Source organism: Crotalus tigris, unplaced genomic scaffold (assembly GCF_016545835.1).
Source record: "Crotalus tigris isolate CLP2741 ecotype Arizona unplaced genomic scaffold, ASM1654583v1 scf7180000018125.1543573, whole genome shotgun sequence".
Classification (NCBI taxonomy): Eukaryota; Metazoa; Chordata; class Lepidosauria; order Squamata; family Viperidae; genus Crotalus; species Crotalus tigris.
Genome location: NW_024096837.1, coordinates 1,145,849 through 1,290,027, shown reverse-complemented (window position 1 = coordinate 1,290,027; position 144,179 = coordinate 1,145,849). Strand labels below are relative to the sequence as shown.

The 144,179-nt window shown below is 37.1% G+C and overlaps 1 protein-coding gene across 10 annotated transcripts; it reads right to left on the bottom strand.

Moving 5' to 3' along the window:
* Positions 1-30,859: 30,859 nt before the first annotated feature.
* On the bottom strand, positions 30,860-142,907 carry LOC120310149 (sodium- and chloride-dependent GABA transporter 3). 10 transcript variants are annotated; one of them, XR_005557283.1, is made up of 18 exons: positions 142,130-142,470; positions 141,521-141,755; positions 134,480-134,614; positions 133,481-133,621; positions 131,237-131,327; positions 111,921-112,053; positions 91,695-91,829; positions 53,290-53,393; positions 49,464-49,588; positions 49,131-49,243; positions 48,143-48,280; positions 45,858-45,960; positions 38,324-38,424; positions 35,766-35,936; positions 33,219-34,168; positions 31,924-32,019; positions 31,764-31,816; positions 30,860-31,489 (listed from the first exon to the last, which is right to left on the bottom strand). XR_005557283.1 is itself a non-coding variant. In XM_039348246.1 (16 exons), the coding sequence occupies exons 3-16, from the start codon at positions 141,738-141,740 to the stop codon at positions 34,016-34,018; spliced, it is 1,863 nt and encodes a 620-aa protein (XP_039204180.1). In that variant the 5' UTR covers positions 141,741-141,755; positions 142,130-142,239; positions 142,610-142,628; the 3' UTR covers positions 30,860-34,015. The 10 variants fall into 10 exon arrangements, 3 of the variants coding, with proteins under 3 accessions (XP_039204180.1, XP_039204182.1, XP_039204179.1); XR_005557282.1 differs by having other exon boundaries at positions 30,860-31,503; positions 31,924-34,168; XR_005557279.1 differs by having other exon boundaries at positions 31,924-34,168.
* Between the last annotated feature and the right edge of the window lie 1,272 nt (positions 142,908-144,179).

Genomic DNA, 144,179 nt, shown 5'->3' with positions numbered 1-144,179 from the left:
AGAGAAATTTAAAACTATATGTAATGGATTAAAAGGCACTGTAGAAATATGGATTGATTTAAGGTTTAAGACTTAGAGTTAAAAGCAAGATAAAAATTGGTGATTACTAGAATATATATCCCCTTTATGGATTACTGCCTCCCCTTTATGGATTACTGCCTTGTTGTGGCAAAGGGGCTTGCATAACTCAATGAAGCTATAAGCTATGCCGTGCAGGGCCACCCAAGATGGACAGGTTATAGCAGAGAGTTCTGACAAAATGTGATCCACTGGAGAAGGAAATGGCAAACCACTCCAGTATCTTTGCCATGAAAACCCCATGGACAGTACTAAAAGGCAAAAAGATATGACGCTGGAAGATGAGCCCCTCAGGTCGGAAGGTGTCCAATATGCTACTGGGGAAGAGCAGAGGGCTAGTACTAGTAGCGCCAGAAAGAATGAAGCGACTGGGCCAAAGCCGAAAGGACGCTCAGCTGTGGATATATCTGGTGGTGAAAGGAAAGTCCGATGCTGTAAAGATTTTTTCTCCATAGGAACCTGGAATGTAAGATCCATGAATCAAGGCAAGCTAGACGTAGTCAAAAAAGAGATGACAAGACTGAACATCGACATCTTAGGAATCAGCGAACTAAAATGGACAGGAATGGGTGAATTTAACTCAGATGACCATCAGGTATACTACTGTGGGCAAGAATCCCTCAGAAGAAATGGAGTAGCCTTCATAGTCAATAAAAGAATAGGAAAAGCAATACTGGGATACAATCCCCAAAATGACAGAATGATCTCAATTCGAATCCAAGGCAAACCATTCAATATCACAGTAGTCCAAATCTATGCCCCAACCACTGGTGCTGAAGAGGATGAAATTGACCGGTTCTATGAAGCCCTACAGCACCTTATAGAATTAACACCAAAAAATGATGTCCTTATCATCATGGGGGATTGGAATGCTAAGGTAGGAAGCCAAAAGATAACCGGAATAACAGGCAAGTTTGGCCTTGGAGTACAAAATGAAGCAGGGCACAGGCTAATAGAATTTTGTCAAGAGAATACGATGGTCATAACAAACACTCTTTTCCAACAACCCAAGAGACGGCTCTACACATGGACATCACCAGACGGTCAACATAGAAATCAGATTGACTATGTGCTCTGCAGCCAAAGATGGAGAAGCTCTATACAGTCAGTAAAAACAAGACCAGGAGCTGACTGTGGCTCAGATCATGAGCTTCTTGTTGCAAAATTTAGGCTTAAATTGAAAAAAGTAGGGAAAAGCACTAGGCCACTCAGGTATGAACTAAATCATATTCCTGATGAATATACAGTAGAGGTGACAAATAGATTTAAGGAATTAGATCTGATAGAAAGAGTGCCTGAAGAACTATGGATGGAAGTTCGCAACATTGTACAAGAGATAGCAATGCTGGCTGTGGAATTCTGGGAGTTGAAGTCCACATGCCTTAAAATTGTCAAGGTTGAGAAACACTGGTTTACACTGTTCCTCCAGCTAGAAAATTCCATTCTGGATTCTTGTTCCCTCCAGGAACAGAAGAAGCCCTTCCATTCAAAGAGGTCCATTTTTGATCCAAACATAACTACTGAGGAAACCCTTCAACAGATTTCCACTTTCTGCATAACTTAAATTGAAATTGGAAGACCAGAGTAAGGAACAGAATGCTGTCTTAGCACCTCATTCTGAATTCATCAGATATGATCTCATTTGCAAGACATAGGAAGGGATGGGCTAGTGATTTGACCTGGTATGGCTGTTTTTACTTTCTAAGATCTCAGTTCTGAATTAAATAGAAACTGACTGGATGTCGGAACCTATAAGGAGCAAAATATATGATGTTTGTATGCATTTGCAGGATAATAAGCTTTTATATAAGTCTATCAATGGCAGCCAAATCTTTTATTTTGGGATTTTTGCAAGGCTTGGTTGTTAAACATTATGAACAGTACATCCAGTCACAGATAAACAGCACCTCTTGCAGTCAAGCTCATTTAAACAAATTTTGCACCTTTGGCATTTTCAATTCCTTTTGAAATGCTCATCAGTTATAATCTTCATTTTGCAATCAATTAAGCATCTTATAATAAATTTGAACTGAGTGTTGTAATTAATATTACATTTCCCCTAGATGTAGCAGTTTGGATTGTTCTTCCTATTGTAAACAAATTTACATCTGATGTGTATTTAGTTCTTTAAAGCATTGTGAAGCTATTTGCTTATGATCATGGAATTGCAAAAACACTATGGTGTAACCAACATTAATCAGTTATCTTTCTGTCTTAATACCTAGGACGCCATAGATGTAAACATATATGGCATTCATATATTGAACATAGGAGTAAAAATAGAGTTATGTGCCTGTTTAATATACAAACAGTTACTGCTGTATGTTTGTTCTCACCATCCTTAACCTATGTATTTGTAAATGAACAGATAACTGCTGTATGTTTGTTCTCACCATCCTTAACCTATGTATTTGTAAATGAACAGATAACAGAGAGAGAGAGAGAGAGAGAGAGAGAGAGAGAGAGAGAGAGAGAGAGAGAGAGAGAGAGAGAGAGAGAGAGAGAGAGAGAGAGAGAGATTCAGTTCTCTGTCCTTATTAGATGCTTAAATTTCTAGTCTTTCCCTTTGGGGAAAAAAGAAAGAAAGTAAACAAAGTATTCAATTATATCCTCAACTGTATGGTTCTGACATAATTTTCTCCTTTATAGTAAAGTTCACATCCTGAAGAATTGCAGAATATTGCATCATAAGAATCACAAGCAGCTTAGTATAGGGTGCAGCTTTTGCAGTTAGACTTCTTTTTTCAAACTATATATACAATGTACTGTAGTACAGTGTTTCTCAACCTTGACAATTTTAAGGCATGTGGACTTCAACTCCCAGAATTCCACAGCCAGCAACGAATTGTCAAGGTTGAGAAACACTGCTGTAGTAGATCTGGAGATAGGGGACGACTGTAAGAAGAGTGATCATAGAGTTGTGGGACTTGAAGGGTCTTTGAAAGTATTCTAATCTAGCCCAACATCCTGCCCAAAGCAGGAATCCTTATACTATCCCATACAAATGATTGTCCAATCTTTTCTTTAAAATCTCCAGCAATTCACCCAAAGTCTACAAAATACTCAGGTTCTACTAATTTGACGTGTTGGTTATATGGAATCTTCTATCAATAATTTCTTTACAGGAAATCTGCACCCGAATCAGTTCATTAAAGGAATGTGTTATTTTTTGTTAATTCCATACATTGTTATTTAATGTATGATTTTGATTTGCTCTCTCTCAGTTTTCTTCTTCTAATATTTCTGGAGATACTTTGCTGTCAAATTGCTTTCTTTTGTTTGCTGTTCTATCATCTCTAGCCCTTTGTCTCAAGAGTACAGTGGGATTTTTTACATATAGAAATGCAATGCAATATGTTTCTTATAGCTTCCCAACACATTGATGAAATTTGTTCAGAGATTGTTAAAAACAGAATAAAATTGAAAGATGAACCATCAGAAAATAAGCTAAATCTGTGTAAAAATAATTCATGGACAATCTTTAGTTCTTCATCTTTGTATATGACTACCTTCTACTAGCCAAAATAACTATAGCATGATGACTTTTTCTGATTATTTACATTCTAAGGAAATGATGAGAAATAATCTATACTTTCTTCAACAAGAAATAAATATTATTTCCTTATAAATATATATAAAAACCCATGTGAAAACAAAACAAGGCCCAAAACCATTAAAACCAAAGAAACCTTAAGTTCACTATCACAGTATAATATTTGCCTATCAATGCTCCTATGAAGATATCAGGATGGTAAGTACAGGAATTTATGAAATGTATGAATTTATGAAAATTATTTTATGAATAAGTATAGCAGCTTTCAAAAATTATATATTTACTTTTGGTTACCATCCAGCTAAACAATAGCAGGGAAATTTATAATATTATTCCAGATTCTCAACTTTATATCTTTCAAGAGGGAAAAACCTTAGGGTGTATGCTTTTTGGATGAAAAGAATGAAATGTCAGTAAGAGGGCAAGATTCAATAAGGTCCAAAAGTCATCTTCAAGATTAGAAGGCACAAATTAATGTAGTGTAGGTGTAATTATTGTTATAAGCTGCCCAGGGTAGCCCCATGTGAGATGGATGGCAAATAAATTGAACAAATAAATACGTTACTGTGTGATCTTTTCTGGTTCATGTACTCTTGTCACTTGATTCAAGAGAATAAATGGAAGTGAACTGAATTTAACTCTTGTTATGCTGAATATTATTGATTCACAAAATACTATTGATGATATCTTGATAAAGATGTGCTCGTAAGTCCATATTCACCGGAAGAACCAGCAGGTTATTTCTGGAGAAAATGAAGGAGTTTAACCCTTCCTACACTCCACAGAATATTCTCTAGGTTTTCATATGTCCCAATTTCAAGTTACATCATTAAAATTTAGTGGAAAAATGTACATCACAGGAGATGTAAGAGGAACTCAGAAAAGAACTTTTGAAAAGGCTTAGAAAACAATAGTTTGCATAAAGAAAATTGAAATATTTTTCTAGCTTAAGCAGTAAAATAGATATGTCAACAGGACATGTTAATAAATTGTTGAGACATCTATCTGCATTAGTTAAGATTAATTAGGGTTGTATAAAGTGACATCCCAGAAATGAGATCAGTCAAGGGATTATATCTGGAGAACAATTTAGCAGAAAGGAGGACTGAGTTTGGCTCATATTTCTAATTCTATACTTTGTGCCTGGTTGGACTTTTAGATGGGAAAAAAGGCTTTCCAATGCATTTCTAAGTTGACTGAGATGATGATGATGATTGATGATGATGATTTCCACATTACTGTGTCAAAAGGTAACCCAGTAATATTAGTGCAATATATTATTTAAGCCAAGCTATTCATAGCAAAGCAACTCACCCCAACATACAGACAAGTTCTATATTTTTTTTTCCATAAATTTCATGGTGGCAACAAAGGTCAGAGTATTCATTACACTATTCATTACAAAAATCCAACATTAAACATTCTATACTTGTGATGTGTAATTAGAATTAGCAAGATAGGAAAAGATATGTGTTGACTTCCACATGTTGTTGTTGTTATTGTTATTCCTGTTATTACTAAAACTGAATTAGAATGGCAATATTTATACTAAATGCTGGAGAGAGACAGCTTTCTAAATTTATAATCCAACATCTTATCTAGAGGAACAGACCAGATGGAAAAGGTTATCCATTTAATATGAATGTGGCTTGTTTTTATTTTGTAAAGGAGAGGGAGAAAGAGAAGAAATACAGCCCTTGGTCAAGAACATATAATGAGTTATCCAAGCTTACCAGTGCTTGGATGATAAGAATACAATGAATGCTGTAAGCAAGAGTGCAAACAATTGGAAATGTGCAAGGGCACAAGCTGATCTTGGATCTGATGGATAACTGACATCCCAGCCCTGGATTCACAGTGCCTGCATGTAGAATTTCATGCTCCATTAACTAATTCTGAGCATGCTGTGTCCCATTTTATGAGGAACAATTAGTGGATGGGGAAAAGCAGCTGAGAGAAAATAAGGTAAAAAGCAGGTCACACAACTGTTTTCAAAACTGGTCCTAGCAAATTTGGCAAATTATTTGAGGACTGATTAGCACACTTTTAACCTGATTTAATCCTGATTTCTAATGCATACACTATTCACACTAAGAAAAGTACATTTCTTGCATATGATATGGAAGCCTTAGGAGGAAAAAAAATAAGATTTGAAATTAAGTTTGACAACATGTCTGTGTTTTATTTGTGTCCATGAAAATCATGAGCAATTAGGGTGATAATTGCCGGTCAGGATTTGTGAATTCCAAGAGGATGATGTCATGTTCAACTAAACAACCAGGAAAGTTAAGATGTTAAAAACAATAATTCTGATCTGATAAAATTATTAAGAATACCTGTTGGTTTTCCCTTTAGAGGAATAATTGCACATGTGTCAGACTTAGGATGAAAGGAGTAACTTATCATCATCATGCTGGGTAGCTTAGGAACCATGAGTCTTTTGTTGCTTTGTGGGAGTTTCATTAGGGATTATCATCATCTTCTTCTTTTATTGTGATGGCTATTGTTTTAACCTGCATGCCACCTAGTTATTTATGAACTGAATGGCCTATTAATTTAATTTATAAATAAATTATATAAATAAATCACCACCATTTTAGTTATGATTACATATTGTACAAATAGCTGATAGCTAAGAATGGTGGCTAAGAGCTATTACATTATCTGCATTTAAAGCAGTATTTTTAAACTTGGCAACTTTAAGATGTGTAGACTTCAACTGCAGAATTGCCCAGCCGGCTTTATACTTCTTTCAAGAAGTATTGTAGAAAGATGTTACCCAGAAGGTCAATCTCAGAGGGAGAGTAATAGTCTTGAATTACAGAGGAGGCAAATTTCATTAAATGGTAATATGAAGTCAAGATGAATAGGTGAGAGGTGTTCCTCTAGTCTTATTTTTTTTAGCCTAGAAGTCTACCAATACCTGTTGCTCAAGGCCAAAGCCTGACCCCCTTTTTATGAGCTCCCAGAACCAAATAATACATTCTAGCTCCTAATCAACGAAGCAATCAAAAGCCTTAATATAGAACAGTTGCATAAAATAAATAATCAAGACAGCATTTTCTAATAACAATCTAAAACTCAGTGAATGGAAAATTGTGGAATAGGAACTGAGAAAAATGATTAATGTGGCAGACTATCCAGGAAGTAACATATTCTCCAATGGCAGCAACTACAAATTTAGCAAGTTATGTAAACTGTTAAATCCTTCGTTCGCATGCGAATGATGAAGACACATGGTAACTGTTAACTACTCTTTATTCTCCTTCTCCAACAACCAAGCAAAAAAACACAAAAGGCACGCAGGCCTTTTTATATGGCCAGAAACCCGGACAGTGTCAACCAATAGGAACAGAGCATTTTCGCGCCTTGCGCATACGCACAAGACTGGCACCGCTCTGTCTGGTCCCGGGCAGCTTTTGGAATGCCTGGGACCAATGCAACGTCCAGAGCCTGCTTCTGCAGGCTCAGGGCACAACACCCCTCCCCCCTAGATGGAACATACTTCATGTACGCACATGTATGTTATGCATTGGGAAGAGTGACATACAGCTGCATTATTCAAATGCAAAAAGTATGGAATACTCGAGTCTGCACTCAGGCAACCCCCTTCAATATTTATTAACACAAATAAATGTATCTGAAATCAAAATAATGCAAAGTAATCTACCCACAAGTTACTCCCTTCATTCAGGGGCCTCATAAGAAGGTCCCTCATGATTTGACAGCAACCTCACAAAGTCTCTCAGATGTTTGGGTGGGCACTTGGCCCACTGCAACCTTCTAAGGGACGGTGATGTTGCCTGGCCGACCTGCTCGCCTACCAAGCTAGGCAGGACAGAGCGTTGCTGCCCCAAATATCTAGGTGACTCTGGTGAGGGTGCCTGTCCTACCTGCTCACCTACCAGGCTAGGCAGGCCAGGGCTTTGGTGCACCGGATACCCAGTTGACCTTCCTAGCTGCTGACTGGCTGGACCCTCTGAGTCCAGACCAGAATACCTTGAAGGGGTGGAAGTCCCCAAGTCCACAATGGACTCCTCTTGGGAACACTGTCCCTCAAGCCCAAGGCCAGCAGATGGAGAGGCCTGGGTAGCGGAAGTGCCCCAGTACTCTATGGCCCCCAAACACGTGCCACAGGTGCCAGAGTCAGGAGCCACCTCCATGGCAACCCCCTTTGCTGGTGACTTCCTCTTGGGAGCAATTGCTGAATTATGCAAGTGCCCCTGATGGAATTCCCTTTCTATGTCTGTGTGTGATTTCTGTGGATACCCCCAGTCAGTCTCCCTGTCTGGACCATCATCTGACATATGTGAATACTGTGGATACTCCCGGTGTGACTCCCTGTCTGGAGTAATTATGGATGTGTGGGATGACCCCCTATCCAGTGAATTCCTGTTTGGAGCACTTGCGGAACCTTGGGATGAATCCCAAACAGCCTCAGCAGCAGCTAATGAGGGCCTGTTAGGCCTGGGAACCTATGACCCAAAATTGCATATTATGGTCCTCCCCCCCCCGAGCAGAGGCAGGAGCAGAAGGGTGGCAGTCCAGTCTCCAACACAGTTGTCTGCGAAGAACACGGCCATCAACCAAGGCAACTTCGTATGACAACGGCCCAGAGACCTTGCAGACCACAGCTGTGACCCAGAGATGACCAAGCCCATAGTTTCTTGCCCAAACCGGATTGCCCACCTGAAGTCTCCTAGGTGGGTTGTGGCACCTGTGAAGCCACCCAGTCAGGGTGCAGCCTGTCCAGTTTAGTAATAAGGCGGCAACCCCAGCGGAGTTCAGCGGGGCTCTTCCCTATGGCTGTGCATGGTGTGGTGCGGTGTGCAAGAAGGAAATATGCTAACCTGTGATGCCAGTTACCGTAAGTCAGTTTCTTGAAAGCATCTTTGGTGGTGCGCACCATTCTCTCAGCCATTCCGTTAGAGGAAGGATGGAAGGGAGCAGACATTACATGCCGGATCAGGTTGGCCTGAAGAAAAGCCTGGAACTCAAAAGATGTAAATTGAGGGCCATTATCAGAAACCAAGACATCTGGAAGTCCGTGTGATGCAAAAATTCCTCTCAACACCTGGATGGTCCTGGCAGTAGTAGTGAAGGAAACAGGAACAACCTCTAGCCACTTGGAATGGCTATCAACAACAACCAGGAAGAATTGCCCCTGAAAGGGCCCAGCATAATCTATATGCACCCTAGACCATGGGGTTTGAGTTTCTTCCCACCTATGTACTGGGGCCTGAGGCATTTCAGGCCGTGACTGTTGGCACAGCTGGAACCCATGCACCTGAGCCTTGATAGCTTTATCGAGCCCAGCCCACCAAAGATGGCTGCATGCAAGCACTTTCATCCTTACAATTCCAGGATGTCCCTCATGCAGAGAGATCAAGATTCTAGACCAGTGGTTCTCAACCTGTGGGTCGGGACCCCATTTGGGGTCGAATGACCATTTCACGGGGGTCGCCAAACAAGGCTGTCTGCCATTTTTCCCCCTTTTCTTTGGCCACGCCCCTGGCACCTGGTGATGTATAAGTGGTTGGGGGTCACCACAACATGGGGAACTGTGTTATGGGGTCGCGGCATTAGAAAGGTTGAGAACCACTGTTCTAGACCTCAATGAGGCTGGGATTACTACCCTGCTACGCCATAACAGGCAACCCTTGAAAATGGAAAACTCATGCTTCTTGTGCCAGAAGCTTTGGAACTCGGTATCTGGGCACTTGTCAGGCCATCCTGACAACACCCATATCAGCACGTGTGTAAGCGTGTGGTCAGTGGCAGTTTCTGCAGCCACGTCCCTAGCATTGAGGGGAGATTCAGACAACTCCCGAATGGAGAGAATATTGATGGCAGGAGCAGGGTCTGCTTCTACCTGTTTTAGAGGTAAGCTGCTTAGGCCATCTGCATGGCTCATTTCTTTTCCAGGTTTGTGAACTAAAGTGTAGTCATATGCTGACAGGAAGATGGACCATCTCAGCATACGAGGAGAAATGATATGCGGTGTCTGTTTGTTGGTGGTAAACAAATCCAGCAGAGGCTTATGGTCTGTATAGACCGTGAAGTGACGGCCATATAAGAAATCATGAAATATAAAAAGACATGCAGGCCTTTTTATATGGCCAGAAACCCGGAGAGTGTCAACCAATAGGAACAGAGCATTTTTTGCACTTTGTGCATGCGTACAAGGCTGGCGCCGCTCTGTCTGGTCCCGGTCAGCTTTTGGAATGCCTGGGACCAATGCAACGTCCCGAGCCTGCTTTTGCAGGCTCAGGACACAACATAAACTATTTGTAATTTTATCTGATTCTCATATTGGTTCAGGAAGTACAAATGTGGTTCACATTAAATTATAAATGAAAAATATCAGTGGAGATTCTCAGTCATCCAGATTATAGTTGTCTCAAAGGTACTTTTTTTCAAAAGGCAACTGGATTGTTTTTTTGTCTTGAGGAAGAAGAAGAAAATGTTTCACTTCTCATCCAGGAAGCTTCATCAGTTTTGAGTACCTGTCCTTCCATTCCCCCACCATCAGAACTGATGAAGTTTCTTGGATGAGAAGCAAAAAATTTTCTTCTTCTTCAAGGAAAAAACAGTCCAGTTGTCCTTTAAAAAAAAAAAGAAAGACATTTGAGACATGAATGAAACATATTTTGGCTGTACCCCTTAGGAAGGGTTAGAGAGCGGTTTATAGGATTTTGTACCAGAGGAAATCTACATTTCAGCCTCCTATAATTCCAATAATGATCAGTTATGAACTGTCTTCCAACAATTAATATTTACATTTTTTTAAAAAAAAAGAAGAGTAGCAGTATAAGTTGAAATCATGAGATTAGGAAAATTGAAGTTCCAGAAAGCAAAGAAATTAAAAATTGTCCTCTATAACCAACAAAATAATATATTTTTTAATGATATGGTAATTAGCTATTGTCAGATTTTTGAAGTCTCTGTAAAAATAAGCATGTGCCATTGTCAAGGAAAAGCTTTTTGTCTGAACGAATTAAACATGGAAATGCATCATTTATTCTTGCTGTAAGCCAGTTCTTTACTCTGATCGCATCAGCCCTTGTTAATTTTAATTTTTTACTGCTTCTAATACTGCAGAATCCTTTTATAGTTTGTTTCAGGAAAGTCAAGCATTTTCCTAAAAAATATAGTTAGAAAAATGAGCAAAATTTGTGGGAAGTCAAAGTTATACAGTTTCAATCCCACTGTTTTTTGTTTGGGGTTTTGTGTGTGTGTGTGTATTTGTTTGTGAAAGAGGTTAATTCTCAACTAACACAGTGTGTTGATGCAGTTCAGGTGGTCAATGCAGTTAATATATGACTGCAAATTAGTGTCACAATGTCATAATGCAACTTCTGACCTATTTTACTTGTGGCACAATGTTGCATATATGTGTGTAGGGTAGAATTTATACATCCTTGCAATCTATCTGTCATTTCATCATTTGTGGACATTCCAGTTGCTGGGTTGGGTTTAGGACAGAAAAAAACAAGTGTAACCCAAATATTAACTCATACTGTCAGATATTGATTGATTGATTGATCAACTGACCTACCATTCCCATAATATTATCTCTTGGAGATGAATTATGAACTCACAGAATGGATGCACTGCACATCACATCAAGAAAGCTTTGGCCAAAACTTTCCCTCAAAGCAAAATTATGAAGCACATTTTCCCATTTCAAAGGGGTGAAGCTGAGTGACTGCAAGTGAGCCACATATTCAGAAGTCTGAATTTTAAAAAAAATTGTATGAAAGAAAGGAATAGTGTCAAAGAATACAACTGCAATGCTCCTTCAAAGCTGCAATTCTAGATTCCAGTAGTCTTTGAGGGATTTTTTTTCCAATGGACTTTTCTACATTTCCAATATCTGTAGCAATAAATGCTGCAGGAAATGAACTTCTTGCCTTAGAAGTAGTTTTCAACTTACCAACAGTTCATTTACTGATCATTTGAAGTTACAATGAAAAAAATGACTTCGACCATTTTTCAAATTTACAACCTTTGCAGCATCTCCATGATCACGTGATCACAAATCAGATGCTGACAGTTTATTTACAATATATTTATGATGGTTACAGTGTTTCAGGGTCATGTGATCGCCTTTTGTGATCTTCTGACAAGCAAAGTTAATGGGAAATCCAAATTCATTTAACAACTTGGTTATTAAGTTAACAATTGCAGTGATTCACTGCAAGGAAAGTTGTAAAATGGGGCAAAATTCATTTAACAATTGTTTTGCTTAGCAAAATAAATTTTGGGCTTAATTTGTGGTCATAGGTTGAGGACTCCCTTTCCTTAAAATTGTCACCAGTTATATTTTAATGTATGTGTTTTGGGAAATAGCACTAATAATTCTTTATTATTCCCCATTCTCCAGCATGATTGGATGGAGAACCCACGGATGGGTTGTCTTAATCTATCTGCTCCAATTAGACTAAGTCTGAAATTTAGTACCGCCCCCTCTGTGCCAACTGCCCCCCAGTTTTAGACTTAGTCTCTTTGCTCTAAGACGCGTTTTTTCTTCGCTCCTGGAGCAGAAGACTGTGTATTCCTATTTTATTTTATTCCCTTTAGCTTAGTGCTAATCATTTTTATTAATAGATTTGATAATTTAAAAAAAAAAGAAAAAGAAAATTTTTTTCCAGTGATCATCCCAACCTATAGCCTAGCAGGCTGACAGGCTGACAAACCTCCCTTTGGGGGGGGGAACTTTCCCTTTCTCCCTTTGAGAGCTTTTCAGCTTCACAATCAGCTTGAAAATTGGATTCCCAGAAGCAAGAGAAATCTCCTACCAGGGGCCGTTCCTCTGCATCAGAGGCTCCGTTCTTCTAACCAGAGCCTGGAGGCCTTAGAGGCAGGCGTAAGCTTGCCAATTGACTGGGGGGCTCCGCAAGCGACGACGAGGCTCGTCAGGCTTGGAGGGAGCCTTTTCTAGGTCCCTCGGCCTCAGCAGACTGCCCCAGCAGCAGGAGAAAGTTTTTGGCACCGATCCAATTTTCGGAGCCTGGGGGCCTTACTAGGCCTCGGCCTGCCTCAGCCTCTCTCAGCTCACCTAAGTCCGAGGCCTGGAGGCATTATCGGCCTCAGCCAGCCTCAGCGCCTCCCAGCTGACCATCCTAACACCCTCCGCTGCGCTAGGAGCCCAGGCGATTCTTCGGAACGAGGGCTCACCGCAGTTCAGGCCTCCACTGCGCTAGGAGCGCAGGCGATTCTCAGGAACGAGAGCTCATCGCAGTTTAGGCCTCAGGCCTCAAGGCCTCCTTTCTAACGGCCATTTTTGGCGCGCAGAGCATGTGGCCGCCATTTTGAATTACCTCCCGGCCGCCATTTTGGAACTTACAGAGGCCCAGATTGCCTGCAGGATCATTCCAGAAGGCAGTTTTCTGACAAGTTGAGACAGAGGTCTCTAGATTGATCAACCTTATCACCAGACAAGAGTGATTGGATTGGGGAGGGCCAGCTCGTTCCGGAAGGACGCAGTGCCTACCAACCCCCCATGGCCCATCCCCTTCACTGGGCCGGATCATCTCTGCTGGGCTCCCTTAGTAAGCTATAACGCCGAGGGGGGGTCGTTTTGCTGAGGTTGAGCCCAAAGCAGATTCATCATGGCAAAAAAATCTACCATCGCCGGCCAAGAGGAATCATCCTACTGAGGCAAGTGGAAAGAATAACTCCAAACGAGCCAAGTCATGCAGGGAAACCACTACTCCACAGAGGTTCCCCAGGTCAGAAAGGCACAATAGGAAGGCCCATTTTTGAACCCCTTTCCTCACATTGTGCCTCAGCCCCAAGGGTCTGGTCTCCCCCCCAGGGGAATTTCCCAACTAGAATCAGCCACAAGGGCGGCCCCAGGGACAGGCTTGACTAGCCAGGATACCCTTAATTTGGGCCCTCAGGCCACATTCACCCCCACTGCAGCAGGGCTTCGCCCTCCTGAGAACCAGACTCTAAACCCGGACTACCTTCAGTCCATGATAGCCCAGACTGTGGCTCAATTCATGGCTTCCAACGCCCAACAGCCACCCCCACAATCCATGTATCATTCCCAATCTCCAGATATCATGGATGAACCTTCATCAGATCTAGAATCAACAGGGGCTGAACCACCGGGCCTGATTATGTCAGAGGACAAAGATATCACTTCATCTGACCCCACCCCTCCTGTTGGTCTCTTTGACCATTCACTTTAATTCCCTGCTAATCAGGGCCTGCACAACTGCAAACCTCTCTCAAGAGCAGGAGGCCCCACCTGCAACATCCAAGGGTCCCCATGCCATATATACCGAGCCCTCAGCCTCTCAGAATCATATCCCCTTTTTTTCTCAATATGGTTCAAAAACATGGGAGAATTTAGGACCCCTCTCAAGTCCTGGTACCGTAGAGAAGACATTATTCAATATTGCCCCTTCCCTGACCTCCCTATTGGAGATTCCTGAGACTGATGAACCATTGAACTCATTGTTTTCCAATGCTAACATCCTGGAGATATAGATGAGGCACTTAGGGCGGAGAATAAAATGATTGACTCCCCATTGCGTAGGTCCCATCTGGCATCAGCCTGGGCAACAAAGGCGGCAACATCCATGGCCTTCTTCGCCAGGGCTTCAGTCCTTGGGTTATGTGAGCTCCAGGACATGATCCCTCCGGACCAACTCAGAGCTCACCAAAATCTGGGTAAGTTAGTGGCTACATCCCAGTTCCTAGCTGACGCTTCTTGGCACATGGCTAGATACACTGTCCGGACCATCGCTGCAGACATCTCAGCGCGAAGGCTCCCTTGGCCCAGGAATTGGTGAGCAGACACCAAGGCCAAGTGACGTCTGGCCTCTAAACCTTACACAGGTGGACATCTCTTTGATAAGGCACTAGAACCATACTTAACTGAAGGTAAGGACAAACGTAAAACTCTGGTTAACTCATGTCACAGAACAATTACAGGAGACAGTCCTTTCAACCACCTCCATCCTGGGACTGGGCCCGGGCATCTCTCTATTCCTTTCAAGGATCGTTCAGCATACAGAAGCAGACCACAGATCCAGGCCAAGCGGCCCTTCGTTCCCCTAAACGAGGCAAGTGATCTCACAGTCTCACCTCCCTTAGGAGGCCGGCTGGCCCTTTATTCCAGCACTTGGGCAGCCACTACTGCAGATGCGTGGTGTCACCCAAGGTCTGAGACTAGAATTTGTTCTCAACCACCTGACAAATTCCACTCTTGCCATATTCCAACGAGCAGGTCCAGGGCTGATCTTATGTCAGAGGCCATAGCTCATTATTACAAATACAAGCAATTGAACCAGTACCACAAGACCATGAAGGACAGAGGTTTTACTCAAACCTCTTCGTCATCCCTAAGACTTTGGGGGGCTGGAGGGCAATCTTAGACTTGAAAGGTCTAAACCTTACTTGAGGTATAAGAAGTTTAAGATGCAATCACTTCAATCAATCCTGGCCAGCATCAGGCAAGGTGACTCTCGTACCTCAATAGACCTAAATGCGGCATATTTGCACATTCCCATTTATCTGACCACAGCAAATTCCTCAGATTCAGCTATGCCCAACGCCACTACCAGTACAGAGCCCTACCATTTGGCCTCTCATCGGCACTGAGGGTATTCACAAAGGTACTGGCGGTGTTCGCAGCTCACCTTAGACAAGTTCCAATCAGAATTCAATGCTATTTAGATGACATACTAATTCAGTCATCATCATTCCGAAATGCTCAGTCAGATCTCGCCCTAGCCATCAAGGTTTTTCAGGAGCACGGTTTTCTGTTAATTTCTAGAAAAGTCATACCGTACCAACAACCCGGCTCCTCCATTTGGGCGCTGTTATAGACATGGACAATTGTACAGTCTACCTATCTCAGGACCGACGGAATTCTATTCAGACCCTTGTATGTCGGATCCGAAGGGACAGAGTAGGCACATTGGCCTCCCTATCACAGCTACTGGGGAAGACGGTCCTGCGTGCAAATTGTGCCATGGGCACACCTCCAGGCCAGAGAATTACAGTGGCCTTTCCTTCCATTTCAGAGACTTCACACCAGCACATCCCACCAGAAGGTCCGAGTTCCACGACCGGTGTTGAACTCCCTTCAATGGTGGGACTCCCCGGCGCTGTCACGGGGAGCAGAATTCAAAGAACCAGACAGGATTACCATTACCACAGATGCAAGCCTGCTTGGGTGGGGGGCACACCTCCACCCGCACTGGGCTCAAGGTCGGTGGTCCAACAGGACCTAAAAAACAAGACAAACTGGCTGGAACTCAGAGCCATACATATGGCCCTAAAGAGATTCAGCAATATAGTACAGGGCCAACATGTCCTGATTTTAACTGACAGCATTACAGCCAAGGCCCATGTCAACAGACAAGGGAGGACAAGGTCCAGGCCTCTCATGCAGGAGGCCAAATTGCTGGGCGGAACTGAATCTTGCCTCCATCAGGGCGGAGCACATATCCGGAGTGACCAACCAGCAGGCGGACTTACTGAGCAGAGCAATCATGGACCATTCCGAATGGCAGCTGGATCCGAAGGTGTTCAGAGAGATTGTGGACAGGTTTGGTTCCCCAACCTTAGACCTTTTGCCTCCCCCACCAACTCACAACTTCCCAGATTTTTTTCCGGGTTCCCATCTCCATCAGCGGAGGGAACAGATGCGCTCCGCAGTCCCTGGCCCAGGGAACTGCTCTATGCCTTCCCTCCTCTGCCGCTTCTTCCTGCCACGATCAGGAAGATCCTTCGCAAACGAGCAGAGGTCCTCCTGGTTGCGTCGCATTGGCCGAGACGCTCTTGGTTCGCCGACCTAATGGAGGTCTCCGCATCCCCTCCAGGGAAGGTCCCAGAAAATCGCATTTCCCTCATTCAGGGGGAACTACGCCAACCAGTCCCTCAAAGGCTCCAGTTAACCGTCTAGCACTTGAGAGGCAGAACTTAGGCCGAGACTCATATTCGTTGAAAGTCATAGCTATGATTCAGCAACCCAGGCGACCCTCAACGAATACAATATACGATGCCACGTGGAGAGGCTCCCGTAATTGGTGTTCGGTTCAAAATTGACCTTTTGGCGGTTTCAATGCCAGTTATCTTGGAGTTCCTGAGGGATGGTCTAGACAAGGGGCTTTCTACAAGCACCATCCGCAGGCAGGTAGGAACACTTGCCACAGTTATTTCCTGCGGTAATGAATCCTTAACACATCACCCTATGATACGGTCCTTCCTAAAAGGAGCTAACAATGCCAGCCCATCAACTGTACATGGATACCCCTCATGGGATCTTCATCCAGTTTTATGGGTTCTTGTTTCACACCCTTTGAACCTATTGACACTTGTTTATTCAAACAGTTATCGATGAAGGTGGCACTTCCTGTTGCTCTAACTTCAACCAGAAGGATCTCTGGACTGGCTGCTCTTCAGTGAGGAAGGACCTGTGTACTTTCCATAAGGACAGAGTAACCCTTAGGCTAGACCTCTCCTCCGTGACTAAGGTTAAGTTCTTGTATCATAGATCTCAGGAAATAGTTTTGCCAGACTTCTGTCCTAACCCATCTAATGACATAGAGGTTCAGTGGAAAAAATCGGATGTGCCCAGGGCTTTATGTTGTTATATACAGAGAACCTCATCCTTCCACAGAACAGAGGCTCTGTTTGGGTCCTATCACCCTTCATCACTAGGTCAGAGGGTTTCTTCACCCACAATACACAGGTGGATTAGAGCTTGTATTTCTCTGGCATACCAGACTCAGTCACTGCGAGATCCCAGGCATATCACGGCCCATTCCACCGGGGCACAGCTACTACAGCTGCCTGGTCTACTCAGGCCTCCGTAGAGGAAATTTGTAGAGCAGCAACATGGGCATCACCCTCTTCCTTTGTTTGTCACTACAAGATGGATATATATGAATCTTCTACGGCTTCATTTGGCAGCAAGGTTCTAGAACACGCATTAACATTGGATGGGACCCAGGCCCAATCTAATTCCCCACCCTAGGGACACAGGGCTTTGGTATGTCCCATCCGTGGGTTCTCCATCCAATCATGCTGGAGAAAGGGGCGTTGTCTTACCTGAACGCCTTTTCTCAGCATGATGATGGAGAATCCACTCCCTCCCATTAGGTCAGTTGGCCTGGTTCCCATATTGTTCAGACGCGTCGGACTAAAGTCTGAGTATCGCCTTAGCCTAAAACTGGGGTGCAGTTGGCACAGAGGGGGCGGTACTAAATTTCAGACTTAGTCTAATTGGAGCAGATAGATTAAGACAACCCATCCGTGGATTCTCCATCATCATGCTGAGAAAAGGCGTTCAGATAAGACAACGCCCCTTTCACACATTTATTTTCACATAGACTTTGTTCATATCTCAATTTAAGACACATTTGTAGGAGAACCTAAAAGTGATTGACGTTTGGCAGAGTATTTTATTATATAACTTCTGCTTAACCCCAAAGCTGTTTGATGTTCTGCTTCTAATTTTATGTTCTTAGAAGGAAATAAATATTTGTTGATTCAGCAGCAAGCTATTTGATAGCCAGATGGTTAAATTTTTAAAAATGAAGCAATCAGGTGCCTGTTAAGCAGCCTTTGGACATTTATCAAGACAGCAGATCAATGCATATTATATTGAAATGATTTGTTGATTTTCCTGAGATGACTTTAGTAATGAAATCCACTGCCTTTTCATATTTAAGTCACTGGCTGAATGGGAAATTTGTAATGATCAAATATTATCCTCTTATATGAATTATAAGTTCTGTTCCCTAAGTTCCCAAGTATTTTCTCTCACTGTAAGGAAACACGAAATATGGCTCTTCCATAAAACCTCAATATCGTCAAGACAAGAAGAAAGTATGTTGGCCTGAATATTACTGCCACCCCAGTGTTCTTGTTAGTGCATCTCTAGAATGAGGCTGGCAGCCTTTCCCTCTGGAAAATTGGTCCTGCTGCTACTGTCAGAGTGTAATGACTCCCTCCTTTACTTATTCCCAAAAAGCAGCTTCAAACTGCTTTCAAAGGAGTTGTATTTGTCACCCAGAAGACAGAGAAAGATTGTCTTGAGTTGCAAGGAAGCAGATCCTGTTGAATGGAATAGAATAGAATAGAATAGAATAGAATAGAATAGAATAGAATAGAATAGAATAGAATAGAATAGAGCTGGTAGAGACCTTGGAGGTCTTCTAGTCCAGCCCCCTGCTCAAGCAGGAGAACCTATACCATCTCAGACAGATGATTATCCAGTCTCCTCTTGAAAATCTCCAGGAATGGAGTACCCATGATTTCTGGAGGCAAACTGTTCCACTGGTTGATTGTCCTCACTGTCAGAAGTTTCTCCTTAATTCCAGGTTGTTTCTCTTTTTGATCAGTTTCCAACCATTGTTTCTCATCCTTCCCTCTGGTGCTCTTGTGAACAACCTTCTTCTAAACTTCTAAAGAAGCAGTTTGATGATGGAATTGGTTCCTTCACTAAAGGTGTTCAAGTAGAGGCTAAGAAATCATTCATTGTCCTTTTGGGGATTTCAGAGGTGTTTTAATGAGTGAAATTTTGTTTGAACCTTACAAATGTCCCCTGTCCTACCCAAATTGGTTTCTGGCATTCAGCATGCTATGTACCAATCGAACGTGTACACCCTATATGAGACAGAATTGTAGAGGAGGGAATTGGTGTTAACAAGTTTGACTGTTCCCCACTCTGTTGCTTTGGACCTCTCTGTGTGCAAAAGAAGGAATACAGCTTAAGAAAGGAAGAAAAATAATGATAAAACAAGAACGAAAATTTTGTGGCAAAAAAAGTACATTCATCTGTCTAGAGATTTACATGTATAAAAGGTTTTTCACTATGTATGCGGATTTAAAAATAAAGCAAGCATTACAAAATTTAACATAATTATATTTTTTTCCAAAAGGAAACCAATCCCTAAATTTCTCACTATTCACAGAAATGCGAAGGTTGTAACTAAAGGTTAATTATTTATTCTAAATGTATGTGCTTTTATATTCCCCTTGAAAGCCTTTCTCAAAATAATTTTGATGCATTCTCTAAAATGCCACACACCAGATACAAAATATATATCTACATAAAGCAAGCCTGGTGAACCAGTCGAGTTACAGGATACAGAAAACTACCAGACTTTGCTTCCTTGCTTTGTTATGAGTCAGTATCTGTTGCTGAAAGAATAGCATTTGTAAATACGAGCACATCATTAACGTGGCTGGAACATTCAAAATGCCATAACATTGTCAATCTGCATGTCAGAATCAAAATACCACCTTGTCAAGAAAAATGCTAAGTTGATGTGCAACTTTAAATAGCTCCTCTCTTAGGCAGTTGTTTATGGAGAGTAATTATACATGGGTCCGTTATAATTGCAGATCAAACTCTTTATTTAAAAACTGTACTGCAATTGCCTTTTCAAGTGAAACTTGTATAAAACAAGATTCATTCACGTCTCCAACGGAAAATATCCTTGAAAAGAATAATAAAGTATAACGCATACAATATTTGAAAAATTGATCCCCAAATTTAAAATCTTATTTGGTTTTGAATTTTTATTTTTTGAAAATTTCAGGAAAATATTTATAGTGCTTAACTTTGCTAATGAAACTACTTGTTTCTGGACATGTGGACTCAGAGGCATGTTGCTTGGTTATGTTAAATTTTAGTCCATAATGTCGTTTCTCACAGTGAAGATCCAGATGCCTATAGGATGCTCATAAAGGTGGCTGTCCTGAAAAGAAGAATATATGAATTTTGGTGATATGTAACATCTTTTTATTCTGATTCATGTCTATTTTATTGATTTATTGCAATATAGAAGAAAAATAAAACCAACCCAATTGCCTTCAAAGGCAACCCCTGAAAAGTGCATTGTGGTATCTAATTACAAGGTGATGATTGCATGAGTCACCATCGCAAAGATGTCCCAACTTTAGTTTGGAGTTGCATGCTGAAGTATCTTACTTATTTCTGTGTCTTAAAAGGTATATTGGCATACAAATTATGTTTGACAATTACTTGATTGAAGAGCACATTTCTTATTTGGTTGGACCATGACTCTTAGTTTCTCTATGGACTTAGCAAACTTATGTTGGTTTGCAGATCCCACAGAGTTGAAGGATTTGTAACCGCCAGAGCAATTTTCCCAAACTGACCTATAAAAAGACTAGGCTGACAATTTAGAATGAAAAAAATTGCTTATATGATCGTCTTAAAAACTAAAATTATTTTGCAATTATTTTAACATTTGGTTGTATTTTTCACAATCTTTACTGGGATAGGTATATTTCAGATATCAGAATATTTAAAGAATTATTGCTTATGTAGGGATATTTCCTGGACTTTTCTATGTATCTGAAGATATTCAGCTATGGACAAGGTTGTTTATTTGAGTAAATTATTTATGCAGTATTAATGAGTTTTTGGCTGATTGCAAAGAAGTCACTGCATTATGGCATTTGACAACCATCATTTAAAGGGACTGGTTTTTCTTTTCAGTTAGAAAAAGTGTTATGACTAACCTAAGTCAGATAAGCATTTCACATTTTGGCCTGACTGACCAATTGATTAAACTATATAAGTTCGAAGTCTAAAGTGAAATAAAAGAATTGAATTACAATTGCATTTGTTCAGTTTTCAAAAGGAAACAAGTCATTACTAATTTAAAGAAATGGGCAGCCATCTCTGGTTTAGAGTCTTCTAGATGTACGTCAGTTATAATTCCAAAATTATAACAAGTTTGGTCCAAAAATATATACAGGATACTAAGTTTATAAGGAGAAACACATAGAAAAAAGGATAACTTTTACATAAATTACCAAAAGAAAAAAAATAAAACAAAAGACATCACCATATCACAATATCATGATCAAACATTTTAGCAGAACTACTGCTATTTATATCCAGGATTAACTAATGAGAACATCCTTTCTTGGTTCTCCAGCACTTCAGGCAGCAAATCACAAGTTATTAAGTATTTTACCAATTTTTTGAGCCACTGACACTATTGAATTCAAACACATATTTTTGGTTAAAAAAGTTTGCAATTCTATTTGAAAAAGAAAATGTGCTTTGTTTCTTTTGCAGGTCATTGTAGTTTTTTTTTTAAAAAAAAATCTGAAGTGTTGACAGATTCCTAAGTACAGCTTGCTGGGACTGAAAAAAAAAAGTGAGTTGCAGCCCCATCAGATAACTCAAGAAAGAGTTCAATGAACTGCTAGTTTTGCTGTAGAAAATTGCACTAACTGGTAAATTCTGAGTATAAATTTTACTTTCAAACGACTTTGACTTTATGATTTTAGAAATTAGATATAAAGGAGACTAAAGAGTCCAATCAGGAAATGAAAAAGAAAAAATTCTGCCTCTCAATTTTGAATTGAAGAGTAAGCAATGGATTATACAGAATGACAGACAAGTGCTATGAAATATGAAGACATTTTGAAGAATGAGGACAGAAACTTACAATGATACAATGGCAAAAATATTTACTAAATAAAAAAAGAAAGTTGTCAAAGAAAATCCTTTGTAAGACCTACAAGATGAAGAGGTGAAAGCTTATGCAGATTTATATAAAAAATAAAATAAAGGAATTGGGGATTACAAGATAGAGATGACAGTTAAAGTGGAAATACAAATGACAAGCCATGATAATGACCCGGATAATAATTTCCTGATAAAGTTACAAAACAGGGTTGCTAGAACCTTGAAGCAATTTTAAATGGGAGGAAGAAAGGAAGATTAAAAACCCATAACAGCATTTGAATGGATCAAAGACTAAGATGTTAGAAGCAAAAAATATTTAGGATCTCAAAGACCTTTGCTTAATGTAGGCATTATGCATCAATAGTTATGATATTAGAAATTAAAACTTTTGCATTTGATCTGTTGTGATATATATTGTTTTATATATGAATAAAATCTGGCCCCACACAGATAATGTATCTGGAAAAGAAAGGAGTATTTGAACAATCTGTTTAGATACAGATTAGATAATCGTGGATATTTTTTTTAAACTACACCAACATAAAAAAGTGGTTTCCTAAAGATGTATCACAGAATCTGAAATCATATTATTTCAGATTCTGAAATATTGATATTTGATATTTTTTGGACTTTGAATGGATATTCCATGATTTTGTAACACTATTCATTGTCATTTGAAAAATACTGCTTCACTGAATTAATGCAGATTTATCAAATGTTGACCTATTTTATTACACAATATTAAAAAATGACATTTATTAATATCCCGACCAATTGCACCAGAAAAATCTAAGTATTGGGAAGCTGCCAAGTTCAGAGAGCTGGAAACATATATTTCCAAATAATAATTTTCACTTGAAAGCACAAATAATATCGTAGAATTATTATAAAAATAATGTTCACCTCATGGACCAACATAAAAGGATCTGAGGAACCTCCAGGGATCCACAAACAACACATTGAAAATTGCTGGTGTGTACATTACATTTTTCCTGAAACTCAGAGCAAACAGATACAGATGTTACATTATGCTAATCTCCCATGTATGGGGTTTTATATGACTTCCACCTCCACATTTGAAGACACTCTGATTTCTGTCTCTCTTTTTTTCCAAAAAGCAAAATAAACAACTGCATTTAAACTACCCACCATATGGGAACTTCAATCATCTTGGCCACAAAGCATGAGGAAAACACCAAGTTTTTACTGCCTTTCTGAAGGTCAACAGTCATGGCCAGTTTGTTTGTGTGTGTGTATGTGTGTATGTAAAGGTTATTGTTCAGAGGTCACAATTATTATTTGCCTACATACTGTTTCTTAATAAGGACAAGCTGTAAAAACATTTCTAAACTAAAGGTTGAACCTTTTTTTTTCTTATTTGATGCCTCAGAAAAGAAGGAAATAATTATTTAGACTCAATCTACTCCTGGAAGGATTGGAAGCAGGCTTATCTAAAATAAATCCCACAGGTGCTAAAAGTTGTCCTGCTTGAAGATTTTCAGGGGAATGGATTTCCCAAACTCAGAACCATCTTCTGTGTGGTGGCATAGAAGGGCCTTCAGAAAGAGTCCTAGCAATCCTTCCAACACATCATCAACTTAGCCACAGCCATGAAACTATGGAAAACAAATCCTGCACATTGGACAGGCCTGTACAATTGGAGTTGCCTTATATGTATATATAGTAGCTATAGCGCAGCAGGCTCTATTAAATTAGCTCTAATTAAAAATCAAGTTTTAAATGCAACAATGACAATCATGCTTATCCTGTCCTGTCGCTGCCATCTATTCTCAGTATTAGGTGGCGACAGTTGTGGTCACCTCTTTGTTAGCAGCAGGCAACAGCAGTCATGCTGAACTAAGTGTCACATTAGGGAAATATCACTTTTTTATTTTATACAGTGCTTTTTCTATAATACTTAAAGGCTGTTGTGGGAAATTGAAAGAGCATCCCATTGTCTAATACTCATTGTGTAAAGGAAAATCAGTCATGGGAGATGGAGGACAGGAGAGGGCTGAGGGCTCCACTGGGCCCGTGGAATCTCACTAATCCCTGAGGATGCTCTTTCTGACAGCAGCAAGTCCCCTAGAAATGATGCAACCTGTTCCATTTAGATTTGGTCCTTTTAAAAGTAAAATATGCAAATAAGTGCATCAGAGCATTTGCTCTGTCTTTCAACTCTTGAGGGGATAATCAAACAAAATACTAGTAACTGAAGCTGAAGCAGTGCTTGGCACAGTGTGAGATTTTTCCTCTAAGGCTAAATTAATAACTATATGTAAATAAAAGGAACTAATGAAAACTGACATAGTATTATTCATTGTGAGAATGGACTTCCTGTATTCAAATCTAAAAATATGTCTCAGTAAGGAATGAAGACTACTTGTCATAGGAAGGCATCCTTTCTTAAGCCCAACGGTCCATTTCTCCAGGGCATTTTGCAGGCATATGGTTAAGGCTGAATGGCTCTCTGGAAGAAAGGAAGAATCAAGTGAAACGGACCTCTGGAAACATCTTTAATTTTTCTCCTCTCTCCAATAGCAGTGGATGCTGATGGCAGTTGGCTTTGAGGGAAAAATCCAGCTGGACTAAATAAGCCTGCTTATTTATTTCTATACTGCTATTTTCTCCACTCTAGCTTTGGTTTTCCTCCCACGGGCAAATGACACGGACATGACATGTCCTGGACAAAATCAAACCTATGGGTTTATAAGAAATTGGAAGGGTCTAACTTTAGACATATCAGCTATAGTCTTTATGAACAATTGGTTGCTGCTGTCATACAGTAACTGCATTGTAGTGAAAAGTACAGCAGTAGTTAGCCCGTCTGAGACTGATTTTGGCAGAGGAACTTTCTGTGGCTTGTCAAGTTTGCTCCAGCATATTTTTTTTCCAAACATTGTTACAACCCATATAGCTATGCATGTTAGGGAATAGAGAGCTTTGTCTTATGAAATATAATAACTAAGGTGACCAACCGTCCTCTTTTAGGGAGGACAGTCCTCGTTTTGTGAGTTCTGTCCTCCCTCGAAAAGTGTCCTCCTACATGTCCTCCTTTTCGATATTTGAAGACTAATCTGCAGGGCTTTTTTTTCCTCATAGAACGCTCAGAACAGTGTTCCGGCACCTTTTTTGATGTTTTTTTTTCAACTTTTGCATGAGCTGTGCTACTCCCCCTATTGCAGTAGTTCTCAACCTTTCTAATGCCCTGACCCCATAATACAGTTCCCCGTGTTGTGGTGACCCCCAGGGGTGTGGCCAAGTGGGTGTGACCACCAATAAGAGGGAGTAGGACAACTAGAGAAAAGGGAAAAAATGGTGGACAGCGTGGTTTGGCGACCCCCGTGAAATGGTCATTCGACCCCAAATGGGGTCCTGACCCACAGGTTGAGAACCACTGCCCTATTGGCTTTCGAAAGCCAATAGGAATTGCTGCTGAGTGCACCAAAACACCCGGCCGGCAAACTTTGCATATATAAGTTGTCTACAGCAAAGGCGAATTGGCAGGAACTTTGCACCCCTCCCTGCTACCCAACTACACCATCTCCTAGTTAGTCCTGAAGATACCTGGAGGAGACTGGAGCGGCGATGCCACGGTAACTTTCTCTTGATCTTCCGCCCTGCTATGGCAATAATGGCTGTGGGTGCAAGAAGCAGGGGCGGCAGGGCTGCTGCGGGCAGGGGTGTGAGGGGCGGTGGTGGCCAGCTGGCCCTCATGCTGTGGGAGCCGTGGGACCTGCTCTACACGGGGCTGCGCAGGGTGGGCGGTGGTGCTAGCGGGGCGGCTACAGGCGGGGTGTGTTGATGGCGGGCTGCCCCCTGGGGCCGGAGCCAGCGCAGCTGGTGCTTTGGGAGCTGCGGGGCCCGCTGTACACAGCGAGGCAGCAGTGCTGGCGGGGCGGCTGCAGGCGGCGGCACGGCATGTAAGCATAATTACGATATAAAATTGTTACAAATGTTATTGTTACAAATGTTTTTTTTATTATGCATTTATCATAGTGTATTCTGTATTATTGTTGCAATGAATAAAATGTTTCTTTTATTTATGATTTTTTTTCTTCAATTTATTTGTGTCCTCCTTTTCATTGTAAAAAAGTTGGTCACCTTATAATAACATTCTTGTTTTTAAACTTGGTTATATTCTAGCTTATAGCATGAAAGATTCTTCCAAACAGGTAGAATCTATACAACTATACATTAAATCCAGAAAGAGCACTTGTTTGACTTAGCTGTCTTTCTCATCTGTTCCACATTCTTGGCCTAGTCCAGGGGTCTGCAACCTTGACAATTTTAAGACTTGTGGACTTCAGCTCCCAGAATTCCTTAGCAAGCTATGGGAATTCTGGCAGCTGAAGTCCACAAGTCTTAAAGTTGTCAAGGTTGCAGACCCCTGGACTAGGCCATGCTTACCTGTGGTGGTGGCAAGTGAGCTGTGACTAGAGGAGAACCAAGACAACATCCACACCAAGATACTAAGTTAAAACTGTTCCTTGGACTTTCTGTATCTGTAGTCTGTTTGTCTATCAGCATATAATACAATGCACCCAGGTGCTTTTGAAATCATTGCAATGATTTAGTCTTCATTTTTTAAAAAAATCTGTTTCCCTTTATAGCCTTTATAGCCAGGTTTTATGGTGCCTTACTTTTGTATGGTGGATTGGAAGGAGTTAGTCCTCACTGACTATTTGCATTTCAAGTGAAGTGCCTTTTGCTGGCAATGGAAACATAAATAGCAACTAGAAAGAGGATTTATTCCATTCCTTGGCACTATTTATATAGCAAAATCCATTATGATTCTCATAATCTTCTACAAGCTAAAGAGTAGATCTACTCACATTCCCCATAATAATAATAAAGATATTGCTTAACTCATCCAAAGTACACAGATAGATGGCTGTTCAGTCATTTTGTATTAAGTGTTCCATATTTTCCATCTAGTGACTTATTTGTTGTAATGCCAAGTAAACAAATGGAAAATAAATGATTCATTTTGTCTTTGAATTAAACCCTGTTATCCCACACATAGATTATACATACAAATCGAATATTGTAGGAAATGAAATTCCAGAATATAGCATTGTGATTTTATTCTTGCTGTGATATAAAAGTGGGCTAAGTATTCCCAAAGAATTAGAAAATGGATGTTTACAATTTAGAACCCCAAAAGAACTAAAATAAATTCTCTTTCATTCCTAGTTGCATGGAGGAATCAAGGACAGGATATTGAAGTACTGAATAAAACATATGCAGTGGCCACACCCTGGTAAACAGTCTTGGCAGACAGACCAAAGTTCGTCATATACATAGCAATTATTTATTTATTTCAATTACTTGAACTTTCAAGAGAAGCAATGGTGTAAAATTATCTCATAAAGCATAAAGGTCTATTAGAAGGGGAAAGCAACCGTTTATTTCTACCCTCAAGGTCAATATACTTTATTTAGCTATGTATTTATTAAACTTGCATATTGCTAATCTTAACAAAATGATTCATCTTGTTTTACAGCAAAAACCTAAAACATCCATGGTCACAGGAATAACAAATACAGCATCATTTCTCAACCTCAACAAGCAGGCTGAGGAATTTTGGGAGTTGAAAACTATATATCTCATGTTGTTGAAGCTGACAGTGAAATGGAGCCTTAAAACCTCCATGGTAGGTTTAAAAATATTCAAAACATTTAACAGATGAAATGAGAACAAGACTTCAGATGGAATCCATACACTAAGGAAAAGCTTTATGGAAAATTAGCAGTTCTTGAATATTGACAGGAAGATGAATCTGATGTCTATGGGAAGGCTATTCCAGGAGACCGAAGCTGAAACCAAAAAGCAGTGCTTCCTGATAGTAGCCCTATAATTTCTCACAAGAAGCAATAGTTTTTGTCCACATGATATTGTTGGTCAGGACAATTCTAGCTGGGAAACACAGTCCAGGAGATGACTACATGCCAACCCACAAGGGCTTTGGAAGTTTAAAACCAGAACATTAAAGTGTACCTGAAGATAAAAGTAGAACTCAAAATACATGTGCTGCCATCTGAACCATTTGTAGCTTTCTGAAGATCTGGTGAACTCTAGCCCCATCTTAAGCACAAAACCTGCTTGGTGACCTTGGGATAGTCACTCTCTCTTAGCCCCAGGAAGGAGGCAAGAGCAAACCACTTCTGAAATCTTGCCAGGAAAACTTGTCCAGACTGTTGTTAAGGGCCAAGATGACTTGAAGGCACAAATTGCATAGGCAGCCCCATGTACAGTAGCACCTTGGTATTCACTCTTAATTGGTTCCGGGAGGCACAACAAGTAGTAAAAAAGATGAGTACCAAACAAACCATGTGACTTATCATGACCCCTTTTTTCAGCTGGGAAGAAACCTTCCCAGAATGGCCTGCTTGCTCTGCAGCTGTCCCCTACTTCCTTTTGCAGTGACCTTCCCAGCCTGACCAATTTCCTCTCTGCCCTCTGTGGCTGTTTCCCACTTTCTTTTGCAGCACATTAAGTACCAAACAAATACTGAGTACCATGACAACATTTTCACATAAAAATGCATCAAGTACTACCAAACTTAAAGTATTTTGAAACAGCTGAGTACCAAGTTACTCCTGTATGGTATATTGCAGTAATCCAGTCTTGTAGTAACAAAAACATGAGGCACTGAAACCAGGTCCTCTGGTCCAGGTAAGTTGAAGTTTGGCAAAAGTACCCAAAGCCACAATTTCCATTTGTTAGTTTAACAGGAGCTATGAATCCAGGAAGATCCCAAAGTCAAAGGTCTGCAGGCCTGCTCTTTCAGATATCTTCCCCTCAAAAAACAAACAAACACCCACTAAAGGCATAGAACCCTGATGTATAAACAGTTACTTCAGTTTATTAGTTTTTAATACAAATCTGTTTTGTCCCACCCAGATTCTTACTGCCTCTAGACACTAGGAAAGGGTCTCTAGTCAGCCTAGGGTGATCATTTACAGGTGTCATTGGTGTATAATAAAACTACATTGGTTTATCCCATGGCTTCATGTCAATGTTAAAAACTTGGGGAGAGAGGATTGACCTCTATGGCACTTAATCACTGAGCAACTACAAGTGACCTCTCCTTTGCCTTGACTACCAATTGGAACCACCCCAGAGGAAGGGACAGAATCATGAGAAGGTGGTACCTAGAATCCCCAAACCGTAGGAAATCCAGAAAAATACCATGATTGACAGCATCAAATGTCTGTTGGTATAAGACAATGACCTTGGGAGATGGGGTGAAGAGATACTAATGGTCAATCAGATTAGAGAGAACATATGGAGCAACAGGTTAGGAAGGGACTTCCTTAAGTTCTTGGACTGTAAAGGTGAAAGCAGGAAATTGTATCTTCAGGCTTTTGTTAATGTAGTTTTACAATAAAGTAGAATTGTGTTGTCTGATTGTGTTTCCTATTCAGTCTGCCTGGTAAGGTTGACACCAATCTTGCAAATCTGAAAGTCAGTAATTTGTGAATGAATGTCATCTTCCTGCAGACAGACCTGGCATTTACTATTAACACTTTGAAGTCTTATACATTATGTTAGAAAACCATTTACATTAACTGCATATGTAGGAAAACATAATCTGCAAATAAGAATTAACAGGTCATTTTAAAAAGTATCATTCTATTTTCGGGTGATCAGTAAGAATACAAGACTTACCTTAAGTAAAGTACTTCAACTGTCTAAATAATTTACCCATACTGTTTTCCATCCAATTAGTTTGTTAATTATCATAAGATCCTACAAATGTATTTCTCTGTGAAGTGGTGTAAGAAAGAGGAACAAACCCCTCCTTTTGGCAGTTTTTGATTTTTTAAAAAATAAATGTATAATCATTTATCTTCAAAAACAACTTTCATTTATGACTTTTTCTTCTTTTTATAATCCTGTAATCCCTTGCTTCAGGGTGGGGTCCAGGTGACTGAATGGAACTAAGCATTTACTGGCTGGATGCCCTTCCTGATGCCTAGGCGGAATTTGCAGCAGATATTTTCTACTTGCACCCTGATAGAGAAACATCTGTCACTGTCTAGGATTGAACTCTCAACCTTCTGAGTGGAAGGTGAGCATCTTTACCTCAAGGCCACCATGCTGCTCAACATTCCCATAGACAATAATCATGTAATCATTTGTCTGTAAGTATCCTAATATGTGTAAAGGCCATATTTTTGTCTCACTGCCTTTTAATGTCTCACATCCACACTTTAACTGCTGGCATTTATTTGCAAACAATCCATGTTCATTTTTTACACTTAAAGCTACTTGAGAGAGTATTCCTTCATTAATAACTTTGTACATTATGTGAATATTTGATGTCAGAGGGATGATATATGGAGACAGATTTAAAAAAGGCCTTGCTAGTCTTTTGATATATTATGTTAATACATTAATAGGTGTATGTTCATCTCCTTGTCAGAATGACTTGTATGTTGCCATACTGACAAGAGATATGAATCTATGAACCATACAGGTGACAAATTAATACTAAGAGCTCAATCAGTGCTGGCTGAAATGGAATAAACTGAATTCTAAAGCAGCATTTTTGCTTTTGTTGTTGTAATGAATACTGTTTATTTTTCTGCTAAATAGAATGGTTTAAAGACATTCAGAGAACACTGCAATTCCATAGGTATATAGTAAACCACTTTTGCATTGTTGCCACGAAAATTACAGGTATTTATCCATTTAATGCAAGCCAATTAGGCAGTCGATTAAGTAAAGCAAGAACCACATGTTTACCCATTTTCTTTATTTTTTTAAAAAGTAAGCAAACAAAATGTTGTGCTTCCTTGAATACCAAATAAAAATTTTGTGTAAAAGAGTACATAAATCTCATCTCTTCCTCACTTTTGAATAATACTGCATATACTTCAAAAATGAGCATTATTGTTTCCTACTGCACATTAAAAGAAGTTATCACAATGCCATTGCTGTTTATCATCTTCACAGTTTGTCCCAGAAGAAACAAAACTCCTTAATCAGAAAATTGAACCCACTTCTCCCAGCAATACATCAAAAAAGAAGTCTAAGAATTAAATGAATCAAATAGTAAATGTGTAAATTAACAAGGACACCAAATAAGAAACATTGCTTTAGACCATATTAAACCACATGAATGTGTGTAAAGCTATTGGTGTATAGCAGCAGATAGGAATTGTATTCACAGAATAGTTCTTGAGTTGAAGCATCTGGATGAAAACAACATTCTACATGTGACAATCCATATCAGTGAATCATCTCAAGACAATGAAAAACAGATCTTCATATTTACCAGGTAGGAAGTCCCTTTGAACACAATGTAATTAATGTCTGCATAGGATTGGGCTAAAAGTTTCTTTAATTTTAAAGACAGGTTACATTATCTGAAAAAAAAACACTATATTATGATTAGTTTATGTAGCAGCAATAATGCTGAGACAATTACTTCACATTTTTTGAAAATATGAGTTAAATTATTTAAAACTACTTTCTATAGATACTGAAGAATATTAAATTAGATTTGTATCTTTTTGTAATTCATGTAATAATAGGAATTCATAAGGAGATTCATGGACACAGAATACAGACTACCTTCTAAATTAACAACTTGATTCATTTTGTTTTTATTTATTTATTTAGAAAAAACCTGGTACTTACCACATATATAACTTGAAAAAGGCAATGCATAGATTCTAGCAATGGATAATTGTCTATGAAGAAAATATAAATAAATAAAAAGTCAATAACACAGATTTATCACTTATTGCTGTCAAGATCATTCAAAAGATCAAAGCATGCATATGATGTAAAGACTGACTTTTTCAGTTCTTTTTGAATCTGTAGAATCTATACAGCTCGGGATTAAACTGCAAAGGTTCATGAAAAGATTCTTTATATTGCATCTTTCCTCTACCTTGAATAATGAGATATAATTAGTTCAATAGATTTGATCGGAGAGATAAAGATTAATATAGAGCATGTACATAGTTTTTGGTATGTGTGAACCTTCCCATTTTGAATCACCACCCACTTCTTCAGAATTTTCTTCTAATAAAACATCTGAAGCATATAATTCATTGGGGTATTTTTAGTGCTATGCTACTTAAAGATTCTTAACTAAAACTGTCTGAATGTTTGCTGCTTTGGTTTTGTTTTTTTTTTTTAAAAAAAATCAGCAATATAAGCATCCCATGCAAAAAAAAAAAATGCTGATCAAATTCAACAATACTTAAATAAAATCCATTCTTTCTGTAGTTCTTCTGTAATAAATTATATCAGATTCCAGAGTTCAAAGTGTCTTAATATGGTTTAGTTATTTTCAAAATTATTTTTAGATTAAACTTTAAAATAATATCTGCTGTGTTACACCATGTCATGCTGATTAATTGGTGGCTTTTTCCCTGGTGTTACAGCAAAAGAAACAATATAGGGATTTATTAAAATTAGGGCATTTATTAAATGCCTTATATATATTTGCATATATCAGTTTTTCAAACACAATAACTTTTGTTAGTTACTTATGGAAGAAGCCATATCTAACCAGTTTCCTCCAAATAAGCCAGAAGTAGTAGAATGCCCCAAATCTCTGGTCAGCAGATAAGCATGCTGATTGCCATTGTGGGAGTTACAGACCCAAGAGATCTTGTATTACCAATTTGGAGAAAACTGAAGACATAATTTCCTACCATTCCTACTATGACTTCTTTTAATGTCACATGCATAAACTATGCCTGTCTCTCTGTAAAAACAAATCAAAAGTCAAATGCAAAACACTTGAGATAGTTTATGTAATCATTAGGCTCAAACAAAGAAGAATAAAATTCATACACCAATACCTGGGAAATCAAACTCTATTAATATAACTAGCATCTTAATAGCTTTTTTATGTATAAAAATAATTTCTATGAGAATTCAGGAAAAATATAATTCAAGTTGTCTCCCCCACACTTCTGTAAGTATGTTAAGTAGGTCAGGCAAAATAAACAAGTTTAAAGAAGGAATTTCCTCATTTACTTTTTATAAATAATCTATATACTGTAATACTAAGAGAAACCTGAACATGTATATCCACCATAGGATTCAGAGCTACATCTCTTGTATTTGAATACATACATTGAAGAGGCTGCTGTTGAAACTCCCAAAAGCTTCCAAGGTGACTCCATGAGATGTGGAGTGTATTATTCAAGACAACACAAGTCCAAAGCAGAAATTGGATTCAAAGGCTGAGCAGAAAAGCATTGCCTCAGAACCTGTGAAGACAGGCTTGCCAAATGTCAATGTTTGGCCTGGCCAAGGTAGGCTTGTATCATTTCTTTACTTAACAATACACAAGCATGATTGAAGGCTATCAGTGCTCCAGTAAACAGCTCTGATGGTCCACAGAAAGATTTAGATCAACATCCATGGTATTGGATCAGGCCCCAGTTCAGGAAGTTAGGTGTTAAATAAAGCTACATATCTGAAGAAAGTACCCTTTTAGATATTAACATAATGACATTGTGATTCCCTTTATGTACATATAGTAGAAGCTGAAATGGTTGGACATGCTTACAAATTAGAATGTGTAGTAACTATACAACACATGCCTTTAAAAAGTGTAAACATTTTACAACAGATTATACAGATCCTTCTAGGAGCTATAAAAACACTGGAATCACAATATTACAAATCATCACTAACAAAGAATTCTATCTGATTTATATATATATATATATATATTTATATATATAATTGTTACTTATATAATAATTAAAAACCACTTTTAAACAATTATACAAGTTCACTTTAAAATTAACTTGTTAATAAAGTTGTGCAAAACAAGCTGGTTTCTATAATTAAGTGAAGTATTCATTCATTTATTTATTTATGTCTTCATTTTTACAAAAAAAAAATAATAATAGAAAGTTCATTTAGAAATGTGTTTCTTTTTCTGTAATGGCTGAAATGTTGCCATCACCTTTCAATTTGGCATCGTAGTCATTTGCTGTAGCAACATATGAGCCAGCTCTGATCTTTCCTCTCATTTTCAGATCTGGGCTAGCTACAATCAGTTTTCTGAATCTCTGGAAAATAGGAAGAAAATTAAAAAAAACAACCATTACGTCTTTTGGTCATCCTTATAGTCATACCAACTCACTAAAACCTGGTTCACACATATTGCCTTTCTTAAACACTGGTTCTTAAATATATCAGGATTTTAACATAGTAATATACTGTATATTGGTGTTGTATGGTGCAAATTTAAAACTATGTATGTATGTATGTATGTAATATGGCTATGAGGGCTTTGGATTTGATTTTAAAGAGATGTGTCAGAAAGCATGGGAGGATGAATGCAGCACCACTCTATATCTCATTAAAGTAGTCACATCTCCTTCTAGGATTAGACAGCTGTAGTGACAGGTACACTCAGGTGATGTGTTCAAAGAACAGCATATTTGAAAGAACATCTTTGGAAGTGATTCTGAGGCATACCATAGGCCTAATAATGTGTTATCCATTCATTCCATAATAGATTATTTAAGATAAAAATAATGGTGCTATGTTGTGCATAAAATAACACCCTCTCAGGTTCCGAATACTCCCCACCTAACAGTTCTCAGTTCTTACTAGAGGCTTACTCTAGGGCATTTGTTACCTCAATTTTGTTCCCTTTCTCTTTCACATTTTGGTTTTAAAATGTTTCATGAAATATTTTTCTTATGCTTGTGAATTGATATCATATAAACCATCTCTCAGGCTTGCCCCAGTCTACTCTCTCAGGAAAATAAAACTCGTAACCCCATTTGGTTGAAGCAGAAGACCTTTTATGAAAAAAATTGGTTGCAGTAAAGTCAGACAGAATCTGGTGCTCCTGCACAAAATACAAAGCTATTTGTTTCCTTTCTCATTCCATTCCCCCATGACTGGTCCCCTGGCCAGCAAATGTGATGTCAGTAAAATGTTTTGAGAAACTCTGAGGTGTCATACTGGTAACATTACATTCTCAGGGAAAACGACCTTGAAGATCCTGGTATAAGCTGGTTAGTGGAGATCTGGTCTTCTTCCACTGTCACTCCCCCTCCCTATTTCCCACTTTTGAAGATATAGCAATAGTATCCAATAAACCTCCTCCCCTTTTTTAATGGCAGGATGCCAGCAAGACACAGGACAGTGATGGTGGACCTGACACCATATCTAACAAGTGTTTATATGCTACTTAATCAACATAATATAGGTTATGTTATGTTATGTTATGTTATGACCCTCAAGTGAATATTGTGGAATACATCTTTAAGTAAACTTGTGATTATTTTTTTTTAAAAAAAACCTCCAAAGCAACCCTCCTAAAATATAAACATGTTTGGGCAACAAAAATGTCCACTTTTGCACCCTCCCAAGCTGTCTCTTGGTTCTTCCTCAGGTATCACCATAACCCATTCTCAAATCCAGGGTAAATTAATAAATTGATTGCTAACATTTGACATTTGCATCTGTTGAGTCACAATAGTGGGCACAAATTTATGCAGTCAGAAGTCCATAAGTTCTGAAGTACTACCAACAGAAGGTAAAGACTCAGGATTCACTGAAATATGCATATCCTATTTTTTCTTTCTGGGCTTATACCTGGAACTTCTTGTCTACGATATCAAACTGCTTCGTAATAAAAACAAGCATCACCTCCAAAATGGTTCCTTCTGATTTCCACAGTTTTACACAGATCCACAAAGGAATGCAGACCATGGAGGACAGAGCCATCATCCAGCCAATACCATAACCCCAGTCTGGGTATATATATACGTTGTTATACTTCAAAGGTTTATATTTCACCAGGAAAAATATGAAGATGCCCTGAAATAAGGAGGAATGTGTTACGTATCCTTGAGAAAAAAAGAGAGAAATCTTGCTTAGGAAACTCCTTCATCCCAGTAAATTAATATATAAGGTCACACTTTGGAAAACAGACAGACAGCATGCTATCACTGCCGTTTCCTTCAATTTCAACACGCACATAACTTGCATCTGTCTCCTTTTTTACCCAAAGGAACCAGATTTCACACTGAAATCCAAATGAGCTTTAATTTAAATAACAAAGACATAAAGACTTCTTTTCAATTTGGCCACAAGCTGCATTTGTGCAGATCAACTTAGGGCTTATGATTAGAACATGTTTCCATTTGCATACTACTGAGTTGATTTTTCCTATCTCTTCCCACACACCTCTCACAAACATGTATGCAATTTCAGGTGGCCTCAACCTGGACAAAAATACCAGAACATTCAATATACTTCAAACCACTTCTAGTTTGGAATATTTACTTCTGGAAATAGCTAAACCAGAGCAGTTTGATGTGTTCAGGGTAGAATGGAGTTGAGAATTCTGCACATCTTTTGCTGCAGTGCATTTCTCCAATAAAGCATGGATACAAAAAAGCATATATTCTATATAAAACTTAATATATAACAGACAAAATATACATGACTATACTTAGGTGCGTACAGGAAAAGCATTATATCATTAAAAATCACTTGCATAATTTGTGATCACACAACATAAATATGTATATGCAGATACAAATATATTTGAATGAATATATAAAATGCATATAAATTTCATAGGAACTTTAAAAATTATTAAACTGTTGTGAAAATAACATAGTCCTATATCACAGTTGATATCAAGTTTTCATTATTATATTAGCACTTCAAAAACACATCTGAATCACCCATTTATATTATCTGTAATCTTGCATTTATATGTATGTATGAATGTATGTATGTAGGGAGTGAGTTTGTGTATGTATGTGGATATGTTTATGTCAGGGATGTAAAACTCAATTTCATTGAGGGCCTCATCAGCATTGCGGTTGCCCTCAGGGGGTGGGTGGGTGTGGCCTATTGGGTGGATGTGGATGGAGTAGATGTGGCCTATTGGATGGGCATAGGCAGCTCTACATCGTTCGATTTAAGAGTGCCTGTGGAAGCCTGGGCAGGAATGGGACAGATCTGAGGGTCTCTGGCAGAACGGGGTGGGACCGGGGCAAGTGCCAAGGCATGGTCCACTGCTGAAACCTCTCCGCCGGACCCCATCAAGCTGGATATGTGAAGAGCCATTTGCTGGCCACTTCCAGGCAATGGTACATTTCTTCATTCCTCACAACAGGTGACACCTCCCCAGCATGCACCCAGGGGGCAGAGCTGACGCGGCAGGGGCTGGTTCCTTGCTGTTTCCAGATGGCCTTATGGAGCTAAAACTGAATGCATTTCAGTATATATGGCCACCACAAAATTGTACCTTGGTTCCCGGCCAACCTGGGCCAAGGCAGTGGGGGCCGTTCCCTCACTGTTTCTCGGATTGCTTTGTGGGCCACATGAAACCACTTTGCGGGCCGCATCCAGCCCCCAGGCCTTGTGTTTGACATGTCTGGTTTATGTGCATACCTGTGTGCATACCAACCCACCTGCACATATTTGTATGTATGTACATATAAGTCCACCAATATTATCTGGTATATCAGTGATACTGAGTGAAATGGTTAGTGCCAGCAAACCAAGTTAGTTTTTCCCAGGAATTGAAGGGAGGGGTACAGCAAGAGTTATATGAATCAGTTAGGATTCAGTCCACCACATCTTTGTTCAAGTGCCCATTATAGGCAGATTAGTAAATCCTATGCCATGTAGGAAATGCATGTATTTAGATGTGTTATACGTTCTATCATTACAATATGAATTAATGTACAAAGAAACAGTGTGGTTAAGGCATCAGCCTAGAAAGTGGGAGTCCCTGAGTTCTTGTCCTTAGGCAAGTCACTGTCATTTAGCCAGGCGCTGACTCTGAGCCCTAGGAAGGAGGCAATGACAAGCTACTTTTGAAATGTTGCCAAAAAACTCATTGACATGTCTAGGCAGTTGTCAGGAGTAAACACTGACTCAAAGGTATGTGTGTGTGCATGCACACACACAAAGACACAAAGTGAAGATAGCATGTAACAATGGCTTGCCTGAATCTGGGCGTATTAGGAAAAAAATCTTAATATAACGCAATCAGTAAAAAAAAAATAGCTAAGTAAATGGAAGGATATTTCATAAGATTTTTTTCACTTAATCACTAGAGATTTGTTTCATTTTCCTTGTATAATCTACTTCTACGAAATAATTTGAACAAGACATCTGGATGAAAACCTTGCCAGAGCCTTACAAATTGTGTTCTCATACTAATCACATGTTTTATTACTTACTGCACAAATGCCAGGAGTAATCAACATCCAACACCATTTAAACATTATCAGTGGTCTGTACCCAATCATATCTTCAATGTTGTCATAAAACCGATTGCTTCCTATCCAAAATAAAAGAGCAAAGAGTGAATGTGCATCTGGAATTCTGTAGTAACACAAACCTTTATACACTATTTCTGAGATTGACCCTTTCTCTGTGATTGTCAATTAATGCCCAAAAAGGAAGGCAAAGGCAGCTGCTAAAACTGAGGCTGTTGCTGGAAAGAGACATTGCCCATTATTTACTGGGTCTGGTGTAGCTGTAACTACACAGTCCTTTCCACTGCTGGCTTAGGCCCTCGAAAGTGTTCTTGATATGATGTCCATTGTCTCACTACACATCTGAGGAAGGATGTACAAGGCTGTCACTTTTATTTTCTTTTGGAGCCACCTGAGAATGATGCTGTCTCATGAGGTTATGCCATTGCAAGAGTAGGGAAGAGCCTCAAGCTTCCTGATGCCACCACCTTCCAAGTATAACACAAAAAAGCAGATGGAACCTATTGCCAAAGATAAGGAGGCGCTCCAAGGAAAAGCACATTAGGTCAGCATCCATTATTTCATTATCAGCAGGAAAAGTCAGAGGGAAAGAGAATAGCAAAAACATCATTTTATTAAATGTTTAACATCTACAAGAAGCCATTGGAGGAGGTCATCTGTAGCCATGGGATGAAATATCATCAGTATGCTGATGATGCCAGATGTATATTTCTGCCTCTGATGAAGTAAGCAATAATACTGATGTCCTGTCTTGGTCCTTGGAAGTTGTAGGAGTTTGAATGGGGAAAACAGGCTTTAGTTAAATCCTGGCAAGACTGAGTGGCTTAGGGTTTGGGGAATAAAATTAGGACCAAGAATATGGTGAAGCAATCACTAAGTGGAAGTTCAACTATGCTTAATTTTATGTATTCGGTTCTTAGGCAATTGACGAAGACACATGATGAACAAGTAATCTCTTTATTGATCTTCTCCTTACAACCAAGCAAGAACCAAAAGGCACGCAGGCCTTTTATAGAGTCCTGAATCCGGACAGTGTCAGCCAATAAGAAGCTGACTGTTTTCGCACCTTGCGCATGCACACAAGGTTGGCGACAGCCAGTCTGGTCCCAGGCAGCTTTTGGTCTGCCCAGGACCATTTCAACTTTTCTGAGCCTGCTGAATGCTTCAGCAGGCTCAGGACACAACACCCCTCCCCCCTAGATAAAACAATATACCTTATGATGTAACAGCACAGGTACATGAATTCAAGGGACTGGGGGTTGGTGAAAATCACAATAGTCTGCACACAGGCAGAACACTCTTACATTACTACTTCTTATAAAAGAAATACAACAAATAATAAATTGAAAGTAACACTCCTCCACTGAGTGCTTACTTCACATCTTGTTTAAGGACCAGTAAGGTTCCCTTAGAATTGACAGAAACCTCACATAGTCCTCAAGATGTTTAGGTGGGCCCTTAGCCCGCTGTGACCTTCTGAGGGCCGGTGAGTATACCTGGCCTGCCAGCTCGCCTGCCAGGCTAGGCAGACCAGGACTTTGATCCCCCAAAGACCCAGGTGACCCACCCAGCTGCTGACTTGCTAGACCCTCCAAGTCCAAGCCAGGGTTCCTTGGAGGGGTGGAAGTCCCCAAGTCCACAATGGACTCCTCTTGGGAACACTGTCCCTTGAGCACAAGGCCAGCAGCTGGAGTGGCCTGGGGGCAGAAGTCCCCCAGTATTCCATAACCCCTGTGTATGTGCTGGAGATGCCAGAGTCAGGAGCTGCCTCCATGGCAAACCCCCTTTCTAAGGACTTCCTTTTTGGAGCAATAGCTGAACTGTGTGAGTGCCATTGGTGAAATTCCCAGTCTGGGGCTGTGTTTGAATTATGTGGATACCCCCGGTGTGACTCCATGTATGGAGCACTAACTGAAGTATTTGGATTATGTGGATACCCCCAGTGCAACTCCCTGTCTGGAGCAATGACTGATGTGCGGGGGACCCCCTTTTCAGGGAATTCCTGTTCGGAGCACTTGTGGAACCTTGAGATGACCCCTGAACAGCCTCAGCGGCAGTCTCAGCAGCTTGTGAGACACTGCTAGAATTGGGAAACTGTGAACCAGAATGCAGATTATGGTCCTCCTCCCCCCCAGAGCAGAGCCAAGAGCGGAAACGTGGCTGTTAAGCTTCCAGCGCAGTTGATTGATGTGTCTGCGAATGACATGTCCATCATCCAAGTCCATTTTGTATGACAGCGGCCCAGAGACCTTGCGTACCACTGCTGTGACCCAGGGATGACCAGGCCTATAGTTCCTTGCCCAGACCGGATCGCCACCTGAAGTCTCCTAGGTGCCCGCAGCTGTGACACCTGTGAAGCCACCCAGTCTGGGTGCAACCTGTCCAGTTTGGTGATGAGGCAGCAACCCAGTGGAGTTCTGCTGGGCTCTTCCCTGTGGCTGTGCAAGGTGTGGTGCGGTGTGCAAGAAGGAAATCTGCTAACCTGTGATGCCAGTTACCATAAGTCAGTTTCTTGAGAGCATCTTTGGTAGTGCGCACCATGCTCTCTGCTTGGCCATTGGAAGATGGGTGGAAGGGAGCAGACATCGCATGCTGGATCAAGTTGGCTGGAAGAAAAGCCTGGAATCAAAAGATGTAAATTGGGGGCCATTATCTGAAACCAGGACATCTGGGACTCCATGTGAGGCAAAAATTCCTCTCAACACCTGGATGGTCCTGGCAGTAGTAGTGGAGGAAACAGGAACAACCTCTAGCCACTTGGAATGGCTATCAACAACAACCAGGAAGAATTGCCCCTGAAAGGGCCCAGCATAATCTATATGCACCTTAAACCATGGGGTTTGAGTTTCTTCCCACCTATGTTCTGGGGCCTGAAATGCCATGACTGTTGGCACAGCTGGCACCCATGATCCTGGGCCTTGATGTCTTTATCAAGCCCAGGCCATCAGATATGGCTGCGCGCAAGCGCCTTCATCCTTACTATTCCTGGATGTCCCTCATGCAGAGAGAGCAAGACTCTAGAGCTCAATTAGCTGAGATGACTACCCTAATATCCCATAACAGGCATCCTTTGAACATAGAAAGCTTGTGCTTCCTTTGCCAGAAGCTTTGAAACTCCGTATTTGGACACGTGTCAGGCCATCCTGACAAGACCCATGTCAGTACACATGTGAGTGTGTGATCAGTCGCAGTTTCTGCAGCCACGTCCCTAGCATTGAGGTGAGATTCAGGCAACTCCTGAATGGAAAGAATGTTAATAGCAGGAGCAGGATCTGCCTCTGTTTGAGAGGTAATCTGCTGAGGCCGTCTACATGGCCCATCTCTTTTCCATGTTTGGGAATGAGTGTATAATCATATGCTGACAGGAAAATTGACCATCTCAGCATATGTGGAGAAATAATGTGTGGTGTCTGTTTGTTGGTTGTAAACAAACTCAGCAGAGGCTTATGGTCTGTATAGACCATGAAGTGGCAACCATATAAGAAATCATGAAATTTCTTTATGGCAGCCACTATGGCCAAGGCTTCTCTGTCAATCTGAGCGTAATTCCACTCTGCAGATGACAGAGTCCTTGAATAGTAAGCTACAGGGACTTGTGTCCCATCAGCTTCAGGTGACTAAGTACTGCTCTCACCTCATAAGGAGATGCATCGCATGCGATGCACACAGGCAGTTGCTCATTGAAATGTGCTAATACAGCATTTGAAGAGAGCAAGGCCTTAACCTCATTAAAACTCCTTTCATGGACTTGAGTCCACTGCCATGGAGCCTGCTTGTCTAAGAACCAGTGTAACGGCTCTGCCACTGCAGTGTTATGTGGGAGAAATGCGTGATAGAAATTTAAGAGCCCCAAGACAGCTTGCAGCTCACTCTTGGGCTTGGGGCCTGGGGTCTGCTGAATCACTTGAAGCTTGGATTCAACAGGGTGGATGCCTTGAGCATCAATCCTGAAGCCTAAGAAGTCAGTGGAAGTGACTCCTATTTTGCATTTGTCTTGCTTCAATTTAAGGCCTGCTTGGCGGAAACGAAGCAAAACAGCCCTTAATCTTTCTGCTAAATTTTGAGATAACTCCCCAGCAATGAGGATGTCATCGAAGTAGGGATAGACCCCAGGAATACCACGAAGTGTGTGTTCCATGACACTTTGAAATATGCCAGGGGCTACATTTACCCCAAACTGCAGTCTTTTAACCTTAAAGGCCCCTCTATGTGTTACAAACATTTGGGCCTCTGCAGTTACCTCATCAACAGGTAGCTGCTGATAGGCCTGTGCCAAATCAAGTTTTGCAAAAAGGTGCCCCCCTTTGAGGGATGCCAGAATGTGGCTTACCACAGGCACGAGATATGCATGCTGTTGCAACGTTTTATTCAGTGTGCACTTGTAGTCTGCACATATAGGGCCTTCTCCATTAGCCTTTAAAGGCGTTACAATGGGGGTTTCCCATGGACTAGAGTCCACAGGTTCTAAGATGCCCTGCTGGAGCAGCTTGTCCAGCTCTGCATCTATCTTGCTTTTGAGGGCAAAAGGCACCCTTCTAGGCTTGATCCTGATGGGCGTGATAGTTGGGTCTAAATGTAATGCAATGGGAGGCCCCTTGTAAAAGCCAAGCTCTGAGCTAAACACATCAGCAAACTCCTTGCAGATTTCTGCAAGGCCCAATGTTTGCGAGCTGTGAAGCCTGGATTGTCACTTGGATTCCAAGGGCCTCGAACCAATCAAGTCCAATAAGACTTGTGCATTCACCCCCAACTATCACCACATCTAGGAAGCCCTCAAAATCCTTATGCTGCACTTTGAGAGTAGCCTCCCCTTTCACACTGACTTTGGAATTCTGGAAGTCAGTGAGGATTAAATTCGATGGTCTGAGTTTGACTCGAAGGCCACTAGTGCTGCAAATTCTTTTGAAGGTGTCAAATGAAATAATTGATATAGCAGACCCTGTGTCCAACTCCATCGATAAGGGAACCCCTTGCAATTTCACATCAATGCGAAGTTTTTTCTTAAGGGGCTTGTGTGTCCCTGTCCTTAGAATACTCCTGCGCAATGCGCAGAAACCCACCCTGTGCTGGCTGGGGATCCTGGTACCTTTCTGAAGCAATTCTTCCTGAGGTTGGACCTTCTGGGACCCAAACAGACAGAGGCAATGTGGCCTTGCCTGCCACATGCCCGGCAAATGGTGGAGCGGAATCTGCAGTTAGCTTGCTTGTGGCGTCTTCCTCACCCGAAGCACTGAGGAGATGCTGGGGCCTTGTCTGGAAGCCCCTTCGGCCTTCTATCTGCTGGCTGGTGAAGTTTGTCCACCTCCTTTTCAGGATCCACTTCTGAATCTTCTCAAGCGTCCTCTTGATAGACGGTCACGATGGCTGGAGGGTTCCTGGCGAGCTGTAAAGCCTTCACAGCACCGCCTGCTGCTTCCTCAGCTGCAACCTCTCTTAAGGCATCTTGAAACGATACTTCTTCTTTCGCGAAGATATTCTGTTGCAATTCTCTACTTTGTAGGCCACACACGAAAAGATCTCACAGCCTCTCTTCCAGGTCCTTGAACTCACAAGGCCTGGCCTCTTGTCTTAAGGCAGTGATGAAGTCCACAGCAGATTCACCCGGCCTCTGGTCTCTCTGCTCAAATGCATGCCTCCAAGCGATGACAGACAATTTAGACTGGAAATGTTCCTTCAGCATCTTCTTCAAGTCAGCATATTTGAAGTGCAGGGGCCACCAGATTTTCAGCAATGTCGGATGCTTTCTGGCCACAGACGCACAGAAGAGTTGCCGCTTTCAGGCCATCTTCCCTGATTTGATTCACTCTAAAGTAGTTCTCCACCCTTGCTACATACAAATTCCATCTCTCTGGGTGGGAGACATCAAAGTCTGTCAAGCGGCCAATTTTCGACATTGTAAACCTTTATGGCCTAATTGCCTCCCTGCAAGCTAGTATTTGGGGAAAAGGTCCTTTTGCCGACTCACCTCCAGAGATGCTATACTGGCAGGCTGAGTCGCGAATGCAGGATGCTGTCTTCCCAGTCTTTGGACCTTCTTGGTGAGTCCTATTTGTTTCTTTTGCTTGCAGGGATCCCACCTTCATCACCAGTTTTATGTATTCGGTTCTTAGACAATTGACAAAGGCACATAATGAACAAGTAATCTCTTTATTGATCTTCTCCTTACAACCAAGCAAGAACCAAAAGGCCCGCAGGCCTTTTATAGAGTCCTGAACCCAGAAAGTGTCAGCCAATAAGAAGCTGGCTGTTTTTGCGCCTTGCACATGTGCACAAGGCTGGCGACAGCCAGTCTGGTCCAGGCAGCTTTGCAACATTTCTGAGCCTGCTGAATGCTTCAGCAGGCTCAGGACACAACACTTACATTCTTACTTCAACATAGCTGCAGCCAATCAGTGATGAGGAAGAGAAACTGCCTTCTACACGTGATCTGAGAACACAATACGAAGAGCAGAGAAAAGGCAGAACAGCGAAGGTCAGCCTGATTACTTGTGAGGAGGCAGCCTTGCTCTTTTTAATTTAGCACAGCAGACAGATGGAGGCAATGCTGGGAACAACATGTTCATTTCCTAGCTGTGTTTTTTCCTGGTTGTTGTGATTCATGCCTTGCTTTGATTGATAGTAGGCCCTGACTTGGATCATGCCTTGTGAAATCTGGACTTTTCTTGCCCTGCGAATTATCTTGTATTGTGGATTTAACTTTGCCTGGTGGGTTTATCTCATTTGGGAAACTTTCAAGTGCCTTGTTGACTCAATGGCCCTTGCTCTGTGAATTAGCATTGGTCTGCTTTTGGCAGAAGTTAATTGGGATAGTTCTGGGTTTTTGGTGAAGGGAATTGCTGTGAAATATTAATAAACCCACTAAACCACCATTATGTGTCTGTGTGAGTGAGCAGGACAGCACAGCCACATGAAGTCTCCTTGGATAGAGTGATAGGCAGTATATAAATTTAATAAATAAACTAAATTATAGAATTATCGAATTAATTAAGTATTCACAAAAGAATCAAGGCATTAAATCTACAGTCTGTATTTAACTTCTAACCTCTAAGAGACAACAACGTGAATTGTTCTGGGAACCACTCCAAGGATAGCTATATGGGAAACAATATTTATCAGAAGGGGAGATTTATAAACCATGCTTTGACAATTCTAATCTTAAATTTTGCCTCAGTTCAAACATTTTTAATCTGGCAAGGTAAATTATGGAAAAAATTTCTGTAGAGGTAAGAAAGATGGAGGCAAAGAAAGATAACACTATATATTTTATTTTGTTGCCCCTCATGATCCTTTCTCTGCACAAGGCCAGACATATTTCCCCAGCTGGTCCCTGAAAAAGATACTGATGACTATGTATATCTAGTGTACATTTAACATGTTTGAGACATATTTGTATAATGAGAAACAGGATATAAATAATTGACATAAAAATACATTATTCAAATTATCTGGAAAAGTATTGTGTAATTTCAGGCAATAACATCAATCATTGACTCACCATAAAACCACCCAATGCAGACACACTCAAATATAGCAACAAAAAGAAGACACATTCCACTAGCAGCATAAGAATCAAATAGCTGGAAAATATACATTCCGCCCTGAAAAAGAAAATTAAAAATTAAGAAGGTTGTGGGTTTGTGACATTTTAGTTTTAAAATGAGGATTATTTTCAGATAGCATTCACTGGAGGATACCATGTAATTTTTCAAATTATAACTGGAAAGGAGGAAAATGCAACATTCTTCTCCTTTGCCCAAGTCAAGAGGAAAATTATTCCTTCAAAGGCATTATTTTCATTGTGGGACACCTCCATTGGTATAGTAATATTAGCCTCACAGCAAGGATTTACTTTATAGTAGTTAAAAGCTAGCCTTTATCAGTAAATTTAGGTAAGAAATACCTAATAAAATGCTAGCTGTTCACCCTAAGCCATACAGCTCAAAGTAAAATTCAATCGACAAGAAAATTTGCACAGCATTTAAAATGTTCCTCAGAAATTACATAGCACTGGAGTGGATATTGCAGTTATTTTCAACAGCAATGCATTTTCCCCTTAAATTTAACTCATTGAATGTTTTGGGGTTTTTTTTGGGGGGGGGGGTGTAATGAAAAACCTTAGATGATAGTAAATGATGCAACAGTGCCATTTGGTGGACCATGATACATATTGCAACTTGATTGTATACTGCAAGTAACATATTCTAGAATGTACAACGTTCTACTCTTTGAAACAAAAGGCATAGAAACAGTGTGCTTTGAAAAAAATATTTTCTCCTTTTGCTAAATTCTATTCAAAACAGTTGGGTAAACAGCTGCAGTAATAAATAATCTGGGTTTGCCTCATGAACTGATATGCCTCTAAACACGATTTTCTGGAGAGTGATAATAGTGATATAACTCTCATATTATATTTATGCTTTTCCAGTAGCATGGAGCTGAACACTCTGAGTAAGGTTTTGGCCTTGTGTGAAGTAGGGCTTAACACATGTCTCCAATAGGGTTGCATGCATATTTTCCACTGAAAGAGTCTTCTAGACCACCTCTCCCACCAAAATCTGACACTAGCCACATATCTCTTCTGCAATTAGAAATATTTTAAAAGGTTAATTCTTTTGTTTATTTAAAGTATTTCTATACCTTAGTTTATATAAATATTTATAATATACATTATATTTCCTATACATCACAGAAAATCCCCAGCTGCTTTACAGTAGCCACAAAATCAATTCAAAATAGTAGGAAAAAAAGTTAAAAACAATATATCTGGAAAAACCAGGGACAATTTAATGGCTGGACTCAGCGGACTAAATTATTACTTCCAATATTGATTTTTATGGTAGTGTCATAAAATCAGTGTTGGAAGAAATAATTTAGTCTGCTGAATACAATTCCCTGTTCAGTTCATGATAGTTTCCATAAATGGGATATCAATCATGTAATCAGCAGTATCACAAACTGTAGCGCAGAGACTAGCATCTCTTCTTAAGATTATATATCTTGGAGGGGAGGATGTAATTGTTCTTTATGATTGTTTATGATTCATCCATTCTGTGAAGCTAATGAAGCAAAATATCATCATTTTGATTAACAATATCAAAGGCAACCGAGGGTTCAAATTAGAGTTTCATGTCTCTTGGTAGAGGTCATCTATTGGTGATTAAGATTTTACCCTATTCCAGTCTGGAATTTAGAATGGGTATCTTCTTTAGGCAATAAAACTAAGTTCAATTTAATGTTATGAATAAAATATAATTAGCATTTACTCTCCTATGCATATGGTACTTTTTGCCTCTGTCATACAAAATTACAATTCATGGCAATTCAATAGTTGATTATGATTATGATTACAATTCTTATTAATTCAGTTTATTCGATTTGTATGTCGTTATCTATCCCCTTCCCTAACCATCAGATCTAGATGATTCTGGGCAGCTAACAACAGTTTGTAGTAAAGCACAATCAATCAGTGATGATTGGAGAGGTTTTGTACATACAAAATTTTGATTCACCCTGGTGAATGGGAAGGGTCCATTGAAAGGGATAATCTGATCCTAATCCCTAAATGACTTTTCAAATCAAGACCAGCATTTTATAGAATGCTAAAATACATTTGACAAGATCTAATATTTCTAAATGATTGGTAATTAATCCCAAACCTATTTTTATAAATATTTGCAGTTCCAATAATTTATGAGTCATCCAATATGCTTCATAGAATTCCCAACTCTAAAAATGAGAGCTGTGAATTAATAATTGCGAATGTTATTAAATGTAACTTACCTCTGTTAACATAATTAAACCAAGAAAGTAAGACACAATTGAAAGAGCTAGGATCAACATTTCTCTTCTATATCCTCTCCGGAAAACCTTGGGGTACATATCCACCACTGCTGTCACAAGACTCTCAACACACACAAACTGGATAAAAGAAACAGAAACAAGGTAAACAAATACATTCCCATTTCTATATCAGTAATCAGTGCATGAAATGTTTTGCAGCATTCACAGCCCAGTGCTGTAAGGAGCTTTATTCAAACTATATCGCAGGTGAGGCAAATTGTGATTCTGATTAAGTATATTGCAGGTTTGGGGATTAGCATTAGTGGAATCAGACTATCCCTATTATTCTTCAAAAGAGACAAGGGACAAGTTTTTAAGTTTTCTTAGCACAAAATAAAGCACTATACTCTGTATTATTTCTTGACTCAGTGCTGTGAAAAATTAGGGAAATTATTCAGCATTTAAGAGTTATTATGGGCTGAGGACAGTGCTTCATTTTATATTCCCATCTTCAAACTCAACAGTACCGATTATATGTTCTTGAAATCTAATCCTTCAAGGTTATTAAACACCATTTTTAAATTCCTTAGTTCACTTTCCTAAAGTCACTAAGTACATCTCTCAACCCTACTTTAGTGGATGGTACACACTTCCATTCTTTTAGAACAGCTATTTTCCAATGAACCCGTGGTTCCAATGGGAAAGCTGGCTTCATTGCCTTTTCTCTATCAAGTTGCAGCCTTTTAAATTTCTCAAGTTTAGCCTGTGATTAAAGCCCATTATTTTCAACTCATGTTATTATACACTTGCCTGCCCGTTTTCTCTTATTTCATCACACAAGCAATAACAGTTTGCATATATTAACTAGTCATATATGTTTATACTCATAAAGAATATCTCTTACTATGTAACAATTCTACGTTTTAAAGACCTTCACAGAAATTAGTTTGCAATGTTTATAACAGTTTTATAGTAACTCTGATTTTACCTGACTATCTAATCCAAGGAATATAAGCATCATGAAAAACAAAGTTGCCCACAATGGAGAAAGAGGCATCATTGTTACGGCTTTTGGATATGCAATGAAAGCAAGTCCAGGTCCTGAAAGTAAAATAAAAGGAATTAGATACATAAATGAGGACTTGTTCATGTACTGATCACATTATGGATAGTCCGTATAGGTATATAATTGATGGCATGGGATGTCTATTACTATGGATCATATCTCTTTATAGAAAATGTCCAACTTCTTTTCTGCACAATTAACTTATATTCAAATCCCATATTCAAGAAGACCATCAAATATATTTGTAGAACTTACCTGATTCTGCAACCTCTGCTATGGGAACCCCCTGTTCATAAGCCATAAAGCCAAGAACAGAAAAGATGGCAAAACCAGCCACAAAGCTTGTACCACTGTTCAGGCAACAGAGCATAATGCAGTCTCTATCAAATAAAGAGCAAAATCATTGTTTAATTTTAAGTGCTTGACTTTATATCACAGTTCTGGGGAAAAAAAATCAGAAAGACAGAAGCATTAACTTCCAGGAACTTTCCATGTAGCTTGTTGGCTATACTTCTAATGCATTAATATAATCAAATGGATTATAGTACATTTTTGTCACAGTTAGTATCACCAAATTCTACTGTTCTAGATCTCAGAGATATCATCAGAGATTTAGTCAGAATTTTAATGATACCTCTTTTTTCTACTTGATGCCAAAAATACAGCAATAAATTATTTGACTATTCATTGGTAGCCTTTAGAAATATAAGTTTTCATTTTTCTAATTCAATGTCTTCTCAGAATATGGAAAGAAAACTTCAACAAGCTGTCTCACTTGGAATATAATTACTGGCTTTATGGAATTTCCATATTATATGACTACCTACATTATGTTGCAAATGCACAGTTAACATTCACATGTAAGTTCTTCTTGCAAGGCTTTAAGGAGAAATGCATAACCAGAGAAATCTGAAATATAGCATTATGCTAAATGATACAATTTCATATTCAAATAACGTGATTACTGTAAGTACTAATAAATAGTTTCTGTTTTCTACTTTCTTCAGGAAATGATATCAGTTTGTGTCGGTAAATACCTACAATATTTAAATTCATGGTTGTCAATCCGTTTGAAAAGAGAAAAGTTTGTGTTAAGAAATATAAACTCTTGTGGCACCTTAAAGATGACACGTTTGTCAGTTTTAAATGTACTTTGAAGATTTATATTCCACAAGGACTTATCTCAAATACTTTGACAAAGATTCAGTATTTTTATCTGACAAGACAGACAAAATACAGAATGTGGAGAATGATTCCTAAAAGGATGTTTTACTGGATCTATAAAACAAATTGGTCAATTAAAAAATAAAAGGAAAGTACAAATGATAAACAAACAATGACCTTGAAATTTTTTTTTAATTACAATTGAGGTTTGCTAAAGCCTTGAAGGGACCATGAAGCGGGGGGAATCTATGTGATGGTATATAGAAGAATCAAAGAGAAATCAAATCCTACAACAATATTTGATTGAATTAAAGGAAGGAATATAAAGTTGATTTATTTGATCAAGGTTAAAGTAAAACATTTTGTTTTTGCAATGTTCTGGCAACTTTTTATGGACTTTGTGCTGACACCAGAATTGAAAAATTGGTGTTTTATCTATTTGCTTCTAGAAAAGGGCTGAAGAGATACATGTTTAATCTTATAGGGAATTAAGAATTATTAAATTTGAGATAATGAAGATTGGAATACACTTCTTTATATATTTCTTTTCCTCTTTTTTATATTTTTTCTCTTCTGCAGTTTTTACTGTTTCCTTCTCTTTCTATTCTTTCCCTAAGTTTAATTTGTATTAGTTTTTATTACTGTAATTAAAATTCATAAAAATTACATTCATGATGAATATTACTCATTTATTTTATGGTCAATATAGTATTATTAAATAATCTTGATAGTTATCAATAATATTAATATTATTATGGTTCAATGCATAGTTAGACAGATGTTCAGATTGTATTTGGCATTCAGGCTAGGCAATACTTGATAGTGTTTAAAGGTATCATTACAACATATAACCTGTTCCAAATAAAAATGTTTTTTGCAACTGACTGATTGATTTTGTCAATGCCAATGATGTTCAAGTGATACTTCAGTTGTTTTGGGATGATAGGACCCAGTTCCTATTGGTTCTACCTTTGCTTTCAGTTCATATCAGTCTCAGACTCTTAACATTGATTTTTGTTAGCTTCCAAGACATAGAAGAGAAAAAAAAGGTGAAGCCCTAAGGCAAAATCTGCAATCTGCAATCTGTCTGTCTGTCTGTCTGTCTGTCTGTCTGTCTGTCTATCTATCTATCTATCTATCTATCTATCTATCTATCTATCTATGATTGTGATAAATTATTTAATTCTACAAAATAATCTTATGAAAAAGTAAATACAAGTGTGTAAGAAATAACAAAAATGAGAAAAACAACAGATAATTAATATAATATCTCATCAAATACTAAAAAGTTGCATAGTATGTTATATTGTCAACCTTTCTTCACTTATTCTGCCTACATTGTTTCTCTATCTACATCTGAAATTTTATCATTTTCAATATCGTCACATCATTCATGACTTTCTTTCATGTATTTATTCTTGAAGGCTTTATTTCAATTTCACCTTTTGACATATCACTAGCATATATATTCCTATGTCTGTCAAAAATACTCATTCCAGGATTCAGTGATTTTATCTTTCAGAAATGATCTATCCCAGATCATTTTATCACTTTTATTTTTATTTTCTGGAAGATCGTGTTTTGTGATGTTGCTCATATTAAGATGTGTGGATTTCAACTCCCAGAATTCCCCAGCCTGGTCTAGACTGAAAATGGCCAAGATTGAGAAACATTGATTTAGGCATTTTACCTGTTTCCAAAACTAATTTTCATTTTAGTCAAAATTTAATGGCTGTTTCCCTGTTTCTTCTAATCTTAATCTTAATTATTTATTGCAATCTTTGAAACTGTCTTGTGTTTTCAATGGAATTTTTTTATCTCTTAACTTCCAGCAGTAATTCTATTTTCACTCTAGAGCGTCTTCCATTTCTTTCTTTTTCTTTCATATTCATTTTCCATTTTTAACAGTATCCAATAATAGCCATCTCACTTTCAGAATCTCTCTTTACTACTCTAATTCTATCACTTTTATCAGAAACAAGTGAATTAATCACAATTTAAGATCTATATCCTTTCTTTTGTTATGGATACAGATAAACAGTTATTTTGCTTAGATCCAATAGTGGGATTCAGCCAGTTCGCACCAGTTCGGCAGAACCAGTAGCAAATTTTTTGTTGCCCAGGCTCAGAATGGACTTCCAGAAGCAGCATCCACACAGAGAACCGGTTGTTCTCATATGTGAATCCCACCACTGCTTAGATTACTTTTTTTAAACACATTTTTTTTCTAACTAAATATTTCCTAGTTGCCATTTTTCTTTATTTTTTTTGGTCCTTGATTGGACCAGTCACTTTTTCTGCATTGTTTTCTTTCATTCCCACCTATCCAGTCATGTCACCTAACAAAATCATTTTTGTCCTATAAACCTGAGAAGAACAGAAAGAAGGTGATATGGAGTGTACATAATTGTAAGAAAAATAGGAGTGACAGATATTGGTGGGGTTGTGGCTAGAAGGCTGTAATCACAAGCACCAGTAATTTAAACTGAACTGTCTCAGATAAGGAGCCAATAGAGCATATTTGTGCTACAATGATAATAAGATGCCATATATAGCTTTTCCTGCTTCTGGTAAGATCAGTACCAATCAGCTGGCATTAATTGGCATGTGCAGGCCCTAAGCCTAACCAACACCCACTTTTACTTCAAACATATTCACACTATTTTATCCAAGATAGGATTTTACTTTAGAGGTGAACATGCAGGCATCTCACCAATCAAACAGGGTCCATACCATTTAAATAATGCATAGTGTTTATTAGTATATGCAGTATGTATGCATGTATGTGTTTTTGTGTTTTAATTAGTCTTGCATACACATCACCAAATAATTACCTTAAATATATACCTAGATTTATAAATAGATTAAACTAAAACCTAAACAGAAAAAAACATATAATGACACAATTGTGTATTACCTATAACAATTATTATTGTAGCTATTGTAGCTTCCTAGGGCTGTCAAGCATCCCAGGCAGATAGCATAGGAGAAAAATATCTGTGTTCCAGCATCTATCCAGACCTGCAAACATAAAAATGCAAAAACAATTTAGGAAAAAAGAAATATTTTCTGTTTCAGAACCATATACAATAATTCATATATATAAATTATTACCAAAATGCCTTGTTGCCATATTTTTTGCTGGATAACCAGTTTAAAAATCCAAAGATCATTATGTGATTAAAAAATAAATGTTGTGTTTCGGTTGTTTTTCTTGGTATTCCTTTTCATCCCATTACTTGTGATTTGTTTTATTCCAGTGAAGTATTATCTATTTATAATATCAAGGATTATTTTTCAGCAAACATAAAAGAAATTATTTGGGGAGGAGACTCCTGTTTTATTGACAGAAAGCATCTATTATAACTGTATGATTTTACTGTGGTATAAAATTGATATTAGAGGCCAAGTATCTACAGTAAGATAGTCATAGAGAGCACTGTATCAAGCAAAGTACATCTGCAAACATTGCATCATTGTATTTCTACTGTTTGTAGAATTAAGTACATTAAGAAAAATGTTTTTTTTAAACTACAGTCCAGAGATTTAGGCAATGTGGACTGGAGAAAATGAAAGTTATAGCATACTACATCTACACCTAGACAGCAAGTTAAAGAAGGCTAATGTAATCCATAATTCCAATTGAAGTAAGGTGGATTTGTATAGGAACTGATATCCAGCAAAAAAGGATTATGACTATGAGCCAGCAGTGTGCAGCAGCAGCCAAACAAACTAGTACAATCCTGGGTTGTATAAACAGAGGCAAGATCACATGAAGTATTAGTACCATTTTATAAAACCTTAGTGAGACCACACCTGGAATACTGCAACTAATTTTGGTCACCATATTACAAAAAAGATGTTGAGACCTTGGAAAAAGTTCATAGAAGAACAGCTAAGATGATCAAAGGCCTGGAGATTAAAACATATGAAGAACAGCTGCAGGATTTGGGTTTGACTAGTCTAAAGAAAAGAAATAATAGGGGTGACATAATAGCAGTATTCCAGTATTTGAGGTGGTGCCACAAAGAAGAGGGGGTCAGACTATTCTCCAAAGCACCAGAGGGCAGGACAAGAAACAATGGCTGGAAACTGATCAAAGAGGAAAGCAACATGGAATTAAGAAGAAACTTCCTAACAGTGAGGTCAATTAACCAGTGGAACAACTTGCCTTCAGAATCATGGACACTCCATTCCTGGAGGTTTTTAAGAAGAGACTGGACAGTCATTTGTCTGAGATGGTATAGGTTCTCCTGTTTGAACAGGGGCTGGACTAGAAGACCTCTGAGGTCCCTTCCAGCTCTATTCTATCCTACAGTATTTCTCAGAAGAACCTCAATCACAGTTGTTAATTTTATACATAGTTATTTTTTCTGAATTCTCAAACTGAGTGAACAGGCAAAAAAAAAGAGATGATAAGGAAAAAATAAATCTGACAACCCCTACTTTGACTTTTAAGCTTAAGTGCACATGAGAAGCGATTTGTCTATGCTACATTCTATATATTTCATTATTTATATTTACAACTTGCCCTTCTCTTAGATGATCAAGGCAGCTCTCATGTTTTTCTCATTCTATTACATCCTTATGACTCTGTCAGCTACAGTCAATCATCTATTTCTTTCAGAAAATTCTTTGAAAAAATGTATTCATTTTTTCTTGCGGCTTTAGATGTTGTGATGGAGATCAGTTTAGACATGGTTAAAGGCATTGAAGACAAATTTGCGAAGAGCTATTTATGGCTTTTGGACTTCTGAAAGGTACACTGCCTTCAGAATAATGATTATAAAAGAACCATGCACACTTTCATACCACTTGCTAGGAAACAACAATAGAAAAGTCCTATTGCTATTTTATCCCGCTTCTGAGTTCTCAGATGCATCTGGCTGATCACAAAATGTTGAACTTGATACGCAATTGTTCTTTTCCTAGAAGATTCTCCTTTAGTTCCTAGTTAGGGACTAATGAAATAATCTGTGGCAGCAAATTATGTATATAACAATTATTCAATGTATGAAAAGTAGTTATTTCTCTTGTTTGTTTTGAATCAATCAGCTTTCCTGGAAAATCACAATTTTTACCTTGTTTAATTCAATAAGTTAGAGTAGCACCATCCACTATTTTTAATATATGGGAAAGAGAAAGATGCAGGTAGCAACAACAACAACAATATTCATGATATTATTTTTCTACAGGTAATCCTCAACTTACAACATTTCATTTAGTGACAATTCAAAATTAAAATGGCACTGAAAAAGTGCCTTATAACCATTTTTCACATTTACGACCATACCAGTATCCCATGGTCATATGATCAAAAGTCAGACGCTTGGCAACTGATTCATACTTTTGATGATTTCAGTGTCCTGGGGTCATGTGATCACCTGTTGCAATCCTCTGACAAGCAAAGTCAATGGGGAAGCCAGATTCACTTAACCATGTTAGTAACTTAACAATTGCAATGATTCACTTAACAACTGTGGCAAGAAAGATTATAAAAGAGGGCAAAATATACTTAATAAATGTCTCACTTAGCAACAGAAATTTTGAACTCAATTGTGGTCATAAGTTGAGGACTGCCTGTATTATCGTTGTGAGTCATCCAGAGTTCTGATATTAAGATGAATAGCCATACAAGAATTTAAAATAAATTAAATCTCCCCTTTAATATGATTTTTTTTTTCTAAATTAAAAATATCAAGATATTCCAAACTTTTCTTGTAAGACATTCTACAGTTTCTAGACCAAGGCAGAACCAAACTCTTGATTTCTAATCCGGAGCCTTGAACACTACACCAGACTGGCTCTCTTGTGCTTACTGTATTCCTGTATTTCTATATTTTTGTGCTCTTATTGCACCTTTTGAGTGCTGGCTGCTGCCATGTTTAGACCCCTTCTTGGTTAGGGAAATATCTGCAGGGCTGCTGAGAGGACTATTTGGTGGATAAAATCACTTGGATTCATGCTGAGTTGAAGTCCAGTTGTGCAGGTCTTATGGAATTGTCTTCAATAGTCTTGGGTTGCTATTTGGGAGGAATTCAATCCTGTTAGTCCTGAAGTAGCTGACAAGATACTTGGCCATGTGGGTGTAACCCCCTGTGTTCTAGATCTGGTTGGACAAGGCTTTCAGAGAGGGTAGGTTCATCTCCATATGGCAAATGCTTCCCTGGCAGAGGAGACAGTTCTACCACTTCTAAATACTCTCATGATGGGCATGCTTTCCTTTCTTCACTTGAAACAATGTCACCTTGAAAACCTGGAGGTGCGCCTTTTCCACTGAAGTGTCTGTCCTCTGAAAAAAATCAATTGCCTACATACAGTTGGCCCAACCCTATTGTCCTTCTACTGTTTATAAACTCAGTAAAAACCTTGCTTGAAACACAGATGCTTCAACCAGGATAATTTGAGTTCTGCAACAAATTTGAGTCCCTGATCTCCAATTAATAATTCTTCCCTAAAAAGCTGATATTGCTTTTTTTAAAATATATTAATGTTCTGTGTATTGTACACAGACCACACTAGCATAGTTCAATTTGGACAGCTCTATACTGTAAATATTTTAGATACATATATGCAGAAAGTATTATTTGGAATTATTATTTCAACATGTGTCCAAAATTAATTCCATAGGATTATATCATATGAAATGTAATGGAAATACATAGTGTGGTACACTGGATTCTCCAATTTTATTTCTCTGATAGACTATTTTTGAAAGCTGACAGCTTTCAATTTTCAGTTTACTACTATATATAAATAGGTGATATAGAGTATAAAGCAGCACTGACCAAGATAAAAGAAGTATGGCTTCATAAAGAACATAACTAAATTACATGTATTTTTCACCAGAAAATACAGTGATCATCAGTATTAATAACATCAAAAGAGACTTTTTCAACTCATGGCTATCAGTGTATCAGTGGCTATTTGCTCAATTGCTTCATTTCTATTACTTCTGAGCTTTATGCTGAATTCCCATGCTGTTTGAAAGTTTTTTATTTGCACGGCATGGGGAGAGCTGCTAGAAAAATATAATGTTGGCTTAGAGAGAGCTTTGGTTCGATTCAGTATTTTGATGTACTTTTATTTATAGAATACTGCAGATTACCTACTTATTGCAGAGGGTAGTTAACAGAAAATACTTTTGCTTTTCCAATGCAAAGTATCCAATTATTATTTTCCTGTACCTATTGTGCCATCAGTACCATATCCTATGCTTTCAAAGGTTCTTCATCAATAGACAAAAAACTAGTGGTTCTCCTTTGACTCTCTCAATCACTTCTCATGATTGGGATAGCTCGGCAACAAGAGGGATTTCCCACCTTCACCTACTAGCCAATAGTCCAGAGAAGGCAATCAGTTCCAAAAGAGCTTTTCCACACCATTCATTTCTTTCATCCAGCAATCCAGAGAAGGCCATCAGTATGAAATGACATTCTTTTCATGCTGGGCATTTTCAACCATCACCAGGTCACCAGCATTTAGGGAAGTCCAGAGGCATGAAAAGAACTTTTCCATATCTTTGATTTCTCTCAAAAGGCCCTCTGAATAGGTCTGGAGAAAGCTTTAAGTTAGCTACCTCTAGCACATGCAACAGCAGGTAATGTCATAACACCTTTATGAAAATGAAGACTTTCACAAGTCCACCCTACGAGCCTGATGAAGGCTCCACGAATAAAGACTTTGAAAGAATATTTTTTGATTTCTATCAAAACTGCTAAAAGGAAAACTGCCCTTGAAAAGGCCAAACCCTCCTGAACTACAGAATGACCAACTCAGAGGGTTGCTTCCCAATTATCAGGAAGGCCAGCATAATTCAGCATAATTCAGACCTTCAGTCTCTTGGAGATAGTAAATTTGGAAGACCTAATCCAGAGTGCATGGTAGATTCTTTTGTGTACCCCCTTTCTGAAGAATCTACAAAACTTTGGTAGAAAAATCACTGAACAATACAGCATAATTTAGCATTTTTCCCTACAAAAAGAAATGTCTTCAGTAAATATAGCATAGTATTTTAATGTAAATCTCTCCAAGAAAGGGGTAATTCATAGGTATGAATTGATAGCACCAAAATGACAAACTGTGTGTTGTGAAATCAGAATGCTAGTGCCGCCCATTTGCATTTGTACTGTGGCTTTGCATATATGATGTTGAGATGCGTATTTCATCATTTTGCCTCTTGGCCCAAAATCCTCAGTTTTTAAGTTCCCAGCTTGAAATGCCCAGCCCCTGAAGCTTAAAATGTTGAATACTCAATTTTTGCACAAAGAAAAATGAAGCTTGCTACTTAGTTGATTTGTGTCAGATTACTTGTCTCAACAGATGGCAACACAGAGTTTATCTCAAGAAAAGAACAGCAGATTTAAGCTTCATTAATTAAATGGGAGATCCCACCAAAAATTCCAGGGCTGTATAAAAATGGGAGAGTTGAAACAAATGGAAGAAAGAAATGGCAAACCACTTCTCTACTGTTGCCAACAAAACAATATGGACCTCACCATGAACTTAGGAAAAGTTGATATCAATAGGTGGCAGACTTTACCTTTCACTTTGAGTTGTATAAAATTAGGACAAATAGAAAATTTATCTCCCATTATTAGGAGATATACTGAATTCACATTCAGAATAGAAAAGGATCCATTTGGGAGACTATTTTGCCACTGCAGAATATGCCAACAGAACCCCAATATAAGCATGAAATCTCAGTACAAAATTAAAGCCAAAGCCAACAATGTATGTTATGCATAAAATACTGTCAAAAGTAAAACACTGATTGCCTTGTAGTGGTATGTTTGAAAGAGCTGCAGCATAATCAGATATAAATGTGTTTAACCTTCCACCACAGTAACCCAAGCCTTTCATTACAATGTGTACATATAATCTTGTTTTGCCTTTCATTTGCCATGCTATTAACAGTTGTAATTAAACAGAAAAATAAAGTAAAACAAAGTATGAACTCTATGCTGTCTAGATAAATAGCTGGAAATGTGCTGTATTTGGATACAAGATTCAGTCTTGTTTCTGGGATTGTATTACAGGAGGGGGCCCTGCGGTATTCAATGGCACAACTTCTGTAAGCAGAGAGGTTCATTAGTGGAGAAAGCAGAACTTAAATAGTTAGGCAAAAATGGCTGAATTAGGCCTTTTCTTTTCCCTTTTTTTAACAGAAGTGATTCTCAAAAGATTAAAAGTAGGTTAGGGAAAGAATAAAACAGCTATGTTTCTAGTGTCTACCTGACAACAGCTTTTGTGGCAGTGAATAATTACATGAAAATCACTTCCTTTCCACCTCTCTTTGGGATTTCTATGAGTTGCTAAGCAGTTCCTCTCCTACCTTCTGCTAATGTTACTTACAGAGAGCAATGAATGGAGCACATTCATTATGGGAAAGGGAGAAAAGGACCTAAGTACTCAAGTTTTGTTGTTGTTGTTGATTCGTTGCTGCCTCCAGAAATAAGCACCACAGCTTAGAATACTTTACACACATTGAAATGGTAATTTGTCCAGGCATGTTGAGTAGAAACCAACTTCTAGCTTAAATGAAGCAAAACAATTCTTGAAGAAAAGCCACACTTGTATCATGTTTCCGTGGTGCCAACCAATGTAGAAAGTCAGCTACCAAAGCAACAGGTGCTTCTTATTTTGGGAAATATTTTACATACATTTTCCCCTTTCCTTTATTCATGAATAAGTTAGTTGACCTTTATTTGCAAATTTAGTTCCCAACAGTTTTGGGCTTACCTTATGCTGTACTGAGAATAAATATTGATAATTCTGATATTTTTTTCATGAAAACCACTGTTTTACAGAGAAATTAGGAGAAAACCAATCTACGATTGTTTGGAAGTTTCAGTCTGGTATAGCTTAGTTATCTGTATATTGTTAATACTCTCATTCCCACAATCTTTAATTGGAAAAAATTGTGCACCATAGAACAAAACCTTTTCAACCACGGGACTGAGAATGTGCAAATTTCCAGAATCCATGACTTGTATAATTGAAATTTGGCAAATTTTACAAAACATTTTATGACTTAAAAATTATTATGAAGCATTTTATGACATAATACAAAGTATCATAAGCACTTCTGATATTTGACTGTGCTACAGAATTCAACATGGGCTATTTTCAAGACAGATACATCTCTGAATATCTCCCTGAATTTTTAAGAAGTATACGATAGAATCAGAATGGTGTGACATTCCATGTGAAGAAGTTCCATCATATTGCTTCTCTCTAGCTCCAGTCCATTTTAGCCTGTTTGATAGTCAGTCAATATCAAATAATGTGAATAAAAAGATGGTTGCCCTATAGTTCATCTCCAAACTAGACAATCATTTTCATCTAAGTACCCTAAGTAAAACAAGATCTTGCCCTGTGATGAAAGAACATATTTGATGATTTCTTAAATACAATTATTTGAAAACAATGTCACATAAATATGCTTGTAACCAGAAGTAACGAGTATTAGATTTGGAATCAAGGGAATCTAAGAAATTGACTGATTTCTATAGGCTTGTGGTCAGCGTAGACAGCCAATTTAGAATAGTGGTTAAGGCATCAGGCTAGAAACCAGGATATTCTAGTCCTGCCTTAGGCACAATGCCACCCGGATGATGTTTTGACAATCAGTCTCAGTCCTAAGAAGCAGGCAATAACAAACCACTTCTGAAACCTTACCAAGAAAATTGCTGGGACTAGTTGCCAAGAGTCAAGACTGACTCAAAGGCAGCAAAACAATAATACAGCTGTCAGTGTAGAAAAGCCTTATTGTAACTCATAAGCATCTTATTTTCTCTTGATAAAAATAACCTTTCCTAGTGTTCATTGTCAATGACAAATCTTACACAATCTGCACATTCTTTTTTATTTGCTGCTTTGTTTTTGAGTTAGGCTACATTAAATCAGAATAATGCGAAAAGACAAAACACAAGGAAAATTGTCTATAAATTCTTACAGCACATCCCCATAGCCTCAAACAAAGTTATGGCTGTTGATCTTAAGAAAACCTCAGATATAAGAACGAGGGAGGGAGCATACAGTATGTAATAAATATTTAGAAATCCTAATAATAAGATTGAAACAATGGTATAAAATTAGTTTCTAAGTTATAAATTAACTTCTTTAGTTTAATGTTCATGTTTGCCTCATTACTTAGAAAGATTATGAAGATTACCATAAAACTTCACATAATTCATAATAGGTTATGAGTCCTTTGTCAGCCCTTTCTGGTAGTTGCAGATCATCTTGTCATCAGTTTGAGAAATGATGAAAGCTGAAGGCCAATTAGACCTATAAAGACACATGCTGGCCATCCAGGTGGTAAACAAAAGGTTGCTGAATATCCCCGTAGTAGTTTGGACAGAAGGACTATTTAACTATGAGATTTTAGCAAAAATAAATTGTATGACAGTAGAGAAATGGGATACTGAAAGTGGATCATTGGTTGATCCTTTCCTCATTCATCTGTGTAAATTAAACTTCTGCCTGCAAGGATTCTTATGAACTTGCATCAACAAGGACATAGCTGTTTCGTGTAAAAAGAGCTCATGAAAAAAGACTTTAGTGTCTAATCTCTCATCATGTTTCAGCAATATGGAGGCATTGCTATGTAACTGTTGTCAGTAATGGTACTAGGAATAGAGATAAAAGGATGGGTAGACAGGTACATGTCAACAATGTCTCCTTCCCCTACCCACCGAACCAGAGCAGCAGGTTTACCATATACTTACAATTTGAACAGTTTGTAGTATGTACTGATTTTTTTTCCTATACTTCCTCCAAACCTTCAAAACCAAAGATTCATTTTAGATCATAAAAACAATCTGAATTATTCCTCTGGGGAAAACAAATCTGAAACTGGATTAGCTCTAGAGTCACTGATCTATTTTGACAGGCAAGTGACCTTAATAAGAATGTTCTGTCTGCCTGATAAAAATTTAAAAGAGTACCAGAAGCATAGCAAAAATATTATATAGCCAATGTATCACTCACCTTGTTTATCACACACATATATACACACACAGAGACACGCTTAAGGGATGATCATGGTTAAAAGGCTATAACATTGACACAGATCCTAGACTATAGAGCAGAGGCTGGATGGGCTGGATGCATCATAGCGAAACCGTGCCCGCCCCATTGCCGGCAATGGCAAAAAAGTCACGATATGTCATGAAACATCATGTGACATTGTGAGTTTGACACCCCTGCTATAGAGTATGTAGCAGAATTGTAAACAAACTGAGCAATTAATTACAAAAAATGTTATTAAGTGCTCACAAAGGAAATTTGTCATTCTGGTGATCAACCCAGAATGAATCCTGCAACATTGTCCTGGGACATTTATATTTGCTTTCATTCATGATATTCATCTCCTTTTGCAAATCATGTTGCATTAATTTGTTAGATCTATTTAACTATTAAAATAAAACATCAGTCCCATTTTTCAATTCATAATTTTATCAAAACAAAAGGAGCACCAGAATCACAAAGAAGAGGGAGTCAAGCTATTTTCCAAAGCGCCTGAAGGCAGAACAAGGAGCAATGGGTGGAAGCTAACCAAAGAGAGAAGCAACCTAGAACTAAGGAGAAACTTCCTGACAGTTAGAACAATTAACCAGTGGAACAACCTGCCTCCAGAAGCGGTGAATACGCCAACACTGGAAGTTTTTAAGAAGAGACTGGACAGCCATTTGTCCGAAATGGTATAGGGTTTCCTGCCTGAGCAGGGGGTTGGACTAGATGACCTCCAAGGTCCCTTCCAACTTTATCATCATCATCATCATTATTATTATTATCATCACTGCATATGGTGAGAAGAGAAAAAAATGAGAGAAGGAAATAATAGAATTGGATATGGAAGAAAAGAACATAAAATGAGGGATCAACAAGAGAGGAGCAAATAAACAAAACAAAAAAACTCAATTGAAAATAACAGAATAACAGAATTGGAAGGGACCTTGGAGGCCATCGAGTCCAATCCTCTGTTCAAGTATATATATATACCATTCTGGAAAAATGGATAGTTCAATCTTTTCTTAAAAATCTCCATAGTTTCTGGAGCAAGCTATTCCACTGATTAATTGTTCTTACTGATAGCAATTTTCTGCTTAATTCTAGGTTGGATCTCTCTTGATAAGCTTCCACCCATTGTTTCTTGTCTTGGCTTCAAGTGCTTTGGAGAACAGGTTGACCCCTCTCCTTTCTGTGACAGCCCTCAAGTATTGGAAGGTTGTTATTATATTACACCTAGTCCTTCTCTTCATTAGACTAGATGTTCCCAGTTTTCACAACCATTCATTGTACAATTTAGCCTCCAGTCCCCTAATCATGCTTGTTGCTCAATTCTTCCTTTTTTCAATATCTCATCAACTCCATCTAACCACACCGTTTCATGGCTTGCCTCCCTCTCAGCCCACTAATATATATTGCTATTTAATCATTATTCATTCTATATGCCAAATCACCTTAATGCGTATATTACCTACAAATCACACACTTTTGTATTCAATTTAGATTCATTCATCATTGATACCTGACCTGAATTCTTTTGGTTTCACCATACACTTCTATAGTATCCCATTCCCCCTATTTCAATTTATATTTGTCTTTTTCTTGCAACATGCAACTTTTAATTAGTAAGCAAGCTCTTAGACATGTGTAGTTGTGGAGGTCTAACATTCATTCCCTATAACAGCCCATATACTGCTTTAACCTGAGTAAGCCTGGCTTAGATTATCAAGGGGGAAATTGCCTGCTAGCTTTGTACTTTTGGGAGGTGAAGGGAACCAAAATGAAGACATACTGCTTTTCCCTGGTTGTTTTAGTTCTATTTACTACTTTCCTTTTCTTCAATGTCCATTTTCCCCAAAAAACCATTCTTGATAATACTGAACTCAATTAAAACTGCTTCCAAGAATATAATAGAGAGATAATCATGTTAATCTATGGTAGCACCCTTTATTTTTCTTTTTTCAAATTAAAAAGCATATGTTTTTGTGAGCTGCAGCTCATTTCATCAGATACATGGAGGCCTGATTCATGTAGAATATAAATTGAGATGAATCGAGGGGAATACTTCCAAAATGTGACTAAAGTCTGTGTGCTTTCTGTAGCTAAGAGGATAAAAGTCTCAGGAACTGCAATTTTAAAATTATTATTAATCTAATATTATCATCTGAGAATGCCTAAAATTGATGACATTTTGGGGCAAAATTTTAGCATAGTAGACCCATCTGAGACTTATTTACACAAGGAAAGTCATAATTCCAGTGCATTTCTCAACATAACAATGCATAAGGAGTTATATCACGTTAACAAACTGGTTTCTAAGTAGCATCTGCAGAGAGTCATAGATCAAAGGCTTAAAGATGTTCAGAGACTAGTGCTACTAAGACTACATTGTTGGACCCATATAAAAAACAAGGATATAAATCTGCAAAACCTTCAGGCAATGTTGCAGGAATTGGTGGACTATGGCTTTAGCACACAACAAAACAAATGTGAATTCTTTAAATCCAGTATTACCAAACTACTGGCACACTTGGCTTACATAAGTATGCAGAGAAAAACAAGCAGTCTGAATATCCCAAGGCCATGTGACATGCCACACCATGCCATACTTTTTTAGAATTTGTTTATTATTGTAACAGATTCTTGCCAAGCTTACCCATTTCCTAACCATAAAATGCAATTGTAGTATTGACCAAAGTATCCTGACAGAGATTTAGTCCAGCCAAGTGACTTATTCAAAAAATAAATGCTTTTACCATATTTACAACATACTTAAGCCTCTCGGTAATTCAATTGCTTCTTAATTATTTCTTCCATAATTCAGTTTAGGAGTAGTCAATCAAAGATAGAAAATTCAGATCACATTTAAAGGCATTTATATTCACAAAACTATGCTGGTTTAAAATTCCTTTTAATTGTAAAAAAATAATAGGAGTTATATCATGAAAAATATACAGTTGAAGAAGAGCCGTGTTGATGCAGTGGTTAGAATGCAGTATTGCAGGCTAATTCTGCTGACTGCCTGCAGTTTGGCAGTTCGAGTCTCAGCCTTCCATACTTCTGAGATTGGTAAAATGAGGATACAGATTGTTGGAGGCAATACGTTGAGTCTTTAAACTGCTTAGAGAAGGCTGTGAAGCACTGTGAAGCGGTATATAAGTCTAAGTGCTATTGCTATTGCTTTTTAAAATATAGTTTTACATGTATTTAAAACAGTCCACTATTGCATCTAAAGAAAATATTTTTCCTCAGCATTCCTTTTTCTGCTTACCAAAGCAAAAGGTTCCTGAGGGGAAAAAAATCACAAAGTCTACCAACTTATGCACTTATGTTTAAACACATTAATACAAGTGTACTTGCTCAGTTTTTTTAAGAATTCAAATAAAGAAAGGATTTAGATAAAGCTAACAAATATAAAATGAGTTTTATCTCTTTACAGATATATCCTATAGCCTTACACTCAGCCAACTCAATCCTTCCATGACCATCATGATATATCATTTGAATATTTATATTCTCTGTATTTATATTCTCTGTATTCTCTGTATTGGTGAATATCAGTCACCAATTTCAGTTTTGATTTTGGGAATTGATTTAGGGATTATTTTTTGATTAAAATAAATTTTGTATGGACAGTATGACATTTGAACTTTTAAATAATTATGGTTCTCCAATTTGGTCTAGTGGCTAAGTTACCAGGTTAGTCACCAGCTGACTGTGAATTGTAGTCTCATCCTAGGCATGAAAATCAGGTGGACAATTTTGGGCCAGTCACTCTCTCTCAACCCAATCTACTTCATAGGATTATTTTTATTTATTTATTTGATTTTTATCCCATCTTTATTATATTTATATATAACTCACGGTGGTGAACATGCCTAATGTTGCTTTCTCCTCCTATTTTACCCCCAACAACAACCCTATGAGGTGAGCCGAGAGAGAGTGACTGGCCCAAAATCACCCAGCTGGCTTTCATGGCTAAGGGTGACTAGAACTCATGTTCACAGACAACTTCATAACCCCTCGCTCCCTCCCCCACCCAGCAGTAGCCACTATCTTGCCTGCTGGAAAGGGAAGGGGGAAGGAAGGAAGAAGGGAAGGGAAGGGAAAAATTCTGATGCTCCCTGCCAGATTCCCACAAAAAAACTCAGTGCAAAAGCTGGCAGGAAATAGAAGTTGCTCCTGTTTCCCCTGCATATTTCCTTCCTGTAGTCATTCTGTTTCTCTGTTTAGGTAAGGAAATATCTCTGAAACAATGGCCCATGGGGCACAAATTGTGCAGTAAATAAATTAAAAAGAGCTTTTCTTTTCTTTTCTTTTCTTGGGGTTAAAATCTCATTTAGGTCAAGAAAAAACAAAGCAAAAACAACAGCCATACATATTAAAACTTACTACATGTTCGCATATGAAAACTTGTGTTTAACAAATATTTTTCCAATATTTTTTTATTAGGGCTAGTTTGAAATTCTAGATACACAGTCTTTTCCAACTGAAATTTAGATTCAATTATTTAATATATCTTAAATATAATGTACTGTTATGGACTTCCAGGGAGGTATTGTTACTATTCTGAGTGACTTTAGTATGCTGAAAGATAAGTTAAGATTTTAAAATTATAACTAAATATTCACTGTCCACAGGCTTTCTGTTATTTAGTATGCTAAAATTGTTACCAATAACATCACTGCTAAATGATTAAAGCATTTTGCTTACCATCTGGCTACACATGGAAAGCGTGTTAACAGAAAATACCCTTGAAACATTCCATATGTTCAGAATGCAATTTTCAATGCTGATCAATAGCCTATCACATGTGTGTTTTCATATTTTACATTAGCTAGAGTACTTCTTTATTGCAATAGAACATTAAGGTTGTTTAAATGTTTTGCTCTTTTTCCATCTGAAGTGGAAGCACAGGAATCAGATAAACAGCAAATGATCCATTTAAACTCTGGTTTATTTCTCATTATGAATATCTGGTAAGAAGATCACGTGTTATTCAAGGTTTTAGAAGTCTTTCCTCATTACTAGTGGGGACCAGTGATCCACACTGCATCAAACAATTGATACATGGACAAATTACTGGGTGCTGGCTCTAGTAATTTTAATAGAAAAATATTATTGATTTATCTCATAGACTTGCAAATACCAAAATAATATTTTGAACATTGGCCACAGGTTGGAGTATGGTGATAGAAAGAGAAATCTTCTTGTCTTATCTATTCAAACACTAACTAAGCTAGCCAAATATCAAACTATTTAATTACCTTTCTATGCTTTCTGTCTGCTTCATAATATTTCAATTAAAGTTTCTTATCTTGAAAATTATTAACTAAAAGTTTGTTGTTAGTTGCGAAGTCGTGTCTGACCCATCGCGACCATGGACAACATTCCTCCAGGCCTTCCTGTCCTCTACCATCTTCTGGAGTCAATCATCTTTTTAAATAAATTATGCATCCAGAAAAATTCCCTGGTATTCAGTTAATAAAGTGAAGGACCACATAAAACTAATGGTTCCTGAGATACTCATGTAGTTTTATTTTTGATAAAAGTGCACACAATGAGTTTGTTTCCCATGTTTAAAGAGCCAAATCGACAGAGACCAATACAATAATGTAGCCTATCAAATTATGAAGAGGTAGCCATGATTACAATTTTCAAGTGCTGTCTTTTGACAGATCCAGTCATTGCAATTATACCATTCTCTTTCACATTGAGAGTACTCTTTGAGAAAATTGGCAGTATTATACTGTAGTAGAAGATGAATCATATGATAATTATTAGTATTTTATGAGTAAATCACAGATTGGGAGGGCAGGCTTTCAATCATTTATCTTATTTATCATACTTTGAGTAAGCTATAATGACGAGCTGACATTTCTCTAAAAGAGAGGATCATATACCATGGCCAAAACTGTGCTTGATTGCAGGAATCAAACTGCTTTAATCTCTCTGGGATAAAAGCAAGATAATCAGATAATCCAAATATACACTGCACAGCACATTTTCTTGTGAGAAAATAGCAGGAATTCTATTTTTGCACTTGGCTTGTGATTGGCTGTGAGTCATGAAATTCTATTGTGCTTATAACTATTAATATCACGTACAAGGACTCTAAGTTTGACTGGGCTCATATTTTAATCATTGGGAGTTTATTTTTCTCTCCCTTAAGCTTTCTTTAAAGATTGAGAACTTTCAGACTAGCAAGTTTTACTGAAATGAGAAAGTGAGGTGCCTTCAATTCCTTTAAATACAGTAGTGGTCAAAATTGTGGAAACCTTTTGGGAAAAGTGTACAGTAGAAATGCTACCTTTGGTTAAGTTTCCAACAATTTTTCTTCTAATTTCTTTATAACTGTAACCTTGTTCACTTAATAATACTATTTTACATCACTTTCTGGGCAACCAGTCAACTCTTTCCACTATTACTTTAATTTTATTATGTTTTACAAGCTCACTAAATGAAAGAACACAAAAAAAACCCAACCAACTTGATAGCGATCACATAACACACTGACAAATGTCCTCCTCTCAGTTTCAATGCATGACATCAATAACTGAATCCTACTCTGATCTGATTGGCTCATTTCCAAAACAAGATGACACCTGATTGGCTCTCTAAACACTCATGCTCATTGGCCACAATCAGATGAAGGAAAGCTACTGATATCAACCTAAGCAAGTTATGCTTCCTTTTTCTGGTTGTTTGGCTATAATTTTTCATAGAATACAGTACAGGTAATTGAACAAACTTTGTTGCATTACATTCTTGATTAAATTATCTTTCCACTGATATATAATTTTATGGTACTATTCCAAAAAAGTGGTGTTATTAGCCATCAAAACTCAAAAATATATTTTCCCCAAAAGGTTTCCACAATTTTGGCCACTACTGTATGCAGTTTAACTGTAAATTCAAATATTTACATTTTTTGAGTATATAGCAGAAAGATCATTATTGTTGAATTTAAAAAGTTTTTAAAAGATCAAGGGCTCAGATGGACTTGATTTAAGGCTTTGAAGTTGGTTGAAAGGATCCTCACTCCCAGGAAAATACTTGTTTACAAGTATTGTTTCCTGAAACCAATAACAACACTAAAGGCTACTTTAGAAGAAAAATTTGATGTATGGTGACAGGAGTTTTACCGTCTAACTCTTTCATAGCATCAGTCAGTGTTATTGCAGAAGAACAAGTCCACTGAATAAAACTAAAAGTGACTTACAAGTGGAATTAAAAATTACAGCTTACAAGAGGAAGATCAAAATAACAGACTTACAAATAAAAAATGATAACTTAAAAATTGGAAAAGAAATACAAATAACAAATCAGATGAGAGATTTGGATTATTTCCTTATACTGGATTTACAAAAGGGATTTGCTGGAGTTGCTACACTGAGAATATAAAGTGGGCTTGATAAAGATGAAATCAAGAACTTTTAGAAGAAGAGAAGACGAGTGTAGGGTAAGGCAGATGTTACTTTATTTTTTGAGGATTTTAAAGACTGTTTTCAGAAAGAATATAGAATTGGTTTATTTGATCAAAGTTAAAATAATGGCTTGTTATTTTGGAGAATGTTTAACTTTTTAAAATCTGGATTGGATGATAATAGTTATTTATTTTAGTGATTTAGTTTCTTTTTTTTAGTGGGATTGAACATTGATTTTTAGAAGAGAAGAAATTCAGACTGGATGCCATAGATATAATTTATAACACCTATGTTTTATTTCTGATAACTCTTGCTGAGTTTTTACTGTTTAATAGGGATAGATGAGGATCTAGAGATGGGTTTATAAAAACTGTGGTGAGATATGGAACAAGGAGATTTTGGTTATATTTTAAGAGATAATAATGTTATTAATATTAATTATATTTGCTTGGAATCCATTTTATTTTTAATTTTTTTGTCCCATAATTGTGTAAGTTTTAATAATAATATTAATAACTTATTATTATCTCTTAAAATATAACCAAAATCTCCTCATTCCACAGCAAGGGTTATCAGAAATAAAACATAGGTGTTATAAATTATATCTATGGCATCCAGTCTGAATATAATCTTTAAAAATATTGGGAGAAAAATCATTTCATATTAGTGTTTCACTTTCATTTCTATCTGCTCCCTGACTTCATCTTTGGATTTTTAGCTGCAACAGTATTGTATAACGAGTGCTTGTCTCTCTTCTAATCCTACCCTTTTCTTTGGCTCATTAATACTAATATGCTTTCTTTATCTGTGGCTATGTTCATAGTTCCTGGAATCTTCCATTCTCACTATGATAAAAGCTACATGTTCTTTTGTTACTACCACTTCACCCATTTGCTAAAGTAAAATTATTTATAATTACTTTTTTAATTTTTTTTATTAATAATACAAAATTAAAAACACATGGGACATAGATATGACGTCACTGGTTCCATACATCTTCCAACATTTTACAATAGTATTAGTACTCATATAGACATAAAGTTCTTGAGCTTTGCTCACTATTTATAATATAATATTAACACCTTTTCCCTTATTTCTGTATATCTATTTATCTTTTAAATATACATTTGTCTATAATCTATATTTTATTCTAACACTATACATTTGTCTTGTATACCCTCTTATTGTCTATCCAATCATAAAATTGTTTCCAGATTTTGTAGTACTTGGTTTCACTTATATCTTTGAATTCCCATGTAAGTCTATCCATTTCAGCGCAATTGAAAATTTTCAGTGATATTTCCTCTTCGGTTGGAGTATCTTTCTCTTTCCACTTTTGAGCGAAGGCTATTCGTGCTGCTGTTACTATATTTTCTTTCTATACTTCCCAATAAAAAAAATTCCAGTTTGGCCTCTAAATCTATTAGCAAAATTTCTTCCAGCCATTTCTTTAATATGTTCCAAAATTTTTGTGACTTTGCGCATTGCCACCACATCTGGTAGTAATTCCCAACGGTCTCTCCACACTTCCAGCATATCAAGGATTTCCCCTTGTTCATTTGTGCTAATCTTGTGGGAGGGAGGTGCCACCTATAAAAGATCTTATAGAGGTTTTCCTTATAGGAGGTTGCTAAGAGTAATTTTTAGATTTTTTTCCCATAAACTTTGCCAATTATCCAAATCAATATTGTGTCCAAAATATTTACACCAAATTATCATTGTTTCTTTCACCTGTTCCTCAATCATATCTTGCTCTAATAAATATGGATATAGTTTACTTATAGTCTTGCCTTCCCTACTAAATAAGATTTTATCTAATTCTGAAGAGTCTTGCTTTATGCCCCGTTCCTGTTTGTCTTTGTTAAATTTGGATTGAATTTGAAGATATGCCCACCATTCTAGATCAATTCCTTCTTCCTTTAAGGTATTTCTCACTTTTAATTCTCCTTTCTCATTCAAAATATCTTTATAGGTGACAGCACACCCACGTTTTATCAAATTTGGATGTGTGTACATTTTTAATGTAGACACCCAGTTGGGGATTTTCATATAATTATTTCTTTTAATTTTTTTCCAGATATCCAATAATGCTCTCCTAATATAATGCTTCCAGAAGTGTTGCTGGACTAAATGTCTTTCTTCCCACAAAGTAGCATGCCACCCTGTCTTTAGGTCATGACCTTCTAGTGCTAATAATCTTGTATTTTTGAGATGCATTCACTCACTTAGCCAGACCAATGCCACTGCCTGATAATACTTTGTCCAGTCTGGTAGGCCAAATCCTCCTCTTTATCTAGCGTCTTGTAATAGTTTTAATCTGATTCTCGGTCATTTCCCTTGCCATATGAATTTTGAAATGAGTCTATCCAAATTTGTAAAAAAAATCATTTTTAAACCAAATTGGTATGCATTGAAATAGAAACAAAATTTTCGGAAGAACATTCATTTTAATAGTGGCTATCCTACCCATTAAAGATAACTATAGTTTCCCCCAATTTCCCAAATCAGACCTAATTTGCACCATTAATTTATCATAATTGTCTTCTTCCAGAGTAATGCATCTCGCTGTCAATTGGATTCCCAAATATCTTATTTTTTTCGTAGTCTGCATATTTATCCTTCCCTCCAATTCTTTTTTTTGCGCTTCAGTCATATTTTTAACTATCATTTTTGTTTTATCCTTATTTATTTTCAGGCTTGCTACTTCTCCATAGTCCTCCATCACTTCCATCAGCCTAAGACCAGATTGTACAGGCTCTTCAATAATAAATACAAGGTTGTCCGCAAATGCCTGTACCTTAAAACTTTCTTTTCTTACTTTTAAACCTTTAATTTGTTTGTCTTCTTGAGTTGTTCTAAGTCAGTGGTTCTCAACCTGTGGGTCGGGACCCCATTTGGGGTCGAACGACCATTTCACGGGGGTCGCCAAACAAGGCTCTCCACCATTTTTCCCCCTTTTCTTTGGCCACGCCCCTGGCACCCAGTGATGAGGGTCACCACAACATGGGGAACTGTATTATGGGGTCGCGGCATTAGAAAGGTTGAGAACCACTGTTCTAAGTAAAACCTCTAATGATAAGATAAAAAGCAGTGGAGATAGTGAACAGCCTTGTCTAGTGCCTTTTTGAATTAAAAAGTTCTTTGTCGTTTCCCCATTTATCACCACTCTGGCTTCTTGTCTGGAATAAATTGTTTGGAACATCTTTATAATTTTTTCCCCCAAATCCATATAATTTAATTGTTCTAGTGTGAAGTCCCATTTGACATTGTCAAATGCTTTTTGCGCATCAATGAATATCAACGCCATCTGTTTTTCGCTATGAGCTTCATAATATTCTACTGTATCCAAAATAATCCTAATGTTATTCCTTATATGCCATCCGGGAAGAAAACCGTTTTCGCTAAAATTCTCTAAAACTTTCTTTAGTCTATCTGCCATAATTGTCATGAATATTTTATAATCAGAATTTAGTAGGGATATCGGCTTATAGTTTTTAATATAAGTCAAATCAGAATTTTCTTTGGGAATCAATGTGATTGTTGCTTCTTTCCACGATTCAGGTATCTTGGCTTTATTCAATACATCATTGCACACCTCTAATAGCAGTGGGCTTAATATTTTCTGTTGGTTTTTATAGATTTCTGAAAGTAAACCACCTGGACCTGGTATTTTGTTACTTTTTTGTTTTTTAATTGCCTCAGATATCTCCCTTGCTGTTATCTCATTATTTAATAAAATTTTACTTTCCTCCGAGATTTTGGGCAAGTCTGTTTTTCGAAGGTATTGCACCATCTTACCTTCTTCTACCTTCTCCTTACCCTCATAAAGGTTTTTAAAGAACTCATACGCTACACCTTCCTCTTTTCCTCATTTTGGTAAATTAACTCTCCTTCTTCATTATATAATTTGCTAATCTGGTTCTTTTTTTTTCCGTTTCCTTAGTCTATAAGCCAGCCATCTTCCCGGCTTATTTGCATTTTCAAATTTTTTTTGTTTAATGCTTTTAATTTGTTGTGCCATATTTTCCTTTTCAATGATATTTAGTTTATGTTTAATTATATCTATTTGATGTTTCAATTCCCGTTTTGTGGGTTCTTCCTGCAACTCCATTTCCAGTTTACTAAGCTCTTCCTCTAAGTTTTTTTGCCGTTGTCTTTTTTGTTTGTTGTCTTTGGCCATATATGATATTGCAATACCCCTCATAAAGGCTTTTGCTGTGTCCCACAGATTCTGGTTATTCGTGTCTTCTTTCTTGTTACTTTGAAAAAACAAGCTCATTTGATCATCCATCTTTAATTTAAATTCATTTTGGTTCAAAATTGCTCTTTTTAGGGTCCATCTCCTTATCTTTTTTTGTCCTTTCCATTTAATTTTAATGGGATTATGGTTTGCCCACGAATTTATGTCAATATTAACTTCCTCAATTCCCAAATTCACCTCTGTTGATGCCCAAACCATATCAATTCGAGACCAAGATTGATGTCTACCTGAATAATAAGTATATTGTTTCTTATCTCCATTTCTTTCCATCCAACAATCCTTTATAATGAATTTTGAATCCTCAAAAAATTAATTAGGTAATATCTTTCTAACACCTTTATTTTGTCTGTTATTTCTATAATCTAGTTCTCTGTCTACAATCACATTAGGTCCCCAACTATACACAGATTATCACATTCTAAGTCTCTAATCATGTTATACAATTTCTTATAAAATAGTTTTTGGCCCTCGTTAGGCACATATATTCCAACTAACATCAGTTTTTTCCCATCCACAGTTAGTTCTATTATCAATATTCTGCCCTCCTCATCTTTATACACCTGTTTGGCCAAGATGCCCTCTTTTACGTACATTACAATTCCCCCTTTCTTCTGTTGTGATGAAGATATAAACATCTTTCCTAACTTGGAATATTTTAACAAATATTGATGCTGCTGTTTTATGTGCGTCTCTTGCAACACTACTATATCCACATTTGTCTTATACAATTTACTAAAAAAAAATTTCCTTTTCCTTGGAGAATTTATCCCATTAACATTTAATGATAGAATTGCTAATGCCTCTTGAAAACCTCTACTTATACTTAGGGTTTGTCTAATTTCTTTGCAATCCTTGCGTCCACCATCATTGTCTTTTTCAGTGTCCACATTCACTCTTTCAACATTTTCTTTTCCTTGATTCAGGATTCCCCCCTATTTGATGACTGTTCTCCTGGTTCTCCTTCTTCCCTTCTTTCTCTTTCCTCTGATTCAGCCTCACTATCATTTCCTCTGTAGTAAAGCAGTGAATAGCAAGTGGAGGCAAAGAAGAGACCATTTCAGCGCCTTAAATTTTCACTGGTGGTGTGAGGGAAAAGAGGAAGAGGAAATCTACTATTATTGCTGAAAATTTAGTTCGGGAGTGAAAGTGCTGACTAATCGGAGAACGCAGACATGTTGAAGTAAGATTGACTGTAAACTTGGATAATAAAGAGTAAGAGACACCTAATGGCCAAGGGAAAAACTGGTGACAATTTAAGGAAGAAGAAGAAATTTAAAGAGAAATAAGACCTATTTCGGATGGCTTGCTAACAATTGACTTATAAATTGAGGAAACTCAAAGAGTAATTTTGGATGCGGGAAATTTAATGAAACAGCTGTAGTGGAACTGTAGTGGAGAAGTTAATTTAAAGCGGTATTAAAAATGACAAGCATTCCAAATTTAAGGAACGGTTGCTGGAATTGGATATGTCTAGTTTAATGAAGAGAAGGACAAGGGGGGACAAGATAGCAGTGTTCCAATATCTCAGGGGCTGCCACAAAGAAGAGGGAGTCAAGCTATTTTCCAAAGTGCCTGAAGGCAGGACAAGAAGTAACGGGTGGAAACTAATCAAGGAGAGAAGCAACCTAGAACTAAGGAGAAATTTACTGACAGTTAGAACAATCAACCAGTGGAACAACCTGCCTCCAGAAGCGGTGAATGCTCCCACACTGGAAGTTTTAAAGAAGAAACTGGTCCAAAATGGTATAGGGTCCAAGGTCCCTTCCAACTTCATCATCATCATCATCATCATCATCATCATCATTATTATTATTATTATTATTATTATTATTATTATTATTATTATTATTAATTTGACAAAAATCGGTACAGGAAAGAGGCAAGGAATCCAAACTACAACAATGGAACCAAATCCAGCAGGGCAAAGATCTACGGAAGGACTCTTACACACAGAGAGAGATCAAACTCATTTAAGGATCTACAACAGATGTTACAAACAATACAGGAGGTTATGTTAAAGAACCATGAGGATTTGAAACGAGAGATAGGAGAAGTAAGGAATGACACTGGAGAAATGAAAAAAAAGATGAGATTGATGGATGATAAATTTCAATGCTTTCAGCAACAAATTTTTAAAAATGAACAAAAACTACAGGAGATGGAAGATAGAATGGGAAGGGAAGAAAGGAAAGTGTAGGAGATGGTAGAAAGACTAATTCAAGCTAATAGAGACCTCAAACAGACAATAATCCAATTGGAAATAGACAAGGCTTCCCATTTTCTACGATTTCAGAATGTATGGGAAGGAAAGAATGAAGATCTTCCGGAGATGATGGCGGAGCTACTGGCAGGAGCTCTAGGAACTGGGAAGGAAGAAATGATTAAGGAAATGGATGAAATCTATGGAATTCACACGAATTACGCACGTAGACATAATTTACCTAGAGAAGTGCATATTAGATTTGCTAAAAAATTGATTCGCGATAAGATTCTTCATAGGACTAGAGAAGATCCACTAGAGCTATGAGGAAGACAGCTTATGGTGCTCAAACAAATCCGGAAAAGGGTAAGAGACCTAAGGCAACCCTATCAAATGTTTACAGCAAAACTAACAAGGAAAAACGTAAATTTTCAGTGGTTGACTCCGGAAGGGATTATGGTATTTTGGGGAGAAAGAAGGTTGAGATTGGACATGGTGGACAAAGTAGAAGAGTTTTTTACAGAAATTATTTATAATTTCTTTTAAGAGCAGCTGAAAGCATAAACTTTGCACTCATTGGCTGCTTTTCTTTTAATAAGCTAAAATGTTGCCTCTGTTGAAATCAGTGTGTGATTTCGCTGTCAATAGATGTCAGGGCTTCTCATAGTTTTCAGTTACTATTACTTATGCTAAAGGCAACAGGGAGAAAGCAGAACTATTTAACTCGTTTTTTGCATCTGTCTTTACACAAAGAGAAAAAAACAGACCAACCTATCAAAAATAGTGCCATAAAAAACAGAATAGAAACACAAGTTAAGATAGGCAAGAAAATGAGTGAGCACCTGTCCAGCCTAGACGAGTTCAGATCACCAGGACCAGATGGATTACACCACAATGTTCTCAAGGAACTGGCAGATGTGATTTCAGAACCACTGAACTATATTTTCCAAACATCCTGGGGCACTTGGGAACTACCAGAGGACTGGAAAAGAACTGATGTAGTTCCCATCTTCAAAAAAGGAAAAAAATGAATCCAGGAAATTACAGATCTATCAGGCTGACCTCAATACCTGAGAAGATTCTGGAAAAGATAATCAAACAATGAATCAGTGAACACCTAGAGGCAAACAAAGTCATTACTAAAAGCCAACATGGATTTGTCAAAAACAGATCATGCCAGACAAATCTTACTGCATACTTTGACCAAGTGACAAAATAAGTGGGTCAAAGGAACGCTGTGGATGTAATTTATTCGGACTTCAGTAAGACATTTGATAAAGTAGATCACAACCCACTACTTGATAAGATAGAAAAATGTGGGTTAGACAGCATCACCACCAGATGGATTCGTAGCTGGCTGACCGGCCGTATTCAGCATGTGGTCCTCAATGGAACCGCATCTACATGAAGGGAAGTGTGTAGTGGGGTACCCCAGGGCTCTTTTCTGGACCCAGTGCTTTTCAACATCTTCATCAATGATTTGGACAGGGGATAGATCAAATTTGCAGATGACACCAAGCTGGCAGGAATAGCCAACATTCCAGAAGACAGGCTTAAGATACAGGACGATCTGGATAGACTTGAACATTGGGTGCTGTCTAACAAAATGAAATTCAATGGTGAAAAAAGTAAGGTTCTACATTTAGGCAAGAAAAACCAAATATAGTATAGAGGGTACCTTGCTCAACAGTAGTAACTGTGAGAGGGATCTCGAAGTCCTAGTGGACAATCACTTAAATATGAGCCAGCAGTGTGTTGCAGCTGCCAAAAAAGCCAACACAGTGCTAGGCTGCATTAACAGAGGGATAGAATCAAGATCATGTGAAGTATTAATACCACTTTACAATGCCTTGGTAAGGCCACACTTGGAATACTGCATCCAGTTTTGGTCACCACGATGTAAAAAAGACATTAAGACTCTAGAAAGAGTGCAGAGAAGAGCAACAAAGATGATTAGAGATCTGGAGGCTAAAGCATATAAGCATATATGTCTAGTTTAACAAAGAGAATGATGAGGGGGGACATGATAGCAGTGTTCCAATATCTCAGGGGCTGCCACAAAGAAGAGGGAGTCAAGTTATTCTTCAGAGCACCTGAAGGCAGGACAAGAAGCAATGGATGGGAACTAATCAACCTAGAACTAAGGAGAAACTTCCTGACAGTTAGAACAATTAACCAGTGGAACAACCTGCCTCCAGAAGCTGTGAATGCTGGAAGTTTTTATGAAGAGACTGGACAGCCATTTGTCCGAAATGGTATAGGGTTTCCTGCCTGAGCAGGGGGTTGGACTAGATGACCTCCAAGGTCCCTTCCAACTTTTTTAAAAATAATAATAATCAAATCATAATCATAATGTCCTTAGCACCACTGTAACTAAGTACATCCATCTTGTGACTGAACAAATTCTGTTTCCTTCTACCTTTCCCAGCATTCCAACCTTTTTCAGAGTGCTGAGTTTTTGCATAATGTGTCCAAATAGGTTCATTTGAGCCTGGTCATTTGTGCCTCAAATGAAAACTCTAGGTTGATTTGTACAATGATTCATTCATTCTTTCATTCATTCATTCATTCAGTTAGTTATTTTGGATATCAATAGTACTATTGGGAGTCTTCTCCAACATCCAAGTTCAAAGGCACCACCAATACTTTTCCTATCCTGTTTCTTTAAAATCCAGCTTTTGCTTCCATAAAGTCTTGCAGCAGGGGTGTCAAACTCAATTTCATTGAGGGCCGCATCAGCATTGCGGTTGCCCTTGGGGGGCTGGGTGGGTGTGGCCAGGGTGGGTGCAGCCTACCGGTTGGGCATGGGTATGGGTGTGGCCTACTGAGTTGGTGTGGCCAGCTCTACATTGTTTGCATCAAGGGTGCCTGTGGGGGCCTGGGCAGAAGTGGGACAGATCTGGGGATGGCAAGAAGGGGTGGGACCAGGGCAAGTGCCAAGGCATGGTCCACTGGAGGAGCTTCACTGTTCCTTTAAGGCCATGCAGGGATGGCTGGTTGGTGGTGCGGGCTTCCCAGAGCCCTGGAGAGCAGAGGTCAAATGTCCAGCCTGGCCCTCGAGCACCCGCAGCACCAAGCCCAGCCCCACTTCCCCAAGGAGGCACCCAGCTGCACTTATCTTCTCCTCAAGGCTGCTGCTGCTGTGCTTGCTCTCCTTAGCCAGGTTGCTCATGATGGGTATGAGGGCAAAGTCAGAGGGAGGCCCTCTTTATGGGAGTAGACCCGGCTTTCTATCCAAAGCTTCCTTAGCAATAGGATGGGAGACCCCCAGGATAGGCCAGGAGGAGGGGGCAAGGGGATGGTGAAAGGGCAACAGGGCAGGACTAAGGCAGGAGTTCCCTTAGATCCTCTCTCTCCTTCTTTCCTTCTTTCCTTCCTTCCTTCCTAAGTACAGAGTGGTGGGAAAATATTTGAGATGAGGGAGGGAGAAAAACAGGCAAGAAACGCAGCTGAAGAGGTGTCACCCTTCGTGAGGAATGAAGAAATGCACCATCACCTGGAAGTAGCCAGCACATGGCCCTCACCTACTTCACATATCTGGCTTGGTGGGCTCTGGGAGAGGGGATGCCATGAGGAGCGTGAGAGTCCACATTTCCTGTGCAATGCCGCCCAGCCCCAGCCTGCCCGGTCTCGGCAGTCAGTGGGGCGCTCTCCTCACAGTGCCAAGAGGTTGAGCTGGGCGGTACAAAGCTCGTCAGCTTTGCACTTTGCTGCCTGCTGAAACTGGGCCGCATCACGCTTCTTTTTGTGCCACCTGGCTCAGCCTCTTAGCGCTGTGAGGAGAACGCCCCACTGCCTGCCGAAACCCCTCCTCCGGAGCCCATCAAGCTGGATATGTGAAGTAGGCAAGAGCCATTTGCTGGCCACTTCCAGGCGGTGGTACATTTCTTCATTCCTCACAATGCATGCACCCATGGGGCAGGGCCGACTGGGGCTGGTTCCTCGCTGTTTTCAGACAGCCTTGTAGAGCTAAGACTGAATGCGTTTCAGCATAGATGGCCACCACAAAATTGTACATTGGCTCCCAGCTGGCCTGGGCCAAGGCCGAGGCAGAGGGGGCCATTCCCTCACTGTTTCCACTGTTTCACGGGTCACATGAAACCACTTCCCAGGCCACATCTGGCCCCCAGGCCTTGTGTTTGACATGTCTGGGCTATACTATGGTTTGCATGATGCTGTGCTTTTTAAATATAGACACATCATAGCATGTGAATATCTTTTCCTGGGCCTATATGGCTGCTCTACCAAGTGCTAGTCTGCAGCATATTTCTTGATTACTTGTCCTTTACTATTGATGGTTGATTTTAAAGGCAGAAGCTAGCCACCATTTCAATATCTACATTGTAGTTCTAAAGCTGGTTGTTCTATCTGTTGTCATTAGTTTGATCTTCTTATATTACCTATTTTAAATGGTCAAATATACAAACCTGTTAAACAGTCATAGTTTACATCTGGATTTCAAAATCCCACTGATAACCAACTTTTTAGAATCCTTCTGTACATATGCCTAAATCAGTTTCCATGAATGGGATTTAAAAGAAATACTGCTTTAGACTGTGCAATAGTAGCATTCCTATAATAAAGGGAATGATAAAATCCAAACTGATGAATAAAATGTGACTGCAGCTGAATTTATTATCTACTGCCTTTACCTACTCTGGATCACTTGAATACTTGGTCATTGTTCTTCATAATTTATTAAAATTAATAGGGAAGATATGTATGAACATATTTAATTCTGTATTTAATTTTTGTAAGTATTTTATAATGTTTTAGTCATTTTATACAATTTTAAAATTAATGTTTTAGCATGCTGAAAATGCTAAAATTGTCTTTAAATACTTTAAATATTTGATAGACTAAGTATTTGTCATCATATACCCAATGTTTAGTTTCTAAACATTCCTAATCTCTCCATTTCTTTCTTATAGAATATAGGCAATGATTCTGAGTTATCAGTTACTTTTGTCAAGAGAATAAAGTTTTGCAGGTGAATAAATATTCCCCTTTTGATTTTCCAGCCACATCTTGTGGATTTTCAATCCCATTACCTGTACCATTAGTTTAAGTGGATTCTGAACACAGCGATACCTCTCCATGGCTGGCAATTTCCAGAATGTTTAGCTGAAACATTACTGACTGACCTCTATTTTCTATTCTTTAGCTCCTATATAAAATCATTCAAAAAGGTTTAGATTAGTTCAGAGATTTGAAGTGTTTTAGAATTGTGGATGATACTAATGTTTTATCTCATATTTTACTTTTATCTCTGATCATATTTATGTCTCACTCTCTCTTTACCCAGCCACCTCAGTTCATTACAGTTGCCATCTTTTATCTTTATTTTTTGGTTTATTGATTTTACTATAATTTGTTTGTCGTGAACCACTCAGAGTTGGGTGCCATGCAATTTTTTTTTTATAAAAAATATATTATTATGTAGCTATAGGCTTTGAAAAGTATTCATTAGCTGCAATTGATCCAAAGTAAGACTCCTACATTAGTAAGGTTAGATGAAGTAAGCTAGATGAAGGTTAGATGACCTAAGCTACAGCTCAAAAAATAACTATTTTTAATAAAATACGTTAGTTGGAAACACCATCGAAGCTGACACCAGACAGAGCATAGAACAACTCAAAAAAAAATTAGTGCAAGATTGGAAGACGTGGAGAGAACTGGCCCATAAAATTGCCAAGAGTTGGAGAGGGCTGAATGGATAACATCATCCATGGAAAAAGTGCTTCTAGATTTCTCCTGATTTTTTGCCACCTCAGACTAACTTTTATTGATTATTTAAAGAATTTATATGGCCACTTATCTTGCACAGTAATCCTAGGGAGTTTACCATAACCAATGAATAAAATACAATAAAAACAAACAACTCTTCCTACCAGGCACCTGATCAACCACATATTAACTTCCAGGTTCAGTCCCATGTAACCCAAAACTTGGGGGGGGGGAGGTGAGTCAATTTTTCAATAATCTCTTTTTACAAAGTTTAAGGTTAGATTAATAAGTGGAACATTTGTTAATTAATAAGGTGCTTGCAACCTATCTTTCATGGGACTTTCATCTGTATTGGTAGCCTATCATATCCTTCCTTTCTCCCACATCATCCTTCCAACATCAGTCAAGCCACTCTTTGCATCTGATAAAGTGAGATGCAGCTCTTAAAAGCTTATGTCTTAAAATAAAAATGAGTTAGTCTTAAAAGATTTCTTCTGAATTTTAGTTAGTCTAAAAAGCTAGGTCTATTCTTACAATGCTTAAGAATAGCTGAACGGTTTTGGCATGTTCAATGCATATGTTTTCTATTTGTATCTCCATTTTTTTTAAAAAATAAAAACTTTAAAAGGGTTGTTATCCGACTACAAAAAGATGACAATTTCCATATGTTCTTTGGACATTAGCTTTTTGGATGAAGTAAGGCAGGTAACTCCATGCAGGACTTTTGAATTGTGGACTCCACTAAAGAACTAGCTTTCCCAAGTTAATGCAACACCATCTCTATGACCTTTTTATTATCAAATAAAGATATTTTTATTTTCTTGCAGGTGTTTTATTACACTGACAAGGCAACATCATCAGTGCTAGTACTGATGATGTTATGTAATTTGGATAATGAAACATCTGCAAGAAAACAATCAAGGACCCCTATTTTAACCCTGAGCTTACAAATATTCTTCTTTACTGATCTTTTTGTTTATACCATAATCTAAATACTTCATATGGTCCATAAAATTTTAAAGCAATTTTAAGGCAAGAGAAACAAATTTCAAGATAAAACTAAAATACTTCTCAGAACCTTTTGCAGATATAAGTAATAAAAATATGCCACCATCTAGTTTAGCCTAGTGGAGAACAAGAAGAGATCCATCAGCCTCAATAAGAAAAAGCAAGTGCATGACAAAGAATTAAACCAGAGGTGCCCAACCTTTTGGACACCAGGGACTGGTTATGTGGAAAGAGGTTTTTCCATAGGGGGTGTGGTTTTGTGTGCTGCCTGCATCCTATGGATGGGGCTTTCCTTGTTTGTTCATGGACCGGGGGTTGGGGACCCCTGAACTAAACCATTTCTTCTTTCAAGAAAAAGTGGAAGTTCTATCGAATTCAGAAGAAGAAGAAGAAGAAGAAGAAGAAGAAGAAGAAGAAGAAGAAGAAGAAGAAGAAGAAGAAGAAGAAGAAGAAGAAGAAGAAGAAGAAGAACAACAACAACAACAACAACAACAACAACAACAACAACAACAACAACACTGGCCTTGGAGACATTATGGCCCAGGCCAGTGAAATCTGGTGACTTCTTTAAGGATTAGAAATATGTTCACTAGATCCTTCAGTCCTTTAAAAAAAAAAATACTACTTTTCTTGCCTTTTTCATACTTTAATGTTCAAGATTAAATATTTTAAAATGGATTTTAGTACACACTTTAAATCAATGATCATATATGTTTTAATTATCTCTGAAATTGATAGGAAATGAGAAAAGAATTATAGTACACATGAAAGAAGATAATGAATCAGAAAAACTTGAGCCCCAGTCTGTTCAACTGTCTGCATAGTTATTGTGCACAAGCCCAAAGTGATTTTACTTGGAATATTAGGATCCAATCTGTGTCGGTCACTGGGACCAGAGGTTTAGTCTTCCAAGTTTTCGGACTCCTGCTGGAGCCCATCCTAAGAGAACTTTTCTCTCACCAGAATGTGTGAGAGAGAGGTTATCTGAGAATGGGCTCCAGAACAAGTCCAAAAGCTTGGAAGACTAAACCTCTGGTCCTGGTGAATGACCTAGACAACAGGTCCTGCAACATTATTCTGGAAGACGTATATTTGCCTTCATTCATGATACTATATTAGAGCCATCTTTGCCAATCAAGACCATATTGACTAGAAATTGTAGAAACTAAAGTCCAATATGTCTAGGAGAAGATCAGAAAGACTATTCAGAAAAAGGAATAGTATTATTAAAAGTGTTGGGATTATCCTGAATACTGTTTTTTTCTTATAAGCAATAACATAAGCTGGTCAGAGAAATTACAAATATTTTATATCATACCTCCTGTAATTCTTCCTACATTGCACAATATGCTATCATTTTATATTGTAAAATATGTTATCATGTTAAGCCTGCTGTGATAGCCTCTGAAAAGCCACATAAAGGGTCATATCTATTTGCACAATAATTTTCTCTCTTATGACTTGAGACCACCACATGGAAAAATAGATCAATAGATTGGCATGGAACAGGCTAGGTAATTTATGTCCCCCATTCTTTGCTAAGTTTGAAAGATAGAATGTAAAGAAAAGGCAAGATCAATAGAGCTGAATGGTGTGATTTTGTTGAAATACAAAGATGGGAGATGGGGAGCTGACAATAATTACATAATTATAGAGCTGACTGAAAAAAATTCTCCCAGCCTTCTTGGTTAATGAGATGGTATCTGCAAGGTGCCTATTAATTTGATAGAAAATGGAAGGCTATAGTATATAATTATCTCGTGTTATAAAGGTATTGCATCCATAGTTTTTATACATGCAGACAGTAACTTTTCAAAAACAGAAAGCAATGTATCAGAAATGAAATAATATGGGAAAAATGCAAATGAAAGCACAGAAAAAAGCATGGCATGTCTTTTCTCTGTCTGAAAAAAAAATACTGTGATGTTGATACTAGTTATACTATTAAGACAGAAACATTTTAAGAAAACTTTAAAAAAATAGCCTATCTTTAATATAAATAGATTATTTTAGTATGGAATATGTTTTCACTCCATTTAAAATTATTCACATTTGAAGTTTTGCCTATATGTAACTTTTTCTGATGAAATTTCCACACTGATCGTAATTATCTGCAGTTTAGAAAAGGTTGCAGAGGCGATTGCCTCAAAAAGTTTTTTCTTTGTCTGGTATCAGTGCAGTAATATGTATTCAAATTGGATTGCAACTACTGTCACAAAGCCAGCACTATTTTCATCTTTCCCTGTTGCAGTGAAATCAAAACACATATTTATGGTCTTTTAAAAAGCTCATTGAGTCAGCCTGCTTGAACACATTTTTACCTCAAGATGGCATTGCTGCTTTTAACAGCACAATATTCTATTGGATTGAATATTTTAGTGCAAATGTTTTGGCTTAGCTAAGTAAAGCAGTTGGAAAAACAGAAATGTGTACTCAGCTTCTATAAATCTGCACATATCACTAAGATGATCCAAAGAGTTTGTGTGAACCAATGCTTTTCAAAATGTAATTTGTAATTTTAATATATAACTTCTTGAATTTCTTATATCTTACAAAACTGACCACACATTTCCATGTTATGTATATCATATTATTATATTATTTCTATACATCTTTACTGTTGCTACCCAGGTTTTTCATGCCAAATGCTAAATAAATAAATAAAATTTAAAAATGTGCTAAGACTATTTAGTACTGATTTTGGGGGAGTCTCGGGTTCAAGATGTTCCTGTGTTAGATGTAATGTAACTCATTTCATCTCAGATAGATGGATAATGTTTATAGAATATCATTCTCCTGAGGTCGGATTGGCCCTGACCTTGATGGCCTTCTGGAATGGCCTGAAGCCCTGGCTTTGTCATCTGCCCTAGGATCAGAGAATGATTGGAGCCCATAAAATGGCTGCAATGTTCTTGAACTGTGCTCTCACGGTTCTTGTACTGTTTGGGTTTAATTATTTTTAACATTTGCACTGTTTATATGACTGTTTTTTATTTTAATACTGTATTATGTTTAAATTGTAAGCTGCCCAGAGTCATGAATATGAGGTAGGAAGGTATATAAATTGAATGAGTGAGTGAGTGAGTGAGTGAGTGAGTGAGTGAGTGAGTGAGTGAGTGAGTGAGGAGTGAGTGAGTGAATGAATGAATGAATGAATGAATGAATGACATTTGGAAAACAACTTTGTTGTTGAAAACTGTGATACTGTCAGCCTGGTGAACTATTCCAGAGACTAATCACACTCACATTATAAGCATATACTATAAGTGCAAATTATATAAGCTTATATTATAAGCACACTCAGTATTAGCTCTAAGCTTATTATAAGAATACACACAAACACACACACACACACACATATGCATATACATATACATAATAAGCATATAGATAGATAGATAGATAGATAGATAGATAGATAGATAGATAGATAGATAGATAGATAGATAGATAGATAGATAGATAGATAGATATCAGAAATAATTTTACTAGGGTTCTACTTCCATACTTTGTCAACTAATCTCCACTAGCAAAAAACAGTACAAGATGAAAATCATAGTAAATCATTGCAATAATTATGTTTCCATGAAAAGCCTTACAGCATATGAGAATAAATTGCTTCACAAATCTAACCTTTATGTAAGCCAAAAAACATACATAAGAAAGATTTGCAAATAATAGAATAAATAGCTTTCTGAAACATGAGTTTATCTTTCAAAACTTTAAATCATAGGTCTATGCTATCTGTGAAATGTCATAATAATAAAATAACTCCAAGAATCAACAACAAACATTCTAAGAGCAACGTGTAAAATTGAAAGCAAACTAACAGCATGTTGCTCAGCTGAAAGTGCTATCACACACTGCTTTCATGAAGAGATGACCTGTGAACAGAAACAACTGGATTTCACATCCAAGTGACTTGTTATTGCTGAGCAGAGATACTTTTAACAGGATTTATGGACTGCCCCATGGGATCTCTCGCAGTTAAAAGCAGTCAAGTTTTTTTTTTTTTTTTTTTTTATTAAAAGTTTTATAAATTTTACAAAAAAAAACAAGAACAATACAGAACAAAAAACAACATATACAAAAGAAAAAAAAAATTAAACAATACATATAAAAAAAACCCCCACCCCACACCCCTCCCAAAAACCCTCCCTTCCCCCCCCCCTGAGCTTCCCAGAGCAGAATATAGGCTTAAGAAATAATAATAAAAAAAAAAAAAAATAAAAATAAAAATTAAATTAAAAACTTTATATTTATATATATAAAAAAGATATCTATAATATATATAAAAATAAAACTTATGAAAAAGCTATATAATATTTTTGTATACCCAATCTAAATTGTATAAATTTTATCCATTTGTCCCAGATAGCAAAAAACTTCTCTTGCGTTTGTTGCTTTAAGAAAGCCGAAATCTTTGCCATTTCTGCCAGATAAGCTACTTTAAAAAACCATTCCTGCAATGTAGGCAAAGATTCCTTCTTCCAATATTGTCCAATTAACAGCCTCGCGGCTGTGATCAAGTTTAACATCAATACAACCTCCTTTGTATCACAATCTGTAACAATACCTAACAAAAATAATTGCGGAGTAAATTTTACCCTCCTTCTAAAAATTCTCTGGATATTCCACCATATTTTAAAAGCAGTCAAGTTTAAAATACCGTTTTGTCTTCAGGCATACACACAGATTTATGAACAAGATTCTGTATGAATAACTATCTTGTATATACACATAATCCTAACATCAAATGGGAAATAAATACAGGCAACATGCTGACCATACAGTTTGCTTTTTTAATTTTTATTTATTTTTTTTTCATTTGAATTACTGCAAAAAACACTGCAAAAACTGAGGATGTCCATTAAATTAAATTCTATCAATTCTGATGAATTTCTAAATTACAAATTAAGTTCTTAATCAATTTGAGATCATATCTGAGCTAGATATTAATATTAAATCAATTAGTCACACTGCAAATATTACTAAAGCATGCCACTTAATGGCCTGAAGATTAACAAAGTATTCCCTCAGAGTCTTTCAGATGAGTCTGTTACTCCGGGGTCTTCAAACTTGACAACTTTAAGACTTGTGGACTTCAACTCTCAGAATTCCTCAGCCAGTTGAAGTCCACAAGTCTTAAAGTTGCCAAGTTTGAAGACCCCTGCTGTTATTCACTGAGGGATACAAAGAACCAGAGCACATTTTACATTATGAAATACAACTTGGCTATTGGTCACATTCTCTACCAAAACTTCAGGAAGTAGTCACCTCAATGCACATAGAATCACTGCAGTATAAACTTCAGAAGACATCACAAGGCAATCTGAATTGTATATATGGTGCTATGTGGTCCAAACGTAATGGCTGGAATCAATCCCCGTGGAGATCCCATAATTTCCAAAAATGCTTTACGAATCTTCACATGAATGGGAGTGTAGGTTTTTCTTGGATTTCTTTCCCCAGAAATCATCAAAAAAGAGCCAATAAGGAATAGGTATTCTCAGTGGTCATAGAAATAGGGTGAAAGATGAAAAAGTAAATCAAAATATTGAGGAAGGGGACTAGCTTGCTTGGAGGAAAAGATGGCTAATCTCTGAATCAAGAAATACTTTTTTATAGCAGAATATTTGGTGCAAATTTTAAATTATTATTTAGTTATTGTTAATTGTGACAAACACCTCTTATTCTATCAAAGGAGTTCACATAAAATCAATGCATGTAGGTGTGGAGTAATAATATTGTTCCCTGGTATATCAACTGTCCTTATTGAAAATAATATGAAAGAATTATCAGAAGTGGGAGAAAAAAGAGACATTGTATCTTAAGTTCCTATCTATGTGGGAATATACAACATTTTTGCTGTCTTAGGCCAGTATAATAGAAAAAAAATAATTCCAGAATCAGAGGCTAATATTTCCAATGAGTTTGAGCTAGAACACCTCTACTAACGAAGAGAAGGACAAGGGGGGACATGATAGCAGTATTCCAATATCTCAGGGGCTGCCATAAAGAAGAGGGAATTAAGCTATTTTCCAAAGCACCTGAAGGCAGGACAAGAAGCAACGGGTGGAAACTAATCAAGGAGAGAAGCAACCTAGAACTAAGGAGAAACTTCCTGACAGTGAGAACAATTAATCAGTGGAACAGCTTGCCTCCAGAAGCAGTAAATGCTCCAACACTGGAAGTTTTTAAGAAGAGACTGGACAGCCATTTGTCCGAAATAGCGTAGGGTTTCCTGCCCGAGCAGGGGGTTGGACTAGATGACCTCCAAGGTCCCTTCCAACTTTACTACTATTACTATTACTATATTGGTACCTGTTTCGTCCGATAGCTGTGTTCTAAGAAAGTGTCTGGCTCATAGTCTATTAAATATACAATTAACTTAGTATATTTGCTACACTGATAATTCTGTAACTAGAATTCTTTCCACAAAACAGTTAATCTGGATGCACACACACACACACACACACACACACACACACACACACATTCCTTCTCCAACTCACCCAATATCTCTCATGTACCCTTGCGTACTTTCCCCACAATGCATTGCACCCCTGAACCCACTCCATGACCCACACTGCACCTCTTGTGCACCCTCATCAACTTGTGCCACCCCACACACCCTCCCAAACCATGTGGCACTTCCCTTTACACATGTAAGCACCATTCCTGACCTATGTACTACATCTCTCACATTCTCACACACCTCCATGGTTTGGGTAGCACTTGTGTACCCCCTTGCACTCTTGTGCATCTTACTAATCCTCTTCTATACCCCTCCCTTACCGCCATGCTCCATTCCCCACTCAGCAGCAGCCACTTTGGCTACTTGTGGGTCTGGAACCTGCAACCTCCTGCTGCTTCCCCACTGACTTTGGTTCCAGGAGGTTGCTTTGCCTAACAGTCATGGGATTCAGTTGATGATAGCAGCTGGAACTGCAAGGGTTACCATTGGTAGGTGATGCAGTTGTGTTTTATGACTGTATCACTTAGTGATGGAAATTCTGCTCCCAATTGCTATTGTAAGTTGGGTATTTCAAATCTCAAGAATTATAAAAGAGATACATCCAAGGCTCCAGACTGGATCCTGTAACATTATCCCGTAACGTATATTCGCCTTCGTTCATGAAATACATCCAATATATGTAGGGGAGATGCTAAATTCAGAAAACTTAAGGCATATTAAGTATTGTGGAAATAAGTTCAGAATTCCATCATTTTTGAATGGTATGTGTGCAAAAACATATTAGCTTTCTATATTAGGGCAGTGCAGTTCCTTTCAATTTTGGGGAAAAATGTTTTATAGTTTGAAAAAAATGAAAGGAATTGAACAGTCACAAAAGCTGAAGACCTTTTACTAAGAACAAAATGGAGCAAGTGCATTACAGAAAGTGAATGAATATTACCTTTTCCTTCATTGGTGTATGCTATTGAGCAGATTGATTTTTTGTCCCCAAATCTGACAATATTTTTTTTAAGTTGCAAGCAGGATTTATTCATTTTGTAAGTAACTATAAGAAATTGCATCTGGCTGTTTGGTATTTTAACTCTATGCATTAGTGGTTTTTTTCCCGGCAGCTGTTAAGATTCCTAACTGAGACTGAACTGAACATTGAGATAAACACCCTTGAGACTCCCATAAAGCCTTGCACTACAAGAACTTTACAAGCAGACACAGAGATGCAACTTGCGTAGCTCCCCCAAATTTCCCATTAGACAATAGGCCCATGCTACTACGGACTTTAGCCTCATTCAGATTATATAATTATTTATTAGATTTGTTAATGCTGCACAATCTTAACAAATCAAATAAAGAAATCAATAAAATGTTAAATTGCAGTGTATATATTTAGAAAGCATATATTGTCTTTAAAATAAAAAAATAAAAATATCAATTAAACAATAAAATCACCACGTTAATCATAACAGTAAAGAAGTAAGAACATTATATAACATTAGTTTTCATCACATAGAACACACCTCTACAAAAATATTCAAACTAATAAAAACAATAGCAAGTATTCCAGATTACAGCCTTTGTACCTGAAAACCCACTGTACAGCAGGACAGATGAATTTGTCATTTCTAAAAAGGAACTTGAAATGACCAATGGTATTTCCCACTTCTTCTCCAACTCTAGCACACATGCTGATCTCTGCTGTAAAACTAAACAATAAAATGCATGTAACCTTGTAAGGATCTATAGTTTCCCTAGGTTGATTTTTGAATGCCAAAGAAAAAAAACAAATCAGCTTTTGTGACCTAGAATAGTTTTGGGATGTACTTAATGTCAGGGTCCAAATCTCTGTTCACAAGCAATATCTCTTCATCAGTTTCATTCTTCTTACTGAATGATACACTAGCTGATCATTTGAAATGCAAAGCAAGACATGAGTTTTATTTATGGTACAGTCTTCATCGGTTTGCTACAGATCCTGCTTTTGTGACAGCTGAGTTTGAGAGAAAGTTTATTCAGATTTTGCTACAAATCTGATCGTACATTGTGCAAAGTGTCTATAACATAGATTATTCAGAAAAATTGAGTCCCGCTGCTATGATTCTTTGCTTTCAGCATATAGTGGAAAGAGCAGGTATTTCTAGTTAAGAAAGGACAGAAAAGGGAAAAAACAATGCACAAAATGTTTATTAAGTTTTTTGTTATAAGTTCCTACCTGTGGGTCAGAAAGACGAGATAGGTCGGGATACAAGTAGAATTTTATTCCTTCAGAGGCCCCAGGTAATGTTACTCCTCGAATCAGTAGAATCAACAACATGACGTATGGAAATGTAGCGGTTACATATACAACCTATGAAAAAAAAGTGAGAAACCAAAGAACACATCATTTTACCAATGATCGCATATTTTATGTCACGTAATATCCTTAAATGTCCATAAAACATTTAACAAGTGAATGTCTACAACAGGGTAAGACAGTTAGCTATCTTGATATTTTTGGATTAAAATTCTCCAGATTCCTCGCCTTTGCCCACCTTGGTTCTTCTGAGGGAAGCTGAGTACAAAATACCTAAAGGAAGTGGTGTCTTAGGAGGGAGGAGAAAAGAATGCCAGATTAATGAAAAACTACAATCGCGTGTTGTGAGACAACTCCTACCACCCTTCTAAGGCAACCTGGCATTGCATACAAAAGGGGTGGGGTGATGCTGCTTTGATCATTTTGAGGAAAGCTTCCGATTCTTCAGGAACAATTCTTTTAAACAAAAAGAGCCAGAATGATCCCTAGGGTCCACATTAAAAACATCCTGCAAAATATCCAGGCTTTCTTTGACTGCTTTTAACCAGTAGGAAATGCAACAGTGGTCTCACTTTCACCACATCAGTAATAAAATAACAAGCAGATCCAAGAATTCCACACCACTTCTAAATCAAAACTGGAATTAACACAGTAAATTTATGTAGAAAAGAGTACAGGTAGTCCTCACTTAGTGATCACTATTGGGACTGCTAACTCCATTTCTAAGTAATACAGTCACTAAGCAAAACATCTCATGAAAGTGATGGACTTACAGTGTTACTTTTGCTACAGTTGTTAAGCAAACTACCCACAGTTGTGACAATCATGTGACTGCGACTTGTGCTTTTACCAGCAGCTAAACCATTGATTCTGTTTGTCAGAAGTTAGTTATCAAATGGGCAAGTGATAATAACGCAACTGTGGGATGCTGCAATGATGGCAAATGTTTGTTTGTTTAACTTATTTGCCATTCACCTCATATCGAGATGCTTCTTACAGCATTAAAACATAATTAAAAAGAGCCGAGGTGGCGCAGCAGTTAGAGTGCAGTACTGCAGGCCACTTTAGCTGACTATGTTCAGCAGGTCAGCGGTTCAAATCTCACCGGCTCAAGGTTGACTCAGCCTTCCATCCTTCCGGGGTAGGTAAAATGAGGACCCAGATTGTTGGGGGCATATATATATATATATATATATATATATATATATATATATATATACATACATACATACATACATACATACACTGCTTACTGGTGTACACCGCTTAGAGAGTGCTTGCACTTAAAGCGGTATATAAGTCTCATAAATAAATAAATAAATAAATAAATAAATAAATAAATAAATAATGCTTCTTACAGCATTAAAACATTAAAGTCCTAATAGATAAATATTTCTAAAGCAATAAAAATGAAAATCACAATCAAAATAAAATTATCATTAAAACAGCGGTTCTCAACCTATGGGTCGCGACCCCATTTGGGGTCGATCGACCATTTCTCGGAGGTCGCCATTTTTCCCCCTCGGGGGCGGCGCCACGCATGCATGCGGCGCTACGGCACGCATGGGGGCGGCGCCACGCATGCGCGGCACATTTGTGTGACGGGGGTTGCCGTCACACAAACATTGAGAAGCACTGCATTAAAAGATGGGAAGGGAACAAGATGTGCAGGCGGAGGGTGGAGAGATGAGATTGTCTCTTAATTCATCAACCATCTCCAGTATGATTCTCCCCATTGGGGTCCCAAGCTGTCTGGCAGAGCCAGATCTTCAGGCTGTTGCAGACTATCAGAAGGGTAGGAGTTAATCTCACTTCAGGGATAAGAAGTTCTAAAGGGCAGGAGCTGCCCTCTCTTGGACCCTGCCAGCCAGAATTCCTTATGGGATGGGACCTGCAGCATGCCTTGTCTGCCTGCACAAGTGGGGGCTAGTCCCAGTAGGGTGAGATGGTTCCTCAGGTAACCTGGATCCATCTATGTAGGGCTTTAAATGTAATAACCAATATCTTGAGTTGCACCCAGAAGCAGACCAGCCAACAGTGCAAATTGTGGACTAGTGGTATAACATAGGTCACCCTAGGGACCCAAGAACTGCCTGCACAAGAACTGCCTGCTCTTCAAAGGTAGTGAACGTAATGACCCCACCATATCAAACTCTTGGACCTAACTTTTCTTATCAATAGTCAGGTCATTGTACAGTAGTTTTAATCAGTTGTAGCTTCTAATTATTTTTAATAGCAGTCTGAACTAAAGTACATTGCCATTAGTCCAATGGAGAGTGATGATGAGGGTATCAATTACTGTGGCAAAGGACATCTTGAGCAAAAAAAATCTACAAATAGCATATCAAACAAGGGAGGGCAAAAGCCATCCTGGCCATAGCCTACATCTGCTGCTCCAATGTTGTATCTATTCCTCCTGCACCGACCCTATCTGCTATCATTTGCCTAAGTAGCAGGTGAACCAAAACAAAAAAGTACTTCCCACATACAGATGGGTCTTGCTCACAAATGGATCAGCAGATGATAATTACCATACCTCCCATTATTTCCCATCCAGATCCCAATGTAGGTAATCAACAGGATGACTAAAGCTGCATCTGCCAGGAGTGACTCTTCCACTGAGACTCTACCCCTCTAATATGGTTGGGTAGAGAGGGAGTCCCCAACGTTTAAGGGGTAACATTTTAGGAACGTAACATTTTAAATCTGAACCCAGTAGATTAAAGTATATGCTACAAAATATACTATGCTATATTACACTATGACAATTATTTGCTGCTGCTGTGCTATCTCTACTTTCTACAAAGGATACAACCTTTGTCCTTTGAGTCTTCTTTTGACAATGTGGAATGTGATACTATTGCTATTATGGCATTCAGTACAATTCTTTTTAAGGTTGGGCAAGGGACCATCTGTCTCCCATTACATCTGCCCAGCCAATTCGATCCTGTAGGGTTCACACATTCTAAATTCCTTTAAAAATGTCATCTCTCTTGGGACCCGAAAACTTTGCTGTAGCAGCTCCTGTGGAATGAGGTTGCCCCTGAGATATGGAGGACCCCCATTCTGCTGTTGTCTAAAAGAACTGTGCATACTGGTTGTTCATCCAGGCTTTCAGTAAGAGAGAGTGATATACCTCATTTTATCATATTTGCCATCTTGAATCTTTATATTTTATTGTTGTTGTTGTTGTTGTTATTTCATATGCCATCTTTTCGAGCACTTCAATATATACACATCCAAGTTTGGAAAACTTTGAATATTTCTGAAGCAATTTTATCAGGTTTCAAGCTTTTATGGCTGCTTCATGGGTTTATGAAGCAGATCTCACAAATAAAGCATCTCACATAATTATATGCAAAGTCTTTATTGTTATTTTTCCTGCATACATCTCAATAAACAGTAGACATTGCCTGCTTTTATTTTTAAAACTTTTCCACAACATGTCAAACCTCTCTGAATAAAATTAGAACAAAACAGTTTCTAATTACACTACATCCTGCTTTAATTGCTTCTAATTGCTTGATGTACAAATTTGCATATCAATGCCTAAAATAGTTCTTCCATTGCTATGTCACAGCAACATCCATGTCTACATTAAGGAAATAAAGTAAATATGAAGACTTGCTACATCTGCTGGAACAGTTTAATTAAAAACTAATCTGTGATCACAAATCACAGTCCACAGCATGCAAAAGGAGCAGATTTAACCTTGGAGGCCCAGTTCAGAAGACAAGAATCACTGAAACCATATGGTATACTTTCCAGCTAGCTAAGAGAATAGGAGGCACTTAGCATGGTGAATTTAGCTGCAAAAGTTAAAAATAGATTTCTTGTGCTTTCCTTACAATACAAGATGTCAGTTCAATCTTCACAGACTATATCACTGAAGCTTGAAAGCAAACTGAGTCCAGAACACAGAACCATCTACCACAAATTTCACTCCATTGCTTTGCTTTTATCATGCCCATAAATCTTCCGGTATTCAAATAATATTCTTTCAACCTTGATCACTTACATTTGATTTTATACGTATGCGATTACAGACATAAAATACTGTTCCTAAAAAAAAATGATAACAGAAACTCTCCATTTCATGAATTATTATTTCAGATACTGGCAAATAAATTACATGAGTCCAAATGGAAAGAACTATAGGAACCAATGAATGCATTTCCCCGTTGCTTTGTCTTTTTTTCTATGTCAAGTCTTTGTCACTGAAAAAAAAACTACTGTCACCTTCTTCTAATGTTTCTGGCTTGGCTATCAGCTTTTTGGAATGGCTCTGCTCCCATCTGCAGTAAAGATCCTTATCTAGGTAAGTCCTGTCTGGAGAATTCTGCCAGGTCTGTCCTCACAATGGGATTAAGAAAGAAGCAGCAGGAGATGCCTGATTTTCTGTCTGGGCAGGGAAGCATGACAAAAGGTATAAACAAATAGATCTCATGGGAATACTAAGATGGGATGTTTATGTTTAAGTGGCCAGAAGCTCCTGGATGACTTGAACTATATTTAACTTTTTCTCTAAGGTGTATGATTTCCTAACTGACACAAAAAGAAGAGATTGCTCCCTCTAACATGCCACCTCCACACATTTAATTACTTTGTTAGATAATAGCATCATTTGGGAGATACAGCTGGATGGTATTTTTCAAAAACTGCTATCCATATATCACATCTTTTTTTATCACAACACTAATTTGAAACAGCTCTTTCCTTTAAGTACAAGTTCTTTCATATCACAGGGTATAATGCACAATCCTTGATGCAATGGAGGATTTGGAAATGGCCAGTCTAGAGAAAAAGAGGACTAGGGGGGACATGATAGCAGTATTCCAGTATTTGAGAGGCTGCCACAGAGAGGAGGGGGGTCAATTTATTTTCCGAAGCACCAGAGGACGGACAAGAAACAATGGATGAAAAGTAATCAAGGAGAGAAGCAACCTGGAATTAAGGAGAAATTTCCTAACAGTGAGGACAATTAACCGGTGGAAAAGCTTGCCTTCAGAAATTGTGTGTGCTCCATCACTTTTTAAGAAGAGACTAGACAATCACTTGTCTGAAATAGTATAGGTTCTCCTCCTGCTTGAGCAGGGGGATGGAATAGAAGATCTCCAAAGTCCCTTCCAGCTCCTATTCTGATTGATTGATTGATTGATATATCTTTGTCCCAAATATGCCTATGGATTGTAACTTTTTGGGATGTTCATTAATGGAAAAATGTGCTATAAATGTGTGGGAGGGTTCCAGTTTCTCAATATCTAGATTTATTCTGCTGGAAGACATATTTATTTAATACATTTATACCAATTTCTATGTGTTGTATGAATGAAATAAAATAAAATAATAAAAAATTTAAATACAATGCAATACAATATAATACAATAGTGCATTAGGAAACTTAATCTGATCCATTTTCAACATAAGTGGATTTGGAATACCCCATGAACCAAGAACTGGCTTGTCAAAAGCAGGTGAAAAATCACAACTCCAGTTCAGCCAGGGATATCATCTAAATTAAGGAAAAGTTGGTTCTGAAAATCATTAATTATATTATCCCTTCAGTATGAGAAAATCACAGTAATTAATTAATTTACTCAGGAACTGAAGAAATATGGAGCAGTAGCTTGATATCTGTCTTCAGAGTGGATATAGATGCTTGGTGAATTTTTTCCCTAATTGCACTCCTTTTTAATATTTCAGTGATAATTAAAACTGTTTAAGAGCTTTACTAGTCAAAATCCAGTGAGGTATAAGGGTTAGCAAGTTCTAGTCCGTTCTTAGACGTCAAGGCAGCTGGGTAACCTTGGGCCAGTCATCCTGTCTTAATGGCAGGATATATACTATGTCCACAGCATTTCGCTGATGTACTAATTTAGTCACTTTGTCAAAGCATTAAATAAGATTGGTTTGGCATGATCTGCCAAACCAATTAAAAATCTATTAAAATCTATTAAAAATCTCAATGAGCATTTATAGTAGGTTAAATTAACTGTTTTCTCATATCAGTTACTAGATCAGATACATTAACAGAAACACTACTTTTCAGACTGGAAATACATAAACATCTCAAGCTGGATCTTCCTAATTATGGCATGCTTTTGCTCAGATAGGCAAAAAAGTGATTGAAGCGAAAATAATTATAGTTCGTCCCTAGCATAATCTTTTTGAGCCAACTACTGGAGAGGAAGTTGCTGAAGACCTTTGAAATGATAAAGATGAGTAAGTAAATGGACTTTATTGTTTGTAGAAATAGTGAAAAATTTGATATTTTCAAAAATGGTTTCTATTTATATATACTTTAGATTCAGTGCCATGGTTTAGAATTAGATAACCAGAGAGCTATGGTGGCACAGTGGTTAGAATGCAGTAATTCTGCCCACAGCCTGGAGTTCAATCCTGATTGGCTCAAGGTTGACTCAGCCTTCCATTCTTCTGAGGCTGATAAAATGAGGACCCAAATTGTTGGGGGCAATATGCTCATTCTGTAAACCACTTAGAGAGGGCTGTAAAGCATTATAATGTGGTATATGTCTAAGAGCTAAGTACTGTTGCTAACCATCTTTCTGCACTCTATGGTTTAATTAAATAATAAATAATTAAAGATTAGACATGTTTAATGAAGAAATTTATTGAAGATCATATTTAATGAAGATCATATTTATATCAGTCTTCCTAGCATGATGCCCTTTAGTTGTGTTGTGAATTTGATTCCCAGATAGCCAATAGGACCTCTAGCAGTTGCTAGAATTGTTCTTGCAACATGTCTAAAGGTTGTCACGGTGAGAAAAGAGTACCAATATGAAAAGAATGTGTAAAAATACCTAAATAGCTAATTAGTTATATTGCTTTCGTACATTATTACTCCTTTAAACATTGACGTCACTCTTTTTGATTTGCTTATCAAAAATGATGTTTCTCAAAACTGCATATTGAAATAGGTAACATAAAAACATAATAAATCTCAATTCTTGATGATCCATAGATGGTAGGCCAAATTAACAAAACAGATAAACACACAAATACACAAAACTACACACACACATTTTACTAGCTAAGGTTCACAAAGCCTAGTTAAATTTAGCAGCCATTTGTGCATCAATGCTTCCTCTTTTCCAAGAAATTTGGCACATAATATCGTTTTCTATGCATCTTGAAACATCAATGAAGATTTTGGAACAAATAAACCAGAGTATACTGTTTGGCCTCCACTCTTTTATTTCTTGGTATCTAACAGTCATTCATTTTAAAATTAAGATTATCATGACCAAGTAAACTAATCATGATGAATGTTCCAAGTCATGGTAGCCTAGCATGCAAATAATAATATTTCTATCACTTCATATATATTTTGAGTCAAATTTTAAATATAAATTATATTAGCATTAATAATGTTTATTTGATATCAACATATTCCTCATTTATTATCTGATTACTTTTCCAAGCTGGTTTTAATAGTCTTTAAAATTTAATAGAGAAACAATGTTGTAAACATTTAAAATAATGTTCAAAGTAAATATTTATATTACACGGGATTTCACATTTTCTATTTGGTACATAAAACCATCTCACCCATGAGTATTTGGGTGGTAAATGCCAGTGCCGGCTAACACAATAAGGGTATGAAAGAATTAATTGTTGTGGGGTCCTTGCCACTCTCTGACCTTGGTGGGTTTCTTGCAGACATTTCATTACCATACTAGGGAACATCATCAGTGCCTTACTGATGATGTTACCTAGTTTGTCAATGAAATATCTGTAAGACAACCGCCAGGGTCAGAGAGCACCAAGGATTCCATAGTTCAACACTAAACTATAAATATTCTCTTTTTTTTGATAGAATTAAGTCCTTTTGAAACTATATATGTAGCTGCTATTGTAAATATTCATTAATGCTAATAAAAATGTATTGCCATGAAAACTGAAACAGTAGATATAGAAATACTAGACTTTGATTCTTAATTTTTTTTGCACTTTCAAATCAGTCTTGATTCCTGGTGACTGATAAGCCCCTGCAGTTTTATTTGCAAGATTGTTTGGATGTAGTTTGCCATTGCATGCTTCTTAGGGTTGAGAGACAGTACCTGGCTCACAGTCACCTAGCTGGCTTTTTGACTAAAGCAAAACTAGACCTCATGGTCTCCCAGTTTTTAGATTGGTACCTTAGCCACTACATCAAACTGGCTCTCTTCTTAACATTAGTTCTTTGTTACATTCCTCATTGTGATCACCACATCAATGGTGATGCATAGTTTCCAATTTAGGAGTGATGGTGATAGAATGAACATGCTAGATAAATTGATTTTACAACATTGTGCTTATCACAATTAAATTTATGTCATAAACTTTCTAGGTTTTTTTAAAAAAGAAAATTCACTTGGAAAGTGGCATTAGGTTGTAGGCAGTGACAACCATGGCATTTTGATCTATATGAATTCTTTTGATTACTATGAAATTTTACTTTTGGTGAAATTGAGTAATATCACTATATTAAGAACAGATACTCATTATCAGATATAGAAAAATAGAATGATTTCTAAATGGTGATACCTCCATTTTCAAACTGGGAATGACACTGAGCATAGGAACCAGAAGTTTTGTCACACACACAAAAAAGCATGTGTCATGATATTATGATGACAAATCCATTCCTTTACATATATTTGTGTGGTTTAGCAAAGCATGTACTAAAGGAGCAGAGTTTGCATTATATGGTACATTTTATTATTTGCCCCTGTCTTACTCTTCCATTGATTCACATGATTTGAGAATATCAAACTATCCATTGTTAAAGTCCTTATTATAATTTCAGTTTGAAGCTTCCATTTAGATTTTCTTTGTTGCATGCCAAAAATCATTCAGCTTTCTCTAATCTGCAAATAATTAACACATTAATCAGCAAGCTCAAAGTGCCTGCAAAAATGTTCACTGCAACTTGTTTAAATACTCACATGTAATTTTATTTATATGAAAGCATACAGACAATTAAGATTGAAAGTAGACTATTAATAAATAGGCAGTCATATGTTAAAATGACATACTATTTTCTGTTTTTCTTTTATTTATATATCATGGATTAACTTATTTCATTATTCTTCATTATTTTCATTATATTATAGAAAACAGGGAGAGTAGAACTTCGGATAATTGAAATCATTGCTTGCTTTCACAAAGGGGGAAATTGCAGCTAAATAAGTTGGAACACAGTTTACACTGTGTTTATCCCAAGCACACAGACTCACACATAAGCACATGAAATGTAGTAATAACGTCAGAGTTTCCCTATGCCTGCATTTTTATAGCTAAACAAATCCAACTGAAATTTTAGGTTAAAACTGCATTTCTTTTCATGTCTATTAGACTAAACTCTAATTAGTTTATACAGTGGAATGCCAATTTTAAAAAGCTATTTGAGACAAAGAACCAAGTTGGGATGGTGGTGGTGGTGGTGGTGGTGTGTGTGTGTGTGTGTGTGTGTGTGTGAGAGAGAGAGAGAGAGAGAGAGAGAGAGAGAGAGAGAGAGAGAGAGAGAGAGAGAGAGAGAGATTCTACGTATTATTGCAATTCAGTGCAGATTGCAATTGAATGAAAAAGTGTTCTAGACTTGCACAACGATTTCCATGATTTCCACACTTAGCAGCTCAGAGATATCCTTAAGGTTTCAGCAGTAAGTTAAGAGGCAGAGGATGAGAGAGAATTTTTTTTCAGTATTTTAAAACTTCAGAGAAGGCTGGAAAGCCTAAAACTCTGCATGCATCTCATGAATGTTCTACTTTCCTTCTCTGAATACAGAGATCAATCTTGGGCTGCATGTTAAAGCCTCACTATGAAGGACCATTCTCCTCTCTTACTTCAACCCAAAACAAAAGACACTTCAGGAGATATAATCATTGCTGCCTAGTTCCTTTTCCTAAAGCCTCACAATGGCCCTCAGTTCTTTTTTCTTTTTTTCCTCCCGCACATCTTTATTTTCTTCAGCTGTCCCTTTTTCACTTTCTTTATGCTTCATTGAATCTATTAGAGGCTTTATATAGTCCACCATTGAAAAAAATAAGTTTTCTGTGTGGAACCACTGACTGAGTCTTAACTGCTGGCAACAGGAGCTTAACTCCTTCTGATGGGACTACTGCAGCAGTAGAAGATAAAAAGATACATAGGCATGTTTCCTAAATGCTATGAAAATGTGCAGAAGTTAGGTTTTATCAGCCCCATATGGTGGCAATTTTCTAGTTCTTTACTCTTTTTTAAATGTGGAAAAATAAGAAGCAACTGGCAAATCTGTAGTCTGGCTGTAGTTCCAACATGTCTTCACCTCTCACTTTCCCCAATTCCTTCTCAATGTATTTTCCATTTGCATGCATCATTGCTAGTCTAAAGATTTCAGTCAAGCTAATATTAATACATTTAATTTAATATGTCATGGCTAGCCAATCTCTCCCGAAACTAACATCATATGTTAACAAATACTGACATTCAGTCGTTCTTCCTAGCAAGAGATGGTCTGCAAACAGCATAATGCAATAACAATATGCTATTAGATAAATAATGTAAATCTATAGGGACTTATTATGTTATAATATATTTATCAGTTTTAAGGTGATCTATTTATTATGTAAATTAGAAAGACTTCAACACAATCCATTAATAATATTCATGTTTGTATATTATACTGAACAAGTTTAATCATCCTTGCATCCATTAACCTTCTAAAGGGAATACTCTTTTGGGATCTGCCAGGCAAACTTAGTCCCTTTTCTTCCATTTTTTTTTACTCTCTGTAGAAGAAGTCAATGATTGATGAACCAATGAACATCATCACAGCATATTGCTTATAATGTTAAACAAAATCTTGATGTTTAAATTAAATCAAGGTTAAGTATATGTAAAAAAGGGAAGAAAAATTCAGAATATAAATTTGATTTGTACTATTCAAATATTAACAAAGCACTGCTTAATTATTCAAAAGAGTACACACTTGATAGTATATACAAGAATCCTCATTTCAAAACAGGATTTATTGGCGGTAAGCAAAAGGCTTTTCAAGAAATAAAATTTCATATTCTCCTACAGCACATCATTGAGCAGAAGACTATAGGGATGAATATAACTTTATTTTCTTTTCTTGGAGGAAAAATTTTAATATAGATAATTTCTAAAATTTATTTTTTTCATATGCTCTGTAATACAATATATATTGTCTTACTCAGGACAAAGATATATATTGCCATATGCATTTTCTAAATAATAAACCAACTCCCTCCATTTTATACCAACATTTCCCATAATCCTTACTTTTTTCTTTTCTGCAAAACATTCCTGAGTCTACCACATCCTTACATTAATGTATACATTACTTAACCTTTCAAACTTTTTCTTCCTCTTAAACCATTCAGTCTAACTTCATATATTTGGTATACAATTTGATTCTAATTCCACAAAAAAAACACCTCACCTTAAGGTTTTTATTTTATATTGGTCATTCACCTATATATTCACTCCACATTCATTAATTGCTTATTGATTTTATCTCTTCTTTTACATAAAACATATGTACCAATTCCTCATTTTCAACTTACCTTTATGTTTTTCCTGACACAGTCCACATTCTTTTTCATACTATATAATATAGCATGAAAAAGTATAAAACTAAGCTAATTACATGCTTATAACCAATTGTTTTAGCTTTTTTTGATAAATATTTATTACTTGCAACAAATGTTTTGAACTATCTTGCAACCAATTTTTGCATACCTTAAAATTTCCCCATTTATTGTCTTCAGTAAATATTCTACCACGCTACAAAAACTTCCCTGTAGTTTTTTATTATTTATGTATAACTTGGTCTAATCACTACATTACATTTACATTCCCTGTAAAACAAAGCTACCTTAGCTTTTGAAACATTAATTTTCAATTCCATCCTCCTCATTACATCATGCATTTAAATTTCAAGTTCCCAATCACAAAACATAGTTTCACCTTCATACAAAAACGACATGTGTTCGTGTCTCCAACATACTTTAACATCCATAAACATAATAAACAACATTTTTTGCTCAAGATTTGCTTTTCTCACATCTTTCTCTTTTTCCTTGCTCAATCGCTCGCTAAGCATATTCTATTACTCTCATGCATGCTTTACTCTGCTAGTACAAGGCAGACCAAAACTAGGAAACCAAAGGCAGGCAGGCCAAATTTACTTTTATTATAAAGATATAATACAGAATCTTGCAAATCTGAATGTGCTTTTCTGTTCTCTCCTTTGATTTTGTGAGAATTAGCATTAGAGAGAGGTTTGCCTGTGACATTTTTTTCAGATTACATTTTTGCTCCAGATTCAGGTTTCAGATCTGACTGTTATCCCACTTGTGGTTGTCCCTCAAGGCCATTTCCTCATCCCACTGCATTGCTCTTGTAACATTCGGTAAATAATCTTCAATTCTATATTTGTGCAAAACATTCCCTAATCCAAGCCTATGCAATTTTTCATAGTTTTTTCTATTAATCATAAATGTTACTCCTCAAATTTCACCTTTTTGTGACATGCATGCAGTATCAATTAGAATAGAGCTGGAAGGGACATTGGAAGTCTTCTAGTCTAACCCGCTGCTCAAACAGGAGCCCCTGTACCATTTCAGACAAGTATCTATCCAGTTTCTTTTTAAAAACCTTCAGTGATGAAGCACCTACAAATTCTCATGGCAAGCTGTTCCACTGATTAATTTTCCTCGTGGTTCGGAAGTTTCTCCTTAGTTCCAAGTTGCTTCTCTTCTTGATTAGTTTCCATCCATTGTTTCTTATCCTAACTACAACTGTTTTGATAAATAAGTTGGCCCCTTCCTCTTTGTGGCAACCTCTCAAATACTGGAATACTGCTATCATGTCACACCTAATCCTTCTTTTCTCTAGACCAGTGGTTCTCAATCTGTGGGTCGGGACCCCATTTGGGGTTGAATGACCATTTCATGGGGGTCGCCAAACAAGGCTGTCTGCCATTTTTTCCCCCTTTTCTTTGGCCATGCCCCTGGCATCTGGTGATGTATAAGTGGTTGGGAGTCACCACAACATGGGGAACTGTATTATGGGGCCGCAGCATTAGAAAGGTTGAGAACCACTGCTCTAGACTAACCAAACCCAAATCCTGCAACCATTCTTCATATGTTTTAGTCTCCAGGCCTTTAATCAGACTTTAATCATAAGAGCAATATTGTTTTTGTTGTGGAGAAAATAGAAGGAGGGATTAATAATTGTATAGAATGGTACAGGAAACAAAACATAGATATCAAAAAATATAAAAACACAAACAGAATGTTGGCAATAGAAATGATCGATTTCTATTAAAAAAATTGAGAGAAAACTGGATAAAGATAAAACCTGGCAATGGCTTACAAATGGGGCATTAAAAAAAGAAACTGAAGGATTGATTTAAGAGCAAGCTATTTGAACTAATACAATCAAGGCCAGAATTGAAAAATCATCAAATGATTCAAAGTGCAGATTGTGCAAAGAAGCAGAAGAAGTGGTAGAGCATATACTCAGCTCATTCAGGAATTTCACAAACTGATTATAAACAACAACTTAACATGATCACCTAAATGATTCACTGAAACATCTGTAAAAACAATCATGTATTAGTAATGAAAAATCAGTGAGAACAAAGAATTGAAAATCAACAGACTAAAATATTGTGGGATTTCTGAATATAACTGTGATTCAGAAAAAGAAATTGTGGATAATTAATATCAGGGGATAGTAGAACAGAAAACAAAGAACTGGAAAATACCTGAAGTATCAAGATTTGAAAATCAAAGTTGAAAGATTGTAACATAAGTTGGCCTTGGTGATCCTGTGGTTCTCAACATACTGGGTGCCATAACAAAATATCTTGGACAGCACTTAGGAAATATGGTCATTGACAAAATTTCTATCAGTCAATTAACAAAAGACCACACTGCTTGAATACTACACATGTATATATTACAACATGCTAGGTTCTTGGGAAGAATTTGATGTGTATGAAGACCAGCATCAGCTAAAGAACTGGTAACTGTAAATTCATGATTTTGTGTATATAATAATAACTATTATTATTTATAAAGATAAAATCTACAAAGCTATTTAATTCAGTATGGTACATGGCAGATATGTTAATACTAATGAAATATATCATTCCAAATAGGATCATTGTGAAATAATCATCTTCTTTTTTGGAACTTTACATTTCTTCCATATAAGTCAACATTAGTATGCCTTTATCATTCTTACTAATTTTCCATTTAGCAGAGGCACACATATTTGCATTCCAGTATATAAGAAAAGGATTAAACTCTGTTTGTTTTAAGAAATGCAAAATCATTAACTACAATGTATTCTGGACTTTACTTGATATGGAACTGTCTCTTTTAGCGAGAGAGAAAAAGAGGGGAAAGGGAGAGAGAGAAACACACACTTACCATATTCTTTAAATGTATACACATACATACACAAACCACTAACATGTATCAGTTTTAAACCTATTTAAATATCAAGACTTTTTCAAAAACATAATGGGAATATTGATTATATGATATTACTGGTGTCCCTAAGGAGGAAAGATGTCCATAATTTAGACAAAATCCTTTTTGTAACAGATAATGTCCTCATTCACTGTCAAAGTGACCCCAGGACATGTTTTTCTGCTCTATTTTTGAAGGACACTTTTTGACTGCGTTGGCAACAGCAGCAAGATTCTGGGATGCAAAGACAATAGGCTCAAACTAATGCAAATGCTAAAGAGGTTTTATTGAATAAAATTTAGAAGAGTTACAGAGGAAAAAGAAAGTATACCAGTCTATAACTTTTCTGCCTGTCAAGAACACCCTAAATGACAGTGGATGGACCCCCTGTTGCTGCTGGCTGCTGCACAGGAGCTTCTAGGTCTTCAGATCTAACCTGGGATTCAAGGTATCTGGGAGTTTTTGCCACTTTTATATAAATATTCAAGAGACAGGAAGTACATACTCGATGGCATATATTATCAATGGCCTTAATTCTAAAGACATTTTCACATAAGACATCGTTCCTAGCATGCTACTGGTTAATGATCATGGTTTAATGATAATAATAAATTCATGACTGAATTTATCATCTTGTAGAATTATATGCTCTAGAACCTGAGTCAGCCTAATTTATATATCATGAAAGTATTCATTTACTGATTTGAACAAAAGTGGAACTTTATGGGGTTCTAGTGGAATTGGATTCAGAAACAGAATTAATTAAGGATTGTATGATTAAATGGGCGCAGAATTTTGGTGAACCAGTTCTACTGGATACCTGGGAAACTATCTGGGTGAGAAATGTTAAATTTACACAAGCACAGAATTTAAGGGAGAATTTTTATAAAATGTTTTATAGATGGCACCTTGATCCACAAAAAATGTCTTTTATGTACCCTGACCTACAGCCTAAATGTTGGAGATGTGGTTGTTTGGATGCCACCTATTATCATATCTGGTGGTCGTGCAGAAATATAAAAGCCTTTTGGATTAAGATATGGTGGAATATTCAGAGAATTTTTAGAAGGAGGGTAAAATTTACTCCACAATTATTTTTATTAGGTATAGTTACTGATTGTGATACAAAGGAGGTTATATTGATGTTGAACTTGATCACAGCCGCAAGGCTGTTAGTAGGACAATATTGGAAGAAGGAATCTTTGCCTACTTTGCAGGAATGGTTTCTTAAAGTGTCTTATTTGGCGGAAATGGCAAAGATTTCGGCTTTCTTAAAAGAACAATCGCAAGAGAAATTTCTTGCTGTTTGGGATAAATGGATAAAGTTTATACAATTTAAATTGGATATAAAAAAATATCATCTAGCTTTTTTATAACTTTTATTTTTATATATACACATATATTTTAGTGTTATATTTTTTTTCATATAATTTTTTTAACTTTTTTTAATTAAACCTATATTCTGCTCTGGGAAGCTCCGGGGGGGGGGAGGGAGTGGGGGTTTTGGGGAGGGTTGGGGAAGGGTTGTTTTGTTTTGTTTTGCTTTGTTTTGTTTTGCTTTGTTTTTGTATTGTATTGTATTGTTTTTTTTTGTCTTTTTGTAAAAATTTATAAAAATTTTTAATAAAAAAAAAAGTGGAACTTTATTTTTTAAAAAACCTTAACTGAGAAAGGAAAAGACTGAAATGAAAATAATTAAGAATGTAGTATCAGTGTAGAATGCAAAAGCATGACTGGTTTATTACTTATTTGTGGAATACGCCAAATGACACCATTCAGACACAATGCTAAACTAGTATACTATGGGTCAATTTTACCCATTATACTAAGCCAGTGGCAAACAAATGTGGTGCATGTGGCAGGTTTTGAAAATATAAAATTATGATTTACTCAACAAATCATAGCTAAAACAAATCATGGTTTCACATAAATAAATTATATGTAAAGACTGCCAATGGAGCAATCAAGTAGAACTGTGAACACCAGGTTATAAATTTGCATATGTGATTAATCAAATGATAGCATTAACTGTTAATGCTTTTCTTTAGCATGGTTTTTAGCTAGTCTCCTGAACATACTTTCATAAGCAGGCTTGAGAAAGAATAGCTAGTATAAAAATACATGGGACCCACTTAGCTTTTTTTCTAAAACTTGCCAGATAATAACTGTTGCGTCCTTCGCGAAATGGCAAGACACGAGAAGCAGTTGTAGTTCTCAGGAAACTCTTTATTCTTAGTTCAGCTTTACAGTTAGAAGACACCGGCAACGCCCAAAACTCCCGGCCTCTTATATAGGCCATCCCCGGGTCAATCTGCAACTTTTGGCACGCCAGCACTTGCGCATGCGCACAAGTACTGGCGACAGCCTGTCTGGTCCCGGGCAACTTGCACCTGCCTGGGACCGTTTGCAATGCCCCGAGCCTGCTTGCACAGGCTCAGGACATAACAATAACAGTCTAATTTCTTCATAGGAATCTAATTCCTAATTAGAATTCCTCTAATTCCTTGAGCCTATGCGATTTGAAATCCACTATATCTGTAGAATACTAGGTTAAGGAAAAAGAACAACAGCTACAAAAATTATTGGTGGTAAAATTGCCTTTTAGAACAGCTTCTGTTAAACCACATGTCTACTTAGAATTCTTTAAATGTATACTAAATCTCAAAGATGCTATATTAAAATCAAAAGCAATTAATAGCAAAGCAACACTTTCTTTATAAAAATGGAGCATATGAAGGTAAATCATTGAAATTGTAAAATTAAAACATGAATATTTCATAAGAATACATTTTCTTTGGTTGTTTAATTAAGGCCCTTTAGCAATTAAAAGTTACAGCAGTGTTTTTCAAAGCTGGCAAGTTTAAAATGTGTGGACTTCAATTCCCAGAATTTCCTACATAGGTTATGATGGGTTAGCATTTAGGAAATCCCTCAAAACATGATTCCTTCCAACAGGTTTGAGGATCCCAGGGAAACAGGGAACCCATGAGACAGTTACCCTATATGCAGGATGCTAGTCCATTCTCCAGCAGCCTTAGTTATATTTATGATTAAATCATTTAAATTGTTGCTTTGTTGTTTTATTGCATGCTTTGTCCAGAGTCACATTTGTAAAATGGGCACTTTTATAAATTTGATCAATTAAATAAATAAACAGACAAACAAACAAACAAAGCTGCTTTCCATTTTTTTGCTATAAATTTCATTATTAAACATGCAATGAAACTAAAAACCAATGGGGGAAAAAACTAGAGGCAAGTTGTGTGTACTTTTTTTAGAGCAAGTTACCAGTTCAGACTACAAACATCTGATGGCCAGTAAATGGGACCTAGGGGTATACAAAGTTCTAATCCTTTAATGCCCTTCACTAACTACCTAGTTTTTTGCAGTTAGATAAGGTAACTCTAAACTGGATATTAGAATATATATATTCTTCAGGATATCTGACACACTTCCATTAAGTTGCAGACAAAGGGATTGCAAATTGCTGCAACTCATTGTAATATCTCTCACGGTTTTAAATGACACTGATTACAGATTGCCTCTTAACTGCTTTTCATCTGTATCGAATAATTTATATTGATTTGGTAAAGCAACAGGCCAAAGCCTAGCAGATATCACTTTCATTAAAGCTAGCCATTGTGCAGAATATTTTATTGCATCTTAAATCTTTAAATTATATCAATCCCACTGGTGACTAACTGCATAGTCCAAATACAGATTCACTCCTAGTTTATATTATAGCATGCCTGAGAGAGCAACTAAAGAAAGCTAAGAATGAGATGCCATGCTTAGCTTTTCCTTGGAGGACAAGCCAGAATTTTTGGATTAATCATCTTCATCATCATTGTCATCATCAAACAATTAGAAGAGATATTTCAATCCTTGATTAGCTTATTACACTGACAGGACAGAGAAATATAGCTGATAAGGATCAGCTGAGCTAAATGAATTAGCATATACCCCATTCATAATTAGGTTCCTTCACATCTTGGATTACCATCAAATGCAAAAACAATGTTTATAATTTAGTCCATCTTGTTGGAATGTTTAAAGAAAAAGAAACATTGAAAATATCCATTTTAAAAATTGATTCATCCAGTGCCTTGTTAATGTTTTTTTCCATGGAATGTCACATTTTTTTTATTTAAGGAGCTTACACAGATCACCACTGTTTAATATTAAGAAAAAAGCTTATTATTATTATTATTATTATTATTATTATTATTATTAATAATAATAAAATTTATATGCCGTCCAATCCCTAGGGACTCAGGGCGGCATACAAAATTAAAACAAGTATAACAATTAAAAATGAATACGTTCACACAACATGTCCCAATCGAATCCCGCCCCCCCCCCGGGGACATCAACCCCAGGCCTGCCGAAACAGGAGAGTTTTAATAGCTTTCTTGAAGGCCGGCAAGGTGGGAGTAGTTCGAATCTCGGGGGGAAGTTGATTCCACCACGTCGGAGCCACCACAGAAAAGGCCCTTCCCCGAGGGCCCGCCAGCCGACATTGTCTGGCCGACGGGACCTGAAGGAGGCCCAATCTGTGGGACCTCACTGGTCTCTGGCAACTATGCGGCAGTATGCGGTCCTGTAAGTAACCTGGTCCTAAGCCATGAAAGGCTTTAAAGGTGACAACCAACACCTTGAATTGCGTCCGGAAATCCACAGGAAGCCAGTGCAGCTCACGGAGGATAGGTGACACGTGGGTGTACCTTGGTGCACCCACAATCGCTCTTGCGGCTGCATTCTGAACCAGCTGCAGCCTCTGAACGCTCTTCAAGGGTAGCCCCATGTAGAGCGCATTACAGTAGTCCAGTCTTGAGGTGACAAGGGCATGAGTAACCGTGAGTAGAGCCTCCCGGTTCAAATAAGGCCGCAACTGGTGCACCAGGCGAACCTGGGCAAAGGTCCTCCTGGCCACAGCCGATAGATCTTGTTCCAAATTTAGCTGTGAGTCCAGGAGAACACCCAAGTTGTGTGCCTGCATTGAGGGAGGTAAATTTCCCCCCCCCCAGGACTAATGATGGACCATCAGAATGACCCTTGGGGGGCAAGACCCAGAGCCACTCGGTCTTGTCAGGGTTGAGTCTAAGCCTGTTCACCCCCATCCAGACCCTCTCATCTTCCAGGCACCGGCACATCACGTCGACTGCTTCACTGAAAGGACACAGGGTGGAGATATATAATTGGGTATCATCCGCATACTGATGATACCTCACCCCGTGTCGCCAAATGATCTCACCCAGCAGTTTCATGTAGATGTTAAAAAGAAGGGGGGACAGGACCGAGCCCTGAGGCACCCCATAATCGAGGCGCCTAGGGGTCGATCTCTGTCCGCCTGCCAACACTGACTGCGACCTGTCAGAGAGGTAGGAGGAGAACCACCGCAATACAGTGCTGCCCACCCCCACCTCTCCAAGACGATGCAGAAGGATACCATGGTCGATGGTATCGAAAGCCGCTGAGAGGTCAAGAAGCACCAAGATAGAGGAATGACCCCTATCCCAGGTTTATCTTATGGAAAATTCATGATCACTCCTCAGCACTTATAAGGAGAGGAAAGAGAACCCAGAAGGTTCAATGCATAAGTATTTGACTATATTATGCAACATAAATTGTAGCACATAATTTCTTTTACCTTGCCAGTTGACTTTGTACCTTTCCAAATGCAAAAGTAACAGATAGTCCAGGCAGCCAGAAGGCATAGTGCCAGTTCCCAGCGCAGATCCCCAATGTGTTCAATGCCATCCGATATGGCCAACACTCTTCGTCTAAAAATGATATAAACAAACATCAATGCAAAAACTTTAATGCAGAAGTTATTAATTGCTATAAATCTGCCAATCTGTTAAGAGTAATTGAAAGTTATTATTATTATTGTTGATGATGGTGTTGTTATTGCTGTTATAGTAAGAACTAGTTTGGTCCAGTGGTTAAGGCACCAGGCTAAAAACCAGGAGACTGTGACTTCTAGTCCCACTTTACACATTAAAGCTGGCTGGCTGATTTCAGATTTGGTGAATAAGCTGATTAGTCAATTCTTGTCACAACCAATGAATTAATACTCAATTGATCTGAAAAAAAATATTCAATTGCTCAGACATTTGCAGAAAAAATGCTAGGAAGGAAAAAAAGTTGCTATTATTATTATTTCTTAGTGTTGCAGGCAGCCTCTAAAGATTACATACAATTTTAAATCGTTAATATTCAGAGTAGGCACAAAGAAATATCTAAATTAATAAATAATATATATTCTACAAACCTCATTTACAAACTAGAAGGCCACATAAGTAACAAACCAAAATAAAACTCTTGTATACCAAGGATAGCCAGTTCTGCTACAGATCTCTCAAACTGTATATCTGCTGAATAAAACTTCCAATCTTAAGAACTGAGAGTTTAAAATTTCATTAAAAATTAATCAATTTCCTATCATTAGCATTAATTATGTTAATGATAGGAAAATAGCACTTTCCATGCAGGATAGTGTGTCATTGGATCTGTGCAATGGGAATATATGGAAGAAGAAAAAGTCTTTACTTATAGAATGTAAAAGCCATTTTCCTATCAGGTACAACCCAGCTTCAGTAATCTCTTCTCTCAGTGGTTTTTAGAGATGGGCTTTAAATTCATTGCAGCAACCTAATAAAACCTGTTTCTGGATATCTATGGACACCAGCTCATCTATTTAAATCTGTATTTTCCCCCTATTCTATCAAGTTAAATTGATCAATACGAAAATCACATGTTCAGTCTTTTTAGAATTAATGCAAGAAAATTTACTAATTATATCAAAATGAATGTAACTGTGAATGCTGAAAGCAAAAATAAACTACATAAAGTTCCCTGAAATAAAATTTAGGTCACCAGGCACAACCTATATTTAAGAAATACTGAGTTAAGGAAATCATAGAAGAGGTAGCTTCTGTTAACCTCAAATAGTGTGAGCATATTTCATACTGTATGCTACCATACAGTTTTGCCTAGGGCCATGGTGGCGAACCTTTGACACAGGTGCCAGAGGCAGCACTCAGAGCCCTCTCTGTGAGCACTTGCACTGTCGCCCCAGTCCTAGGCCTTCAGCTGGGTTTTATAGAACCTTTTCGCTTTAGGCCTCCGCCGCCATGTACAAAAAAAAAAGGTTCAATCAATCAATCAATCAATCAATTTCAACTTCTCACGGGAAAAAAAGATCTTGCAAAGTTGGACTTGATTGATTGAACTTTTTAGTCCCACCCAGTCACCCAATGAGCCACACCCACCTGGCACCCAAAGATACATAAATGGGTTTTGGGTTGCAGTTTGGGCACTCGGTCTCTAAAAGGTTTGCCATCACTGGCCTAGGGCATGGAGTCTTCTATTAAGCAGGTCTGGCTTACTAGCAGTGTAAGAAACTGCAGGTCTGGATCTTCTACTATCTTCTGCTAAATAAACCATGAACAAAAAAAATCCTGATTCCATTTGGAAGAGAAAGGCAAACAGAATGAGTCAATTCTGACTTTCTTAATATCTCCAGAACGTTATACTTAAAAAAAATTGAAAATCTTACATTAATCCAAACCATTAAGAGAGAAGTAGTCAACCATTTAGTCCTGTTTGCCTGAAATGGAGTTTAATCCTCCACATGCTATTATTACTGGTAAACAACAACTTAAATTGGGTCTGTAAACAGACCTGTAGTATATTACTGAAAGTAGTATAATACTGGTTAAGATCATGGTCATTTTGTAACATTTAAGCATCTTCCCCTGTTTTGGACTGAAGTTTCTGGATTATTTTTCCCCATGTATAATAGGAGCTTATCAATATGAATAACAATATGAATACCAATAGGCTCTCAAAGGAAGGGCATAACTGGTTTATAAAAAGACTCTGATCGAAGATGCTATGAGCCCTTGAGACTATCAAACTTGTTTTCTGGCAGCAGTTGTTTTAGATGTTTAATTATTATTTTTACAAAAAATTCAAAGCAGGGAACATTCTTAATACTCCTTCATCCTCCTATTTTCTCCACAACAGCAACCCTGTGAGATGGGTTGGGAATACTGACTATGAATAATATATTCTAAGCAAAATGATTGGACTTGTCCTCACTCGTACTAGTGGCTCCCAAAGTGATCTATTACTATACATATTAGCTGGAGTTTCCTGTGAAGTTCATTTAGAAATTCCACTTGAATAGCCTGGGACCAGCCTATCTGAAAGGCCCTTTTAACTGAAATTTACGTGCAAAGTCCTGCTTGCATTCTCACCATAAAGCAATATAATCTGCTATTAATAAAGACCATTCTCAACATTAGCTTTAATTTGGTCAACCACAATATGGATATGCATTTGGTCCCAGGAATTTAAGAAAACAATCAAAATAATTTTGGTATCATTTTTTTATTCATATTGTTCAAAGCAACTTCAAAGATAACTTTCCTTGTTAGCATAGCTGTTAGCTGATTTTCCTCCATGATTATTAGAGTTTGAAGATGTAATCCTGAAAAGCAGTTTAAACATATAATTACTTTAAAAATGCATTAAATAAATAGAGAGTCAGTTTGTTGTAGTGGTTAAGGCACTGCACTAGAAATCATGAGTTCTAGTCCTTCTCTAGGCATAAATTAATTGGGTATCCTTGAGCCAGTCCCTCTCTCTCAGCCCTAAGAAGTAGATAAGGGCAAGCCAATCCCATAAAACTTTGCCAAGAAAACTACAGAGACCAATCCAGGCAGTTGCCAAGAGCCAACAATGTCTCAAAGGCATACACACATTAAATAAATAGCTTTAATTGGGAAAACATTTCATAACCTATTATACTGAACAAATTTGCCTTTATGAGGCAGAATTCTGAAAATGGCATTCTTCAGATAAGCTAGGACTACAATACATAAATTGGAAGGCATAAATTGGAGGGAGCGCTGATGGATGAGAAATTAAAATTAAAAGATCATTGGTTGAGAACATTTATGAAATTATTATAGATTAATCTTTTAAAAATGCAAAGGTATATTTTCCCCATTTCTTAGAAGTATGTTTATTTGGGATAATCCAATTGCAGCACGGCATTTCCCATGAAATGTACTTTCACTGAGTGAATTTTCCTGGGAAAGAGATTCTTTTATGAGGGTTTCTAGCATGTAGGGCTGTTGCACGGTCCTGAATAGCAAGAGATTTAATCACTGCCAACATTTTATAAAAAGGAATGTACCAGAGTACTTATTGCATTGTTTATAGTTTGGGGAGGAAAAAGAATGAATTCATTTATTTGGAGAAGACCTGTTGTCTCAGTTAACCATTTCATACTGTGTGCATGATGGCTTGGCCTTGCAAAGAATCAAGGGATGAAGTCTTTAGAAGGTAGTTCTTTACCTAAAGTGTTTCATCAAACATCCTAGAGATTATTCTTTCTAAATAATGTAATAAGAAGATAGAAATACCTTTTAAAAATTCAGAGTGTTTCATCTTCAATGCACATGGAGAAAAATAGTTTCCCTCATTTTTCTTGCGGTAGCATTCTGACAGCATTAAACATGTTTAGAGCTGTTTGTCTTATCTCTATATGGTAACTGTATGCCAATTTTTTCAGCATTTCTTCATATATTTCTGTTAAAACACATTTTATCTTGTTTGTAATTCTCTTCTGACTTCTTTCAATGGCTTGGTTTGAACATCGGTTTGACATTTTCAGCCCACTACATCATCTGATTATTATCCAAATAAATGGGTCCCTAAAATTGCCTTCTAACTGGCTCAGTATTTGCCCAGCCACAACACTTTGGTCAACCGTAAGGCAAACAAAACTGTTTGTAACAAAAAGAGAAACCTTACTCTTAAGCACTAGAAAAAGGCAAGCAGGGTGTCTGTTTGGCTCTGAAAGGACCTCAGTTTGATAGAAAAAATGGAAGCATTACAGAATAAAACAATATTATAACGATCCAAGATGACAGAAGTCATATACTGCAGCTTCCATACAAGCTGCCTTACCAAAGGATACAAACATTTATCTCTCCAACCGCATCACTGATCTTGGTAAAAGGATAATAGATTTGGAAGCTTTTTGGTAAATAAAGGGAAAAATCAGGCAAATACTCTCAACATTTTTCAGAATTTCTGGTCAAGCATATAGGAATCACACTGAATTTCATTAATAATTCTTTTTATAATTATAGTTTCATTCTACAGTGTGCTTAAAACTTTTGATGTCTTTTTAAAATTTCAATATTTCAGCATAAATATGAAATGAAATGTCATTTGGAGCATTGAGAAATAAAGCCAATGAATCCTGGAGCTCCATGGATAAAGACAAAGAGTGGATCTTACCAGCCATAGATAGGATATAACTCAATCTCTGGCCATCCGCCAATGTGGTCAAAGTTCTGACACAATGCCTGGAGTTATGTGGGTCTGGAAGGGACTGAACAGACTCAGACTCAATCGCAACAGCACTTAGACTTATATACTGCTTCACAGTGCTTTACAGTCCTCTCTAAGCAGTTTACAGAGTCAGCATATTGCCCCCAACAATCTGGGTCCTCATTTTACTGACTTTGGAAGGATGGAAGTCAACTTTGAGCTGGTGAGACTTGAACTGCTGGCAGTCGGCTATCAGAAGAATTAGCCTGCAGTACTGCATTCTAACCACTGCGCTACCACAGCTCAATCCTGAGTGATTATATTTGTTTCCACTACAACCATCTCAGATCTGGTGATATATCACTGCTGACTCTCACTGGGGTTGCACATTCCCATTTAAGACGTGTGCACAGTTTGGAGGTCCACTTTGAGTCTTCGCTCTTGCTTAAAGAGCAGATGGAAGCTATGTCCAACAAGACTTTGGCACAGGTACACTAAATTGCCAATTGTACCCTTTCCTGGATCAGGAGAACCTTAAGACAGTTACTTTTGTCCCAGTCACCTTGTGATTAGATTAGTGGATTTCACTTAAGGCTGATTTTGAAGGTCATCCAAAGCTACAACTGATTCAGAATGGGATAGTGCAGGCACTGAAGGAGGTGCTGTGTTATCCATATCTCAACCCATTGCTTTATAAGCTGCACTGGTTACCAATTGGTTTCCAGGCATTAATTTCAGGTGGTAGCCATTACCTTTTTAATGACATAGGGCTGGCTATCTGAGTGATGGCTTATCTATAGTTATCTCCACTGAAAAGGTGCAGTTCATTTCCCATCAATCAAAGAATGTTACAGAGTGGGACTATCTTCTTTAAAGGTGCATTCCTGCAAGATGTCTCCCTTTTCAGCGCCCATGTGAGAATTTATCAGATAATTTTGTCTATATGCTTGATGAGAAGGCTATTTTTTTCCAGTCTTATTCCAAATTCATCACCATCTTGCCTTAGGAAGAAATATTATAATATGTCATTTGTCTGTTTATAGCTAAATTTTGCTTATGCTCCATAAAAAAGAACCTTTCTTGAAACTTCCTGTTTCTTCAACTTCCTTTGTTCATCTTTCTATCAGCAAACCAACATATTAAAGTCCTCATAGATAGTTAACTGATGAAGATGTCTTTTCAATCTTCACGCTGTTAGTTCTGACTACAGAATGCCAAGTGATTAACTGGATTTCTGGGGGAAATATAGAAAACTAAAGGCATCTCCACAATTTTTTTCCGCAAATAAATTTTATCTGACAAGCCAAAGAAGGAATCAAAGGTGGAACTACAAATGACAGGCCAAGAGAATGATTTGGAAAAGGGCTCTTTACTAGATGTGCAAAAGAATCTGGCTGAAGTTTTAAAAATTAAAAGGAAAGTACAAACGGTAAATCAAAAGAATGACCTGAAAAATGTTTTCTTATTGGAGCTACAAAAGAAGTTTATGAAAGCTTTGAAGAAATGTTTTTAATTTGTATACATTTCACAGTCAACTGAGATACATTTGGCTCTGCCACAGTGCATGCTCTTCTCCATAGCTCAATTATTACCCACCAACATTTTGGGGAGGTGAAAGATGGTCATATTTTCCCAGCACTATCCACTTCCACTGCTGAGAATAGCCAAGGGATGGAGCTCAGAAGAAGAGGCTGATAAGCTAAAGATTCAGAATTAACTGAAACTGCTTTATGGACACAAATGTGATACTTTCCTTAGCACTCACCAAGTTTAATGCCTTAGCTTTTAAAAGATCCATTTAATTAGAAATATAAGAAGTATAATAATCATCCAGTCAGAACTAAAGAAGCTTCATGGATGAGAAATGAAATGTCTTCTTCAAGGGAAAAAAAGCACCTTTGAGATTACTTCTCAGTAGTTTCTTTTAGTATTCCTCACCTATAAACAAAATCTTGCCCAAACTAAAGCAGCTACTTGCACAACTTAAATATACACTGAGAATTATTAGGGAGGAGCCGTTTTAACCCATTTCTTCCTTACTAAATGTCCCATGTTCCTCTTTGCCCTCTGGAATGCAGCATTCTGGGAATCCAGGCTACATCTACCACAAGTGGTGACTAAAACTAAATTAAAGTCTATACCAAACTCTTACAACAATGGTATGTTATTAAATACGGACTTACTATTAATATATTATGGTTGGTTACACTATCAGCCAGATGTTTAGGCTAGATTTGGCATTTTTGCCCAGCTAGTGAATCATTTCCAAGGACCTGAGATAGATATTGTTGTCTCATAATGTTGAAAGTTTCATTGCAGGATGTAAGCTGTTCCCAAAAATGCTACCTCTTACAACTGATTGATAGTGATTTTGTCAGTGCAAATGGTGCTCGAGATATTTGGGATTGTAGCCAAGACACTTATTACTATTGGTATTATCTTTGCTTTATTTTGCCACAGTTGTACTTCTATTTGCAGATATTTATATTTTGTGATTTTATCCAGTTTCCTTTCTTTTACTCTGTTGTCTCCACTATTCAGATTGTTTTGTCTTTATTGTCAACAATTATTAGATCAGGTATGTTATGTAGCAGATACCTGACTATTTAAATTTCAAAATCCCAGAGCACATTAGCTTATTCATTTTTTTATTACTTTGTCTATTTTGTGGTCCTACCAGTTCTTACTTGCATATTTCTTAGAAATACTGCATTATACCATTGTTATTCCTTTGTCACACTTTTACTTGAATTCAGATTATGTGATCTTTTTGCAGGAGCTAATTAGGTGATATTCAGCTTTTCTGAAGATACAACATTTGGGTCTGTTGTTGTCTTTCTCAACTCTGACTTTGCATTGTTCTTAAGGCTTGGTCTTACGCAGTCTGTTTCAGCCCATTTGTCTCTTTTTTCAATCTTCCTGTTCTTAACCGTTATCAGGTCTTGTTGTTATCTGCTCTGCCTGCTCATTTTTATATGTTAATACTTTGCCTTGCCATATCTTCATTTGGTCTTTCTTGAAGGCCAGTTTGGTCTCTTCAGTACTCAATAAGCCTTCACGTTACACCAGCTTCACTGCATCTTCTTCACTATCCTTTAGTTATTCTTCCAATACCCTTTTTGACTTCTTCAACTGTCTGGTGTACTTGCAACATTCCACACCCATATATTTTCCTTGTTAAGGAGTGTCTGTCAACATAGTTCATGAAGGTATGATTCATTGTTATTATTTTCCCGTTATTCCTATCCACGGCTTTTAGTTCTGTTTGAGTCCAGTCTATTATTCCAGTATTTAATTATTGGAATTGTCCAGGTGTTAATTGACCTGATGGTATTTCCTCCACTGTGTTTGGACTTTAAGATTTTCTAGGCTTGCTACTAACCTTCTTCTTTATGTGCATCCTTGATGTCAAGCTGGACGATGCCCAGGTATTTGTAATGATATTTGTCATCCAGATTCTTGATGTTATTTCCATAGGGTATCTTGATTCTTTCAGTTTTCACTGGTTTTTCTATGTTGATAGTAAAGGTCGCACATTTGTCCAATCCAAATTTCATTAAAATATCTTGGCTATATATTCAGTATTGAGCAGTGATTCCATTTTAGATCATGTTTTTTCTTACACTTCTGATCATCCAAGAAAGGAGGCAGATATTTTCTGAAGATATGCAATCATAAACTTCAGTTCAAAATTTAGACCAAGGACCAATCAAAATTAAATAGTACATGAGGAGATATTACCCTTGCAAACATTTTTATTTGAGCATCTCAAAACATTTGTACACTACCTTTTTACAATAAGTTAGAAATCAAACACAACAAACACACTTTTATTTATAAGGTTGAAACTCCAGGCACTTTTTGGACCTAATGGCTCCAGAAAAAAATTCAAATAACTCAAAGAAGTAAAATTGAGATTGTCAAATAACAATATCAGCTAAAACAAAGTATTAATGCATTTCTCCTGAGTTGAAACTATATATACAATATTCAAAGTTGAATTATATTAAACCAAAACTGAAAAAGAAATATCAATCTAACACTTCCATCACAAGGAACCTGCACAATTTTCAACTAAAGAATCGTTCAGCGCAATTATTTATATGGTTTCTCCAGAAGAACAGCAGTAACAAGATCCTCCTGAATCTTGATAGTGCCTACTAAAATGTTTGCTACTCCCATTAGCTTTGTATCTCCTGTAAATCTGACAATATTTCTACCAATTTCATTCATAAAATCATCATAAATTTAGTGAACACCACAGACCCATAACAGACCCTGTGGAATATTATTTGACATTTCCTCCCAGTCTAATACAGATACATTAATTTATACTTATTAATATATAGAATGGTACATAGTCCAGCCCAAATTTTGTTAGCTTCTTTATTAGAATCTCATAAAAATACATTAAATATATTCTAATGAATAGCTGAGTTTTGGTTTATTAGTGTGGTCTCCTGGTGCTAGAACTGAAAGACTCAAGTTCAGCCTTACCACTGAAGCTCAATCACTCAGCCTAATATATCTCACAGTGCTATTTTTGTGGGGGGAAATAAAAAGAGGGTATCCTAGCTATAAAGGAATGACAAAACATAAATCTAACAAACCAAAAAAGGAAGCTTATTTTTTTAGACATCTTTGTGTCAAGTTTTATTCTTGGTGACTTGCAAAGACATTCAGGCAATTTTCTTTATTTGATATGGAAAAGATTTCCTACTGCCTTCTTTTAGAATACTTATAGCCTGGAAATTCGCAAGTGAGGTTCCCATTCAAGTCCTAACCAAGGCCTGTCCAGCTTAACTTTCTAGATCCACCAAGATCAGCCAGATCTACTGCCTGCTGGTTATATAGAAAATACATTATAGAGAACCTGGAAATTGCATTCTGCTGCCTATTTTCCACAGTTGCAAAACCATTTATTCTATCGACTGATTGATTGTTTCAAATTCTATAACCACCCATTTCAATCCAATTGATTCCAGATGGCAAACAATATCACAATAATTTAAACATCAAAACAGAAAAAGTTATAAATTGTACATATATGTAACTGAAAATTATCATAATAATTACATAAAAATTAACAGTGCAACCAGGTAATGGGGTCCCTAACACTTTCAGGATCCCAGGGCACCTAACCAGGTTTTGAAACCTTACAAAAGGCTAAGGAAGTCTCCTGAGGTCCAAAGGAAAAATGTGCCAAAGAACAGAGGCTACTGTGAGAAACTACACCTTCTGATTCCTGCCAGTGGACATTCCTTGTCTGATGGGATCTGAAGCATCCCCAATCTACTAGACATAATTGGATGGGGAGAAACTATTGGGAGGAGATGACCCCTTAGGTAACCCAGTCCCAAGCCAAGTAGAGCTTTAAAGCTGAAAACCAGCATCTAAATTTCAACTAGAAACACATTGGCAACAAGTGAAGCTCACATAGTGGTGAAGTTACATGTGCCATTTAATTAATTAACTACCCTTCAGCTGCATGTTCCGTGTTGAAGTTTCTGAATGCTCTTCAAGGGCATCCCCAAGTCCAGCATACTGCAGTAATCCAAATGAGAGGGAACAAGGGCATAAGTAATTGTGAGCAAAGTCCCCCAATCCAGGAATGGGTGGAACTAACCCATTACCTGAAGGTGTGCAAAGGCCCTCCTAGCCACAGCTGCTACTAGTTCTCCAAGTAGGAGCCACAAGTCCAAAATGTCTATGGAGATTCTCAGTCATCCAGGTCATGGTTGCCCCAAAGGTGATTTTTCAAGAGGCAACTGGACTTGTTTTTCTTTGAAGATGTTTCACTTCTCATCCAAGAAACTTCTTTAGTTCTGACTGGATGGTGGGGAATGGAAGAATGTATATTCCTTGCAGACAGCTGGTCATCCGCATTCTTTTAGAGAGTCATTGTGGACACTTGGATGCAAATGAGCAACTGTCTGCAAGGAATATAAATCCTTCCATTCCCCACCAGTCAGAGCTGAAGAAGCTTCTTCAAAGAAGTGAAATGTCTTCAAAGAAAAATAAGAAAATCCAGTTGCCTCTTGAAAAAGCATCTTTGGGACAACTATGACATGGCTGACTGAGAATCTCCATAGACAAATTGTGCACTGGGCCTGCCTGGAATGGTTTTACCCTATTCAGTACCAGAAATGGAAGAACATTGTTCCCAGACAGTCTAAATATCTAAAGCCATTCTGTCTTGTTTGGATTGAGTCAAAGCCCATTGTACCCCATCTAGGCCTTCAGCTTCCAAACACTAGGATAGGACATCTGTGGCTTCACTCAATAGACATGGAAATATATAGTTGAATATCATCTGCATATGGATAGTATCTCATTTTAAAGTAACCATCAAATCACCTCACCCAGAGGTTTCATGTGGATGTTAAATAGCAGAGGAGAGAGAACTGAACCCTGAGGCACCCTACACAATAGCAACCATGTGTAGGAGATCTTTCCTCTCCTACCAACACCAAATGAAATTGGCCCTGGAGGAAAGAGGAAAACCAGTAGCATCAGACTGCCTATCCCCAACTCTGTGAGCTGGCTCAGGAATTCTGGGAGTTGAAGTCCACGAGTCATGAAAGAGCCAAGTTTGCCTACTCCTGGTCTAGTTGATCTGCTTCTACTGTAGCTAAAACATAATAATTCTGGCCCAGAACCAATCTGAGAATCCTAGCTAGAGGTAGAATAACAGATTAACTGGTCAAATTTGTTACAAATGAAATAGCTGGAGGGAGTAATGTTCCAAGCAGCAATCATTTTTAGTGACATGCTGAACAAAACTTAATAATATCTCTCCCATTAAATAATTTATTGTGAGTTATAAATTAGTTTCTATTGACATTACATTTGGTACTAAATAAAAAAAATCAAAATAACAGCATTATATTAAAATATTTTCTTATAATTTTTCAATTATCTACTATGTATCTTCAACCATGAAAATTGTCATTCATTTTCTAACTCTAAAAAGTCCTGTCATTTTCCTTGGGGAGGAAAAATGTGGGGGCATATTTTTTTTTGTCACAAATTAGAAACAAAAGTTACCTAAGGTATAAGGTCAGTTTAGTACTCCAGTTCTGGGGTCTCCAATCTGTGGGCTTAACAACTGAGCTATATGAATGGTCGGTTAGCCCATGTATGTGTATGTGCACGCCCAGCCCAACTTGTGTGAGTGGCAAGCACCAACGTTTGCAGCCAATAACATAAAACCATCTGCTCTTCCTTCCTTCCTCCCCTCTCCCTGCACCGGGCTGCCAACCCAGAAAGATTGGGGAACACTGCTCTAGATGACTAAAATCAATGAATAAAAAACATTTGAAATACTCAATTAATTTGATTTCTGTCATTTTGAAAGAAGATCCTGTTGTATTAAAAGTACAATTTCAACAGTAGGGTAATCCCTCATATCACAATCTCTTCTACAGTAGTGGCCAAAATTGTGGAAACCTTTTGGGGAAAGTGTACAGTAGAAATGCCATCTTTGGTTAAGTTTCCACCAATTTTTCTTCTAATTTCTTTATAACTGTAGCCTTGTTCACTTAATAATACTATTTTGCATCACTTTCTGAGCAACCAGTCAACTCTTTGCACTATTACTTTAATTTTATTATGTTTTACAAGCTCACTAAATGAAAGAAGACAAAAAACCCCAACTTGATAGTGATCACATAATACACTGACAAATGTCCTCCTCTCAGCTTCAATACATGACATCAATAACTGAATCCTACTGTGATCTGATTGGCTCATTGCCAAAACAAGTTGACACCTGATTGGTTCTCTAAACACTCATGCTCATTGGTTACAATCAGATGAAGGAAAGCTACCTGATATCAACCTAAGCAAGTTGTTCTTTCTTTTTCTGGTTATTTGACTATAACTTTTCATAGAATACAGTACAGATAATTGAACAAATTTTGATGCATTACATTCTTGATTAAATTATCTTTCCATTGATATATAATTTTATGGTACTACTCCAAAAAAAGTGGTATTATTAGCCATCAAACCTCAAAAATACACTTTTCCCAAAAGGTTTCCACAATTTTGGCCACTACTATATATCCAAAGCATTATGCATCTCATGCTACCATGATGGAAATGATGCCCTTATGACCGCAAACTCCAATTATAGACATCTAATATAGACACCAGTTAAACAGAAATAGAATTGATTTTTTCCACTCCAACCATGAAACTATAAGAAATTCCAACCATGAAAATTCACTTTTCAATCATGAAAACTAAGAAATCCTGTTACTTTTATAAATTTAGTAAATCTCTGCATTCTCCAGAGCAATATAAAGAACATCCATGAACTTCCAAGAACATGAAAATAAAAGAGAATGTTAGAAAGGAAGGAGAAAGAAATTTCATATCTTCCTAACACTTCTCTCCATTTTCATTTTGTAAACTGTAATAAATGTTAATTATAAGAGCCGTGGTGATGCAGTGGCTAGAATGCACTACTGCATGCTACTTCTGCTGACTGCTGGCTGCCAGCAGTTCGGCCGTTCAATTCTCACTGGCCCAAGGTTGGCTCAGCCTTCCATCCTTCCGAGGTCAGTAAAATGAGAACCCAGATTGTTGGGGGCAATGCGCTGACTCTATAAACCGCTTAGAGAGGGCTGTAAAGCATTTTGAAGCAGTATGTAAGTCTAAGAGCTATTGCTATTGCTATAACAATTTAAATTTTTAAAGGCTTATAATTTTTAACTTTTTAACATGCTATAAAGAATAATACTTCCATATTGTTTATATATATATATATATATATATATATATATATATATATATATATATATTTAAACAATGATCACCAAGAGAATGCTTTAAGAGAATAAAATTTAATTAATCAACCAAGCTTTCGTCAAAATACATTTGACATTGTCAGGGTTAAAAGGCAAGTGTAGGGAGTAGAGTTGATTAATTAAATTTTATTCTCTTAAAGCATTCTCTTGGTGATCATTGTTTTAATAGTATGGGTATTCCCAAGAGTCATATTTTTACTTTTATTTTAATAGTATGGATATTCACAAGAGTTATATTTTTACATATATATGTGTGTGTGTGTGTGTGTGTGTTTGTGTTTGTGTGTGTGTGTGATTTAGGATTATAAAGCAGAACTAATACAAAAATACAAATAGAAAAAATATTTCAGAAATTTCAAAGGAAAAAATTATTTCAGTATATGCACTCCAGATTAAAAAGCTTGCAATAAATGTCTTAAGAAGTATTTTTTTTCTCAAATTATTTGAAAATACAGAAAATATTTGAACATTTTATTTGTAAATGATCATTTTTACCGCCCATTGTTGGAAGAGATGACAGAAATTTCTATTTGAAATCTGTTCTATTGATGTCTTTATAAATCAAAATCCTGATTTTGTAAAAATTAATGAAATGAAGTTAATTGTTCAAGCCCTGTTCAATCTTTTCAAATAAAATTAGGCAAAGTCACAGAGATAAAACCTGGACATATCCGAATGAACAAATATTTTCACACAGCTTTCCATGAACACAATTCACCCAGTCTGGCATATTACACTGTTCTTCGAATGGAACACAAGGAAAGGCCTAGTCCAGAGAGGAAAACAATGAGTGTGTGATAGCTAAGTGTGACAAGATCAGGCCTAAACTTGTTAATGACTTTTTATAGTAGAATTAGTAGAAAGTAGAATTAGTAATAGTGCTTCTCCCACAATTATTTACACCCTGAATGGAGCAGGAAAAACACTTTTTGACTTCAAGACTTTTTTTCTTAAACTTTTCTTCTACAAAATATAGGCTTATTCCTTTGACCAAAAAGGAAAAAAAAGTATTTTCTCACTAGCTTTACTTGAAAACATAAAGAATATGTTACCTCCTCTGGTGAATGAAGTCTTTTTTAAGATGAGGCCTAAGTTGCTACCTACAGGGCTTTTTTCCTCATAGAACTCCCAGAACGGAGTTCCGGCACCATTTTTGAATAGAACATTATAGAGCAGGCAAGGTGGGTTGTATGACGTGTGTGAGTTCCGGCACTTTTTTTTTTTTTTTTTTATAAAAAAAGCACTGGCTACCTAACCAACAAAAGAAATTCTTGAGGCAGAAATAACTTTATCACCAGGTCACTTTTATTTATCCAAATTCTTTTCTAAGAGGCAGTAAGCTGCATTTCTAAATCATGCTAAAAATCTTAAAGCAGAACCGTTAAAAAATATACACCAATGGATATCCTCAACTGCACACTCAAGATAGAAAACTCCCTTTCTTGTTATAAACATTTGAAGCATATCTAAACTATGATAATGCATAATTTTCATCCTGATAGTCTTATAAGCATGACTTAGAGGCATTTCACTGTAGACAGCAAAGATTATACTTCAGTCATCTTACCTGCTGTAAGTAATTAATGGGATTAATTAATGGAACTCCATGTCCAATTATGTGGCTTCCAAAACATCACCTGCTAAGTTTTCTAGGCTGTCAGAGTTTCCTCGGCCATTCTGAAATCCTCATAATTTTTTTACTGATATTTGCCATAGCTGAGGAATTAGATTGCTCATCAGATAACACTGTTACATTCATGAAAGCATGAAATGCATGGGGGATGTTACCTAGTTTGGGTAATGAAACATCTGCAAGAAAACAACCAAGCTCAGAGAGCACCAAGAACACCTCACAGATATATCTGTACACTTTCTGCAGACACCATTTTTATAAAAATATAGGACTTTATTGCAACTGAAGCTGGAGTTCTTATTCATTTTAATTTTTTTGCACTTTCATTCACAACTAAGGTTGTCTGTTATTAAAGACATTTAATATTTTTATAATAAAAGCATTACATGACCAACAAAGCTAGAAGTCATGGTAATTTATCTTTTGTTGTTTCTTCCTTCACAGTGTTTCAAGTGTAGAAAACAAACCTGATAGTATTTGTGGTTGAAATCACTTTAAATGAAATGCAGATGCAGCTTTGATATAACCAACAGTTAAGTCCCCAGCAATATTTTAATTATAGTTCTATGGTATCAAAAATGGGGGGGGTAGCCATGCCAGGACCAAATTCACTCATTCTATTGTAAAACTGACCTCAAATATTTAGATTACTTCCAAAATTACGCTTTTCAGCTAAAGATGTCCATTATCAACAACACCTTTTGTGCCCATTTAAATTTCTACATTTTTTCCAATTTACTGAACCAGAGTTCAAATGAAAAGAAGTTTTCAAGTCAGTAATGTAAATGTTAATGCACACAACATGAATTCATAAAATGTTAAGATAACTAAAAAAGAAAATTCTATTCATCTAAGAGAAGCTACTTAAGTGAACTATTTTTATATTGTTCAATTGAACCTATAATTATTTTCATTCTGCAAGCCTTCAAAGAATATGCTAACTATGAATATATTTCTGAAAATAGCATAGCGTTCATTAACAAGGGCAATATTAAAGAATTATAGGTAGCTAATAGCTCCCTTTCTGACATTCCTCTTTTAAGATGATGGGCATCATCTTAGTACAGAGACCCATACTCTAAATGTATTTATAGATATGCATATAATTTTCAAAGTAAAGGAATAATAATATAGATTATAGTATGACTGATGAGAGAAACAGAGGTATCCCAGATAAACTATTTAACTCTTCCTAAAATTGAAGGTAGTCCTTCTCATTAACCATTTTTTAAAAAGGTTGCTGTAGTTCATACATTCTGTAAATCCTTGGTCATGAGACAGAGTTCAGGATCCACCACATGTGTATTTAGATTTCACAGGCTAGTAATTCAGAGCAAATAAATTGTAGACAACAAAGAAATTAACTTACAATAATTATTGTCTTGTATTAGAATCGTTGCCCAAATGTTATGATAGGACTGAATAATTATTGTTCTTATTCCAGGAGGTGGAATCTCCAGAAAACATGGCTAATAAAAACATTTTGATAAAATTGTAACTATTCAGGGAAAACACTTTAACACATCTCAGAAGTAATAATTGCATTAATCCATTAATAGTAAGCACAGCTGTGCTAGAAAAACTTCTAGGAAAATATTTAGCCATGGAGGGAAGGAGAAAAGAAAGGATGATTCTAAAAAAATGCCTACCGTAAGAATTGCAGGTAAAAGCTCATAAACTCTGCAGTGTCATTGTCTGAAAACAATAAGGCAAAGGGCCCATTCTAGACATTGCATTGAACAAAAATCCAGCAATGTGGTTAAATGCAAATATACGATGAAAGAATGTCTGATATAAACCATACATAAACAAAACACTTGTGTTTTCTTCTTCCAACAATTTGAACGTGACGGTGAAAGATCACAGCATGCCTTTATAAGAATTTCTTTAACCCACCAGGGAAGAACAGAAATACAAACCTACAGAAAATATTAAATCACTAATATGAAATTAAGCAAAAACAAATATGTTTAGAAGTAGCATCCACCTTGAACCAAAACAAAACTAAATGGAACAACTTATCGAAAAGGCTTTGTTAAAGGCTAGTTGCATATAGGTACTAATTGTTGAAGTACTAATATTGCAGCTTTACAATTAATAAAGTGAAGCAATATCCATAGATAATGAGAAGTGAGAGAAATGAGAGTCTCCAAAAACTCATCCCATGCTAATTTCACAAGATTAGTGCTGAGCAGTGTAAGACACATCGCAACTTTGTTGCTTCATGTGAAACTATTTGTGTGCCCATATGTCATAATTTCAATTTATAAAACTAGTCTATTTGCATGCTGGAAGCTATGCGTACATGTTGTGATACAGACCTAATGAGAGTTCAATGCAAAAAGGTAGGAAATACTTTTAAAATTAATAAAATTATACAATTTATTTTCAAACAGTTACCTAAGGTATAACAAGAGCCTATCCTTTCTAACTACTTTAAGATAAAATTAAAATAATGAACCAGCTAAAGCATCCCCTGCACGCCAGCCTCTCAAATTTCTCATTCTTTTCTACCCTTGTACCTTCAAAACGAATATGGCATTTGTAAATGGATAGGTAATGAAACTTCTGCACTGAGATTCAAGAATTGGGTCGTATTACACTTGACCATAATATCAATAATGCATCTCAAATTATCAAACAAGTCCACTTAAAACTAGCTGTAGTGTTTAAGCCCCATTTAAACTAATGAAACAAGAAAATAGTAACTAATGTAAATCTTGCTTCCAATAAGACTGGCAGAACATTTTAAACCTGTTAGTCGGGAAGGCTATGATAAACATACTGGATGTATTATCAGTTGTACAGTATTTAATTAAGCCCCCAACATAGTAATCATTATTACTGCTATGGGAATAAATGAGAGCTTGGGCCAGCAGGATAATGGCATCTTATGCTATTTTCCCCTTTACATTTTCTTGCCACAAATCTCTGTGACTTGATTCGGTAGGTTGAAAAGAGTAATACAAGCCAACACATAAGACAGGAGATATGTCTATATCTGTGTTTTAGCAGATTAGGTAACCTGCAAATTCACTCTCTCCCCTGGCGTATTCCTGTTCCTCCTGTGCTCCATTGTGCCTGAGAGAAGGGACAGATATCCCTTTGATGTCAGAGGGAAAGCTGCAATATACCTTACTGTGCTTAGAAGGATGACCCCAGTATCAAAGGATTTTAACCAAAAACAGATTTTATCTTTTAAAAATAAAGCACAAATGTGATGTGTTTGTTCAAACATTGGTATACTTGCAGTATATATCTCAGAATAACTAACAATGTCTTTGGTTATAAATATTATCAGAAGAAAAGCCGTAATGATATAAAGAAACCCATATGCAAACTTTCAGCTTACTAAGTCAAAAGAAACTATTGACTATCACTATCACTGGTAAAGAGCTAATTGCTGTTTCATTAAAAATAATTGTCTCCAAAAATATGAAAGTTATATACAGTACATACAGTCAATTGTTTTATTTCTTAACTGAGATTCTATTTTTCTGTTTGATGTGTTCCTATATGAACACAATTATGACATTTTCTTGGTAATACTGCTAAAATAGTTTGCTTTTGCCGTCTTCCAAGACAGTGGCCCCCAACCTTTTGGGTACCAGGGAGAAAGGTTTTTCCATGGACCAGAGGGGGCGTGGTTTTGCATGCTATCTGCATCCCACAGATGGGGCTTTGCTTGTTTGTTGGCATGCTGCACACTGATGCTCATCCACCGACCGGGGGTTAGGACCCCTGTTCCAGGACATATTTAACATCCTAGTATAGCCTACAACACCAAATTCCTTGTTGTTCTCTCTATCTAGCTTCTGAACTGAAGACAAAATCATCTGGGTAAAACTGGCTGGGATTAAATGTGTATCTGGCACTATGTAATGTTGGAAAGTGTTTTCACATAGAATTTTGAAACGAAACTCTGAGATTTAGCTTATAGTAACTATTATTAAAATAGTTAATATTATTAGATAATAGCACTAGGAGGAACAGTGATTATTATTTAGTTCATATTATCATGGGAAAATTGTCTTAATTTACCTAGGTGACTACATGAAAACCACTTTTGCTTAAAATTCTTCCATTGGAAGAAACTGATATTTACTTATTCTTATTTGTTTCTTTTCAATGTCTTTTCAATTAAAATAAAATTGTATTAATACTTACTCCCAAAATTCCATGACTGGAGAAGTAGCATTCTGCAAATATTGTTGAGTGCAATTGCTCATATTAAGTTTCTGAAATTCCACACAATGTTCTATAATAGAACAAAAAATATTATATAACATTTGTCTTAATTTTTGTTTATTTATGGAGGTAAAGTTTTCAAAAAAAGGTTCGTTCATGTGCTTTAGTAATTAATTCCCATTATCCTATTCTTTCCATATTTTCTCTTTGTCCAATGGAAATATAAGACTAAAAATTTCTAAGAATAGAAACAGACTTTACAAGTGACAACTAGGGAATTAAATGCTTTGCAATTCAAGTGATTACAGTTTAATTCCCAATGCATATTACTGGCTTGAGAATCATCTACTATAAACAGCAAGCTAAAAGCTTTAATCTGTTAAAGAAGAAAGTAGAATAGTCATACTGGTAAAGCCAACGTTCCAGAAATTGAAGAAAGAAATCAAAACTTTTCTTTATAGGTGAATTGATACATGTTCTAGCTGGATATTATAGAATATTAGATAAGATTTCTGAAATATATGTCCAAAATTACTGAAGTCCATGAAAACTCTTGGATTTAGTTGAACACTATAGAGCTGATCAAAACTCCAGAGCTATTTAATAATAAAATAATGGTGATAGAAAATTCCAGTTCTTAATAAAATTAAATTGTTACAGAGATTAGATGAAATACATTTTAATTTCATGTTGTTTTTTCCAAATTCTCTGCTATTCCACTCTGATTTAAACAGTTTTAAATTAATTAAAATAATATAATTAATCAACATAAATATAATGTAGAATAAATACCATTTATAATTTTGTTAAATTGCAACCATGATGAAATTAATGCTTTAACTCTGAAAATAATAATAATTTTTAAAAAGATTATTTGACTATCTGAAATGAGATGTAAATGATAAGAGAAATCATGTTTGGTCAAGGAGTGTGTATTGTTTCTTACAGAAGGTAAGAGGCATAGTAATAACTCTATCTGTCTGTCTGTCTGTCTACCTACCTACCTACCTACCTACCTACCTACCTACCTACCTACCTACTATCTTGTCTGTCCAGTATCTGTGTCTGTCTGCCTCTCTAACATCTACTGTGTGTGTGTGTGTGTGTGTGTGTGTGTGTGTCTGTCTGTCTGTCTGTCTGTCTGTCTATATCTGCTCCCAGCAATTCTGGGCAGTTCAGCCTACACAGACACACACACAGAAAATAAACATCAACAATCTCAGAAGATTCTACAGCAATAATATCTTATTAAGAATTAATGTTCATTCTAGAAGAAAAAAGTTTTTGTCTGGTCTTCATGCTTCATGCAGTGTTTATTTAGTGCAGGGGTCTTCAAACTTGGCCTTTTATGACTTGTGGACTTCAAGTCCCAGAATTCCTCAGCCAGCTGGTGAGGAATTCTGGGAGTTGAAGTCCACAAGTCATAAAATGATCAAGTTTGAAGACCCCTGATTTAGTATAATGATCCAGATAATATATTTAAAAATGAATACATGTACCATGTAGACTAGAGTCATTGACAATGCAGCATACAAGTTTGGTTGCAGAGTCATCCAGATGTTTAGACCGGATTTGGCCTTTTTGTCCACCAACTGAGTCCTTTCCCAGGACCTGGGATAGGCAGGTGTTGTTCTTTAATAATTTAAATGTATTGTTGAATTATTATCATATGTGAGGGCTGCTTTATAGATGTTTTTTTCAGAATTTAAGATGTTCACAAAGAGTTGGAAGATGTGTTAAATGAATAAAATTCGGAGATATTATGTATCAATAAGCCTTTTAATCTTCAAAATTCAGTGTTTAAATGGTAAAAGAATAATACAACGTACTGTTTCATCACAAATGAACATTAACAGTGTCTACATTTAGTTTATATAAATGTTTGAAAATTTCATAAAACAATTAACTGTTTGGTATGATTACCTATGTCCCTGTTTTTTCAGTGTTTTTATGGAAATAAAAGTCGGGAGTTGGATGACATACACATCAGCAGCAGCAGCATTGACAAATTCACCATCCATCAATTGCAAAGGGTGGCTTCACTCAGAACAGCTTACATCCTGCTACAATATCTGTAATACCATCAAACATCCACATCTGCCTGGAAGGATTCGAGAGGCAGACAAAAATGCCAAATCCAGGGTGAGCATCTGGCTGTGGTGAACCATTTAATAAATTATAAATATTACTATTATTTACATTATCACACTTTTGTGCTAGTACCTGTGTTCCACTCATGACCACAGCTTGCCCAGGGAAGCTCCATTGTGAAGCAGTTAAATAGATAAAAAATAGCCCATGCTAAAATGATGATATAGTAAACATTCAAATGTGCTTCAATAACCTGGGTGGCGTATCCAATCCCTGAAAAACATGGAAAGATACCTTTTTAAGCTATAAATGAAAGTAAAAGCATGAGTTTAGATAGAAAACAGTCTGAATGCATACTTGATACGCTCTAGTTTCTAAAACACATTTCCCCAGTCTAAATGTACTATGTATAGTAGAAGAATGGGCTATCTCAAAGACAGAGCCTAGGTGACCCTGAAAAAAAGCAAGCAGGAAACTAATTAGTATTTGGATAGAAGACCATCAGGAAATCCCAAAGCTATAGGCTAGACTGGGAAGAAAGGCAGGAGCTGAAAAGAATAACGCCCCAAAATAAACCTGCATTGGCAATTAGGTTGATTAAAGGACCCAGGAAAGAGTTTTTAGGTCCTTTTCTATTTAGCAAATAGGCACATTCCAAATTAAGAATACAATAAATCAGTCTTTAAGTGATCACTTTTTACAAGTCATTTTAAGGTTTGGCATGGGATCTTAGGCTAACATTCATTTGTAAGGCAAGCAAATATTTCAACTTTCCATGCTAAATAGGTTAGAAAACTGAGAAAAGGACTTTTCCAAGAAACAAGTTCATGGTCCAAATGTAATCTCTAAATTTACATCTCAGATTCTTATGCTGTATTTTTTATTACTCAGATGATATGAGTAAACACAAAGAGCATTCATGAGATCATTGTGCATTCAAAGGCAATTAGGCAACTACTATATATTTTGTTGTCTTTAAGGGCAACAACATTTGAAGTGTTCTTTCTCTTTTGAATGCTGAAAATTCAGACTACCTGTAAAATATTTTTGATAGTCATAAAGGTGCTTTTGTGTGTAAAAAAAAAAAATACTTGAATACTTATACCAAGGAAAAATGAATAAGATGTATACCTTCAAACAATGGGCAAACTTTTCTCCAGCATGTAATTCCTCCTTCACTAGTAAACTGCCCCAAAGCAGTTTCCAAGAAAAACACTGGTATTCCACAGCAAATGAAGAAAATGACATAGGGTATAAGGAAGGCACCTAAATCAAACATTGAATAGATATTATTAATTCTAATCTAATACTTTAGAAAGATAAAATTAGACATTTAATTTCATGTATGCAATCATTGCATAAGACTACTACCAATACATAAAAGATCTGGCTTTGAATTCAAAACTAAGTATTCTAATTTTAGTTAAATTTTGTATAAAATCCTATGTAACTATACACACACATAAAAACACACACAGAGAGAGAGAGGGAGAGAGAGAGAGAGAGAGAGAGAGAGAGAGAGAGAGAGAGAGAGAGAGAATAACTTTTCATGTTGGAAACATATTTCCAGAATATCAGTGCAGAATGCTGAGGATATGTGCTCAACAGATATGATTTCATATCAGAAAATTAAGTCAATCAGCAAGGTATTAATTAAATCTGATGAACTTACAAAAGTAAGGTATGGAAAAAAAATTAATAGCATGACTTAATGAAGCTGTAAGGTATCCATTAGAAAACTTCTTGATTATGCAATAAATAACATCAATTATAATCTCTACCAGCAACTCCTATTTAAATCTACTCAAACATCAATCTGAAGTGCCTGAAATTCATTCCCATACAGAACTAAAACCGATATATCTTATTGTAAATAAGTTATAATATGATAGGTATAGTCTGATTTCTGCTCATTAGTAGCAATCATCATACAAAGAATGTATTATGAAATTTTGCTTCACTGGAACTTAGTCCAATGGATGTCCTGAACATTAGACAATTTTATCACTCTAATTTTTATCATTAATTAAATGACATAAATTGTCAAAAACAATTTATCAATGTATGATTATGTCCTCTTGTGAAGGAATGAATCATTGCTCATTCTTAGGATTTCCTCAGTAATGGACACGTTTTTCTCCATTATTCCATTAAAATAAAATTTAGCTGTATTTTCTTAAGTTCTTATAACTTGCTAAAAATAAATGAAATTTACCAGACACAGTCTGCATAGAAAACTGAGTATATAAATATATAGTTAACCCTACATATGTTATGCATATTTTTAATAATTATATATTTTCCCAGTTAAATTATAAAGTATATTAGCACTTTCAATCTAATTAGTAAACATGCTTAGGTACTCTTCTATCTATGGCATGCCACAATACATACATTACATTGAAAAAACAAAAATATTATTTTTAAAATTTTACAGAAAAAGTGCAATATTTGAAAGTATGCTTCATTATAATGGAAAAAGCTCCATAGATTCAAATGCTCTTAGTATTAGTAATTGTTCAATTTTTAAGTAGAGTAATAGAAAAGTAAAACTTTTAGAGAAGTTTATCTCTGAAAAATTGAGTTGGTTCCATAACTGATGTCAGCTTCATATATTTATATCTATGTAAGTTTTATTAATAATGTTACCATAGATAATTACATTGAAGTTACTAGTTCAGAGCAATGCAGAACATTTGCCTCAACTGCATAATATTAACTGTTCAGTAATAGCATTTTTATTTTATTTTACAGACTCCTTTCATTTTTAATTTTGTTTTAGAGAATATATTTTGAATATATACTAATGCATGCTATTTCAAGTTTTCTAAATATATTTTTTTGATTATTGGTTTTTTAAGGCTGCCCAATTCCTCACTGGATGATATTCAAAGTTGAAAGCGTGGTTGTGGGAGCATTTTAGGAAGGACCTCCCCTTATATTCCAGACAGTAAAAGGAAAAGAGGGGAGAAATACTTTCAGTCTTGCACAATTCTTTTGATGTAACCTTACAATAAAGATAGACGTATTTGTCTAGATTACCTTGCAAGGCTAACATAATCCTATTCTATATTTCAGAATTTATTCATTCCTATTGTAAACTGTATCAAATGCTGAAAACAAAAAAAGATAAATACAAGATTTCTTGAAATAATCGAAACGAGCTAACCCATAAAATGCAGGTAGAGCCTTTGGCCAATAGCACTTTTGTGCAGTTCCGACTTGGGTGCCACTTGAAACTATTTCTGCAATGGGAGGCTTCACTGACAGTCTTTATCAATTCATGATTAGTTTATTGCAATCCACTTTACATGAAATTTGCCATTGAAGCTTCAGTTGTTTCCATATATAACAGTCTATTTTGTTATGAATGCTCCTAAGTTTCCCCATGTGAAATCTATACTGTGGAAACTCCATTGTGTGCCAGATTGCTTCAGGATACAATTTAAGATGTCAGATGCAACTTTTAAAGCCCAATATGCTTAGACTTTCAGTATCTTAGAGATGATCTATAGTGGGTAAAAACCTGCTCATCCAATTCCAACAGGGAGAAAAGATACATTACGTAAGAATTACTCTGTCGTTTTTGAGGGCCATTATGGTTGACCTTTCTCAGGGATTAAAACCTTTCCTCATTTTTAATGACTTTTCCTTCCATGCCATATTTCTGAAAAGTGGTGAAGATCTAGTGCTTCAGGACTACTCCATACAGTAGGTGGGATGGATTGTTGCAGTACTCCTGAGATGTGGGTGCATTTTTTGTGATGTAGTGAGCAGAGTACTGATTATAATTTCCTTGTGGTGTTATTTTTTAACATCTTTACTGTAAACAGGTAGGAAATGTTCACCTTACTGATTTCTGACAGAACAGAAATCTGAGCAAATTAAATCACTTAATCAATAAAACTAATATTTCAACCTGGCATCTAGCCAGCTGTGGTGCTGTCTGAAAATTATGGTCATCACAAGCCAATACATTTGACACAAGTTTGGGAGCTCTGATACAAAACAGAAAACAAATGGAAAATGGGAGGTTTAGAAGTCAGATTGTGACATATCCAAATAATGTCAATCAGATTAAATTTGGCTATATAATTCCTTTAAACACTTGATCTATTATTCATATTGACAGTGTGTTGTACTGTTGTACACAACAATCTGTGGATTTACTTGATACTCAAACTGAACTTCGTATCAAAAATGATGTTTCACATTATATCATTTCCTTAAGTACTTGTATATTGCTTCATTTTTCACCATGTTGAAAAAGAATGCTACAATATATACGGAACTAGCAAAAATGAATTAGATTCTTCATTTTAGCACAAAACCTTATAAGAAGAAAATACAAATGCAGCCTGTAAATCAATTAAGACATTTGGTTTACTGGAGTTTCCTTAATAAAATATTCCAAGTGAATTATTTCCCTGATTTAAACAATAGCAAAGATATTGAGTAATACATTGTTACTCTGAACCAAACAATACAGTTCTAATAAATGCTTGTCTAAATATATTTAACTGAATAGAGTGCAAAGTTTAAAAAGTCAAACAGAATGTATTTGCCTTCACTGTACACCTATATTTATTTTACTGATACATCTAAACTGGAAAATAAGGGAAATATGGTTGGTGAACTAAAATAAAAGGGTTAGCCATGTAATATAAAAAGGATTTGCCTAGGTTCTGCATCATAAAATAAAAGAATTGTCAGGTCCCCAAATCCTTATTGTTTTCCTTGCGTATATACTCTTTTGCTCTTTTTGGGGGGTCTGCCATTCTGCTGGGGGGAAGGGGGGATATTTGCTTTCACTTGGGATAACTTTCGCTTTCTACCTTTCCTCTCCCACCTCTATCCACTTGAGAAAGGAATATGTTTCCCTTATCAGGGAGACAGTTACAGAGATGTGCGCCAACTGTGCCAGTTATCCACACATCGTGCCACCTGTGGATTGGCTGGATTTCAAATGGACATTATGATTCTAGTGGGAGGAGGAATATTGCTGGTTTAACTATACCGTTTAAGCGGGATTTTCTCCAGATCTTGCCTTGACTTCCCTACTGTCACTAACCCCTAATAAAAGTTTCCTTTTGAGACAATGCCTATTTAAAGACTTCTGCTTTCTTGGGTGGTTAGCTGAGGTAGGTCCTTATAAGAATGAAGAATAGACTAGCAGTCATCAATAAGACCAGTTAAACTGAAAGTATCACTTCATCTTGATTTTCTGCCACTATGAAGCAACAGAAGGCAATATAGAAAAGCAAACACACCTACACACTATGCTTTGTTTAAAAAAAAAGTAGCAAAGGCAACAGGCCAAATACATGTTGATACTTCTCATTTCAGAAACAACATTAATTGCTGGTCAACATTATCAGCAGAAAAACAACAGTGAAGAAGAAGTACCCACACAAAATATTTTAGTCCCATGAACTTTGGACGTATGAGTATTTTAGCATAATTTGAGCTATTCCTCTTGATTTCCATAGCTAACTCCAGATCTAGAGAGCATCCAAATATGGTGTACCTCAATTCTCAGAATTCCCAGCTAGCATGGTCTTTGTCAAAGTTGGGGATGGCTGCAATCTGTTTTACCACAACTAATTCAACATGGCATGGAAAAATGTTCTTTAAAAACAGTCAAGCATTATTGTAAAACCCATTGAATGAGTTGCAGAATGGTGCATTAAAGTCTCAATTCTATACTTAAGATAAAAAAAGACAAAAAATGAAATATCTAATGGAAAATATATTATTGAGCAATAAATTGACATTATTTCAAATAAAATCCTTTATCAAAGCTATCACTACGAAACAAAATATCATGGAATAAATTTGCCAAAAATTATATATAAAATCACTTAGAAAAGATGAAATAAAAATATTACAGTTTCTGATGTAACATTTAGCAAGCAAACATTTTAAAAAGACACTCCTAGTATTTATGTTTTCTTGAATCTACTGAAACTTTTACAAAATAATTTCATTAGTACTGAGTTTACTTTTTTTTTCTTTCCTTGTAATTAGTTTTTCAATGCCTGCCATCCTCTTTTACAAACTTGATACTAAATATCCACAGTTACCCTATTCCTAGTGTGATGATGGAATTTGATAATAAACTTCTTGCGCAAGTGATGGCATTTAGATTATATTGACATTTTAGTCCTGCATTATATTATTTGGAATATGGCTCACAATACCAAACACAAAAAAATATTACATTTTGTAAACTTAGATCCTTTCCTTGGTTATAACCCATTTTAAAGTCTTCTGTCTAATCTTCCACAAACAGAGTCATGTCGTGACCACATAATTTATCATGCTTGCCAAAATTCAGAATCAGTCATACATACTAATAAAGCTTCGGACTTGCTTTCAAACAACATCCATAGGACAAAATAAAACAAGGGTATGACACGTAAATATTTATTTTCTAAAAAAGTGATAACTCCCAAGAGATTCTGAAAAGTAACTTGTCCTCTATCTTCAATAAACAAAACAAGATTAGACCACTCAACTTATGCTGAATGTCAACATAACCAAAATATTCTTTTCTGTAGGGAGCATGGCTACAAATTACAATTAATTCTATATAGAATTGTGCTTAATGTTTATAGCTCTGCATACTGTTATATCTAATAATCCAGAAAAAATCTAAGTACCTGAATTTAAAGAAGACTAATTGATTGTGAAGGAAAACTAAGAAAATTAATGTTACTAACACTACCCCTTGGTAAAGAAAACTTCTTTTTTAAACTCTTCAGAAAGCTTTTAATACAACCTGTTTTGCTTTGGATCCAAAACCAATCTACTTGTTCATAAGCTTCTTATTAATTTGCATGAGAAAATGAATAACAACCATTTCCTCTAAATTGAAAACAATTGGCAGGTCTTCTTTTAAATCTAAATCTGAAACCATTTCAGACAGATGAATTTTGTGCAAGAGAAGTGTTTCAAGTCTGTGAGTTGGTATAAAATAGCTTATTATTTTAAAAGATCCTATGAAATTAACCTGTAGAATGTTAAGGTGAGAAAGGCAAATATAGGGATTTTATTTATTTAGAGAAAGAACAGTTTGAAGCTTTGTAATTTTTGCTTGGATGTCATCAACTTGATACATTTCTTCTCCATTCCTCTTAAAAGCATTTTAACTAAAAGGATAACTGTGCTAAAGTTCTCACCTGACTGAAAAATAGAAATGCTTATCACAAAACAAGTTTTCTGTTTTTTCTCCCCTGTGTGGGATTTTTCTTTTTTAAAATACTTGAAGGGAAATCTGTTTGAGTTGCCTAAAGCTTGAAACTCTGAAATGGCTTTAGAAGCAACTCTTTGCTTTCTGGAAGTCCACCTTTGCTTATGATAAAATCTAGCTGTTCTATTGATTATTCTAAATTAGGGATTTATTGAAAGAAGATAAGAATAAAATTTGCTATCCAGAACAGATATCCTACAAGGACCTATTAGGGTTTTGGCTCTAAAGCGAACTCTTAGGATTGCACTGTGAGTGTCACATCAAACAAACTCTATATTCACCTGTAACTATAACTTAAATAAAATAAAATTTCAAGTGCAAGAATAAATGCTAATTTGAGCTAAAGTTACCTGATTAAAAAAATCTAAGTTTGTTTTGAAAATGTTTAAAGATTTTATTTTATTAGATTTATTATTGTTGTGTTTATAAAAATGCATATTATGGAAACATGATTGACACATGTACACTTTTCATTTTTTTTACATATGGTCCTTGTTCAACATGCGGTTGATGAAGCTGCTATATGGGATTAATTACAAGCTGATGGAGGGCTTACTCTTTTACTAGAACAATTTTTTTTTTAACTTTCATCTCCAATGACAAGAGGAAAATATTTTATTTAAAAATTGATCATCCTTCTGTGTAGTAAAATACTAATCATCCACTTTCAAAGGTTCACAAAAGCATAAGTACAACTACAGTAAGCCTACCCACCTCTACTTTTATCAACCTGCCCTTTTCTTTCCCGTTTGTATATTTAACTCTCTTAAATTCCATTCCATTGCTTGGTAGCCTCCTGTTGCCTAAATATTAACCTACCATGATAAACCCTCCTTTCCCTCGCATTAAGCAAATTCAGTGTTTTAGCAGGTTGGGCAAAGCACATGCAAGCTGTGCACTTGGACAGGATGCCATCTTACCTCCTCCATTTTTGTAGCAGAGATATGGGAATCGCCACACGTTCCCTAACCCAATAATTTCCCCTGCCACAGAGAGCACAAATTCAATCTTATTGTTCCAATGGCCTCTTTCGTGCACCTTCTTGTCGTTGCTGTGGACCAAATTGGTGCTGGAGGCTTCAGGATCCTGAGCATCTTCGGGTTTGCCATTAATTATAGGGATAGCCTTTTCAGCTGTCATGACTCCCTCTCAAGCCTGGAGAAGAATGGAAAGAAAGGAGGGAAAGGGAGTACTGTAAAGGCGGCAGGGATGCTTCTGTACCGCTTTGACCACAAAGCGCCTGCTTCCCATTCTACACAAAAAGGACCAAAAAGTGCAGAAGATGCTCCGGCCAACTTCGTAAGATCAGACACCTGCTGATGGGGCTGGGGCGACTTGAGTTGGGAGAAGTGAAGACCGAAGCGGGGAAGCCCGACCTGTTTCTCTCCCACTCCCACACCCCGTAAACATTTCTTCCTGAACCAGGAACCCAGTTTTCCAAATCTGCCCGACCTGACTCTGCCGTCCCCCATTTCTTTCCAGACGAGCGGGGTGGAGAAGGCCAGATTCTTCCCCTGAGCGCTACTCACCCAGGACTCTGGCCGCGCTCTTGGCAGAAGGAAGAAGAGGTCGGGGCTGGTTCTGCGGTTGCCGTCCACCAGACCTTTGAGCGGCCCTGGCCGTCCTGTGCCACTGACGCCTGGGCAGGGAGGCAGGCAGGCAGGCAGGGAGGGAGGGAGGGAGAGCAGGCGAGGCGAGGTGAGCTGAGGCTGGCGCCCGCGGCGGAGGCGGCAGCCAGCAGCGAGGGAAAGGCGCGTGATAGGCAGGGGCGGCTTTGCCTTCTCTCGGCGCGCTGTTGCTGCCCGGCTGCAAAAGCTGCTGCGCTCCGGCCACGCGGCACAGCCGAAAGGGATTTGGACTGCTCAGCCTATGCGGAGGAGACGGGCAACCCCCCTCCACCCCACCCCACCCCACCGATTGCCCAGCAAGTCTCCCGCCTTTCCTCCGCCCCGCTCCTTGCCTCTGTTCCACCTCCTCGTAAACTATCGGGGGCCTCCTCCCCTACCTACCTTGAGGGGGAATCTGCCTACCTACACGCGCCCGTGAGGCTGAGCGCGCACGTTGGGAGCACGGGCGGTGCGAGGCAGCCGCATTTATTTGAGAGGAGGACGGCCGAGCAAAGGCGGTCAAGGAGTCAACAGCACAGCCTCTCACCTCCAGTTCGCCTGGTAGTCGGGGGAAGAGAGTTAAAGCCCGAATTCCGCTACCCCACCCCGCTCTCTGGGCTTTTGTTCTTCTGGACTGGGTAGCATCTCTGGTACCTGGGTCGGAGGTTACCTAGAACCAGAGGAGGAGCGGCACTTTTGCCCTGCTTAGTCAGCCTCCCCTCTGGGAAATACTTAGGATGTGGCTTGAGAAGAGAAGACATTTCTTCCCTTCCCACTGTGACCCAAATCCTGCCCGGTGAACCAGATTTTTCCTTCCCAAAGATGCTTTTTCACGAAGCAGCTGGACTTTCTTTCTTAACAAGAAAGTCCAGTTGCCTCACGAAAAAGCATCTTTGGGATAACTATGACCTGGACAACTGAGAATCTCCACAGACAGATCCCCCCCCTCCCAATCTCACTGGGAGAAGGCAGTGGTGGCAGGAGCCCCAGAGGATTCCATGGGACTTTGCCTCTTTTTTTGGCAACCTTTCCAGGTGTTCTCCTATTCTCTTCCTCAGCAACTCAGGCGAGCTCTTTAGCTTTGAGAAGAGCTGGGTTTGACAGATAACCCATAAGAAAAGGAGGAAACTAAAGAAAGCCCTAGAATAGCCATGGAACCTACACCTACTCTTTGTTTCTGCCAGGCTGGATCATGTGTGAATTATGTGTAAATCAGCCTTCAGACTGGATTGGGATAAATGAGCCCTGTATAAATGAGCAGACTGTAAGGGACCAGCAGCAAGTAGATGGACTCAATCACAATGGCCATCAGCGCAGCATGTTGAGAGTTGTAGAAGACCTGGTAAGGGAGAGCTCATCATGGAGAAAATCTATGGGTTCACTAGGAGTTAAAATGCCACATAATCAAGTCGGGTCTCCAAGGAACAAAGGGAGAGAGAAAGTAGGAGCAGCAACGTTCTTCCCTTGCCTACACCTCTCTCTTTGTCACCTTGCAAAGCACCAAAGTCCCGAGAGAAAATGTTGAAGAAAATAATCTGCTTGAAGGATTGCTGTTCCAAGCTTTGATCAAGAAAAAAAAGATTGCTATGTATGTGTTTATTTTTTAATTCATCCTTATCTAACCCATTGCATTACCTTCAAATTAAAAAAACACACAGCTTAAATCAAAAACATATTGTAATCAAATGATTTGAGTGCTTAATATTATGTGTTGAAAGGCCCTCAAGGAACAGGAAGAAGGGAGGAGATTAAATCCGGTGACCAGAAGACTGAGAGGATTTATAGCCAGCCAATTGAAGAGACTGAAAAAGAAGAGGAGAGCACGTCCAACCTTTCTCTAAGGAAATAGATATATAGATGATACTTGTAGAGGTTACATTGTGGTTCCTGCAGTCCATGGGAACAAAGTGTGAGAAAGGCGTTTCACAAAGGAATGTATACCTTTGGATTTCAAATAATTTAAGAACTTGAA

Coding starts and splice junctions, on each gene's coding strand:
- LOC120310149 (XM_039348248.1), bottom strand. CDS start 141,740: ATGACAGCTGAAAAGGCTATCCCTATAATTAATGGCAAACCCGAAGAT. Junction 134,615..141,520: donor CTGCTACAAAAATGGAGGAG/GTAAGATGGCAT, acceptor TGTTTGATTTAG/GTGCCTTCCTTATACCCTAT. Junction 48,281..49,130: donor TCCTTGGATTAGATAGTCAG/GTAAAATCAGAG, acceptor TCTTTTATCCAG/TTTGTGTGTGTTGAGAGTCT.